This window comes from Mesoplodon densirostris, chromosome 1 (assembly GCF_025265405.1).
Source record: "Mesoplodon densirostris isolate mMesDen1 chromosome 1, mMesDen1 primary haplotype, whole genome shotgun sequence".
In the NCBI taxonomy this organism is placed as follows: domain Eukaryota; kingdom Metazoa; phylum Chordata; class Mammalia; order Artiodactyla; family Ziphiidae; genus Mesoplodon; species Mesoplodon densirostris.
The window spans coordinates 93,464,402-93,608,580 of NC_082661.1; the positions used below are offsets into that span (position 1 = coordinate 93,464,402).

Consider the following 144,179-nt stretch of genomic DNA (forward strand, 5'->3'; position numbering starts at 1 on the left):
TCCTTCGTCTGTAAGATATTTTTTCATCATTTTATTTTATTTTATTTTTTGATGGGTGTATTCCTGTCTTACTGGTTGTTTGGCCTGAGATGTCCAGTACTGGAGTTTGCAGGCAGTTGGGTAGAGTTGTGTCTTGGTGCTGAGGTGAGGACCTCCAGAAGGCCTCACTCTGACTGATATTCCCTAGGGCCTGAAGTTCTCTGTTAGTCCAGTGATTTGGACCCAGAGCTCCCACCACAGGAGCTCAGGCCCAAACTCCAGCCTGGGAACCAACATCCTGCAAGCTTTGTGGCATGATAAAAAAAAAAAAAAAAAAAAAAAAAAGGAAGAAAAAAAAGGAGCAGTACAATATCAAAGAATAAAAAATAAAATAGAATTAGAAAGATAAAAATTATATTAGGAAAAATAGAACTATAATTGAAACAACTGCAGCAAGGTAAAATAAAACCACAACAGAGGGCTTCCCTGGTGGTGCAGTGGTTGAGAGTCCACCTGCTGATGCAGGGGACACGGGTTTGTGCCCCGTTCCGGGAGGGTCCCTCATGCCACAGAGCGGTGGGCCTGTGAGCCATGGCTGCTGAGCCTGTGCATCCAGAGCCTGTGCTCCATGGCGGGAGAGGCCACAGCAGTGAGAGGCCTGCGTATCGCAAAAAAAAAAAAAAAACACACACAACAGAAAAAAGAATTTTAAAAGGGGGGGGTGGGAAACAAGCCAAAAGGAGAGAATATTAACAAAGTATAAAGAATAAAATAAATTAGAAAATAAAAGATTTATTAGGAAAAATTAAAAGGTAAAGAATCAGCAACAGTGAATCACCAAGGTAAAACAGAACCCAAATCCAGTTGCTGGGGGTTCCTCCCGACCCCTTAGGTGTTTGTGGTCCCCCTCTGGTCGGTGCCTGGTAGGTGCCCTAGTTGTGAGGAGACACGAATTCCACATCCTCTTAGTACACCATCTTGACTCTGCCCCTCGAGATCTTAATATATTTTAAGAATTATTTCTTTTTAGAATAGACATTACATTCACACAGCTCAAAATTCATATCAGTATATGGAGGAAAGTCTTTCTTCCATCTTGTTTCTTCCAGTTACTCCATTTCCTGGGTACCCTTCCAGAGGGTTTCCCAGAGGGTTTCTAAACATGCCCTTTAAAAACAATAAAATAAGAAGATTATTTTTCCTAGAGCAGTTTTAGATTTAAAACAAAACCGAGAGGTAGGTATAGAGATTTCCCATATGTCCCCTGCTCATACATATGCACAGCCTCCCCCATTATCAACATCACTCACCAGAATGGTACATTTTTTACCAGGATGAAGTTATATTGACATATCATAATCATCCAAAGTCCATAGTTTACCTTAGTGTTTGTTCACTCTTGGTGTTGTACATTCTATGGGTTTGAACAAGTATATAATAATATGTATCCATCATTAGAATATCATATAGAGTATTTTCACTGCCTAAAAATCCTCTGTGCACTACCTAGTCATCCCTCCCACAACCTAGGCAACCACTGATCATCTTACTATCTCCATAGTTTTGCCTTTTCCAGAATGTCATATAGTTGGAATCATGTGGTATATAGCCTTTTCAGATTGAATTCTTTCACTTAGTAATATGCATTTAAAGTTCCTTCATGTCTTTTCATGGCTTGAAACCTCATTTATTTTTCTTGCTGAATAATAGTCCATTGTCTAGATATACCACAGTTTATTTGTGCACTCACCTACTGAAGGCCATCTTGGTTGCTTCCACGTCTTGGCAATTATGAATAAAGCTGCTACAAACATCCATGTGCAGGGCTTTGTGTGGGCATAAGTTTTCAGCTCCTTTGGTTAAGTACCAAAGAGGGTGACTGCTAGATTGTATAATAACAGTAGATTTAGTTTTGTAACTTCCAAACTGTCTTCCAAGGTGAGGTGGCTGTATCATTTTTCATTCCCACCACCAATGAATGAGCATTCTTACAGCTCCACATCCTCACGTGCATTTGGTATTGTCAGTGTTTTGCATTTGGTCATTCCAACACCACTAAGTGTTTGTGTCTAGAAGGAGTAATTGCAGTTTGACTTATCTGACCAGATTTGTTCAATCCCACTTCCCTTGAGAGGAGGGGCTTTCAAAATGATCTGATTTGTAATAAGATTAAGAACATTCTGGCATCCTGAGAAGGAGGATTACTATGCTTTTGCAAGAGTGGTCCAGTGAAGGTGGGGGAGGGGCACGGGCCCCTTGGGGAGCAGCTATCTTCCTTCCCAGCTGCCCCTCAGGTTGCCCCTGAAGGAATGGTTAATGGAGGTTGCAAGAAACACCTGATGTTAAGATGCCTGTCCTTTACCCAGTTGATAGCCTCCAGAGAGCCTGAGACTGGTCAGATAAGCCGCTTTTGTGGATAACATTCTTATCCTGAAAACTGAAAAACACTAAATGGAGTGAAAATTATCTGTCAGATATAACTCACCAGCTTGGAAGACCATATGGTTATATTATATGAAGATTACATTCTAGTTCAAGGACTCCCCAAAATATCATTTTTTTTGGTATTTTTAAAATTTATATTTGCCTACTTCATTCTGTAAAGGAATTGAAGTAATTTACAAGAATTTTAACCTTATAATAAATGGAAATTAAAAAAAAACAAAGGGTTTAAAGCTAGGATAGCATGAAGGTTTATAGATCACAGTTTATTGTTCTTAAAATTGGGCTGCCAATAGTTTTTTGAGCTGCCTAATAGCCAAGGTAAAACGGGAAACATAATAGGTTAAAACTTCACATTTCATTAAAGCAATAATGATTCAGTTTCTCAGGAGAAAGGAAACTTTTATTGTTTCTTAGGTCCGTAAGACATTTGTGTGGGGTTTCATGTGTTGGCATCAAGTGCCACATGGACATCTTTAACGACATTCCTCAATAAACACAATGGTGGGTTCTGTCAGAAGTTTCCTCTACCATTCCTCTGTGTAAACCAAAGATATAACAGTATACATAATTCAAAAACGTGGAAGAGAGTAGATTCTGTATGCAACTCTGTGATAAACCAGGGAATAAAAGTGAGCCATCTAAGGGGATGGAGTAACTGTATGTTCTTCAAGATGGATTCCCTGCATATTTCCTTCAGTTGGACTTTTGATAACAGTTGAGCAGGAGCCTGGTGGATGTGTTAATTAACTAGATGTGGGAAATCCTTTCACCATGATGACCATTTTAAATATCTTACAATTTTATATGTCAACTATACCTCAATAAAGCCTGAATTTTTTTTAAGTTGAGCAAGAGAGAATTCAATGCATAAAATTTTACATAGCCTGACATTCAAATATTCTCTGTAGTTGTCTAAGAGAAGATCCACAGACTTTCAGAATCAATCAAGAATGGGAGGATGGTAACCTTTATAAAAACTGAGGGCTGGGTATCGTGAGCACAATTTTGATTGCAACTTCCAGGAAACCAAAATAGCTTAAGGCTTAGTTAATTTACTTTAATATTTATTTCCTAAAAATTTGTTTAAAGTTATAAATTTCCTTTTAGTATTACAAAGGTGAATCTCATAGATTTTTGGCATATACATAGTGTTTCCATTATAGGGCTATAAGTGTGACTCATATTTAGTAATATTTTTCAGTTTCTAAACACAAGAGATTTTAAAAAGATATCCTTTGGTTGTTAATTTCTAAGTTTATTGTATTATGGCAAGATAATTAAGTCTGCATTGCAATCCTTCAGAATTATTTAGACTTCCATTTGACCTAGTGCATGAAATATTTTTGTCAGTTTTTCATGTGTTCTTGAAAGTGTATTCTCTGTTGAATGTAGAGTTTTATATAATGGCTTGAGCTTATCAAATGCATTGTTCAGGTCTCAGATATAGGATTGTATGGAACTTTACAAGCTACTTCAGAGAGAAGGCTGTGGATGAGGAAATTTTGAATTGATTGAATTTAAATCAAACTCACTTTTCTGGAATTGACTACAATTATGGTTTCAACCAGCAGGGTTGTATCAGTTATCTATTGTTGCATAACAAGGCACCCCACACGTTAATGGCTTAAAAAGCCATCATTCATTTGCTCATGGTTTCTATGGGTTGGCAATGGACTGGGCTTAGCTGGAGTGGCTCTTTTGCCATTCTTGCCTGAGGTCACTCTTGCAGCTGCAGTTATCTGGGGATTGCATGAGCCTGGACCATCCAACATGGCTTCACTCACAGGTCTGGTGCCTCAGATGGGATGGCTGTCTTCTCTCTCCAGTCTCTCTCCAGTCTTCTTAACAGAATGCTGGAAGCTTTCCAAGAGGATAAAAGCAGAAGCTGTGAGGTCTCTTGAGTCTGGGTTCAGAAGTCCCATGGCACTTCTACTACATTCTGTTGGTCAAAGAAAGTCAGAGGGCCTTTCCAGATTCAAGGATTGGGGAAATAGATTTCACCTCAGTGTGAGGTGCTACAAAGAATTTGGGGCCGCTTTACATCCATCACAAAGGGAAATGCAAGTTCAAAATAGAGTTTGAATTGGGTTATAGGGTTGTTGAAAGAGAGAAGTTCTATATATTGTATTCTTGAGTACACGGTTTGAATATGTAACTGCTCCATATGGTTGCAAAGGGTCTGTGTTGAACAAAGTGTTCATGTCCTTGTGAGGCATGTTTCAACAGGACTGAGAACTTGCAGAGAGGGTGTCTGCCTGACTCTTTCCAGTGAGTTATTTCTTGGCGGCTTCAGCTCCTGGCAGATGCCCAGGTAAGAAACCCAATTTCAGAGCCCCATAAACTTAGGCCCTGCTTTGTATGAGGTGATATATAAAGAGTATGACTTTTGAAAAGCCTAGGGCCATAATTTATCTAAGGCCTAAATGGGTAAAATTTTTGTGACATTATCTCTTCTTTATGTCAAGTTCACAGTATGTGATTTGTTTTAGCAAGATAAAGCCTGGCTGAAGGTAACTACAAGGGAAGTCCTGGTGACTGCCAAGTTAATGTACAGGCATGAAGCTAGTGTAGAGGAAAATGTTGAATGCCCTTATTCTTTTTAAAAAATATTTATTTATTTTATTTATTTATTTGGCTGCGCCGGGTCTTAGTTGCAGCTCATGGGATCTTTAGTTGTGGTGTGTGAACTCAGTTGCAGCATGGGGGATCTAGCTCCCTGACCAGGGATAAAACCTGGGCCTCCTGCGTTGGGAGCACAGAGCCTTAGCCACTGAACTGCCAGGGAAGTCCCTGAATGCCCTTATTTAAATACCACATCCAGAATGACATAGGGCAGGGTGGAGTTGGAATTTGTAACATCCTCTGAAGAATCAGTGCCAAAGAGTTTGGAATTTACACACTCAGTTCCTGTGATCTCACCAGGAAAGTAAAAGTTTCTGCTCCTAGGAATGAAGGCAGGGGAAGAATTCTTCATTTGAAAAATGCTATTTTGGCCCTTTTCCTCTCTTTGAGTTGCCTTTCCTTCTACCCCCAACAAATCAGATCAGCCCTGTCCTCCCCAGGAGTCTCTGGGAATTCATATCTGGTGTATGAAATGGATTTGGATCATCTAATCTGCTGCTGACCTCCTTTCTGCCAACTGAGCTAGACAAATCTGAGCACTGCAAGGTGTGGTAAGCAAAAGAAGCAATCGTTTGCTAGCACAACCATTTTAACTTTCATCCCATCTCTTAGCTCTCACATTCACAGTACCATCTGTAAAAGTGAAAAGTTCAGGGTCTTTGCTGGCCCCACTTGAATGTTCCGTCCTATTCCTTTACTGGCTACATTTGGATGAAGAAACATACCATTCATTTGGCCTTGGGATCCACTTGAAAACTCTCACCAGGACTCAGATTTCTGTTCCTCTTCTTATAAGGCACAGTATGTTTGTCATCCTCTGAGCACCCTGGCAAGTGTGCTGATGGTGATGTTATTCTCTAAGAGTGCAAACAGTGTTTTCCGCCTGCATGGCTTCACGCTCTGTCTCCCACTGGGGCCTGGTCATGCAAGCTGTGTGTATACTTCTTGAGAAGGCTGATTGTTGTGAAAACCTTTGCCACATAAACAGAAGTAAGGGATTAGGTCTTTCAGATGCAATCGCCAGCAACTTTTCTCTTATAACCTCTGGAACACCATTGCATCAGTTCAGACATGTGACTGGGAAGAAATATCAGCTCAAAGACCATCTGGTTAAAAATGAGCAGTACTTCCCAGCTTGGTGGATGGCAAAACAACAGAATGCCCCAGGTACATCTGCCTTGTTTCCCAATTCCTACAGGATTCACAGACTGACTAGTTTTGACCCAGCCTCACAAAGGTGGGTTTGCCTTGGAGGAAGCTGGAGTGATCCTCACCTCAGGTCTTATGCCTTTTGGAGCAGTCTCACGGGCTTTTGTGTTTCTGGAGTTAACCTAAAGAGTAAGTGTTGCTTTATGACAAACCCGATTAAGCCAAAATCATTCATTCATTCATTCATTCATTTGTTCATTAATATTTATGAGCAGATACTGTCCTACAGCTAGAGACACAAAGATAGATGAGATTGAATTTCTGCCCCTTAGAGTTCATGCAATAGGGTGAGGATCTAAGAGAGGAAAGGAGGAGAGACATCAAAATAGATGCTGATAATACAGAACTCTTTCCCCCACCTTTTTAAAATGTGAACCACACTTTGTCCTGCTATGGCAAGTAAAGCTTTAATTGATTCATTTATTTAATCAGCAAACATTTGCCAAATGCCTGGTTTGTGCCAGGAGCTGTACCAGGTGCTGTGTCTACTTAAAGAGCAGCCTGAGGGTAATGTTAGGAAGATCAAAGCAGAAGCCTCCCTCATCTCCCTTTGTCCCTCTCACTTGCCCTTTCACCCAGCCCTCTGAGGATGGACCCCAACAGCACCAGATGTGTGGCAGCAGTTGCTAATCCTTTTTTGGTTCGAAAGGAGGAGGTGCCCTCAAAAGGGAGTAGAACTGCAATGTAAACATCACCTTAAGCCATGCCAATCATTTGTCCTCCCTTGCTTTTCTTTAAACACACAAGCAGCTTCATTCAAGGCACTGAGGGAGCAACCCAACTGGAAGAAGGGAAAAATAGAACAGCCAGAGTATGGTAGCTTTGCCACTGACTGCTTACATCTTTGGTGAGTCACCATCTTTAGTAAATGGAAGCAAGCCTCAAAAATGAATGGAGGCTACCAAGGTTAGTAATGGGTATGACCCAGATAAGGCAGAGTCTTATCTCCTTCCCCATTTGATACCCAGTGAAGACATCTATACAAATATTTCCATAATGCTTTTTAGTTTACCAAACACTTAAAAAGAGAAAAACTATTTGGATAAATAAATGTAGATATTACTTCTAGGTACTGAGGAGTTGGTTGAAATCATTATATGGAAAATGAGACTTGAAATAGTTGAAAAAAGAAGAGGTAGGGCTTCCCTGGTGGCGCAGTGGTTGAGAATCTGCCTGCCGATGCAGGGGACACGGGTTCGTGCCCCAGTCTGGGAAGATCCCACATGGCACAGAGCGCCTGGGCCCGTGAGCCATGGCCGCTGAGCCTGCGCATCCGGAGCCTATGCTCCGCAACGGGAGAGGCCACAACAATGAGAGGCCCGCGTACAGCAAAAAAAAAAAAAAAGAAGAGGTAGATTTTATTTGTAATATTATGGAAATATTTCCATAATACATGAAGGGGTTAAACAAACAAATTTTCAAAATAACATACAGTAGTAGGATGCCATTTATGATAAATAAAAGAGGTGAAAATGATAATAGCTAAGGGATTTCCCTGGTGGCGCAGTGGTTAAGAATCCGCCTGCCAATGCAAGGGACACGGGTTCGATCCCTGGTCTGGGAAGATCCCACATGCCGCAGATCAACTAAGCCCGTGTGCCACAACTACTGAGCCTGCGCTCTAGAGCCCATGCTCTGCAACACGAGAAGCCACTGCAACGAGAAGCCCACTGATGGCAACGAAGAGTAGCCTCCACTTGCCACAACTAGAGAAAGCCTGTGAGCAGAAACAAAGACCCAACACAGCCAAAAATAAATAAATAAAAATAAATAAAGCTATTAAAAAAATAAAAGAATCTGCCTTCCAATGCAGGGGACCCAGGTTTGATCCCTGGTCGGGCAATTAAGCCTGCACGCCACAACTAGAGAGCCCGCATGCCGCAACTACTGAGCCTGCACACTCTGGAGCCCACGTGCACCTCAACTAGAGAGAAGTCCATGGGCCACAACTAGAGAAGCCTGTGTGCTGCAACAAAGAGCCTGTGCGCCTCAACCAAAGATCCCACATGCTTCAACTAAGACCTGAGGCAGCCAAATAAATGTTTTTAAAAAATGATAATAGCTAATACTTTATAGTGCATACTATGTGCCAGACACTGTTCTCAGTGCTTTACATAGATGAACTCATTTGATCCTCAAAACATCTCCATGAATTAGGTACTGTAATTATCATCCCCATATTACAGACTTGAAAACTGGGCATGGAGAAGTTGAGTGTCTTGCCCTAGGTCACGCAGCTAGGATTTAAACCCAGGCAGTTAGCCTATAGATTCTGGAACCTAAGCTTTGCATTATTTCCACAGGTACAGCTATATGAATGTAAATGCTTAGAGAAAAGTTCAGAAGGATATACACTAATCTGAAAATCATCGCTGTCTTTGGAGAGCAATCAGGAATTGGAGTTCGGGCAGGTCAAATATTCTATTAGCTACAATGGGTTTTGTTTTCCCCCAAAGATATTTCCCCCAAGATAATGATTTCTTGTAACTTCTGTTAAATTAATTAAAAATGATTTTAAAATATTTTAAAAAATCTTGGGGTCAATAGAAGTGATTATTTATTTATTTTTGGCTGTGTTGGGTCTTTGTTTCTGCATGTGGGCTTTCTCTAGTTGTGACGAGCGGGGCTACTCTTCATTGCAGTGCACGGGCTTCTCATTCCGGTGGCTTCTCTTGTTGCAGACTGCAGGCTCTAGGTGAACGGGCTTCAGTAGTTGTGGCACATGGGCTCAGTAGTTGTGGCTAGTGGGCTCTAGAGCGCAGGCTCAGTAGTTGTGGCGCATGGGCTTAGTTGCTCCGCGGCATGTGGGATCTTCCCAGACCAGGACTCGAACCCATGTCCCCTGCATTGGCAGGCGGATTCTTAACCACTGCACCACCAGGGAAGACCCAGTAGAAGTGATTTTGAGTCAAATTACTAGATTATGCTCTCCTCCTAAATTTCACATTGACTTTGGTATCTTTGGGAGCAGAAGGATTAATTGTGTTCATCTTTCCTCTTTGTCAGTCTCATGACCTTTGATGAAATCTTATTTCAGAGATTAGATAAAAACCTATTTCAGATTTTATCTGGAACAATGGGAGACATATTGGTAGAAGTATTATATTTCATGGCTGAAATGTCTTTCAGAATTAGAAACTGAAGCCCAGGTAGCCATGTCAGATCATGTTATTAAGTACTGAACTAAATCAAGAATGGATTTGTCATTTAATTACAAAAATGAAGTAAAACCTTTAAAGTCTCATATGTACTAGTAATTAGAAAATAGTAGTGTATTAGAGTACTCCAGAGTAACAGACCAATAGGAGATACAAATAGATAGAGATATATGTAATCTTTGAACATAGATCTAAATCTTTGGAGATTATGATAGATATTGAGAGAATATTTTATTTTTTTAATATTTATTTATTTGGCTGTGTCGGGCTTAGTTAAGGCACGTGAGATTTTCGTTGTGGCATATGGGATCTTTCACTGTGGCATGTGAGCTTCTCACTAGTTGTGGCGTGTGGGCTCCTAGAGCGCGTGGGCTCAGTAGTTGTGGCGTGTAGGCACTCTAGTTGTGGTGTGCGGGCTCCAGAGCACATGGGCCCGGTAGTTATGGTGTGTGAGCTTAGTTGCCCTGTGCATGTGGGATCTTAGTTCCCCAACCAGGGATCAAACCTGCGCCCCCTGCATTGGAAGGTGGATTCTTTTTTTTTTTTTTTTTACTTTTACTTATTTATTTAGTTTTGGCTGTGTTGGGTCTTAGTTGCAGCATGCGGGGTCTTTCACTGCTGCATGTGGGCTCTTTGTTGCGGTGCCCAGGCTTCTCTCTAGTTGTGGCACGTGGGCTCCATAGAGCGCAGGCTCAGTATTTGCGGCACACAGGCTCTGTAGTTGTGGCACGCAGGTTCAAGAGCAAGTGGGCTCTGTAGTTGTGCCACATGGGCATGGTGCACAGGCTCAGTATTTGCGGCGTGTGGGCTTAGTTGCCTTGCGGCACATGGGATCTTAGTTCCCCGACCAGGGATCGAACCCACATCCCCTGCACTGGAAGGCAGATTCTTAACCACTGGACCACTGGACCACCAGGGAAGTCCAAGAATAATTTATCTTAAGGAATTAGCTTACACAATTTTGGGGGCTTTACCAGCCTGAAATCTATATGGCTGACCAACTGGAAACTCAGGTGAGAGTTGATGTTGACTCTTGAGTCTGAAATCTACAGGGCAGGTCAGCAGGTTGAAAACTCAGGCAGGGTTTCTATGTTGCAGTCTTGAGGCAGAACTGCTTCTTTTTTGGAGAAACTTAAGTCTTAACTGATTGTATGAGGCCTATCCACATTATGGGGATCTGTTTAACTTCAAGTCAATTGATTGTAAATGTTAATCACATACACAAATACCTTCACAGCAACATCTAGACTAGTGTTTGACCAAACAACTGGGCATCACAGATTAGCCAAGTTGACACATAGTTAACCAGCATGAGTAAAGTCTAATTTGAACTAAATTCTGACTGCTCAAGAATGTATGTTAGAGATACATCAGTCTAGTGATTTTTTCATTTAGGATGACTGAAGTTCTAATTTGCTTTAAGAGATTCAATCATTTGAGGAAAATATTTGAACAGTACATTCACAATATATTTAGCCATTCTAATCACCAGTTTTGCTTAACACAAGCTAGGTTGTGAGATGATTCTGAATTATTTCATGGCAGTTGAAATATAAGGTTAACTAAATGCACACACATCTGTGAAGCTAAACAGCAAACACAAAGAACTCATTGCTGTAATCTCACATTTTCAAATTTGCTCCTAGTTAAAGACAGTTAACTTAGACACAATGTGCATACTGTTCTACAATGAAGATGGTCAGTAATGAGGTGTTTTCAACTTAACATAATCACTCAGTTCTGTCTCTGACATCTCATCTGCAAGTTACACAAATGGTTAACTAAGTTATGCAAATGATTTCAGGATAATCTCCATCCGAATATAGATTCTAAATAAATTATGAGTTGGGCATTTGAGAATATTAATAAATGTGGATCTATGACTCCTGGCATTATTGCTTTAGTTTTTTCTTCTCTATTACTAAACACATCAATACTTTGTTAATGATAAACTGAGGAAAAACTAGTAATCATTTTTCAGATTTAGCACTATTTAATTAACAAAAGATTGTTACCTTTAAAGAAGAAAATTATATACCACCGAAAAAGATATCTAAATGTCTTCCTACCACTGGAAAGGAGAGGAAGAAGGGAATAGTGTGTTGTATATGTCAGGGAATTGGTGGCCTTTATCTTATTTCTCACCTGTGTGGTAGGTATTATTAGTCTCTGAAAGTGAGGAAAACTAGGCTCATAGAATTTCAGAAACTTGCTCAAGGTCACCAGAAAGCAGCAGATTCCCTTCAAGGCCTAAACTCTTCCTCTACAGACCCAGCTGAAACACAGAAGGAATTAAAATGCTTGCTCTTGGGACTTCCCTGGTGGTCCAGTGGTTAAGACTCCGTGCTTCCAACGCAGGCAGCCCGGGTTTGATCCCTGTTTGGGGAAATAGATCCCGCCTGCTTGCTGCAACTAAGAGTCCGTATGTCTCAGCTAAGAGCCGGCCTGCTGCAACTCAGACCCGGCACAGCCTAAGTAAGTATTTTAAGAAAACCGCTTGCTCTTGCATTTCTTATGTAATAACAAAGGTGATTCATTCCTATCTTATCTTGCTTTTGCCTCCTTTCTAACCATTAGCACAGCTGTAAGGGCAAAGGTCTTCCCCCACAAATAAGGCATTTATTTCCAGGCAAGCGCAGCAGGTGAGACTGTTTTCATTATGCTTTTATTACTGCAGTTTGTCTTTGGTAAGATCAAATTTAAACTTGCTTCTCACCTTAACTTGCCTTTTCCTAGTCCACTGGAGTAGACTTGGAATTGCAATCAGTGCCTGTGTGATGGCAGTGGTGGGGATGGAGACCAGGGGGGCATAGTGGGAGGGAGCAAACGACTCCTTGGGTGGGATTTCAAAGGCATTGATGAGTGTTTTCAGTTATAAGAAAAAAAGAGGGAGTCTTCTCCTTCCCCCCGGTTTTCCTTTGGTCACGCCTTTGATGAAGCCTCTAAGCTGTCATTGCTGCAGAACAGTTTTGTTTAGATAGGCACTCAGGACAAGATTGCACTGTGGTGCTTTCATCTAGTTGTGTCATGAAGACGAATCTATATTTTGCACTCATATAGCATTGCTAGATATGAATAAGACTATATGGTTCTACCCTAGAACTGTATTCATAAACTGAAAGGGTACTAGAGATTATCTAGTCCAGTGGTTTTCACTTTTTTTTTTTTTATATATAGCACAAAACTCTCTTCAAACTTACTTGCAAGCCCAGAACCAAAACCAAGAGGTGCTGCTCCTAGGCTCTTTTCTCAGTTAATGTTTCCTTGGAGCCCTCATTTAAAATCTTTTGATATTAGTCTATCCTCTAATTTTATGAACTTAACAAAAAGTTCTGAGCAAATACAATGTGTCTAGCTAGCACCGTACTAAGTTTAGGAAAAACACTGGGCCTCAAATGCTCTGGTCCCTGGCTTATCAGGAAAGACAGATGATTACAACACAACATAGCGAATTCAGTGATTCAGAATTACCTGTGACACTATGGAGGCATGGAATTGGGGCTCTAATTCAGTCTGGGGACGCTGAGTCTGAGCCTGAGTCTCTAAGACTGAGCAAATTAGCTAGGAGGGCAGTTAACTTGGGAAGGTGTGGGGAAGAGTATAGTACAGACTGAAGAATGGAGTGGGTAAGTAGCTAGGGGTATATTCTGGAAGCTACAAGTCATTTTATGTAGCAGAGAGTTCAGTGGAAACTGGTGAAGAGGCCTAAGGCCTGTCTTGAAATAGGAAGTAGGGTGCCACTAAGGCATTTAGGTAGGGAGACAAAGAGGTCAAATTTGTTTCGGATTGCCAACAGGGACTGTGAATTTGATGAGAACAAGAAGGGAGGTGGGAAGACAAGACAGGAGAGTATATAGCAGGAGCTCTCTGACAGAGAACGTGAGAGCAGGAGCAAGTCTGGCAGGAAAATGATGCATTCATGTTGAGGTTCCAGGCAAAGATGTCCAGCATGATTGGACGGGTATCTCATCTGAAACCTCAGAGAATACACTATGATCCTACATAGAAAGAGACTCGAGAGAGATGTGGGGGGAATTCCCTGGCAGTCCAGTGGTTAGCACTCTGCCCTTTCACTGTCGAGGGTGTGGATTCAATATGTGGTCAGAGAACTAAGATCCTGCAAGCCGAGTGGTGCGGCCAGAAAAAGAGAGATGTGGGAAAAGGTTAACTTTGCTTAACTCTTAATTTGTGGTTAATTCTCACTTTCTTAATCTTTTTCTGTACACGTATATTACTTTTATAAATGGGCAAAAGCATAGTTGTTCTAAAGTCTGCTGACTTATCTTCCAAGTTTTGCTCTTTACCCCAAATGGCACCGTACCATATATGCAATATTCTGCGTTTTCACTCACAGTACTATGTCTTCACTAAAAATCATGCTTTCAAAGGAAAAATGCAAATATTTACCAGCCTTCTTAGACTAAACTTCACAATCTGGTTTAGCTGGACTCCATGCAGATACAGTAAGACAGAAAAATCTCTTGAGAATAAACCAGTGTTCACAGCACGTTAAGTGCTCTCTTGAAGGAATAATCACGGGCAGCCCTAATGTTCTGTCACTAGTGATGGCAGAACAAATGCAAACCTGAAATGTAGCTCAGGGTCTCCTCAAAGTCTGACTCGCAGGACTGTGTGAGGAGGTACGGGCTTTTCTGACATGGTCTGGGGATGATGGGCCCCGCCGAAGAGCGGTAAGGAAAAGCAGGGTGGGTCCACTTGAACTTCCTTCCAACAACAAATGGGCCGTAGTCTGTGATTCGCATCATCGACCAGATTGATGGCTGACTTTAATGGAGCACACATACTCAAAAGCTGTCACTGAGCATTTGCTACTTTTAATTCATTAGAGGAAAAGAACCATCACTACAATATTCAATAACTTATTTCCACTATGCTCAAAGCAACTTATACATTTTATAAATTCTTTAGTATAGTATCACCAGTTTATCCTATTTCTTTAAACCATTAAAAAAATCAAAGTATAGTTAATTTACAATGTTGTGTTAGTTTCAGGTATACAGCAAAGTGATTCAGTTATACATATACATATATATCTATTCTTTCTCAAATTCTTTTCCATTCTAGGTTATTACAAGATATTGAATCTAGTTCCCTGTGCTATACAATAGGTCCTTGATGTTTATCTATTTTATATATGGTAGTATGTATATTGTTAATCTCAAACGCCTATTTAATCCCCCCTCCCTTCCCCTTTGGTAACCATGTTTGTTTTCTACATCTGTGGGTCTATTTGTTTTGTAAATAAGTTCATTTACATCATCTTTTTAGTTTCCACATATAAGTGATATTTTTGTCTTTCACTTAATATGACTGATAATCTCTAGGCATCCATGTTGCTGCAAATGGCATTATCTCATTCTTTTTTTATGGCTGAGTAATACTCCATTGTATATATATCCCACATCTTTATTCATTCATCTGTCGATAAGACACTTAGGTTGCCTCCATGTCTTGGTTATTGTACATACTGCTGCAATGAACATTGGGGTGCATATATCTTCTCGAATTAAAGTTTTCTCCTTACCAGCTTGTTCTAATCCATATAAGTACTGTAAGGCTATACACTGTGTTTACATGCCAATGGCATCTATTTCTAGCCATGTGATGCACTTCTCAGTTATCAGTAGAGGTAAATGGAATACTTGGGTGAGGAGAGTCTGATTTACGCCAAGTTTTCGAGAGATTAATTTTCTCCAGTAATAGTTCAACATATTAACTTTTGCTTTCTAGATTGTAGGTGGGGGTAAAAGTGTCAAGATCCTGCAGATTTCAAAAAAGGCAGGTGGAATTACTGTCAGGAAAACATAAGCACCATAGTCAAGGTTTTAAAAACGTGATCTGTAATCTAAATGGGCTCAGTTCCTAACAGAGCGAAACTGGCTAGTACACACAGTATAGACTTTATTTGGGAAACGTACTGCCAACTTGGAGAAGTTATCAAAAGACAAAAAACAGAAGAGAATAAAAATTTGATCTTTAAAAAAAAATCACATACTAGATTCTTATGTGAAATCTCCTAATTTTTAACTCAGAAATGCTATGGATGTTTAGGGAGTGAAACAGAAAACCAAATACAGGGAATCAGACCAAAATTATCTAAGGTTAATGTCCATTTCAAGTAGATGACAAAGATAGATAATACAGCTGACCCTTGAACATTATGCAGGGGTTCAGAGGTACCGACCTGTGCTGAGTGAAATTCCCCTTACGGCCCTCTGGATCTGCAGTTCCACATCCACAGATTCAACCAAATGTGGATCATGAAGTACTGTAGTACTGTAATACTTATTTATTGAAGAAAATAAAGTGGACCCACACAGTTCAAACCCTTGTTGTTCAAGGGTCAATTGTATAACTTGAAAAGACTGGTGTGGTGTTTTTCACATTTGAAAATTCTGATCATAAGAATTACCCAAGGCACTTCTTACAGATAGAGTCTGAGACTCATTCTCTTTCCATTCTGGCTCAGTGGGTGGTAGGTTTTGACTGGGGACCAAGAATTTGTATTTTAAGCACCTCAAGTGGTTCTAATAATCAGGCAAGTTAGGGAAATAGTGGTTAACAATGCCACCACAGCTCCCGTCCCCTTACTGACTGCCCACCAAACTTCCTGAGAATGAGAAAACTCAACTGAAATTGAGGAATTGTCCATAGAACACTGTTTATTTCAAGTCCAAAGCACAACATTACTCATTTTTCTTAACAGACTGCATAATTTTTACTGCATGAATATTTACGGTTTCTCTATTCACAAGTGTAGATTTACTTCTTAACTTTAGGCTCAAATGATTCATATATATCAGTTTACTCCAGAGGACACATACTCTAACAAATCTGATCAGAAAATATTTTACATAAAAACACACAAATCATTTACCAAGACTCTTCAGTTGTTACAAACAGTCTTCAGCAAAGATCTGGCTGAAGTTCATCATTTTCTACAAAACATTCCAAGACTTAATACAATAGAATGTAGTATTTTACATACTTTAGCTTATTACTGCAGTTAAAAGTTCCTCTTTCTTTGATGGCTTCTGCATATATTATACTCATAAAGCAGGAGAATTCTTTTCTCTAACTGCTGACTTATTAAATAGAATTGTCTTTTTTGGTATAACTTGTCTCCAATTAAGAACCTAAATAGTCATGATGAAATCAAATAATGGACACATATAGGGCTTGTAGTAAGAGCTTTTTCAAACTAATAGAAGAATTTAATACCTATCAATCAGTATAATATCCTTTATTGTTTTGTGTTCAATAACTACCACCTGGAGTGCTACTACTTCTAGTATTATCAGTTGGCATCAAAATATAAAGAAAAAATATGTACATTTTAATATATCAATTCTTACCTGAATAATCTCAGATCTCTTGAGAATGTTCCACAAAGTGGAATTTCTTCCTAAAGTTACAGTGAATGTGGTACAATGTGTACAACTTGGTTAACCAGTGCCTGCCTTTCATTTCCAAGATTTTTCCTTATCTTGAATCAAATACACAATCTCAACTCCCATATCATAAATGCACTGGCTTACAGTTTGTATATAAAGTCCAACTCAAGCTTATTTTGGTTTATTGTACATGCTTTATTAAAATGGTACGGGTATTTACAGTATCTGCAGATCCCTTCCAAGGTGCTCTCACACACACTCAGACACACCCACACGACATCCATACTACGGCCTCATGCACCCACACCAGTGAGATGTGAGAGTCAAGACTCCTAAAATTAGGCAGCTGTTGGGAATAGAGTTGTTGATTTGTTTTTCAATTTTTTTTTGAAAAGAGAAAAGCATGGGGGAATGCATTTGGCCATGACAATGCTAATTAAGTTTGTGTATATTAACATATATGGCAGTAACACTGAATATTCCTTTTACATTCTATATACACAGAATGACATCAAGGTTTTGCGGTCAACAGAATATTCCAACTTCAGTCTCAATGCTGCTTGTAGTGACTTCTGAATTCACATAGGGGCTTTCCCTAAAAATAATTCAAGTCGATGTAAGTGAAATAAGGCACAATTAATATTGATTTGATCTAGGGGAAGGAAAGGGATAAAAACCAGTTTCAAATGATCTGTTGGGGAATTAGCTTTGACTTAAATCCACCTGAAATCCCTTTTTTTAATTTCCAAAAATTTCTTAGAAATAAAGGTTTTTTTCTTTTCTCTGACAAAACCCCAAAAGAAAAGCTCGGGGATTCACATCTTAGTGTTTCAGTAGCCTTAACTACTCAGACTGATGGGCACCACCCCCCAGCTCCTGCCCAGGTCTCCTCCCTCCCTCATTGCTAAAACAGACCCAACGCACGAAGTAGGAATTCCTTGCTGTTTTTTTTGAGGAGATCTGTACACTTAAGTAGCAAATATGTATCAGGTTGTCTTTGATTTAAAAAAAAAAAAAAACAGAGAAAAAGAAAAGTAATCTTGTGACTTTCTTGCTCTTTAAAAAAATCCCTGTCTCCTTCTTTTCAGGATGAAGAAGCCCCACGAGACATTACAAACAACTGCAACAAATGAGTCTGGCAGCATAATGTCTAGTATTCAAATCTTCATAGTGAGACTCATTTAGCTTGTACAAACAATCTGTTGAATGTTTTTTTGCAGCAGGTGAACCAAACCCAAAGACGCTGGACATTCTGTGAAAGGGAGTAAGAATTGCAGTTCTGAAGGCCCCTGACTTTGGTTGTTTACAAAGTTCAATCCTGTTTATTGTGATCCTTGGTATCTTCTTCATCTGTATATTCTGATGGTTCTTCCCCTGGTTTTAGGAGTCTGCCTACATAATCATATTTTTCTGAAAGATACATCAAAAGAAAATCAGTAGTGATCAAATTTGTCTCACTATTCCGTTATACAGCAGGGAAGCTGTATGCTTCCTTTAGAGTCATATAGAACAAGATAAGTTTTTCCTATTGTTTACCTTGTCCAGTCTTTGTACTCATGTAACACTTGAACAAAAGAAAACAGGGTCAGGGAACTCATAAAGCTTGGGAATTGTGCTTTGCAGTAGAGTGTTCCATACAACCAGTTCTTAATCAAGGACACTGCATCAGAATCACTTGGAGACCTTTAAAAAAAAAAAAATGCACACCCAGGACCCATCTTGGCATCACCCATGTCAGGCTCTTGGAATAGGTATGAGGACGTGTACTTTAAAACTGGTTAAACTCTAATGTGCACTGTGAGTCTCAGAATAGTTCTTTAAATTTTAATAGCCCAAAGTATTGTAATTAGATAGATAAGTTGGCAATGTAGGGCATTTCCAACAGTTAGAAGACCATAAAAAAGTTAATGGTTACTTTCTTGGGGAGAAAGAGTACATGAGGTGGAAAATCACATGGAAAGTAGATCCAACCAGGAAATAATTCTTGGGGAGAAAATGTGACACATGCTAGTAGTCCCTAAGAAAACAAACCAAATGAGAAGATGAAAATTCACTCGTTACTTATTATCCTGTGTTCTCTGAGGTCCCAATATGTGGTGCCTAGTACATTATTGTTCTTTCTCCTATCAAATTCTCTTCTTAGATCTTGGTTACATTGCTTGTTTTTATGTTACCAGGTGTTTAATTTAGAACATCGTTATGTCCAAGGTGATAACATGTTTAGTCATTTCTTGGTCAAGACTCTGAACCTAGTTTAAGCAAATTAACTGACAAACTGAGAGGATAAGATAGGAGGACTGCTTTTGTATAGCAAAACCAGTATAAGTGCCAAGAAGCCAGAAGAAGTATTCCAAGGGATCCAAAGGTCACATAAATAGCAGTCCAGAGTGTTCACAGAGGCGGTAAAAATTGATGTCATGAGCATGTAATGAAGGAGAATGACATTTTTCCTTTATGGTTTGAAGGTAAGATAAAGAAAATCATTTTAGAATAAACTAAAATTACAATATCAATATCACTAATTAATTGTTTTAAATAATTAATTGTTTTAAATATAAATATATTAGTTGTTTTAAATTGTTTTAAATTCTATATTTAAAAAACTATACCTTAATGAACAAGCCTTATAAGACTAAAGGTGTCACAATTTTTATAAATTTTATAGTTTGTAACAAGCCAATTTTTAAATATGGATTTTATAAATAATAAGCACATGTAACAATCATTTTGATAGTTAGCTATGTTTATCATCAAATAATGATGGCAGTGAAAACAGACAGCATCCTTAGGCTCTTTAGTAATGAAACAGTATGTACTTTCTTTGGCCATATATTTAATATTTGCAAAGAACCCAACAAAATGAAGGTACCTTTAAACTGCATTTCCCATTCTCGAACACTCTCCATTTGTACGGCATTCAAATCTGAGAGATCATCATATTCATCTTTAAGTGCATCTTTATCTAGGCAAAATGTCGCCAGTCCTCTGGAGGCATCCCTACCAGCAAATATTCCATATGGACCCGCTGGGAAAAAAAAGAAATTGTTTAGATTATCTGACCCTATTTTAGAATGTCTCAAATGAAAAAGTCAAATAAAAGAAACCTCATGACTCTTATTTGGTACACAGCCTTAATTTCAAAACATGCACAGACACTAAATAGGATAATGAGAAGAAATTTCTTAGAATGAGGTAACTCTATATGTACAGGCACAGAAAGAAGTCCATGATATAGTAACTGAAAAAAGCAATTCAGCAAATTATATAGTATGACTCACTTTGAATTAAAAAAAGATATACATGTATGCACATTTCACCCACGTTTGTATATACACAAAAAAAACACCAGGAAGAATACAGACCAAGCACTTTACAGTGGCAACATTTCTGGAGAATGGAGAGGAAAATTTTACTTCACATATAACAGAATAAAGCATGTTCTAATGAGAAGTACACAAGTAGAAAAAAATGGAAATCCCCTGATTTTTAAATGAGCAAAAAAATGATTATAGCCATATTCATACTTGAAAGCATTTAGGAAATTGAAGGTTATGTGTCAGAAAAGCATCTATACTTTTAAGAATAGAATTCAAAAATTTACTTAAATAGACAAAAATCTAAACATTTATGAACGTTAATTTGAATTACAGAAAGCACTGCACCATAAAGTTCATTGGATGTAGGAAAACTCGTTTCTTTTAAAATTTGTTGCATGGAACAAAAAAGTGGCCTTAATAAATTTAAAAGTAGCATTATTAGGTATTAATATATTAACATGAAAATAAAGGCAATACTTCCAGTAAAGTACTTTTTCCTGCTTTCCCGTTCTTAAGTACTTTCCATATTGCTGCTTAATATTAGGTGACTATCACAATTATCATTTAAGGGTTATATATTTTCCCACTGAGTGGATATACCTATAATTTATTTAATCATTCCCCTATTAATATAAACTTAGGCTATCATTTTATACTTTTAAATTTGTCTTCTATATAAGAAAGTGGGACACTATTTACAATGGGCCAACATTTGTAACTTTCAAACTTTGCCCATTATCTCAACTGACATTCAAAAAGGTATGACAACTGACATTCAAAAAGTGTTTAAGAGAAGGAAATTTAATACTGTTTCCATTTACAGAGTAAAATCTGAAGTTCTTTAATTGGAGTTAATTATTTTGGAGAAACATTTTTTTTCTTTTAAATTTAAGCATAGTTAATTTACAATGCTGCTCATTTTAAGTGTACAGCAAAGTGATTCAGATATATATATATTCTTTTTCATTATAGGTTATTACAAGATAATGAGTATAGTTCCCTGTGCTATACAGTAGGTCCTTGTTTACCTATTTTATATATAGTAGTGTGTATATGTTAAGCCCAAACTACTAATTTATCCCCCCCATCCCCTTTGGTAACCATAAGTTTGTTTTCTAAGTCCGTGAGTCTATTTGTTTTGTAAAAAAGTTCATTTGTATCATTTTAAAGATTCCACATACAAGTGATATCATATGATATTTGTCTTTCTCTGTTTGACTTACTTCCCTTATGATAATCTCTAGGTCCATCCATGTTGCTGCAAATGGCATTATTTCATTCTTTTTTATGAGAAACATTTAATTTTTTTTTGTTTTTTGGCTATGCCACCTGGCTTGTGGGTCCCCGACACCAGGGATTGAGCCCCAGCCCTGGCAGTGAAAGTACCAAGTTCTAACCACTGGACCACCAGGGAATTCCCAAAGTTAACTTCTAAAACTAAGCAAGAACAGTCCCTAGGGAAAGAAAAGCAGTCCACCTTAAAGCAATTGTGTTTTTTTGTGGTATAACTCCACATGCTTTGTGGCAATGGCTGTTTTCAGGAGATGGAGAATATATATATATATACACACACACACACACACACACACACACAGACACACACATACACATTTATGTATATATATAGAGAGAACTAATGTGGTTTTTTTCCTTAAGAAGCAACAATGACAAAAAAATTTGTGAATAATATATAGCCTCTTAATGCTAACTGGACCAATGCTTACAAACTTAAAACAGTGATTAGTCAAACACACAAAAGAAAAAATAAAATTGATCAAGGCTATAAAAAACTACAAATGTAAAATGAGAATTTCAACTTTTTGGAGAATTTCCTAGCAATCTCACTTTCCTCTCTCACAGTATTGCAAAGTGGAAGGGACGGTTTTTGCCCTATCTGGCAGACAAACTGAAACAGAGGCATTCAGTGCCTTGCCTAAAATTACTGACAGAACTGGGAAGTAATATTTCCACTTTTCTGACTACCTCAAACACAGCACATCTTGAGAAAACACACAGGGGACCCACAAACCCAAAGATGGAGTGACAATCCTGAAAACTGGAGCATTTCACTAATCACAAAATTTCAGGGAAATGGCTATTTTAGAATACCTGTTAAATCAAAATGGAAGAGCATTAACAAGAAAAGCTTTTTTTTTTAGCATTGTGTTATAATATTTACCTCCATGGCCTACAAAAGTCAATCTACTTCAGGATACTTCACAGTATCAACCTTAAAATATATCCAAATGGTAAACAGGAGAGAAGAAAAGATGATCACTATAAAAAATAGGAGTCATAAAACCCTCCATCTTTGAGTATATTAACATATAACAGTGTATTCTTTAGTAAAATTGTCTGCCAACTTCTCTTAAGAGGGAATGATGTTCTTTTTTTTGTTTGGCTAACTTAGAGTGAACTTGAGTCAACAGTTAATAACCCAAGCCTAATTCTAGACAAAATGATGTTTTGTTAACTCTTGAAAAGAATGACTCAGTGATTAACATATTTTCCCACTCTCTGTATTGTTGTGCTCTCCACATGTTTCGAATTTCCCTCAAGAAGCATTTAACCTCTGAAAAGGCTTTTTTGAAAACAGTTTTCTTTACTTTTTCCTGTAAGACCATAAAGAACGTAATATAAAGATTCAGAACTAGAGTTGGAAAAGGATGAGTTGCTCAGAAAAAGGAGGATTTGAGGTCCAGTTAAAGTATATTTCTCTGCATCCCTAACACAATCAGAACCATATCTGAGAAGTCAGTAATACCTCCCCTTTCCACTACCTCCTTACATAACAGACCTAAATGTTACTGATTCTAATATTTTGATAACTACTCTTGGCTATCCATAATACTATAATAGCAGAGAGCTACCCAAGGAAAGCAAATTTTAAATGGTATTAGGTCTTCAGTATGGTATAATTTACACACACACACAAATCTAGCTTACATAAATTAATCAGATTGTTTAGATTAAGGCTCATTTAGATATTAACATTTCAGTAATAACTAAGCGAATTATACTCTTGCTTTATCAAAGACTAAAATATAGTGCTGATACAAAACTAGATTTACAGTTTCAAGAAAATTCTTGCTACAAAAAATGCACCCAATTATTTAGCCAAGACAGATTCTCTTAAATATACATATATAACAAATATTCTAGGACATCATTTTAACGATAAATTTTACTTCCACGATATTGTTAAATACACCGAAATGACATTATACTAGTTAGAATTCAGATTTCATTAAGTTTTAAGAGTTAACACCACTTATGATACAGATTTTTAAAGTTCAAAAATCAGTAAATCTACTAGTTATTGTATCCTGAAACTGCTTACTTTAATACAATCAAGTGACAATGGGGTGACATTTTTGAAGGCAACAACATATGGTCACTGTAAAACAATGTTTTAAGAATAATTTAATAAGCAAAAAATTCCAGGAGGAAGTAAATATCTAAAATATGTAACATAATTTTATGAGTATTAAGATGATTATGTATCTACATTAGTATTTATGAAAGAGAAAATTCCAGAATGTTTTAGTTATTTCCATGGTATAAAAACCATAGCTCTCAGAGACATTATTAAAGTTTATAAACAGCCCAGTTTTCTGGCATGTTCTGACAATAGTCTTCTGTGATTATTAAAGTAAGTTAAAAAAAAAATCTAATAATACTTGGTATTGAGTAATTTATTCCAAATAAGGTTATAATGTGCCTAGGAACAAATGAAACAATATGTAAAAGTGACTAAATGAAACCCAACTAATAGATATTATTTTTTTATACTTAGTTCTAGGAACTCCCAGGACTTTTAGAGAGAAGGCAGCATGGTAAAACTGAAAGAATACCTGTTAAGTTAAGATACCTGGGTTCAAGGCCGCACCCTACATTTGACACTGGGCAAATTTTACATGCCTAAAATTGGAGGTCAAACCAGATAATCTCTTGACTACTATAATTCTAAGAGGAACTGAAAACTTAACCTTGTTTCTAAAATTCAAACTAGGAGGCTCTCAGCAATACTGTGGGTTGAGCTAGTGGCCCTGGCCCCAGAGCTCAAGGCTGGGCTGGGGGCAGGGAAGACTTTGAAAAATTAAAACCCCAGGCCTGTGCCGTTTGTGGAAGTGGGGCCTGAGTTTACCTAGCTCAAGTAGAATGAGAACTCTAAGGTGAAAAAAATACAATAGCATGGATTTAAATATCTGTTGGAATTTAGCAAACAGTAATGGTAATACAGCAAGTATTGGGAAAAAGAAATTATTCTATAAATGGTGTTGGGATAACTGAACAGCCCTCTGTAAGAAAACAAAAACAAAAGTTGGATGCTTACTTCACTTCTTAAAACAAAATAAATTCCAAGTGGAACTAACAAACTAAAACCATAAAAGTATTAAGAAACTACAGATTTTTAAAAATAATCTTTAAGTGCAAAAAAGCTTTAAGTATGATACAAAACCCAGCAGCAATAAAATAGTCATGATCGAAAAAATGTGGCAAAAAATATATGAATAGATAATTTGTAGGAAAGGAAACGTAAATGACTCAAATTTTTGAGGATGTCCAACCTCACTGAGAAATGTAAATTAAAATAATATTGAAATACTATTTTAACTTCTCAGATTGACGAAGACCAAAAAGTTTAATATCACATTTTTGGCAAGAGGGTGAGAAACAGGCATTTTCGTGTGAGTGTAAATTGGTCCAATGTCTCTGGAGGGCAATTCAGAAATAAGTACCCAAATTAAAAATGTCCATACCCTAAGACTAGTAATTTTACATCTAGGAATTTATTTTATAGATAATTATGATTTTACTCACCTTTAAAATGATACATGAATATTTAGAGCAGTACCATGTGTAATAACAAGAAATTGGAAACAAAGGTTCATTAAAAGTGGACTATTATGATATATTCATATAATAGAATTTATGCACACATTCAGAAGAATGAAATGGTTCTCTTTAAACTGATATGAAAGGCTCTCAATATATTAAAATATTGTTAAAGGTTTGTATAGTATGCTACCATTAGTGCATGGGAGGGGTGTACATACCCACATGCTTTCACTTGCAGAGAATAGCTCTGGAACAAGACTCAGATACTCAGATTGGTTCCTCACCTCTAGGGAGGGGAACATGGTGGCTGGGTTGTGGGAAGGAGACTATCTTTTACTATATACCCTTTAAAATTTTTCTATCTTGAGCACGTATTACCTAATAAAAAATTTTTTTTCAAAAACTTCCATTAGGCCCTATTTTGAGGCATACCCCAAACCACTCCACAGGGAGACTTCCACAACCCAAGCCTCATGGAACATCACAGAAAATATTCAAGAAACAAAAAGATAGCAATTGCTGAAGTTTGTAATAAAAGTTGTAACTACATGAAGAAACAAACTACCATGGAGGAGTGAGCACACAGAACAGATATGAGAAATGGTATCCCAAGAATAAGGATAACAGAAGCAGATTAAAGAGATATAGTATGTTTACTTAAAATTATTAAGAAATTAAGGGGACTTCCCTCGTGGTCCACTGGTTAAGAATCCACATTCCAATGCAGGGGATGCTGGTTCGATCCCTGGTCAGGGAATTAAGATCCCACATGCCGTGGGGCAAATGAGCCCGCATGCTGCACTACTGAGCCTGCGCACCTCAACTACAGAGCCTGTGTGCCGCAAACTACAGGGCGCATGTGCTCTGGAGCCTGCGCACCACAACTACAGAGCCCCATGCACCACAGCCACTGAGCCTGCACTCTGGAGCCCACACGCCACAATGAAAGATCCTGCGTGCTGCAACTAAGACCCAACACAGCCAAAAATAAAAGTTAATGTGTATCTACTAAGAGTTCCAGAAAAAGTAATAAAGAGAATGGGAGAGACAATAACTGAAAAGATAATGTGTTCAAATTTTTAAAAATAAACGAATGACACATATCCTCAGATTTTAGTAGAGCCTGGCACATGTTAAAAAAAAACATTATTGGGGGACTTCCTTGGTGGCGCAGTGGTTAAGTATCCACCTGCCAATGCAGGGAACACGGGTTCAAGCCCTGGTCTGGGAAGATCCCACATGCCGCGGAGCAACTAGGCCCGTCCGTGCACCACAACTACTGAGCCTGCACTCTAGAGCCTGCGAGTCACAACTACTGAGCCCACGTGCCACAACTACTGAAGCCTGCATGCCTAGAACCTGTGGTCAGCAACAAGAGAAGCCATCACAATGAGAAGCCCGCATACTGCAATGAAGAGTAGCCCCCGCTCGCCACAACTGGAGAAAGCCTGCACGCAGCAACAAAGACCCAACACAGCCAAAAAAAACCACTAAAAAACCATTATTGAGGATCTGAGTTAAAAAAACAGTTAACCCACAATTTTATATCCTACATCTATACTATTATTCCTGAGTGAGGGCAGATAGACACAGAATTTTTTTCTATCAATGAAAAAAGCTATAGGACGTACCTCACTAAAATGAAAACTGAACCCTGAACAAAGGAATGAGATGCAAGAAATGACAGTGAATAAAGAAAATGGTAACTATGTTGGTAAATTTAAATGAAGATCGACTATTAAAAAAAAAGTTAATAATTTAACCGATTTGGGGGTAGAGTTTTAAAAACTGCAGTAAAACTAGAAGTCTAATAGTAATAACAGAAAATGGAATGTGGGAGGGATTAGAGTTAATGCTTTCTAACCAGGGCCACAATATATGGCTGTGTACCATATAACTCCAGGGGACACCATTTACATTTGTATACATGATAGTTTTGTGTATTTAATATTAAGAAATATTCTGTCAAATGGCAGTGAAGTGTCTTAAAGAGACAGTTCTTTCTAATTCATACAAAAATGTTTGGTTAACATTCTTATATTCTATAGCAAAAACTTAAGGAAAAGAATCTTATCACCAAAAGAATAGAAATAGAATGCATCCAAATCAGTAGGGGGATGTGAAACAGAAACAGACACACAGACATAGAGAACAGACTTGTGGCTGCCAAGGGGCGGGTGGAGTTGGGGAGGGATGATTGGGAGTTTGGGGTGAGCAGATGCAAACTAGTATATAGACAACAGATAAACAAGGTCCTACTGTAGAGCACAGGGAACTATATTCAATACCCTGTGATAAACCACAGTGGAAAAGAATATAAAAAAGAATGTATATGTATGTATAACTGAAACACTTTGCTGTATAGTACAAATTAATACAACATTGTAAATCAACTATACTTCAATAAAATAAATTTTAAAAAAATCAGTAGGGGAGAAAACGTGGAAGGAATAAAAAATAAACTGATTAAGTTGGTAAAAGACAGTATTGATACTAAATTTAATGAAAAATCCAGCTATATGTTATTTATAAGGAAAAAACCCCACAGATTGGTTAAAAGTAAAAGGATGGGAAAAAAAGCACTGAGGTAACACTAATCAAATGAAGCCTCAAGTCAAATCTGAAAATCAGTAAGGGTGATAAGGATGTTTCTTCCTCTGCCGATTAACACAGTATCAGTTCTAGATCTAGTGCTTAGATAGCTTCAAAACATTGATATACCCAATCTTTGTAAGGCTGACTCCTTCAGGTTTTTGCTTAGGTATCAATCCCCACTTTCTTGACAAACCAATATAAATAGGGTACCTTTCTTAACCATCTGATCTAAATAAAGTCCTTTGTTAACTTCTATTACATATCCTATTAATTTCTTTCACATCATATTTAATTACAGATTATAATCATGTATTGAATGCCTGTTTATCATCTGTCTTCCTCAACAGACCATAAACTCCATGAGGGTAGGGAGGCAAATGTTTTGAAGACTCAGAGAACTCTCATTTCTCAAAACATCTTATCTAGGCAACAATGTAATGAAATCCAGGCAATTCCTTCTTAGAGTTTAAAAGTGGAGATGAAATCCTATATTAAAGATCTTGAGACAAGATGCTGGCTCTAAGAGTACAGCAGTTATTTAGTGATGTCTGTCACAAGTACGTGGGGGAGGAGTGATCTATGTCATACTGTTGAAAGAACTATTATAAAAGAACTTGAATGGCTAACTCCAGATGTTACTAAATGTACTCCTTTCCTCCAACCCGAATAACATCTGCTGGTCTTATACATGCTTTAGGATATCCTATTATACTTTGTGTTAGTATTTAATACAAATACAATTCCCTCTTAGATTAAAAACATTGGAATGATGTTGAACTCAGAAGAGCCAAACAAGAAGGTACTGTAGAAATTACTAGTATAAATTTGAGCAGAGTATCAAAATTCATCAGAAGACTTAGCTGATCCCTTTATCTGATTGGCAGGTAATGAATAGTAGGTAATGAATGTGTATGGGCATTAGACCTAACACAGACCCAGTTGGCTTCAAAGCAAGAAGCTAGGATGAGAGCTGGGTACTGTCAGTAGGACATTCATGAAGGAATAGGTTTGTCTATATGCCTCAACTGTTGCTTCAGCTGCAATTCTGCAAACTACAAATAAAATTCACATATTGAACATAAAGTTAAAAAAGGAGGAAAGACACATGAAAGGTAAATGTGCTCCTTTCCCCCACCTCCTAAATATTAGGCATCTCATGGGGTACTTCATATATACTTCTTTCCTTCCCAGTGGAATTTAAATGGTATGTTGGAGAAAATACACAGCTTTGGTATATGTCAAAGAATACATGGAATAATGGGGGAAGCTATATATATAAATATCAGAAATGCAGATAAACTATTAGAAAGGTCAATTGTATAATTTCTTGCCATTCTAAAGAATAAAAAACACTGTTTTAATTCCACTGCAGTAATATTACATCAAATTATTTAAAATTATACTATCTGTTAGAGTCTTCCTCATCTATTATGACTATGGAAACGTGAAATTATATTATGTTGTGATACAGTGGGAGGGGATAGCCTGTGAAGGCTGTTAGACTGGGTTTGATTTCTAGCTTGGCCACTTACTAGATATGCGACTTGGGGCAAAATCTCGGAGTTTCAGTTTCCACGTTTGTAAAATGGGAACATTACTTATTTCCTAGGGCTGTCTGAAAATTAAATGAGATAATAAGCCCCAAATGGAGTTTCCTACTCCTTCTACCCTGACCTCTAGAATCAGTGCTGTTGAACAGAACTCAATTGGGAAGATGGAAATGCACTATAAAGTGCACTGTATAGTACGGTAGCCATGTGGGTACTGAGCACTTGAAATATGGCTAGTGACTAAGGAACTCAATTTTTAATTATATTTAATTTTAATTAATTTAAATTTAAAAAGCCACACGTGGCTTGTGGCTACCATATCAAACAGCACAACATAAAGCCATGAAGTGTGTTTCTTTGAGGCTTTAAATCCTTATGGAACTAGGAGAGGGTATAAAAAATAAGAGCAGTGAGATTCTCTTTAAGTTTATCCCAGAATGCAGTATACCTGAAATAGAATAGATAGGCTTTGTGGTCAAATGTCTGGATTTGAATACCATGTCTGTGTGATCCAAGCCAATTTACCTCAAATTCCTAAACCTCAGGCTCCCCATCTGAAAAAATACTCACTAATCTCACTGAAGCATTGTGGAGATGACAAATTAATGGATTTGATGTAGTAGTTGCTTAACAAATCTGGTTCCTTTCTCCTCCCACATTCATTGTTTCTTACATGTCCACTTTCCTCACATGCTGGCCAACTGCCTGGACTGTTACTAAATTTAATATTAACAAATGTAGTTAATGCCAACTGTTTGCCAATATGTGTTTACTCCACTAAATTAAACTGCCAATATTTAATTTTTTAAGAACCCAAACTTTAAAAATGTATGGCTAAAAAGAAAAATATCTTCAACACAGAAAAAGCCTCACAAAACAATCTTTTAACTCTAAAACCATTACTGAGAAATGGGAGTAGATATTGGTTAGGCACAGAAACTAGGTTTTCTAGCTCCCTTAGCTCATTCTTTCAGCTACTAAGAGTCTCAGATAAGGGTTTTTACTTCTGAATTATTCTGCTACAAAACTGCTTAACTGATTTGAGGACGAAAATAAGAAATTAAAACCAAAACCGAACTTACGTCTGTTTCACCGCCAGAAATTTGGCTTCAAGACTTTTGGGAAGTGTTTTATCTTCTCTTAATGTGAAATATATTCCAAGCCCCTAAGATGATCTGGCTACCTTTAAGGTTCCTTTCAATAATAAAATATTCCAAATATCTCTATTAGGTTGTTAACTGATAACTACTTAGAATGAAATAACTGAATATCACTCTTAGCCTGTTCATTAGGACCTGGAAATCAGTGGAAGCTAACCTAAAGCTGACTCCTCTGTTGTTACGAGGAACCCCCTCACTGGCTCAAGCCACACAAAGGCTATCTACATTGTAATTATGATTCAATTTTAAAATTTCTGTTGCAGAACATTTGCCACTGGATAGTGCCAAACTGTGTCTAAGGCTGTTTCTCCTAGTTATTTTCAGATAGTGGCAAGGCATAATGTGTGAGGACCGATATGCTTCTTTGCACTAATACTTTGGTTGCTTCACTGTCAGTTTAGATAGGGGTACAAAGGCAGAGTTTTTAGTTTGGTTAAGCTCTGTATTAAAAATCTAAACCCGTACACAATTTCTAATCATCGAACACACATACTGTGTAAATCCTTGACTAAAAAAAAAAAATTAACTATTTAATTTGGTCTGTCCGTTTAAATATTGTACTTTGGCCCTATTGTCTTAACCCACATGCTCATAAGTAAACAAAAAAAGTATTAACTATTTCAGCTGATATGAGTAGGCAGACATCTGGTTTTCATTTTTATACAACGAGAAGCAAGTACTTAATAAGCTATCTGTGACTTGGTTGGATTGAATGTACTATAAATATATACAGAAAATACAAGCCACTAAGAAATAAATAGTTCAACATGTAGAATCTCCAATTTCTTACCTCTAATTAACAACTAACCAAAGCACTTCTAAAATATCTTCCAGCTACTAAGCACAGAAATCGTAAGTATATATTTGCAAGTGTCAATAAATCTCATGGACTAACAGATTAAAGAGGAAACCGACTTGTTTTTAGACTTGCCAACCCCCTTGACTTTAAGACTTGGATGTACTCTTTCGAATAACAGGTCACTCTTAGGTCTCTAATTTTATTTACTTTTATTGTAGTCACTTTTTTAAAGCTCAGAATAACTACACAACCAGCATGTACAATGTTGCTCAGTTTTATGGTATGCCAACAGGTTCCATGAGTCTGAACTGAAGTTTATTAACATAATCTGAAATGTATGCTATAACTACATTGTAAAAAAAGGGTTTCTAAACCAAACATCCTATACACACACAGTTCTCTGAAAGCAAAGTTTTAAAAACCTTTAACTTGCAGAACTGGTGCCTGGGGGTATGAATTTATAGCTGTTTTAAGTTTTTGCTCCTCAGTGAAAACACAGTAAATCATAATCAACGTGTAGTTGAATACTTGCCTTCCTACTAAAAAAAAAAAAAAAAAAAGGGAAAAGGAAAAAGAGAGAAACCGGACAGGCACGCCTGCTGGGTATATGAGCTCCACCCCCAAAACTCTGGGCGAAGACCTTTGCCAGTATTTATTAGGATCTGCATTCAGGTTTGCCTCATCCCACATATATTGTTAATCTTGAAAAGCACCTTCGTACCAAAACCCGTTTAAAAAAAAAAAAAAAGAGTCGAGGTGTTGCTTATATGACAGGACTTTACAGAGGGGTTGGGACTTGGAACTCCGTGTACCTAAACGTGGCCTTATGGGGAGTAGTAGAGGGAAAAAGCAGCTCAGTGGCGCGTGCACACACACGCACGCACGCACGCACACACACACAGAGTAAAGAAAGGAAAGCTATGAATTACAGGGCCTAAAACTTTAGGTCCCTACTTTAGAAATCTTTCTTCTCTCCCGCCCCCAACGATCCCAGGAATCAGAAAGCTCAGGAAAGGCTGAGGGCCAGCGTGACTGGCGACAACTAAAAGGATTTTTAAAAATTCAGCACAAGAAAAGGCTGCGAGGAGAAATGGGATAGGAGAAAAATGAAAGATGAGAGCTGGCTCCTGGGGCGACACTGGGACCCCGACTTCGGGGGGGTAAACGCCAGAGGGGCCCGCGGCCGAGGCGTGTGGGGGGCGGGCCGTCTCAGGTGCGGGAGACAAGGCGCAGGGATCCAGATGTCGAGAAGGCTGGCAAGCTAACCCTTTGCCCAGGGGCCTCCCAATCATAAGATGGTCGCGCTTGAGCTGCAGGGGGCCCTCCCCCTCCCCGTCCAACTCCTCACCAGGGCCGTAGAACTTGCTGCCTTTGGTCACGTCGAAGACTTTCCCATTGACCGCAAGCAGGATGCGCGGGGTGCGTGACCCGTCGTACTGGCGTAGCTGCTCCAAGCTGAAGTCCCGCTTCTTCATACGAGGCAGAGAGGCAGCGGGGCTCTCCTCGCCCGCCCCGGCCCCGGCCCCCAGACCCCGCCGCCCCCAGCGCACCCACAGCCGGTAGGCCCCCAGCAGCACCAGCGCCACCAGCGCCACGTTCAGCAGCATCTCCCCGCCCCCCGTCAGTAGGGCCAGCGCAGCAGCCGACCAGCCGCCCCCTTCTGCTGCCGCTCCCGCGCCGCCCGGGCTCTCGCTGCTACCGTCGCTGCTGCTCTCGCTGCCACTCCCCAGGGTGCCTAAATTCCCGTCCCCATCACCCGCCGCCATCACTGCCCGCCAGCGCCTTCCTCTCCTCCCCGCCCCTTGCCCTCCCCAACCCCACGGTCGGCCCCGCCCATGTGGGGCCTCCCAGCCAATAGCGTGAGGGTAGGGGGCGGGGTCAGGCCGGCTCCCGACTGGGTGTTGACGCGGTAAGTTGTCTTGGATCTCTCCCTCCCTCCCCCTCCCTCCTTTTGCAGGCCGCGCGCGCTGCGACGCCCCGCCCACCTCGCCCCACATTTCCCTGCTCTCGTCCTTCGCCTCTAGTTGAAGTAGAAGAGGGGGGCGGTCTGAAGAAAACACGCTGCGCCGGCCGCGCGCGCGCGGGCGCGGCGAGACTACGGCGCGTGCGCGGGCCCCACGGCGCCACGCGCTCTCCTTTTCTCAGCAAGCCCTCTGGGAGACACGCTCCTCCCAGTCCCCTCGCTGTGCGCGTGCGCCCAGGGGTCGCTTTTCTTCCCAGGCCAGGGTTCGCGTCCGCAAACTCCCGCCTCTTCGCTTTGGCTCCGCCCGAGAGCTTCATGTGCGCTGAGGCGGCCGCTGAGGCGGGATCCTCCCTGACGCTTTCCCGAGGGTGCGGGTTGGTGGCTAGTGGGAGGCCGCGACATAGTTATAACTGCTTTCGCACACTGAAGAGGGGTGTCTCTTTCTCCCCCGGGCGCCGTCGCGCCTGTCCGGAAGCCCGGAGCGTGGGCGCGCAGGCAAAGCTACAGCCTAGAAGTTTTGGCGAGGAGCTGGAGTCGCCTGGCGCGGAGAGCGCGCACGGAGCTCGCCCAGGGATTGTTTGGCAAAAGGAATCTACGTGCTGTCTGCGCCATTCCCCAGTGGTTTTAGCCAAGGCTGCTCTTGTGGAATTTTCTTTCAGATTTTGTACTAAAGGTGTCGTTTTTCCTTGAACCGTTCTCATTGGTGCGAGAGGCAAGTGGATAGGATGAAGTGGTCTTTTTTTTTTCGCGTATTTAGCTTTATTTACAGTTTCTTTTCATCTTCCTGGGTCTTGTAGAGTCTTTTAGCCTCTCGAGTCCTTAAAATTCCTGTGTAAATGTCACCTCTGAAGCCTCATTCTGAGCCCCTCACCTCACGCTCTCAGGTCATCTGATGTGCTCCCTCTCAACCCCAGTCTGTTCTGTGTCGCTAGTCCCCGCCCCCGCGCGCGTGTGAACTACCCTTGTGGCGAATGAAGGTTTATCACGGGAGTAACAATTTCGTTTCATCTTGAGGAACTGATGGGATGGAGGAGAGACGTGGGCAAGCAGTGGGGGCGTATGGTATGCTAATTAGGGAAACAGCAAGTGGTCCATTTTGGCTTTAAGTACTGAAGAGGAACAGTCTGGAAGACTTCAGGTTGTAGTCTTCAGTATCGAGGGATAGGCTTGGACTTCATATTGCCGGTTTTGGAGGAGCCTCTGAAGATATGGAAGGGGAAAGTGACAGGATCACAACTCTTCTGTAGAGAGTTCTCTACTAGGATTGGTATGAAAGATTGGAGTGGGGAAAAGAATGGGAAACCAGTTAAGTAGGCTACCGTATTGGTGCAAGGAGTAAGGGAAGTGAGGGAACGCAGGACTAATGACAGCATTAGAGCAGGCATCTGCAAGCTTTTCTTCAGAGGGCCAAACATTAATATTTTAAGTGCTTTCTGTCATAATTACTCAACTCTGCCTTGTAGTGAGAAAGCAGCCATAGACAATACTTCAAGGAATGAGCTTGGCTTTGTCAATAAAACTTTATTTTTTGGACACTGAAATTTTAATTTGATACAGTTTTAGATATCATGAAATATTCTTTTAACTTTTTTTTTTTTTTTTTTTTTTTGGCTGTGCTGCCCAGCATGCAGGATCTTAGTTCCCCAACCAGGGATCGAACTCATGCTCCCTGCATTGGTAGCACGGAGTCTTAACCACTGGACTGCCAGGGAAGTCCCCTTAACTTTTTTTCAATCATTTAAACATGTAAAAAACTTTTTTTTTTTTCTCACTTTCCAGAGGTACAAAAACAGCCTACAGGCCATAGTTTGCTGGCCCCTGCTTTAGAGGTATTTTCTTGAGGCAGAGTGAACAAGATTTAATTGGAGGTAATGACCATGTATAGTCTGTAGTCCTCCAATCTAGAATACTTTCTGAAGTTAAAGGGGGCACTGTTAATTACACTGGGAGAATAGGAGTAAAATTAGACTGTCCTAAGCCAACCTCAAGTGGTCATCCTAAGGTTAATGGTTAAGAGAAGTCAAAACTGCTTTAGGACCTGGTAAAAGGAAATGGAAGTGGCAATGACGGAAACAGGGAGCTTGGGAAGACACTGGTTTTAGGGAGAAGATGGCTGTAGCAGTCCCAGGTGTCATATGGTTGGGACAACATTGACAGGCAGGAAGAAACCACCCCAGAGGCTTCATAGCTGGCCACTCCTTATATCTTATTTACCAGAATTGGGTTGCTAGCTAGTCCCTAAAACAGTGACTGACAAGAAGCATGGGATTACCATGATTGGTTAGTGTTTATCTGGCTTTTGACAGTTCTTATACAGGACTATGGCATGCGTTGCTGGACATTTAGCATCTCTGGTGCCTTCCTACTAAATTTAGTATCAACCCCAGGCATTGTGACACCAAAAAAAAAAAAACAACAACAAAAAACCCTTTTCCCCTCCATCCCACACACACTCCCTAGAGAAATGATACTGGTTAAGAACCACTGGCTTAGACCAGTTGGGATTTACCTTGGAACTGAATTATGTGTGCATAGTTTTCTTTTTCCTGATTGGTTTGGAGGGAAGAGAGGAACTAAGCAGTATTGAAGTTCTGTTGTCAAGGAAGTAGGGTGGGGAATGGTGGGTAGGTAATTAACATTCTGCCATGAGAATTAAACATTTTCTTTTAGATCCTTGATAAAATAAACATCTCAACTTCACACTTGAAGCCCTTCTTTTTTTTTTTTTTTTTTTTTTTTTTTTGAGTTCCCCTCCACTCCCCACGGGAAAAATCTCTCCCAGTAGGATACTCATTTTTTGAATACTGTAGTAACTTTCAGACTGGTGGCCCGCTCTGTCTTTCCCTCCTTCATTACTACATGAAGGGCCTAGTCCTGTATACTGATTTCCTTTACTCAGATACCTATCTCCAGTGGTGCTCAGCTATCTCAGCAACTCAGTTGGCACTCAAAGGCCTCCATAAATCCACAGATGGCTTCACTGCCTTTCTCTTACAAATGTAATCCACTGCTTACTGATTGACTTGTCATCTCTATGGAAGATGTACCTCTCTAGGCCTGACCCCTCTCTGAAGGTATTAGTACTAACCAACAAATTTTTCCATTTCTTTTTTTTTTAAATAAATTTATTTATTTTATTTATTTATTTTTGTCCGAGTTGGGTCTTCGTTGCTGCATGCGGGCTTTCTCTAGTTTCAGCGAGCAGGGGCTACTCTTCATCGTGGTGCACGGACTTCTCATTACGGTGGCTTCTTATTGTAGAGCACGGGCTCTAGAGCGCAGGCTTAGTGGTTGTGGTGTGTGGGGGCTTAGTTGCTCTGCGGCATGTGGAATCTTCCCAGACCAGGGCTCGAACCCGTGTCCCCTGCCTTGGCAGGCGGATTCCTAACCACTGCGCCACCAGGAAAGTCCCTACAGTGGCTTCTTTTGTTGCGGAGCACGGGCTCTAGGCATGCAGGCTTCAGCACTTGTGGCTCGCAGGCTCTAGAGCCCAGGCTCAGTAGTTGTGGTGCATGGGCTTAGTTGCTCTGCAGCATGTGGGATCTTCCCGGACCAGGGCTCAAACCCATGTCCCCTACATTGGCAGGCGGATTCTTAACCACTGCACCACCAGGGAAGCCCTCTTTTCCATTTATTTTCTCACGTAGCCAACTTGCATTTCCCTCCTTTCAACTCAGCATGGCCATTGAAGTGTGATTGAAGTGATCTGTGTCACTTGCGAGCAAAAGCTTTAAGAATCCGTGCACAATTTCTCATGCTCTTTCCTTCTGGCACAGTGACGGAAAGTTTTAGTTATCTATTGCTGCATAACAAACCATCCCAAATCTTGGTGACTTAAAACCGTAACCATTTTATTATCGTCAATGGTTTTGTGGGTTGAATGGGCTCATGGGCAGTTGTCTAATCTTGCTTGGTGCCTCTCATGTGGTTCCAGCCAGGTATTGTTGGACTGGAGTAATCTGGAGGCTCGATGGGGATGCTAGAATGGCTGAGCCTTTCTTTTTCCAGTGTTATTCCAGGGCCTCAGTTTAAATGGCTTCTCCTGCAGAGTAGCCTGACTTCTTACATGGTGGCTCAGGATTCTTCAAACCGCAAAAGCAAAAGCTTCCAGGTGTTTGTAAGACTTAGGCTTGGAAATAACGCATTCTATTGGTTAAAGCAGTCACATGGCCAACTCAGTTTGAAGGGGAGGGTAAATAAACTCCACCTCTTCATGGGGATTGGGGAGAAGAGTGACAAAGGATTTGTGGCCTTATTTAATCTACCACCCCAACGATGTTCCACATGGTGGCTGCTTCCATCAGCCAGGGTCCTAGGGTCAGGACAAAGTGGAAAAGAATCCTTAACTAATACACATGGTTGTATGAGTGAGAAATACATTTCTGCTGTTCTAAGTCACTGAGATATTTGTGGTTGTTTGGTAAAGCCTGATCGATACTAATACAAAAATTGGTACTGGAAGTAGGGCACTGCTGTAACAGAAACCTAAAATATATGGCATTGACATATATGACTATGCTACAAATGTTAGTGGTTGGTTGTTAGGCAGCATCCAGCTCTGATTCACTTAGGAATCTCTCAGCAAATGTAGCTTAGAAATTTGAGCTCAATAAATATTTCTTAAATAAGATAGACTGTTTCTTGTAATTCTGTTCTATTTCTCTATTTTAGGGGAAAACACTTCTTTCCCACATCAGATGTTTCTTAAAGTATGGAGGGGGTGCCACTAACATAACACTCGATACCTCATTCCAGCGCTTCTAACAAGTTTCCTGATGTGTAAGTTTGGCGTGTGCAGCCCACCTTCTTCCTCTCTCCTTTCTCATGGGAGCCAGGCCGCCCACAGAAAGTATGCTTTCTACTCTGCTGCTTCATACCACAAGTTTCACAGGGGTGTGCCCATGCCAGGGGGGCCTGTCCAGGACAAGGGAGGCTTGGGGTAAGCTTAACAGGATAGGCGCTCTGGGGGAAGGGGAGCTTCAAGCTTGGGAGCTAAGCTCACTGCCAAGGAGTGAAAAAACCTGTTGTTTGAACTTTAATTCACAAGCGCAAGAGTGTTAACAAGTTGGAAGTTAATAATTTTGGACTTTAACATGAAGTCGGTACTGATTACTTTGGGCTATAATTCAGAAGAACAAGATAATGTAATGTCTGAACTTTTCATTTCTTGCTGGAAAATTCATATTGGAAAGGGGTCATAATCAGATTGAGGATGTCTTTTTGGCTCTTAATTTTTATAGTATTTTTATGTTATCATTTGATCTTCTTTTAGAACTTCTGATAATGTTGAACAAGGTAGTGAGACATAATTTGAGGTGGCAATAGAACAGGTTGTGAATTATAGCCTTGCGTACAGAATAGCATGGGAGCTGATTTAATTGATGTATTGTTCTGACCCATTCAGGGCATTCTGGGAACAAAACCTACCCTTTACCAGTGGCCCCAAGAGATTCCACAAAAGAGGTGAAATCAGTATTGAAGTGGCCTTATGAAGATGGGAGCAGGACTACCCTAACTGACTGCTGACTTCTTACCCAAGGGGGATAACCATGTCCTAAGGTGATCTCAGTGGGTAAGCTGAAAGGGTTAAAGCAATGGTCTTTATACATTTTTACTGACATACCACCCAAAATAATTTTTAGGTTCACATGTAAAAGTTTTTGTCCTTAGTTGCAAAAGATGTAATTTCTGGTGTAATCTAAATATGAATATTTTAAAGTATAAAGGGTTATATCACTTAAAAATGCATTTAGTGAAATTAAATCCCATAGAAATTGAATACTCACCATCATCCATATTTACAGAAATTTTACATTACTCTTTTTTCTCTTTGAATTTGTGTTTTTACTCTACTTCCCCACAGAAGTCTTAAAAATATATTTTATGCTCAAACGTATTTTATTGCTTACCCTATCATTCTTTTTGGCAGTCAAAAAATTGTTTATAATTAAAAAAATTTTCTACCACCAGAAGGTTCTAAATGCCAAAAATTTCTTTTGGATTGAGTTATTTTTACAATTATTACTAGTAATACATAATTAATCTTAAATACATTACAAATTTTCCCAAATAATTACTAAAGAGAACTAAAATTTTACTGGAAATATGCCTCTTAATGAAATGGATGAAGCTCCTTCTCTCCAGTTAGTTCATGAATGTAATTTCCTGCTAGGACACAATAAGAAAACAAGTTGGGGGACTATTAGGTGCAGGGCTTACAAAAGATGAATAAATGATGTTCAATGCATTATTTACAATAAAAAACTATATATCTAAATCTAAGTTTATTACATAAAAGATAGGAATGAATAATGAGGTGAGAAATGGTTAACAAATAATAATAAGCAGAAGTGTTTGGGTAAGAAAACAAGTATAGACTTACTATATTCAGTAATCTTCAGGTAAAAACTAGTGAAAATATTTTCTCCCATGAGTCTGAATAATTGTTAAAAAAGCACTACAAAACATTAATGTATCTGTGATATATATTCCTTTTATATGTAACATTGATCTGTTAGAAGGAAATTTGGAATTTTTTTAACATCCTTTTCCTTGAAATCATCTGAAATATGCAGTTGAGACACAGGACGATGGCACCAAGTTCTCTCTCATTACTGAGCAGATGTGCCTTGTAACTGGTATTTCCCAGAATGTTTTCTACATATCTTCCATTTTTGAATTCTGAGAGAGATATCTGGAGCATGAAACTTTGCTGTGGGTTTGTTACCCACATGAAATAGGGCTCAACCTCCTTCAGTATTTCTTTTTGCTATCTCAACAGTATTGTTTGACACCATCAGGAAATGGAAGAGGAAATGGCATTAGGCAAAAATGATCGTAACTCTTGCCACCCTGCTCTACAATTATCTGAACTCAGAACACCCCCACACAGACCAAAATACCCAATTTCTAGCACCATGCTTTTCTCTTAATAGAAATATATTTAAGATAAGGAAAGCCAGGAAATCCTCCTGCTACTTATAATGCATTGATTAAATTAAATATTGACATCAATATTTAGAATTGTTCCTTTGTATGGTGCCTTAGATGCTTTTTGCACATGGGAGCAAGTTATAGTAATATCTGGGATGGGTGAGAGGATGCCTGTCTTTTATAAGTGAGAAAAGACTGATTTTAAAATAGAATTGGAAAAATTGAATTGTTGTGAAATCTCAACCTCAGTCGTATTTTAGACAGCTCAATTTTAGGAAAGAGTAGGTGAAAGTTGAATAAATGGAATTGATTTCCTTAAAATTATCTGTGCTTGTATTCCTCTTGGAAAGTAGAATCCCAGGGTAGATTTATTCCAGTTTGGAGATTACTAGGTTAAGAGAATAAAATTATGTGGGGAATGTGGTGTAAGTTGCAGGGGGTTTTGTTAACATTCCTGGTGTCTTGGGCCAGCCTTTCCTCTTCCCCATTGAGTAAGATACTACATAGTGAGAAGCTGCATGAGAAGGCTCAGCCCTTTGGCCAGTCTTACCCTTGGGGCCAGGCTGCCATCAGGAATCATGACCTCTAGTCTATTCCTTTATGCTGCAAAATTTACAGGGACAAGTCTTTGGAGTAGGTGGAGGGGAGAGTTTCTGTAATCCTGTTCTGCCAGTCAGCAACCCAGTGTCAAGTCTGCCTTGTCCTAGGGTTCAGTGTTGGGAGGCCCACTGGCGCCATCTCGCCTCCAGCGTCAGCTTTATCAGGAAGAGCGACAGTTCTCAGCTGTCTACTCTTTTTCCTGTTTTTCAGCTGGCTCACAACTTGGTAGGAAGAGGGATGTGGTTCACTGAGTCCCCTAAACGTTCTCAGTCCTTAACAGTGCTGTGCATATTAACACAACAAATACTACTGTGAATTTTCCTATGTTTTTTAGCCATGAAATTACATTCAATCTTACCTGGTTTTTTTCTAATAATATTTTGTGTATATTTCATAGATTTGTACACACTAATGAGTGTAGTTTGTTTTCAAAATGGTATTTTCTTAAGGACTGTTACTGGGCAATATATGAAACATCAGAATAGTTAAGTTCAGGAGAAAGAGAATTGCTCTGTCGCCTTAAACAGCTAGTTCAAGACACATTGTTGCCAGAGTTTCATAGAAGGTGAATGAATACATTAAGAGGTTGATTCTAAGGAAATCAGGCTTGCCATTCTGTTTCTTCCTGTACTGTAAGTTACTTGGCCTGCTAAGACTTTTAACATTCATAAAACAATGATATAAAATATGGCCCTTATATGAGACAATAAGATTATAAAGCAAAATAAAGATGTGATAACTGTGATAGAAGCTCTGAGCTTATAGATCTCTAATATTGCAAGGAAATGGCACTTCTTAAAGTGACACAAATTTTTGTTTTGTAAGCAACTTGGGTCTTTAGAAAATGAGCTGCTTTTTAGATTACAAAAAAAAATCAGGAGCTTAAATCTTCAGTTTAATGAAGAATAAACTGTTCTTGAATCTTCTGTCATAAATTGGCATGCATAATTCAAATATTGTCATACACTAGCGGAAATTTTGACTGACTTTGACTTTGTTATGGTTACTGAAAGGAGATTCTCCAGCAGAACACAAATTTTTATTGGCAAGCAGGTGCAGGAATTCCTGATGAGAAGAACCAAAGGATCACAACTTTGATTCTTCTTTTTTCTCTTGCCTGCAACATCCAATCAAAGATCAAGTCCTGTTGATCCTACCTCCAAAATGTTATCCCAAATTTGACGGACTACTTCTCACTATGTCTACTGCTACCATCCTGGTACAAGCCATCAGCAGCTCTCATTTAGACCATGACAATAGCCTCTTGTCTGGCTCCTGGGTTTCCACTCTTGCCTTCCTAGAATTCATTCTCAATCATTAGCCATTTAACAATATAAATCAGACTATCACTTCCCTACCTATACTTCCCTAATGTCTTTCCCTTGCAATTAGAATAAAATCCAAGCTCCTCATCATGGCCCTTATGATCTGTTGTACATCTACCCTCTGATTGCTCTTAACTCACATTCTTTGTTCATTATGCTCTAGCCAAATTGGTTTTCTATCTTTCTTTGAATGCAGCAAGCTCATTCCTACCTTTGAGATTTTGCATTTGCTCTTTTTCCAGCCTGGAATTCTCTGCTCCCAGATTTTCTCATGGCTGATTCATTCTCATTACTTAGGTCGCAGCTCAAATGTCCATCCCTCAGAGAAGCCTTTTATCCTGACCACACATCTAAAGAGCTGTCACCCCTTCTCCCCAACTTTAATCATTTCCTATCCTGCTTAATTGTTTTCACAGTATTTAGTACTGCCTGAAACTCTATTGCCTTAATTGTTTTCACAGTATTTAGTGCTGCCTGAAACTCTCTTATTTTTCACATGTTTATTATTTGTCCCTCTGCTAACCCCCACTAGAATGTGACTCCATGGTGGGTAGGGCTCGTCTGTCTTGTTCCCTGCTATATCCTCAGTGCTTGGAATGAAGGTTGCCATTTAGTGGGGGTTTATTACATATTTGAATGAGTGAATGACTCAAGGTCCAGATGTAGCCAGAGAAGGCCTCCCAAGAAGCCTTTACCTTAGTAATTTACCATAGTTCAGAGTTGTGGCCCTTTTGTTTTAAATGCTCAGATGTCAGCTTTTGCCAGCACATGGAGGTTTTTTCCTCCAGGGCAGAACTTACGTTAATGAAAGTATAAGATTGTAAAATCCCTATACCAATTTATTAGTTTTCAGTGAGCAATATAGCTGTCACATGGACCCAGACTCGTAGTAATATGATCTGTTGTGGATTTTCTGCCTATCAGCTAGCACAGATAGGATAGGGCATTAAGTGAGAAACTATTTGGGAAAACATGGAATACAAAAAAGGAGAAAGAGTTAGATGGCTTGTATGTTTCAAAACATTTGTTTATTTAACAAATATTTATAGATTTCTGACTTTGTTTTGTGTTCTGTGCTAGGTACTGAAGAATCAACAAGGAATACTATTAAGCACCAGCAGTTTAGTTGGAGAGGCAGACAATAAACTGACAATTACAGATCAGTGTCAAAAGTTCTCTATTTAGGTTCATGCCAGGGTGATGTAGGAGGACCTAGAAGGGAAACTGAGCCTTGGGGGATCAAGGTGAGCTTCTCAGGAGATAGGATTATTTGAGCTGAACTCTGAAGAGTTAGCCAGGCAGAACAAGGAAAGGTATGGGGAGCACTGCTGGCAGAAGCTGCAGCCTGAGCAAAGGTCAGCTGGAGAGAGCAGAACCTTCTAAGAACTACAAGTAGTTCAGTAAGGTTGAGGAAACGTGGAATGAGAAGCCTGGCTATCAGACTCACAGACCTAAGTAGGTCTGGACTTTATCCCTATAAAAGGGAGCTACTGAAAGTTTTTGTTTTGGTGAACGGGCAGAGTACATCTTTCAGACTGCCCTAGTACAGCCAATACTTTGCATTCCTTTCTGCCAAAGAACTTTCCATGAATATCTGGAGAAAGTCCACGCTCCTCCTCCGAGAACACGCAGTCCTTCCTTTACTACCCCCAGCCTTATACCTGCTATACCTGCTGCCTCCACAGCGCACTCTGTACTCCAGACCCACCAAACTTCCCAGCTTCCAGACTCACTTCCCGATCTTTAATTATGCTTTTGTAGCCTCCACTCCTGCTAGCACTCTCACCAGGCCACTTTCAAAAAGTGTTACTGGATTAGTCTTCCAACCTATAAAGGCAATACATGTTCCTTGCAACACAGAGACATGCAGAGGAAGAGCTAAAACCTTCTCCTTTCCTCTCACCACCACACACACATACATAGTGTGCTTTAAAACATAGATACACTTTTAACTAAAATATATCTATGCTATACAATTTGTACAGTTCTTCCCTGCTCCCCCAACAGAATATCCAGCATTTGCTGGATTCCAGGCCCTATGCTTTATCTCATTTACCCCACAACTACCATACAAGGTAGGTACTGTGATCCCCAGTGGATAGACAAGCAACTGAGTTGTGACTAATTTGCCCAAGGTTGCACAGTTGGTGGGAGCAGCAATTTGAACTTGGGCGACATGGCTCTCAAGTCCACTGCCTTTTGATATCTTCCAAATAATGCTATTTTTGTTCTTTTCAATAACTACGATATTTATATGGAGGTCCAGAATTTATTCAATTATTCCTCTGTTGATGAATGTTGAGGTTGTTTTTTGCCACTTAAAATGCCTCAATATGTAATTCTCCAAAGCAGGATTTGAGGTCAGAGGTCATACTTATTTTTAAATCAGTACGTGACCAAATAATGTTCCAAGGATTGTGTAGCATTTTCATATCCCCAAGAATCATGGGACAGTATCTGTTTCCCTGTACCCTCACTAGTTCTAATGATACTGATATTTTTAGGTTTGGGGTTTTTTTTTGGCACTTTGGTCAGTAGAGACAGTGCATCTTTGTTTTGTTTTGCATGTTTCCTGACTACAGGTGCAGTTGAGAATTTTTCTGTGTGTTTTTGAGATGTTTGCATTTCCTGTTCCATGATTTGTCTATTCATTTCCTCTCGTTCATTTTTTCTGTTGGATTGTTTGTCCTTGATCATTTTTGGGGGGGAGGGAGCATGTTTATAGTAGTAGTAATATTAACCCTTTTTCTGACGTGTTCAAATATTTCCTCCTCTTCTGTGTTCATTCACCTTTTGACTTTTTTAAGGCATCCTTTAATTTCATTTGTGTGTGCTCAAATCTATTGGTCTTTCCCGTCATGGCTTTTGGGCTTCTTGAAATTGACAGGTTTGGGCATCTCCCTTTATTAAGGATTGGACCAGCCAGCCAGGACTATCCTTGGAGGCTGCTTGATGGGCTTTGATGACTTTTCTCAGACTCTTATACCTTTGCTGCTACCTCGCAATCTCCTTCTGAGGGATCTGTTTTCTTGAGATTTGTTATTACATTCAAGCAAAGCCTTTCTGGCCTGGGAATCATTTGTCACTTATAAAAATGCATTTACATATCTTTGCTCTGATTCACTGTGTGCTCATTTTGTTTCTCTCTTCTAGTTTTAAGAAGCAATTACCATGGGGTCTTCTATTTTATGTATTGAGTTTTGGGCCATCTTTAGCCTCTGAGTTCTTAAGCTTTTTAGAGGCAGTTTAGAGGGAATATGTGCCCTTGGTATAAGACGTATGGATGGTGAAGATAAATTGGTAATGGGGAAGTTGTGGGCTTGAGAGTGAGTTTGATTCTGTCTTTGATTACAACTGTATAATCCTGGGGAGGTTGTTATATGTCTCAGGGCCCTTTTTCATAAAATGGAAGTGATAATAATACTGCTTTGAGTCCACTTTTTGACATAGGATAGGCCTCCAACAGTTTACTTAGACGTTTCTTCCTTTTTGGTCACATTTCAATAATATTTTAATGAGGTCAGGTCTTCACAAATTACCTTGGTATCCCTTTTGGCGAAACAAACTCTTTTCATTTGCTGTCAGCTTGTAAAAGAAGGATAAAATTTCTTGGCCTTAAAGACTGGCACTCTTTACAGCTCTCTGGAATGAACTGCCCATATTTCATTATTGAAGAGAGAAACATTTAAACTCTTAGTAGAAATTAAATTTGAGGCCATTTTACACAAACCATGGCTTAGGGCCAAGGCTACAAGACAGAGCATGTGTGGGTTGGGGGTAGACACTAGGGAGGAGTCTGGCCTGCATTTTGGTGGATTTCAAAATGTGTACCAGAATTTGTTCCAAGTCGTCACTAATGGGCTCATAGAAAAGAAAGTTACAGGGAATCTAGATTTATCACCCAGGCCTCTTCCCGTGCCCTCAAGCTGATGATCATGAAACCATTTAGCAAAGGCAGTTGGTTGAATTGCTCAACTGATAGTATTCCTGAATGATAACTAATTTTAGAGGATTTGGGGCTGAGTACTGATTCTGAGAAACTAAAAAGGAGAAGTGGGTCTCAGGAGAGCTTATGCTTCATCCTGTGTAATGATCTTTGTTCTTTGTCTCCCACCTCCACATTTGAGGCAGCATTGACCTGCTCTTTCATCAGGATCCAATAGACAAAGGGAAGGAGGCCTAAACCAGTTCCTGGCTTAAAAGTCTTGCTGTCCTTCAAGCTCAGGCCTTGAAGGATTCAGACTTTATGCAGGTACTCAAATCAACTAACATAGTTGAGCGCTATGTGTAAGACACTGTGTAGGATGGTGAGTGTGTATGTTTGAGAGAGGCAGAGAGACAGGGGTTGGAGAGGGAGAAGGAGGTATATAAGGCAGGTTTCTTGCCCTCAAGTAGCAGAGTTTGCTAGTAACTCGAATGCTTAAGAGGTCAGGCATATTAAGTTAGTTAAGTGACTTTGCATGTGTAAGAGAAACAAGAGAGTAAGCATGATAGTTGACAACAGATACTTGTGTCACTGACCATAGGATGTGGTGTGGGCTATGTTAAACTGGAGTGTGCATCCCTATTGAACAGGAACAGCCCATGCAAGGATCTAGCACAGTGGTTCTCAAAGTATAGTCTCTGGAGCAGCAGCATCAAAATCAACTGAAACTTGTTAGAAATGCTCTTTCTTCAGTCCTATCCCAGACCTAAGGAATCAGAAACTCTGAGAATGGGGTCTTGCAGCCTATGTTTTAATGATTTCTTGCTGTGATTCTTATGCTCCCTAAAGTTTGTGTTGCCTTGTGGGAATTTGGGCCCAGTGTTGCTAGATCTTTTGGTTTTTCAAGAAAAGCTAGAAAACTAAATTTTTTATGGGAATTTCGTGCTTTTTAAATATATATATATATATATATATATATATATATATATTTAAATATATAAATATATGGAGAGCATATATCTAATTTTTGTGGGGGAGGGAGCAGATGTACCCTTTGTAGGCCAAACAGCAGGCCAAGGAAAGCACATCTTTGGCCTTGGGGTCTCCACGCCTCCAGTTTCAGCTACAATAGAGTATTCAATATTTGACAACAGATTAATTGGAAATACTGTTGGACTAGAGGAATGACTCTCAGTGTGTGTTTGTGGGGGTGGGGTGGGGTGCAGCAGGACATTGGTGTCTGGCAGGAGGAGGCTTTTAAGAGCTGCACAGATCCTGATACTTTCCCAGCCCAGGTGCTTCCTTACTTCCTACCATGGTGAAAGTCCTAACATTGTCAGCCACTGTTCCTCTTGCAAGTCCAGAGCATCCCTTGGATATGCAGCAAAGGAGGAAAGAAGCCGTGTCACAGGTCTAGAGCACCGTGGTTTATAAACTGCTTTCACATCCATCCTTTCATCAGATCCTTACAACCTTGTGTAATAGGTGTGATGGTATTGTCTCCATTTAAAGCTGCTAAACTACGCTGAGAGAGGTCAAGTGATTTGTTGAAGGTCATGTAATTTGTAAGGGGAAAACATGAGACTAGATACCTAATCTTATAGTTTCTAAACTAGAGTTTTTCTCCCATATATAGTTTTATGTGTTTATCCATACTGTCACTAATTTTTTCTTTTTTCTTTTTTTGGCTGCACTGAGGCATGAGGGGTCTTAGTTCCCTGAACAGGGATCGAACCCGTGCCCGCTGCAGTGGAAGCAGAGTCTTAACCACTGGATCACCAGGGAAGTCCCTACCATCACTAATTCTTGAAAGGATCTGATGTGGCTCACTTCACTATGACTGGTGACTAGTTTTTTGCCATTCCCATGACCAGGCCTCAGACGGTCCCCTCCCTGGCTTGGTGTGCTGCCTGGGACCCCAGATCTTCTTCTGTGGGCTGGGAAAGTATCAGCTTTTAAAAGTCCCCTCCTGTCAGACTCTAATGCCCTGCTGTTCCCTCCACCCCTGCAGACACACACACAGTCATTCTTCTAGTCCAACAGTACTTTCAATTACTCTGTTGTAACAAGATATTGAATCGCCCAGACCAGTCTTCCCTCTTGGGACCCTTCTCCATCACCAGCTTTCCTCCTGGGCTCTGTCTGTTTGTGGGGTTCTGGGTCTCCTTGTTCTGGCCTATCTTGTCACCTACTAAGCCTCAGGGGGACACTCTGAGTCCAGAGCTGTCCCCAGTACAGGTGATACGTGACCTGCACATCAGTTGTCTGGAACTGGACTAAGCACTGGGACTCATTTTACATAGGCTGCTGAATAGCAGCCAAAGCAATAGCTTTCTGACATAGGGCAAATTTGGATGATAGACAAAGGACATTATTAGGGGAGCTAGAATTTAGGATTCTTCAAGTATTCTCCCCAGTCTAGCTTAAAATGCAACAGTCATGCATCTGGGTAGCACTACCAGAAAAATTTTAGTAGTTTGAAATTTCTGGGGTTCGTTAAATGCTACAGTTGACCCTTCAACAATGGTGGGAGGGGGCTGGTGGAATTGGGGGACCCTCCTGGTGGAATCAAAAGTCTATGTATGGCTGCCTCTCCCGCTCGCTCCTCGGCGCAGCCTCTGCGCCCTGTGCTGCGGCAGCGGCACCCAGCTCTCCCCGACACGGATGGCGGCGCGGCGGGCAGGCTGGGCCCGGGCACCGGGCCGCGAGCCGAGGCGGCCCGGAAGCGCCCGCCAGAACACCCAGTCATGGATAAAAATGAGTGGTGCAGAAGGCCAAAGTGGCCGAGCAGGCTGAGCGAGATGATGACATGGCATCCCGCATGAGGTCTGTAACTGAGCAAGGAGCTGAATTATCCAATGAGAAGAGGAATCTTCTCTCAGTTGCTTATAAAAATGTTGTAGGAGCCCATAGGTCATCTTGGAGGGTCATCTCAAGTACTGAGAAAAAGACGGAAGGTGCTGACAAAAAACAGCAGATGGCTGGAGAAGACAGAGAAAATGGAGACCGAGCTAAGAGGTCTCTGCAATGATGTACTGTCTCATTTGGAAAAGTTCTCAATCCCCAGTGCTTCACAAGCAGAGAGCAAAGTCTTCTATTTGAAAATGAAAGGAGGCTACTACCGTTATTTGGCTGAGGTTGTTGCTGGTGATGACACGAACGGGATTGTGGATCAGCCACAAGAAGCATACCAAGATGCTTTTGAAATCAGCAAAAAGGAAATGCAGCCAACACATCCTATCAGACTGGGTCTGGCCCTTAACTTCTCTGTGTTCTATTATGAGATTCTGAACTCCCCTGAGAAAGCCTGCTCTCTTGCAAAGACAGCATTTGATGAAGCCATTGCTGAACTTGATACATTAAGTGAAGAGTCATACAAAGACAGCACACTAATAATGCAGTTACTGAGAAACACCTTGACATTGTGGACATTGGATACCCAAGGAGACAAAGCTGAAGCAGGAGAAGGAGAGGAAAATTAACCGGCCTTCCAACTTTCATCTGCCTCGTTCTAAAATTGACACAGTAGACCGTTTGTCATCCATGCTGTCCCACAAATAGTTTTTGTTTACGATTTATGACAGGTTTATGTTACTTCTATTTGAATTTCTGTATTTCCCATGTGGTTTTTATGTTTAATATTAAGGGAGTAGAGCCAGTTAACATTTAGGGAGGTATCTGTTTCCATCTTGAGGTGGCCAATACGGGGATGTGGAATTTTTATACAAGTTATAAATGTTTGGCATAGTACTTTCAGTACATTGTGGCTTCACAAGGGCCAGTGTTAAAACTGCTTCCATGTCTAAGCAAAGAAAACTGCCTACGTATTGGTTTGTCCTGGTGGGGAATAAAAGGGATAATTGGTTCCAGTCACAGGTGTAGCTGTGGGTACTTTAAGGTTTGGAGCACTTACAAGGCTATAGTAGAAATAGATATCCCATGGATATTACATGTTAAACCATGTGTTATCTGTGGAATACTCAGTCTCAATGTGCACACCACTGACTACAGCTACAGAAGTGTTCCTTTAGTTGTGACCCAATTTACTCTGGATAAGGGCAGAAACGGTTCACATTCCATTATTTGTAAAGTTACCAGCTGTTTGCTTTCATTATTTTTGCTACACTCATTTTATTTGTATTTAAATGTTGTAGGCAACCTAAGAACAAATGTACAAGTAAAGATGCAGTAAAAATGAATTGCTTGTTATTCATTACTTCATGTATATCAAGCGCAGCAGCAAAACAAAAAACCCATGTATTTAACATTTTTTAGGTTTTTGTTTTGTTTTTGATACTTGCCTAACATGCATGTGCTGCAAAAATAGTTAACAGGGAAATAACTTGAGATGATGGCTAGCTTTGTTTAATGTCTTATGAGATTTTCATGAACAATCCAAGCATAATTGTTAAGAACACGTGTATTAAGTTCATGTAAGTGGAATAAAAGTTTTATGAATGGACTTTTCAAAAAAAAAAAGAAGAAGTCTATGTATGACTTAAAGTTGGTGCTCCCTATATGTCTCCACTTCCTCCGTATCAGCAGTTCTGGATCTGTGGTTTGAACCAACTGTGGATCGTGTTATACTGCAGTATTTACTACTTTAAAAAATCCGTATATAAGTGGGCCCATGCATTTCAAACCTGTGTTTTTCAAGGGTCATCTGTACTCTGAAGAATTCTGGAACGTGCAGGATTGGGTGGACATTGTGACTTCCTCCCTCCCTTCCTTCCTTCCTTCCTTCCTTCCTCCCTCTCTCCCTCCCTCCCTCCCTTCCTCCCTTTCTTTTTGTGTCTGTCTTTGACATAATCTTTTGAAGGGGTTGTTTCCTTCATGTCTGGAAACTGGCCAGGGAGGGATGGTGAGGAGAACTGGTTACTGCTGGGTATCTAGGTACTTACAGCAGGCCTCTGCATGTCAACTGTATGAAAAGCTGTTCAGTCTTCTCTTTCTTATCTTCACTCCAAACCATCACTGTGACTGACACTGTGTGTGTTGGAGAGGGAGAGGGATAGAGACAGAGAGACACAGAGAGTGAGAGACAGAGACAGAGAGACAAAGGGGGAGAGAAAGAGAGAGAGAGAGAGAGAGAGAAATACTTAGTGACCAAGAAAGCACTACAGTGCAGAAATGTCTTGGTACAACCCTGCTGTGAATATTTGTAGAAAGACATGGAGCATTTTGCCAGGACCTTTCTTTGCCCAGGATTGGCTTCAATTATAGTTTTTTATCGGGGATGGCAGGTCACCAGTGGGAAGGGTGTGTTTCAGCCTTATCTTGGATGCTTCCTTACTTTACTTGACTTAATTCAGAAACTAGAGAACAATTTAGTGTGTAGCTTGTACCATTTCCTTTGCATAAAATGAAAGTTTTATTTAAAGTCCTCATAATCATTTCCACTGTTTTTCAGGAGTGAGAATAATCAAATGAGAATTGTAAACACTTTTGAGACCATTTTTACTTGACAAAACAGTTCTCCTAAGCTAGATCTTTCCCTTTCACCGTCTCTGAAACACTTAGGGGCAGGAGAATCAGACTTTTATAGGAAGACTATGAATTCTTGTGCATTGTCACATACTGCTCAAGGTTTTTTTCAGTTTAATAATAAATATTTTAAAACCAGAAAGGGACTTATCAATATGCTGGTCTCCAACTTCTTCCAAAAGACATATAAAGAGCAAAGTATTTCTCAGATTATTTGAAAAATATAACAAGATGTTTTAAATTTCCCTCAGTGGCCACATAGAATGTCATTTATCTGTCTACTTCAACACAGAGGTGTTGGGTAGCAAGTGAAGGCTGAAGCTAATTTATACAGTTATGTGCCAGACCTGTTCATATATGTTTGTGTATAAATTCATACACACACACACACACACACACACACACACACACACATATTCACTTAATCCTCACAATAATGTATGGGTCAGGTACTATTATTATCACTACTTTACACATGAGCAAACTGAGCTACAGTGAGGTTAAGCAACTGTCCCAAGTCACACAGCTAAAAACTGATCACTTGCACCCAGGCGGTCTGTACTACGTGGACCCCCCTGACATGTTATTGCAGGGCTCAGCTGAGGATCAAGATTCCCCAGTGCTGGCACCTGTGCCAAAGTCGGCCCACAGGCCAGTTCTCTTGTGGGCCATGGCTGCTATCACTCAGCAACCCCCATAGGCTGCAATAGCTGACACCTACGGAGTCCTTACCACGTGCCAGCTAACGCGGGAAGTGTTTTACCTACATTATCTCACCAGTTCTCCCAAAAGCCTTATGAAGTAGGAGGAGTTTCACCTCCATTTTACGTAGGAGGAAACTGAGACCTAGAAAAGTTAAGTCACTTGTTCAAGATCAACAGCCAGTAGAGCCAAGATGTATCATTGTGCTATCCTACTCTCTTGCTCAGGAGCCAGGCTCCTAACTTCTTTGTGTTCCTAGTGAGTCTCCACCAGCACATATTTTCTATATGTTATGACTGTTTTGCTAGGAACTTCCTGAAATTAAGGGCTAAGAGTACTTTCAGAAAGAGAAATCCCAGTGTAACAGGGAATGTGGAAGAGAGGAGGTGACAGGGACTCTTCCCTTCAGGGGGATGTGTGCAAGCACATTACAGTGTGTTCCTGTTGGGGAAGGGGAGCACTGACTATGAAAATGGGAGCTCTCAAAATATTCACTGTGGGCAGTAACATCTTGGCCTTCATCCTTAGTCAACAATTAGCATTTGGTTCCACTTTATTTAATATACAATGTATCCTTCTCTTTTATTCTTTCATTTGGACACTGTTGATGCCTTAAATATTACAGCTGCCTACCTCAGCTGTAAAGCTCTAGCAGAATTACTTGAAAATAGAATCAACTCATCTACAGGCATACCTCAGAGATATTTCAGGTTCAGTTCCAGACCACCACAATAAAGTAAATATCTCAGTCAAGCCAGTTACACGAATTTTTTCCTTTTATAGTATATATACAGAAGTTATGTTTACGCTATAGTCTATTAAGTGTGCAATAGTATTATGTCTAAACAATGTACACACCTTAATTAAAAAATACTTTACTGCTGGGACTTCCCTGGTGGCACAGTGGTTAAGAATCCACCTGCCAAAGCAGGGGACATGGGTTCAATCCCTGGTCCGGGAAGATCCCACATGCTGCGGAGCAGCTAAGCCCGTGTGCCACAGCTACCGAGCCTGCGCTCTAGAGCCTATGAGCCACAACTACTGAGCCCACGCGCCGCAACTACTGAAGCCCGTGTGCTGCAACTACTGAAGCCCGCGCACCTGGAGCCTGCGCACCGCAACGAAAAGTAGCCCCCGCTCTCTGCAACTAGAGAAAGCCCACGCACAGCAATGAAGACCCAATGCAGCCAAAAAAAGAAAAACAAAACTTTATCACTAAAAAATGCAACCATCATCCGACAATGCAGGTTTGCCAAAGATCTTCAATTTGTGAAAAGCGTGGTATCTGCAAAGTAGAATAAAATGAAACACAATGAAATGAGGTATACCTGTATATAAACTATCAATATTATATTATAAAAAAGAATAATTGTAGTAATGCCAATTATTGTAAAATGAAAGTATAAATATTAGATTTTACCTGAGAATAATAAATGTTTAATTCTGGCATCTTCCCTAGATACCTCTTATTTCAACATCCTGTAAGCACTTACTCTCTTTCAGTCTCCCTGGTAGGTGCTGGGGCTATAAAGATAATAAGCCATGGACCTTGTCTTCAAGGAATGTTCACTCCCTATTGGGACACAACTGATAAAGGGTTTTGAAAACACAAAGTGCGGGATGCAATTCAGAGCAGAAGAGTTGGGGTGCAAATGCTGGCTGGGAAGCGTCCTGGAAGAGACAATCCTGGAGTGTCTAGTGTTTCACACTGATGGGGCAGGGTTCGTTGCTGAGCAAGTAGGCTCTGGTGTCAAGGGGATTCAAATCCTGACTCTGCCACTTACTAGCTCTGTGGCCTTGGGCCTTGATCTGGTCTCTCTAGGCCTTTGTTTCCTTAAGTGTAAGATGGGGTGACACTGTGAAGTTTACAGGTGGTTATGGGAATCGGGGGATGAAGCACTTAGAATACTTACAGAGTTAGGCTTAGCACAACGTAAGCATTCAGTATATGAGAGCTGTTTTTTTATAATGTGTAACAACATGAAAGCATTCTACATCTTCAAGTTTATGGACTTAGATTCTGCTTATCTCCTCAAATATTAACCACTTATCTAGATTTTCTAGTTTCTAGAATTCTTCTACAATGCCTCCATTTCTAAAACTACTGCCTACCATACTAAGGCAACTCTAGGGGAATACAGCCAGGGGAGGTGGTATTTGGGCTAAGGTGTGATATCAGGGATAACCTTACCCCAAAATGTCAAGAGCCTGTCATTTAAGACTTGAAGGATGTATTTTGGTCGAGGGTTTGGACAAATCTGACTGACTCTTGGGTAAGGGTAGATTCTAGATTTAAAATAAATCTTGTTCTTTTCTTTTCATTAGGTGTAAAGGTAAAACCCAATAATTATCCTCAAAATAAGGTGAACATCAAACCTCAAACCAAAGTATAAAAATAGAAATTCCTAATTGTTTCCAACTTAATTCTTTTAGTGAAAATATTAATGAGAAAAGTTGTCATCTAGGATCCCTGCCATTCCTTGGAAAATTAAGTTAAAAAAAAAAGTCATCTTGGATTTCAGTACAAATTTCAAATGTTATATTTTTAAACTTTGAAAGAGATGTGTAAGTTCAGTTTTTCCCATTGGCCTGGACTCGAGCACCTGCCTTTCTTTTGGACAGTTATATCACCATTAACAAATGCTCTGGAAGCTAAGATCCTTTGATAGTCAGCTGTGGTCATACAAGAAAATCCTCATGAGACATGCCAGGCAGGATAGTGTGAGCTCAGCCAGGCTGAGAACAGCCTCACTGAGAACCCTCAGGCAGCAGCATCTGTCTCTCTGTCTGCAGAGCAGCAAGGCTGCAAGTCGTCACAGTTTTTCTTTGGGGTCTATATCTTTTCCTTTCTCTGCCATTTCCCTCTCTTGGTCATGATTCTCCCCACTGACACAGGGCTAGTCTCTAGCCCCTCCCTCTGATAACAGTTGTTTCCACCCATTCTCAGCCTCCAGACTATTTTTTCAGAAGCCTGGGATCCTCTTTGTGATAATTCTCCCTGCCCCGCCTTTAGTCACTGCTTTCCTTCTCTCTCTATCAAAATGTGAAAGGATCATGAGGCCCAGATCAGGGCAGTGGGCGGGTGGTGGTGGTGGGGGTGTGTGTGTGTGGTGTGTGTGTGTGGGGGTGGGGGGGGTGGGGGGTCCATTTGTACATTCTGCCAGAGAGCTCTGCTGTCCCTGGGAGAAGGTGCCTGGGACTAACCACAGTGCACTTTCTGGAGGCCCAGGCCCCCTAGGCTGAGGTAATGAAGATGGCAGCAAAGACCCTGGCCACTGGCACCAGTAAATTCCCACATAGCAGGTCCTGCCCACTCCTCTCTCTTGCATCTTCACCCGCTCAGATTTAACCTCTTCCTTCCCTCTGCCTCAGAGACTTCTGTTGCATATTTTATGTTTTTCAGAATGCCTAGTGCTATTTTTTTTTTTTTTTTTGCAGTATGTGGGCCTCTCACTGTTGCGGCCTCTCCCGGTATGTGGGCCTCTCACTGTTGTGGCCTCTGCCATTGCAGAGCACAGGCTCCGGACGCGCAGGCCCAACGAGCACGGCTCACGGGCCCAGCCACTCCGTGGCATGTGGGATCCTCCTGGACCGGGGCACGAACCCGCGTCCCCTGCATCGGCAGGCGGACTATCAACCACCGCGCCACCAGGGAAGCCCAATGCCTAGTGCTATTTTAATAAACATTTAATTCTGTTTTCATACTATATTAAATACTTTGCCTGAAATTGGGATGTGACTCTCAATGCCTCATGTTATTTCTATGTCTGAAAATGAAGTTTTTGACAAAGAAATATGTTGGTAAAGTACAATATCTCCATCAATAGAAGCAGTTAATACTCAGTTGTCATTAAGGAATATTTAAATTTGCTTTTTGAAAAAATAGTGATTTGTTCATAGTGATTAGAGAATATAAATAGTAACGCATCAACAATTGTTAATTTCTTATCATATCTACGTTAAAATAACAATGAGGGAAATAAATATAGAAAGATTTCACTTATAATTCTCCCACTCCATATAATTACTATTTTTATCCTCTTGTGTTCTCTTCTAGGCCTAGGCCATGTGTTTGTGAAGCTGCCAAATGGGGTTCCTATTGCAGTTCTGTGGTAGAGGAATTCTTGTGAAAAACTGTGTTCCATTTGAGGGTTGTACTTCAAACTATCTCTAGTAGTACCCACATTCTAACTTGCTGTATTAGCCAGCTGTAGTCTGTTATATAGAACTCTGGCTGCACCATTATGGTATTGAGATGCATCTTTGTTTTTTTTTTTTTTTTTTGGTGGTGGCAGTGGAGCTATGACTTTACCACCAGTACGTGGAAGAACAGTTGCATAACACTAGGTTTTCATTGTATGTTTCATTGTATATATTGAGTTTGTGGGTATTAATAGGCCTTTACACGTAAGAGTTGAATTCCCTCTTTATCTTGGATTCCTGTGTACTGTTTACATCATGAAAAGTTCTCAGCTCAAGATAGGCAGTGGATAAGGCCTAAAGTAATAATCTACCTTATCCTCCAAAAGGGACAGCAGCATGTATTCCCAAGCTCAGTGGAGAAACAACTCCCTCTGGCCTCTCCCTTTTCCTAGTTTTCTTTCTGAAATTGTGTATTTCTTATCTTAGTATTTATAAAACTTGCCTGATTATAAAAATCATCTGAAGTGCTGGTGAAAAACACAATTTTCTGGATCCTTTCCAGACCTATTGAATCGGAATTCTGAGGAACTGCTTGGTTTAAACAAGCACCCTGGATAATTTTTACAATCCAGGCAGATTTGAGAAACAATAGTTTATTTGAAGCAGATTCATAGCTGCTGGCTCACACATTTGCTTAGCCCAAGTTTGAAGAGAGATGGACAGTAATTCCATCCTCAGGAGAACAGCAGCTGGGCAGGACCTGTCCTTATTCTGTTCCAAATATGGATGTGGTCATGGCTGTATGAATTGTAGCACAGAAGGTCAGACCAATGTGGGAAGATCATCTTCCCCACCCACCGTCATCATACAGAAGACTGCCACAGCCTTCACTTTGCCTCAGTGAAGAGGGAGAAATGTACAGATGAGGTTATTTACTCTGTGTCACTTGCAACTTCAGAATTCCATTTCTCAGTGAAATTATAGTTATGTACATGATGGGATGTGTGTACATTTAGAATTTTTACTTATGCTTTCTTCATGTGGTTATTGGGTCATTTAAAATTCAGTTTATGCACAGAAAAATTGTGCCCTCATTAAGCCCAGTGGAACTAATTTGAAAGATAAGCAGAGTTTATGCAATTCTAGGTCATTGCCCAGATCTGAAGTAGTATTCCCTGAAGTAGGCTTGTCCCAAAGTTGGGAAATATTGGGGCTTTTTGAGTTTGAGCTCACTTGCTGGGTTCCTCTCATCACCCTGGGGCATCAGGGTTCTCCTGCTGTCCTCCAGCTGCCCCTTCCTTCTATGGCTGTGCCCCATCCTCCAAAATCACCCTTCCCTCCCTTTTAAGTTCTTCTCCGAGTCAAAAGATAAAATAGAACGTGAACAATAAAGTGTAACGCAATACCTCTCATCCTCTAGATTTGGTGATTTCAGCCAGTTGGTAGAAAGAAAGGAATGGATGAAATGAACACATGCCATAGTAGGAATGACTGATTGATGACTTAATGCATTAACAAACTGTCCCACATTGAGAATAGACTGGTGGTTGCCAAGGGGGAGGCACATGGGAGAGGGTTGGATTGGGAGTTTGGAATTAGCAGATACAAACTGGTATATATAGAATGGATAAACAACAAGGTTCTACTGTATAGCACAGGGAACTATATTCAATACCCTGTGATAAGCCATAATGGAAAAGAATATGAAAAAAAATGTATATTTACGTAAAACTGAGTCACTTTGCTGTATAGCAGTAATTAACACAGCATTGCAATTCAACTATACTTCAATAAAAAATTAAAAAAAAACTGTCCCAAGGACATTGGCATTCTAAGACAATGCATGTTAAACTAAAGGAGTAAGTCTCAAATACAGGGTATCAGGCAGTTTCAAAGAGAGTGAGAGGAAATTTGGGGCAGAGGGATCTTTAAATCACACCACAAGGGCCATAGTTCACTCTGCTACCTGAGGTCAGCCGTTGTTCTTGGAAACATGGTGATATGGTGTTCAGCCAAGAAGGCCAGGGAAACATGCTTGGGTCTGGTTAAAGGGCAAGTCCAGACCTTTCTCCCCACCTTCTTGATCTCTCTCATCTCTAGCAGGGCATTGCGTGGGTGCACTCTCTGCAGGGTGGGTTGTTACAGAAAGCAGATAGTTCCACAGAGCCCGGAACTATGCAAATCCACACTCAGGTCCTCACATTTTTGATATTTAAGGCTGTTGACTTGTGGACTAAATGATTATCAGTTAGAGCCCTTTCACGTAGATAGAATCAAGAACCTTTGGCACAGGCGCTTATCACTGTGTGTAAAGGTGAAAAATTGATTGGAAGAAAACGTGGTACTTTATTCTACCTCGTGTCAGTTGAAAGTTTAGTCTCCATGTCTTTCTGTGTCGCTGAAATAATAAATTCAAATCCAACCAGGCAGGCTTTTTTTCTTCACTAAAGGATTCTGCATTAGGAAATGAAAACATTTGACAGAGTAAATGCAGTGTGAATAACAGAGTAAGCACATTGTATCCGCCTCCCCTAAGCCTAGATACAAAGCTCATTCATCAGGCTGTGTGTTGCAGCATTTTAGGCTATCCTTGGGTCCTTAGGTATCATGACTGCTTAGTGATTTTCAGTGATGGGGCAGACCTACAGAGACAAGACTGGATGTGGCTCTATTGAGTTTCATTTTTCATCCTACCCTCACCCATTTAATGCTTTTCATATTAAATAAAAAGCTGAAATGTCAGTAACAACACTTTGATGGGCCTGGTTTCCATCTACAAGGTGTACTGAATGATACTGAAGACATTTTTTGGCTCAATACCAATGATTAAATATTCCAAGAGACCTATTTCCCTGAGTGCCTTTGTATTTAATGTAGTGTTTTGAGTGACTTTGAGTTACAATAAGTGTTTCAATTACTTATTCTTCAACTGCATTGAAAGAAGCAAGCGTAGATATTTTATTATGAAAGACTGAAGAGTTTATCAGTAATAAGTGACAATTCCTGGGTGCCAGGCTCTGTTCTAAGGGTTTTATGTGTATCATGTGTTATTCTCACAATAACCTCATGAATGGTTGCCATTTTTGCCACTCTTTTTAGGTGGGGAAACTGAAGCACAGGGATTTTGGATGACTTCAACATGGTCTACCCTGGCTAGTGGTGCTGCTGGGCTGTGGACCTGGCAGCACGAGTCCACAGTCTTCATGCTTAGCCAGAGAGCCATACTGCCTCTGCAGCAAGAGCAATGAAAAAACCTAGAAGAACACACTGAAAGCTGGCAGGACAAGTCCCCTCTAGGATTATGAGAAAAGGGCCATAACTTCTGTTTATGTTGATAATGTATTCATGTGTTAATGTACTTGAAACTTGTAAAGTTAAAATTGTCAAAGTCCTAAGTCAGATTATTAATTTCCATAAGTTTGTTGCAACTTTAAAAATTGTCAGTTAGACTCTTAAAGCTGTTAAAGAATTTAGGGATTGTGTTAGAGAGATGGTTAAACACAATCCCTTTGTTTTTCAGATAAGGAAGCTGAGGTTATATGACTTGCTTAAGCACATAGAACTAGTTAGTGACAGAGCGGGTCTGCTGATTTGGTGTGCTTTCTATTGCATTTAAAAATTATTTATTTATTTATTTATTTATGGCTGCGTTGGGTCTTCGTTGCTGCGCGTGGGCTTTCTCTAGTTGTGGCGAGCGGGGGCTACTCTTTGTTGCGGTGCGCAGGCTTCTCATGGTGGTGGCTTCTCTTGCTGTGGAGCACGGGCTCTAGGTGCATGGGCTTCAGTAGTTGTGGTGCGTGGGCTCAGTATTTGTGGCTCGTGGGCTCTAGAGCGCAGGCTCAGTAGTTGTGGCTCACAGGCTTTGTTGCTCCGCGGCATGTGGGATCTTCCCAGACTAGGGCTCGAATCCGTGTTTTCTGCATTGGCAGGCGGATTCTTAACCACTGCGCCACCAGGGAAGTCCCTCTATTGCATTTTTGAGACATATGTTACAGGGAGTAATTTACAGGTCTTAAGTTAATAGTCTGAGAACTTCATCAAATGCATGTACCCATGTAACCAATTTCAAAGCCATATAGATCATTTAGATCCTGTGATGTAGATCATTTCCATCACTCCTGAACATTCCCTTGTGCTAGGCAACTCTTTGAAAACTTTACCCTTGTTCATTAGTGTGTATTAGTAAGAATCAAGTACTTACATTTTATATGTATCCATACATTTTGTATTTCTCAGCAAAGATACACCTTAGTGTGTATGTGTGTGCATACTTCCTTAAAGACAGAAATAGGGTTTTCACAAAGCCCCATGCTCTTCTTCTTATCCTTTTACAGACCAGATCCTAACTGATGAAATTGCTAATTGGTGTTCCTTGTTTACAATCATTGCTGAAGTTGGTCTTTAGCCTGACATAATAATTATCATTACATACAAGATTATTCTTCAGTTGTTTGATGCTCAAGCTCCCCAGACACATTTAGAGTCAAAGTACATGTTTTTTTTTGTTTTTTTTTTAACTAAGCAGTTTCTATATTAAAATTTTGGAAGTTTTGTAAGAATAAGACATATTGACTAAAACCAGTGCATCTGAGCATGGACAAGTTTGGTCTGCTGTGCTTTGTGTTAACTAGAAAAGCTTTCCAGCCGAGTTGGTGGTAAATCAACACAGCGATAGTCTGTCAACTTGGCTCCTTGAGCATCCTTTTCTTTCTCTTTTTGTTTGCTCTTCAGGCTTGGTGAATGGTGTGTGTGTGAGAGAGAGCTGTTGTCTGGCAATGGTACCAGTGTGTTGATGAGTAATTTTCAGAACTGCCTCCATATTCAAAAGTATGGAAAATGTCCTCTGGTATGAGTGGATCTCAGTCCATATAAGTTTGACATCTAAAATGGTATATCTTCTTTTTGATCTTGCTCTACAGAATTATTCTAAAATCCCTAGGAAATATTCCCAAAGGAAATAATTTTTATAGCTATGTTCATAGCAGTGATACTGTAACTGAGAAAATTGGAGATAACAGAAATGTTCAATAGAAGAATGATTATATCATAGTGAATATATAGTTACTAAAAATGATTGACGTGTAACCAAGTTGATACATGGAAATGTTTAAATAAGACAATATTAAGAGAAATAGAAGATCCTAAAGTTTCAAGTACTATAAATAGTAATTTATACTTTTGTAAAAACCTTATATCTTAAAAGAAATTGGTTATGAAACTTTTATGCATGAAAATAATTTTGACTTTAATGTTTTATAGGTTGTTTTTGTGTGTGTGTGTGTGGTGTGCGGGCCTCTCACTGTTGTGGCCTCTCCCGTTGCGGAGCACAGGCTCCGGACGTGCAGGCTCAGCGGCCATGGCTCACGGGCCCAGCCGCTCCGCGGCATGTGGGATCTTCCGAGACCGGGGCATGAACCCGTGTCCCCTGCATCGGCAGGTGTACTCTCAACCACTGCCCCACCAGGGAAGCCCTATAGGGTTTTTAAAAGAGTTTTTATTTTGAAATAATTTCAAACTACATAAAAATCACAAGAATGATGCCAAGAACTCCCCTGACCCTATATCCTTTACTTGTAGTCATGGATTTTTAACATTTTGCTACATTTGTTTTATTACTCACTTTCTTTCTTTCTGTATATATGTACATATTTTTTTCTGAATCATTTGTGGGTAGGTGGCATACATCATCCCCATTTACTCCCTTAATCTTCAGTGCATTTTTCCTAAAAACATGGATGTTCTCTTATGTTCTTACAGTAGAGTTATTAAATTCAGGAAATTTAACATAGATATAATACTTTAAACAATGTACAGTATGTAGTTCAATTGTCCATTGTCCCAGCATTGTCCTTTTCTAGCATTTCCCCCCTCCAGTTCAGGATCCAGTCTAAGATCATGTACTGTATTTAGTCATGTTGTCTCTTTAGTTTCCTTTAACCTGGAAGAATTCCTCACCGTTCTTTGTCTTTTATGACATTGCCATATTTGAAGAACATGGACCAGTTATTTTATATTATATTACTCAGTTTGGATTTGTGTGATGTTTCTTCAAGATTAGATTCAGATTTCATGAGGAGATTAGATGTCTGACTAGAAAACTACAAAAGAAATGTTGTGTCCTTCTTGGAGTAAGGCATCTGGAGTCACATGATATCTATCTGCTCCTCTTTGGGCATGTTAATGTTGATCATTTGATTAAAGTGTTATATGACTTCTCCACAGTACAGCTGTGATTTTCCCCCTTACACCTGATAAGCATTCTGAGGGGAGATTTGTTAAGAGCACATGAATATGCTTCTTGTCCTACTCTTCCCTCTAGACTTAGCATCTCTCTTGGTTCCTTTATAAAGCCACATTTCCCAAGACTCACATATACCCTAGGTAAAGCGGAAAGCTTGAGTGATTTTGCTGAGGTTGTATATTTGCCTGTAATACCCCCATTCAAACCTGTCTAGTTTGTACCACAATTTAAGCCTATCTCAAAATGCTATCTACTTCCCTATTTGTAACTAGATTTAATGTCTTCCTCTTTGACCTCCAGGAGCACTTTGTACTTTTCTTGGGGGACATATTCTACTTGTGCTTGTAACTAATGGTATAATTCCTTTATCCCAGTTACCAGAGAGCAAGTGCCTTGAGGGCATGGACTGTGTCCTAATCGTTTCTGCAAATTTTCAGAAGAGGCAATCAATGGGAGACATGTGACCAGTGTTTATTCATGAAATCTGTATTTAATCCTACTACTCACTGCTTCTGATGTGCTAGTTGAATACCCAATTGCATATTTCAAAAACTCAATTTCATCCGTTTAACATCCCTATACCTCCTGTTTAACATGTTGCTATTTTGCCCCTGAAGGTAGAATGGAAACCCTTCAGTGTCGGTCATTTCTGTATTCTTAGCTCAGGTGTTAAGAAAAGTGTTGTTGAGTGAATGAGTTGCTTCCATACTGTGAGGATTTGTGTTTCATGTTTCCATCTAAATCTCTTACTAGGGCACTGGGCCAGCTTCTCATGGCTTTGACAAGAATGTATGATGAGGTCTGCTCTTCCTCTAGGGTATTCTTCTAACACTCATTAAGAATAACTCCGTGAGAGAGAGTGGCATGGACATATATACACTACCAAATGTAAAATAGATAGCTAGTGGGAAGCAGCCACATAGCACAGGGAGATCAGCTCGGTGCTTTGTGACCACCTAGAGGGGTGGGATAGGGAGGGTGGGAGGGAGACGCAAGAGGGAAGAGATATGGGGATATATGTATATGTATAGCCGATTCACTTTGTTATAAAGCAGAAATTAACACACCATTGTAAAGCAATTTTACTCCAATAAAGATGTTTAAAAAAAAAAAAAAAGAATAACTCCGTATGTGTATAGGTAGGAGAGCAGATCCCTACCTCAGGACTCCTCTGTGTATGGGCTTTAGAAACTGAAAGTATAACCTGCCAAAATCACAGGAGTTAGGAGCCAAGGTTATTAATTTGTTCAGATAGTATTAATTTGTTCTGCCAAGACATGTAAGAACAAGCATTAATTTAGTTTGTAAGTTTAATGAATGATTAGAAGAACCAAAATTCTAAGTAGGTCAATCAAATCTTATGGTACTGATGCTGAGCAGGGCCCTGTGGGGTTCCCAGGCACGGAGGCTTTTTTAATCTCCCATTTCTTGTAGGCAAGACTCCAGCCTCCATGACCTTCCCTGAGTTCCAAAGGGCAGATTCAAGAACAGTTGCTAATCAAGGGAGGAGCAGCCAGGAAACAACCTGAGGCAAGATTAAAGGGACCAGAGAAGCTCCACCTGAGACTCTGCACACACTGTAATGTTGTCAGCAGCCCCACCGTTTTGAAACTCTGCAGAAGAAAGAATGCCAGACTGTTACTGCCTTGATCCTTATTGCATACCCCTGACCACTATAAGACCCGCCTATAAGACCTCTCCCTATTCCCCAGGGAGTGGGCACAGTTCTTGAGGCACTAGCCTGCTGTGTTCCCCTCTTTGCCTGGCAAAGATTAGAGCCACCCTTTCTTTCTTCTCCAAAACTCTGTCTCCGTATCTCATTTTGGCATCGGGGTACAGGGAGCCAATATTTTGGCAGCAGTACAACTAACTTGCAATTATACTGTGAAAAGTTGTCCAGACAGATGACACTAGACTGCTTGTTACTTTATATAGAAAATGTATAAAATACGTAAAATCCATCTTTTCTAAAGTGTATTTTTTTATGTTGAGTTTTTGAAATGGATGAAGCCATATCTTTCTTCATAGTGAGGCTTTCCTTTAGAATATGAACTGGTCTATTATTTTAAAGATAATTTTAAAAATTTTAATAGTTTTAGATTTCCAGAAGAGTTGCACAGATAGTACAGAAACTCCTGTGTACACCTCACCCAGTATTGATGCTGAAAGCTCAACTTCTCTGTACACCGGTGCTGAATCAAATCTCGGAGATGGAGTTTTGGGTGAAGTAGAAACTGATAGCTTTATCACTTTGCCAGGCAAATGGGGACACAGCAGGCTTCTGCCTCGAAAAACTATGTGTCCCCACTTGGAGAAGATAGTGAGAAGTTTTGTAGTAATTGTTCAAAGAGGACATGATCAGCTCATGGACATTCTTCTGATTGTTGGTGGTGAGGTAAGTAGGAGTCAACAGCATCAACCTTCAGGTCCAGCTGGTCGGGGGTCTACATGCTTGTGGGCAGCACAAAGTTAATTGTTAACTTTTCCCACCTGGAGGGGGTTTCAGTATCTGCAAAATAGCTCAAAGATATTGTTGTGTGTATCTGTTGATGGGGAAACAGGACCTTGCCCCAAGGCTGCTCTTGACTGTTTGTTTCTCCCTGGTCTGGCATCCCCTCCCTTCCCTAATTAACAACTGCTTGGATCTGCCCATTGGAATTCAGGGAAAGTCATGGGGGCTGAATGAAGGCTGTTTCCCATAATCAAAGAAATGGGGGACACAGAAAGGCTTTGTGCCCAGGAGCCCCACAGGGCCCTGCTTGGTATCAGTATCCTCTACTGTTAACATCTCATTTCACTATGTACATTTGTCACAAGTTAGAAATAAACATTGGTACATTATTATTAACTAAGCTTAATACTTCATTCAAATTTCACCAATTTTTTTCTCTAATGTCCTTTTCTTTGTTCTGGGATCCCACCTAGGATATGACATTATGTTTAGTTCATATGTCTCCCTAGCCTCCTCTGCTCTGTGACAGTTTCTCAGACTTTTCTTGTCTTTGGTGGTCTTGACAGTTTTAGAAGTGCTAGTCAGGTTTTTTTGTAGAATGTGCCTCAATTTGGATTTCTTCAATATTTTTCTCATGGTTAGACAAGGATTTTGGGGAAGAAGACCACGGAGGTGTAGTGCCATTCTTATTATGTCATATCAAGGTTACATACTATCAGGATGACTCATCACGTTGTTGTTAACGTTGCCAAGGTGGTCAGGTTTCTCTACTGCAAAGTTACTTTTTCCTCTTTTCCTCCTTTTCCATACTCTACTTTTTGGAAGACAGTCACTATGGCCAACCTACTCTCAAGGGAGTAATGGGGTGGAAAATTAAGTTTCACTTCTTGGAGGGGGAAGTATCATCATGAATTCTTCTGTAAAGAAGATTTGTCTCTTCTTTTTTTTCTTTTGGCTGCACCACACACCATGTAGGATCTTAGTTCCCCAACCAGGGATCGAACCCGCACCCCCGTCTCTTCTTATTTATTCATTCAATCATTTATTTATATCAGTATGAATCCATTAATATTTATTTTATACTTTGGGTTATAATAAAATACTTTGTTATTTATTTTGTTGCTCAAACTGTTCCAGATTTGGCCATTGGGAACTCTTTCAGTTGATTCCTGTGTCTCTTTGGTATGTGCCCATCATTTTTGTTTTCTGAGCACTTCCTTGCTTTCTAGTACTACAAGATGCTCCAGGCTATCTTGTATATTGTCTGCTCCAGCCTTAGAATCAGCCATTTCTCCAAGGAGCCATGGCTCATTTTGTAGGAGAATGGTATTAGAAATCAAGATCTGGTCCATTTTTTGATAATACAGTAGTGAATTTTGGAAAGGAAAGAAATGTGAAGAGGTAGAGAGCATAGGCTTTGATAACAACTTTGAATGATTTTGAAGCATAACTCTGCCATGAATAGGTTGATCAGCCATCCCAGTTTGCCTGAAACTGAGAGGTTTCCAGGGATGTGGGACTTCCAGTGAGAAAACAAAGTTGAGTTGGCCACCCTAGTCATGGAATTGGTTATGTCTCTTGGTTGCAAGGGACAAAAACCCAAATAAAGCTACCTCAGTTAAAAAAGGGAATTTAATGACTCATTTAACTGGGAAATCTAAGGATGAATGGATTTCAGGAAGAGCTGAATCTAGGGATCAAATTATGTAATTAGGGCTCCCTCTGACTTCGTGTTTCAGCTCCACTTCTCTCTGTGTGTTGGTTCTTTCTTAGACTTTCTGCATGTGGTGGGAAAAGTGTGAGCTTTCTTTAACGGAGAAGAACAGCTGTCCTCATCCCCTAGGACAGGGATCAAAACTGAAATGCCTAGAGGGGTGAGGCATCTAGTATAAATGAGTGGAACAGACTGGGTGGAGAACAATAGGGAGAAGCTCTAGTTATAGAAACTGTGCAGGAATGAAAGTTCACTATTGCCAGATACTTCAGTTTTTCAAAAGAAGCCAGAGATGAGAAAACCTGATTTTTAAATGTTGGCAACGAATTCAATTAAATAACAACAACAACAGCACTATTTATATCAAGAAAATATACTTTTGGGGCAAATACTTGTAGGGTACCAGTTTATAACCTCTGCCTTCAGGAGTTTAGGGCCACTTCCTGGCTGCCTGAGGACACACTTGGGCATATACCTGTGGAAAGTGGTTCACTTTGTGTTCTCAGGATACATTTACTACTTTTGAAAATAGACCCCATTTAACTTAATAGTCACTAAATTCATCAAACACTTGCCATGTGCCAGACATTGTGCTAAGCAATTTACACATCTCTTTTAATCCTTAAAATAACCTATGAAAGAGTTACTATTATTTTTATTATTATTATTTGGCTGTGCTGCACAGCTTATGGGATCTTAGTTCCCTGACCAGGGATGGAACCTGTGCCCTCAGCAGTGAAAGCACGGAGTCCTAACCACTGGACCACCGGGGAATTCCCCAATAGTTACTATTATTACCATCATAGCCTTCCTACAGATGATGAAACTGGGAACAGAGAGGTTGTGTATTTTCCTTGATGTTCACAAATGGAGGTGCCAAGGCAGGATTTAGATCCCTGCTAGATGTGACTCTAGTGCTCAGATTCTTTGCTCCTTTGCTGTATTGTTTCAGATGGCTGCAGAGAAGAGGCATCTTATCCCTCAGGGGCAGAGAAGGTCTGGGATGGAAAGAACCTTGGAGATTACCCAGTGTGTTAACTTCCTTATTTTATGGATGGGGAAATTGAGGCCAAAAACAAGCAGTGACTTTGACAAGGTCTCATAGCCTATCAGTGGCTGAGCTGGGATAAGTCTAAAGCCCTTCTGATGCATCATGTAGCTTCTGGGATTTGCTAACCGCAAGGACTAAGTCCATGGCGGGTTTTACAAAGCATTCTGAAGCCTTGATAGATTATCCCTGCTATTGCTGTTTCTGAATTGACACATTCTTCATCTCTCTATACATTAGGCTCTTCAGAGGGGGAAATATTTTCTTGTCTTTTTAACCAGGAAAGAAGATTAAAACAATTATTTTTCTCTAAGTTGATAATTTAACCTATAAGCTCAGCCATCACTATAATTTGAGTGCCCCCCCCAGAGTGAGATGGAGAAGAAATCTCACAGCTATGATAAATATCTGTCTTTTAAGGCCTTTCTGTCAATTCCTAAGAGATATGTCACCAAGAAGCCATGAAAGCTACATTTTGTCTACACAGAAATGATCATAATATTCAGTTTCAAAAATACTAAATTCCGGGCCTCCCTGGTGGCGCAGTGGTTGAGAGTCCGCCTGCCGATGCAGGGGATATGGGTTCGTGCCCCGGTCTGGGAGGATCCCATATGCCGCGGAGCGGCTGGGCCCGTGAGCCATGGCCGCTGGGCCTGCGCATCCGGAGCCTGTGCTCCGCAACGGGAGAGGCCACAACAGTGAGAGGCCCGCATACCGCAAAAAGAAAAAAAAAAACAAAACAAAACAAAAAAAAAACTAAATTCCAATGTGTGATTTCTTAAAGGTATATACATGTGAATTTAATAGATATTTAAAGACAGCCATTTCTTTTTTTTTAATTGGAGTATAGTTGATTTACAATGTTGTGTTAGTTTCAGGTGTAAAGCACAGTGATTCAGATGTTTATATATATATTCTTTTCCCTTATAGCTTATTACAAAATATTGAGTATAGTTCCCTGTGCTGTACAGAAGGTCCTTGTTGGTTATCTGTTTTCTATATTGGAGTGTATAATACATGTTAATCCCAAACTACCTCCCCCACCACCTTTCCCCTTTGGTAACCATAAGTTTTCTATGTCTGTGGGTCTATTTCTGTCTTGTATATAAGTTTGTATCTTTTTTTTTTAGATTCCACATATAAGTGATATCATATGATATTTGTCTTTCTCTCTCTGTCTTACTTCACTTAGTATGATAATCACCAGGTCCATCCGTGTTGCTGCAAATGGCATTATTTCACTCTTCTTTATGGCTAAGCTAGAATTTTGCTAGTTTTTTGGGGGATATAAAAATAAGGCATGATCCCTGTCTTCAAGGAGCTTATTACATAGTAGAAAAGGAAGATATATAAGCCCTTAATTACAATAGAATAAAGTAAGAGTCACAAAAATAAAACCATTGAGGAAGTACTGGAAAAAGAACCATCAAATCCAACTCAAAAGATCAGGGAAGACTTCCCAAAAGATCTGAGCCGCATTTTGAGGGCTGGTCAGATTTCAGCAGCTATAGTCGGGGATGAAAGCCCTATAGGCAAAAGGAAGCGCATGAGTAAAGACATAAAGGTGAGAAACATAGGGTGCATTAAGAAAATATTTAGTAACAAGTTTGGTCATATGTGCAAGGCTCTGTTTGCCAGGCTAATGAGTCTGCTGCACTTGGTAAGCATGAGGGATCTATTATAGACTTTTGAACAGGGAAGTGGGATGATCAGGGATTTTTATAGGAAAGTGGACTTTGTGGGATTGAAGTGGGAAGAATGAAGGTGAATAGACTACTAAAGAAGCTATTGTGGAGCTTTCAACAAGAGCCAGTACCGGTCTTGTGAGAGTCTTGGCAGTGGGAATAGAAAGAACATTGAAGGACTTTGTGGAAATAGTTTTTGGACTTGGTAGTAGGATGTGGGAAGGGGGTAAAAGAATTAAAGATGATTTCTGTGGTTTGAAGCCTCAATAACTGGGAGATTGGTAGCATTATTATAGAAAGAGGGAAGAGAGGGAGAGGAGATGATTTGGAATAGAAGATGGGGTAGTTTCAAATTGTTGAGATCGACAGGCCATCTGGCTATCAAGGGAGATATGTGCATTTGCATCTGGAGTTCTGGTGTGAGTATAGTTTACAGATTTAGGTCTGGGAGTCATTTACATGGGAAATAGAGAACACGTTAGCTGTTTATATTATACTATATGCCTGTTATTTTCTTTCTAAAGTTTTCTTTTTTTTAAATTGAAGTTACTCTATTTCCAACATACTGTTAGTTTCAGGTATACAGCAAAGTGATTCAGTTACATATATATTTTTCCCCCAGATTATTTTCCATTACAGGTTATTACAAGATATTGAAAACCTTTCCTTGTGTTACACAGTAAATCTTCTTTCTTATTATTTTGTGTATAGTAGTTTGTATCTGTTAATCCCATACTCCTAATTTATCCTTCCCCATGCCCCTTAGGTAAGCATAAAGTTGTTTTCGATGTCTGTAAGTCTGTTTCTATTTTGTATATGATTCATTTGTGTTATTTTTTAGATTCCACATATAAGTGATATCATATAATATTTATCTTTCTCTGTATGACTTACTTCACTTAGTATGATATTCTCTAGGTCTATCCTTGTTGCTGCAGATGGCAATATTTCATTCTTTTTTATGGCTGAATAATAGTCCATTGCATATATATACCACATCTTCTTAAACCAGTCATCTGTTGATGGGCATTTGGGTTGCTTCCATGTCTTGGCTATTGTAAATAGTGCTGCTGTGAACATTGGGGTGCAAGTAACTTTTCAAATTAGAGTTTTCATCTTTTCCAGATATATGACCAGGAGTGGGATTGCTGGATCACATGGTAGTTCTGTCTTTAGTTTTTTAAGGAACCTCCATATTGTTTTCCATAATGGCTGTACCAATTTACATTCCCACAAACAGTGTAGGAGGGTTCCCTTTTCTCCACACCCTCTCCAGCATTTATTACTTATGGCAGTTAGGCTTTGAACCACTTTTGGGTACACAGAGAACTGTAATCTAGCCAGCATTCCAATTAAGTGTGTGGGCTTCTCATTGTGAAGGCTTCTGTTTGTTTTGGAGCACGGGCTCTAGGTGCATGGGCTTAGGTAGTTGTGGCGCATGGGCTTAATTGCTCTGCAGCATGTGGGATCTTCCCGGATCAGGATAGAACCCATGTCCCCTGCATTGGCAGGTGGATTCTTAACCACTGTGCCACCAGGGAAGCCCCTCATTGTGGTTTTGATTTACATTTCTCTAATAATTAGCAATGTTGAACATATTTTCATGTGCTTGTTGGCCATCTGTATGTCTTCTTTGGAGAAATGTCTATTTAGGTCCTCTGCCCATTTTTTGATTGGGTTGTTTGTTTTTAGGATATTGAGTTGTATGAGCTGTTTGTATATTTTGGAAATTAAGCTGTTGCTGGTTGCATCATTTGGAAATATTTTCTCCCCTTCTGTAGGCTGTCCTTTCATTTTGCTGATGGTTTCCTTTGCTGTGCAAAAGCTTTTAAGTTTGATTAGGTCTCTTTTGTTTATTTTTGCTTTCATTTTTTTTTTTTTTTTTGCCTTGGGAGAAGAAAATATTGCTGCGATTTATGCGTGAAGATGTTTTGCCTGTGTTCTTTCTAGGAGTTTTATGGTGTCATGTCCTATATTTATGTCTTTAAACCATTTAGAGTTTATCTTTGTATATGGTATGAGGAAGTGTTCTAATTTCATTTGATTTACATGAGGCTGTCCTTCACAACACCACTTGCTGAAGAGACTGTCTTTTCTCCATTGTATATTCCTGCCTCCTTTGTTGTAGGTTAATTGAGTGTAGGTGTATGGGTTTATTTCTGGGCTCTCTATTCTGTTCCATTGATCTATATGTCTGTTTTTGTGCCATGCTGTTTTGATTACTGTAGCTTTGTAGTATTGTCTGGTTATGCGTCCAGCTTTGTTCTTTTTCCTCAAGATTACTTTGGCAATTCTGGGTCTTTTCTGTTTCCATATAAAATTTCAGATTATTTGTTCTAGTTCTGTGAAAAATGTCATGAATATTTTCATAGGGATTGCATTAAATCTGTAGATTGCTTTGGGTAGTATGGCCATTTTAACAATATTAATTCTTCTAATTCAAGAGCATGGGATATCTTTTCATTTCTTTGAATCGTCTTCAATTTCCTTTATCAGTATTTTATAGTTTTCAGTGTATAGGTCTTTCACCTCCTTGGTTAGGTTTATTCCTAGGTTTTTTTTTTTTTTTATGTGATTTGAAGCAGAATTTTTTTTACTTCCTCTTTCTGATATTTCATTGTTAGTGTAAATACAGCAACAGAATTCTGTATATTAATCTTGTATCCTTATGCCTGTTATTTTCTAGCCCCTAGATAAGTTTTTTTTAATATATTGTAACATTCAGTTCACGTAACAACACCATGAAACTGAGATCCAGAGAGATTGATTGGTTTGCTCATGTTCTCACATTTCATTCATCTCATCACTATTGAAGACTTACTATGTGCCAGAACCTGTTCTAAAAGAGGGAAAGCTTGAAGTCTTACTGCATGAGGAAATGAAGAATAGATTAGATCCATATATGAAGAAATAGGGTGAAAATAACATGAAGATACATCTAGAGAAACACCAAGCTTTGCAGAGTTAGGGGAGGAGGAGGAGGGCCCAGAAGAAGACATATAAGGTGCAGGTAGAAGGAGGAAGGGAAGCAGGATAGCATCATGTCTCAGAAGAGGAGAGAAAGCTAGAACTAGAAGGAAGAGATATTTACCCAGCCAACAATGTCAAATGCTGTAGAATGAGCAAGGATATGAAAAATGAGCAAAAGTCTCTCAATTTGGTGATGAGTTGGTTAGATAAACTCCAGAAAAATGGGAAGAAAGTAGCACCAGCATAACAATTTGTATTGAAGCCAGATTTTATAGAATTAAGGAGTAAGTAGGTGAAGAAATGGAGGCAATAGACAGAGATAGTTCGGTAAACAAGGGGAAAGAGAGATAGTGATTGACAAAGTGGGAAGGGTAGGAGACCAAAGGGCAGAGATTCTAGGGAGGTAGTGAATTATCTGACTGTTGGACAAGGCTGGATAGGAAAGCAAATCAAGCTGAACTGAAATAGATTATGGGATTTGGGGCCATTATGAAGATCAAAGGGCAGTGGATGAAAGAATAGGAAAGTTGGGGAGATGGCAGGTTATGGTCTTAAAGGGTGAATTAAATTTCAGTTTAAGAGCTTAGAAATGGGGTAGTATGCATAATAAAGAAAGCTAAGGTTTGGGACTTCCCTGCTGGTACAGTGGTTAAGAATCCTCCTGCCAAAGCAGGGGACATGGGTTCAGTCCCTGGTCCGGGAAGATCCCACATGCTGTGGAGAAACTAAGCTTGTGCACCACAACTACTGAGCCTGCATTCTAGAGCCTGCGCTCTAGAGCCTGTGAGCCACAACTACTGAAGCCCACATGCCCTAGAGTCCACGTGCTGCAACTACTGAGCCCACACACCGCAACTACTGAAGCCCACATGCTTTAGGGCCTGCGTGCTGCAACTACTGAGCCTGCATGCTGCAACTACTGAAGCCCATGTGCCTAGAACCTGTGCTCCACAACTAGAGAAGCCACTGCAATGAGAAGCCCGCACACCACAACGAACAGTAGCCTCCACTTGCCACAACTAGAGAAAGCCCACACAGAGCAATGCAGACCCAATGCAGCCAAAAATAAATAAATAAATAATTTTGAAAGATAAAAGAAAGCTAAGGTTTGACTCTATTGAAAGGAAGCTGAGATGGAGTGAAGACAGAATTTGCTGGGATTATGGGGGAGGGAGGCTAGTGTCCTGACAGGGTCATCAATAGGTATGGATCTTCCCAAGTGCAGAGGAAGATCCAAGGATGTTGATGGAGGACTGGGTATGAAAGAAGACATGGATCCTGATTCTAAAGCAATTGGGGAGGATCCTTTAGGTCTACAGTCAACCATGAAGAAGGATGGCAGATAGTGGGGAAATCAGATGACCTTCACCTGAGGTTAGGAGAGATTATTAAGTAAAGATTTTGGAAAACAGGACAGTCAGTGTGAGAGGTGTGTGAAGAAAGCATAAAGAATGCTTATTCACATTGGAAGGGAGATCTATAGAAGACACATAAAAGAAGTAGATTAAGTGAAATAAGGTGGTTGATAGCTAGAGTACAATTGGATGAGGATGAAAATGCTGGTGGCTGGTAGAAAGGAGAGAAAAAGGGATGACAGAAACATTTGAGAGGAGGCTGGAGGGGTGGAGAGTTCTGAAAAAGCCTAATTGGAATGCTGGCTAGATTACAGTTCTCTGTGTACCCAAAAGTGGTTCGAAACCTAACTGCCATAAGTAAATATAGCTCAAGTGTGTCATACTATATAAATATTTTGGAATACAGAATGGAGCTGTTGTACAACAATGCCTGGAATGCTTACTTTGCATTGACTAATCAAGGAACAATCAACCTGAAAAGGTCAGGAGAGTTCTCTCTCTCTCTCTCTTTTTAATGGAACAAATGGCACCATACATCAGCATTGTTTTAAAACTTGTGGTAGCTACATAAATAATTCTGTGCTTGGGAGGAATAATTCCCACACTTTTTTGGGGGTAATTTTACTTTCTTTGAAATACTGTAGAATTTTAAACAAGTTCCCATTTAAAAAAAAAATTTTTTTTTTGGCTGCACCGTGTGCTTGAGGGATCTTAGTTCCCCAACCAGGGATTGAACTCAGGACCCCAGCAGTGAAAGCACCGAGTCCTAACCACTGGACCACCAGGGAATTCTCGTGTTCCCATTTTTTTTGGATAACTGCCATGCCAGCTTTAAAAAGTGCAAAATAGTTGTGTGTGTGTGTGTGTGTGTGTGTGTGTGTGTGTGCATGTGTGCGCTTGATGTTTAATAAGAAAGCAACTTAGATTTGTGGGAAGAAGTCCACCCAACTTTAAAAATAACCCCTTTTCTTCTGAATTTCAGGACCCACACTGTGGTTATAAGCGGACAGGGTAGTGTTCATGGAGTTGATACAAACAACACAGGATCTGGCATTGGACATCTTGCACATAAAACCTGCCTTACCATATATTAATGGAGTGACTTGGCGAAGCTACTTAACTTCCTTCAGCTTCAGTTTCTTCATTTGTAAAAGAGGAATGTTAAAAAAACATCTTCCCCAGAGATTGCACATGAAGATGAAGTGAGGTAAGGTTGAAATCATCAACCTTAAGGGTTGGGTGTTAGGAGCTTACAGTTATGATGTTTCTCCTCATGGGGAATTCACGTGTACATCAAAGTGTGAGAACTTATGGTCCAGGATATGTCTGCTTTCTTATCTGAGTCTCTGGAATGTCCTATAGGTTCTATAACCAAGAATAAAACCACAGTGCTTATTTAAAGGGAGAATAGGGGAAGTCTTTTGGGCTACTGAGGGGATCAAATCACTACAGGAATTTTAAGTGGCCTTAGGCATGGCCTTTGAAACTGCTCCTGATTCCCTTCTTGAGCTGCCATAAGCCACTGACTGATCCTTCTTGAGAGACAATGACAGTGTCTCATCATAATAGTGAGATTAACCCTGATTTAAGAACCTTGTTTCCCTGGCAAGATCAGGGTTCATGTTCTGTTTATAGCAGATCTTTGGACTAAAGCTCTCTGGCTTTGCCTCTGAACTAATTCTTTTACCCCAGGGATTTTAAGAACAGTTCTGATTCGGAGGTTAGGAAGACAATACCAGAGTGGCCTGCTAACTTTTCCTTTAGGCCTTTCCTACTTCAAATCTACATTAGTCTGGAAGTTGTACTAATTTTTTGGATGTAGAAGTTGAGGAATTTGGAAATTAGCTTTCATGTTGCTAATTAGATTTCTAAATAAGATTATCCTTTTCACAAGATTGTAAGACTGGATTAGTCCAAAGAATACCTAGACCTTTTTTTAGCGCTCAAAGGGTTACCCAAATCTTAACTTATCTCTTCTCCTCCCACCTCTCCTCTCCCCTCCCCTCCCCTCCCCTCCTTTCCTCTCCTCTTCTCTTTTCAGTTCTCTTCCTTTCCTTTCTCTTTCCTTCTCTTTTCTTGTTCATCTATTAGCTATTATCCATCTGTCTATCTACCTGTTAATCTGCCTATCCTTCCTATCTATCTATCTATCATCTATCTGTCATGTGTCTTTCTCTACCTATATTTTGTTTTGTTTTTATGGGAATGGGAACAAAGGTGATAAGGGAACAGTAGTTATCTGAAGTTTCAAATATCATTGGAGTTTTTTTTGAAATGTTGCATGAAGACAGTTCAATTATACCTATCTTGTATCATTTGTTAAAATAATGGTTAAGGAAGAAGAGAACTTTTCTGGAGTCCAAAGAGACAAAATTTGGGGTAATGGGACAAAATGGAGCAAAGGAAACTTGTTGGTTAAAGGCTAGAATTCCTGGTGACAAGAAAACAGTTATAATCTCCTGTACCTCTTCAGAAGAAGAGAAACTAGTGGCTCTAGCTCCTCACCTGGCCTCATTACCCAGTTACCATAAAACTTTCTGCCCTGAGATAGACTATGACCCTTCTGTTTGCACCTCCCATCTGGGGAAGCAACCAACAGCCCACTGGTGCTCAGGTTGTGACAACAGTGCAATGAAGGGAGATACCAGGGTTTGGAGGTCTCAACAGCAACTAGTACTCCCAGTGAAATAGCTCCTTCCCCAGCCAGCTCTGCTCATTGAACAGCCTATTGACTAAAATGACCTGTTCCGCAAGGAGATCCTCTTCAATTCCCCAGCCCCAAACACCCCTGATGAGATAGTAAACAATGACCCCACACCTCCCAGGTAAATACTCTGGATGGCTCTGGCTACTCACCATCCTCCAGCTTTTTGGGACTACTCCCAACTCACCCTATATTCCAGTTACCAGCAACCTCCCAGGTCATCACCACATGTTACATATCTTGACACTGCTTTCTACCTCCCTAATCTGGCTCCATTTCCTATGCTTCCCCATAATTTTCAAATTTCTCCACTGTACTTTCTGGGATTTCTGGTTTGCCATCAGCAAACTCTCCTGTGTTCCAGACTCTTCTCTGAACATTTGCTTTGCCTTCTTCTAACTGAAACCTGGCTGTCCCTCTCAAATGGAAGAAGTCTTTTCTTTCACCTCTTATTTGTCTCAGAACTTGTAGGTAGAATAGTTGTCTTCTTCTTTCCTATTCATCCTGCCAAACCATCTATCCTTCTTTGGACTTTGAAAACCACAAGTCCATTGAGCTCATGTCTCAGACTTTACCACCTAATATCTCTCCTAAATCATCTTCCAGAATCTCTTTGCCATGTCCCATCATTCTTTGGTGATTTTATCATGTGGTTTACTGTCTTTGTTTATTCCTACAATCAACTTAACTATGTAGATGGTCCACTCAGCACCTTGGTTTCTTAATTTTTTGAACTTCTCAACTCCAGTAATCTCCTCCACCTCACTGCAGCTGGTCATTGCCATTTTCACACCATGGATATTATTGGTAGTCATTACCAATAGCCTCTCCTCCTTCAAAATCTCTGGACAACAAATTTTGTCCCACTGTCTGATCACCACCTTTGGAACATCAATCTCACTCCTACTAGTTCCCTTGGAACTATTCTTTGACACCATAGGGACATTCAATCCACTGACCCTATGCTTTTTATTTTTAAAATTTTTCTTCTCTTTCATATTATCATTTACCTTCTTGTCCAGCTAGTTTTTGTGATCTGGCATTTTAGTCACAACTTTGCAGAAAAGCTGAACTTCGTTGTCCCTCTCTCTCTCCATAGCATTCATTTGAAAAAACCCAACCTTGTGAAACCCAATTATCCTATGCTGTGACTACATCTGAGCAAGTGATATTTGTAGAGAAAGTTTATACAACCATGCTGACTGGGCTTGTCTAAAGTTAACCACCCTAAATCCCAAATAGTATCCAATGCTGCCAGACAAGCTATTATATTATAGTTTCCTGTAACGTTCACTCTACTACACTCTAGGACAACCTATCTTCTCAAACCTCTATACTTTCATCCCATTTATAATCTTAACCAGTTAAATGCAGTTAACTAAGTACTACCCCATCTTCCTATCACTAAAACTTCCTAACAGTGTTAGGGGAAACACTGACTGAAACCACCCTCCCTGCCCAGGCAACATAGTAACCACTTGCATGAGTTATCTTACACAGGAGGTCCTGGTAAGGAATGTGGAACTAACAAGCTACTAACAACTGGAAGAATTCAGGGAAGGTCAAAAGGAGAGAGGAGACTCCAGTCCATATGTCCTACCAACCTCCCAGAATCCCTCTCACTGGAATCCATCTTGGCTGAGCAATGCATGTGCCACCAGGAAGGGCCCTGAGTAAGAATGATTGGCCAGAGACAACCCAGAAAGTAACCCCATTCCCATAACACCCGAGACTGTGAGCCACATGGCAGAGCAGTCCTCTGGGGTTCCCTAACCCTCCTGCTCTCCACTTGGGTGCCCCTTCTCAATAAAGTCTCTTGCTTTGTCAGCACGTGTGTCTCAGACAGTTCATTTCTGAGTGTTAGACAAGAGCCCACTCTCGGTCCCTGGAAGGGGTCCCCTTCCTGCAACAAATGGCTACTCTGGTGAGGCCTCTTCTTTGCTATGACTGACATCCTGACCACTTGGGGTACTCGGAGACCAGGTTGCCCTCCGACGGATCAGACCCAGCGGCTGCAACTGGGACCTTTTTGTCCCTGGTCTCCTCCTGACTTGGACGACTGGCCAGAATGCCCCAACTGGGTAAGGAACAAGAGACTTTATTGACCTCTTTTCCCTTCCCTCTTTTCAATGCCTCCTATCTTACCCTTTTTATTTCTGTCCTGGTCCTGGACACAAGAGTCTGATTGAAGGGCCTCAGCCTGACCCGAGGGTTGGAGCCTGATCACCTCCAGTAAGCAGAGAACTCGAATTCTGGTTCTGGTCTGGTATCTGGTATCTAGTTTCTGGTAGGACCGAGTTCCCATCCTCCCTTCCTGGAAGCCCAGGGAAAAGTCCCATGATGCCTGGGCATCTGCAGGTGGCAGGAGATGTCCGCAAGGCCACCCTCTCCCCCCCCCCCTTATCTTTCAATCTGGCCTCCTTTCCTCCCTTTGAAATCTTTGAAGACCTGAGATATTTCCGTTTACTCTGTTAGTACTTGGATCTGAAGTTCTGTGTCTCTGTAGGAGGTTTTCTGAGAGACTGCAATCTTGTATTTAAAGGAGTGTCTGATTAGGACAGCCAGACCTGTGTGTGTTTTATACTTTGTATTCTGTGTTGTGATTTGTGATGGCCATTCTGCCTTGTGAAACGGGAAATTCTGGTTCTGTTAAGCTATGAGATCTCTGGTTGTGTTTGTTTCTATGTCTATGTGCATTATATATATTATATGTCTGTCCTTTTGGATGGTATTATCAAAATTTGTCAATGAGCTCTACTTAATTGGCTTAGAGGAAGTTAAGTGCTTATATAAATTCTGGAAAATATAACTGGCCAGAATTAATTTTAGGTTAATGTGAAGTGGGAAATATTCAGTATTAAATTAATGTCTGCTATTAAACTTAGTTTAAGTTTGTTAATCTAATTAATACAGGCATGTCTTTAGAGTCATCAACATTAAGTATAATACCTTTATTGTACCTAGGTTTAATAGAAATTAAAGACATCAGTTACTAAACAGAGAAACTACAGGTATTTAAGACTATTAGTGAATATGTTTGGTGCCACCCTGAGATGTTCTCTATAAGAAAACAAATGATTTTAGAAATCAACACTGGTATTTATGTTTATCAATCTACAGAGTGCTAATGTAAAAGACAGTTCATAATTGCTTACTTCTTAGTTTTCACTAGAAATTAAGATTTGAGGACTCATTTAAACATGTAATTAGGGCTAATAAAAATAATAAAGGAAGCATTTCAGTATGCAGTAGGAAATGTGTTTTCAGTGAAGAAGGTATGAGGAATGGAATTACATTTTAATAAGGGAAAAGTAAGTGAGTCTGTCATAGAGCTGGTTCTGGATGGAGGAGAAAATGGGGGATAGACTAATAAGGTTAAAGAAAGTGATGGAGCGTTTGTGGATGGCAGGATTGACTAAGTTTAAAATAAATGTAATTGGGTAAGTGAATTTTAAAAGTAAGCTGATGTAAAACTTTAATTTGGCTTTTCTCTCTGTTAAGAGACAAGTTTTCTTAAAATGTTGAGCTCCCTTTAATAACCAATTTTAAGTTTCTTTACCTTTTAAGTGATCTGTTCTGTATTTGTCTTTGAAATCTTTTGTCACTTTGGCTAAGTGAATAACTGTTGTTTCACAGTGACTATGATCCTATCTGACTGAGTGTTCTAAACCCTTTTTGATATTTTTTGATAAAACTTCCCAAATCAAATTGTAATGAAGTTTCATTGACCTCTAGCTAACTTTGCAATGCTTCAAAGGGCTCCTGAAACATCCCAAAGAGAGATATTAAACTAATTAAGTTCATTTTGTATGTTAAATTACATGAGAAGTATTGTCAAATGAATAACAAATATTCTTAGGTTATATTGTATGGTAAATGTTACTAATATAGATATTCTAGGAATTATATGGAGTTCCTAAAATTCTGTCATGTCCTGGTAAAATGTTGTCAGTCATAATTCTAGTTATTATCTGAAAGTGTTGTATGTCACAGCAGTAACCAAGTTACTTTGTCAATTGCATTGTAATCAGATTTTAAATATGCCTTCTTAAGTGTTTTGTCATTATAGACAGTTATGGTTTTATTCTGATGCCTTTGAGAAAGAAAAAAATGATTCCTTTTCAAGAAGATTTATAGAAAATACTTTTGGATAAATACAAGTTTCGGACTTTCAGACCATAATGCTGAACTGGGTAAGAAATTGAAGAATTCTAATGAAAAACCTGATGGCTTCATAAAAACTTAACAAAAGGACTGAGTGAACTGTTGAATATGGTTATAATTTTTATGGTTTCTATCTGAAAATTTCCTAGTTTGAATCTATGTTTTCCAGGTGTAAGAAAAACCTTCCCCTCAAACTAATTATGACATACAGTAATTTAGTAAATTAAACATTTGTAAGGAGAATTGAAACATTTATCCTTTCTCTCTATCTGCTCCCTCCAGAGGTTGGAAACTCTTAGGTTCTCAACAGCTTTATCAGGTAAATTAGGAAAGCTACCTCACTAACAGGTACAGGAATCTCAAGGTATTTTGGGGACCTTGAAAAGGTAGGAATTCACCTAGATCTATTAGGCAAAATGTGTGATAAGCCCTTGGCATGACTTTCCTAGCCCTGAGAGATTTTTTAAAAGTTCAGTCTGAGGGCCTCCCTGGTGGCGCAAGTGGTTGAGAGTCTGCCTGCCGATGCAGGGGATGCGGGTTCGTGCCCCGGTCTGGGAGGATCCCATATGCCGCGGAGCGGCTGGGCCCGTGAGCCATGGCCGCTGAGCCTGCGCGTCCGGAGCCTGCGCGTCCGGATCCTGTGCTCCGCAACGGGGGAGGCCACAACAGTGAGAGGCCCGCATACGGCAAAAAAAAAAAAAAAAAAAAAAAAAAAAAAAAAGTTCAGTCTGAGACTCCTTATAAAAGTTTCACACACACACAAAAAAAGTCTATACCATCAATTATAGTTATATAAATCATCAGGCTAAGTTTATTGAGACCAGACTTATTTTGCAAACAAACTACTCTTAATTTGGTTATATTTGGTAAAATTGAGGGTAATTTTGAGAGAAAAAAGATTATGTTTCAGTGAATATTAAATTCCGGTTTTGTTAATGGGGGGTCTGTATTTATTAAGACTTACCTCCCAGGTAGTTCCTTGCTGTCATGTTATATAATGTAAAGTTTAATTGAAGGACACTCTAAGTTTGTTTCTGAAGTCTACTTCAGTAATCTATCTTTGAATGAAGATCAGATGCCTCAGGACCTGCAACCAGGAGATTATGCATGCTGGAACAGACATAATTTAAAGACTATCTCCAACCTGGACAGAAGGACCCTTATCAGGTACTCTTAACTAGCTCATGCACAGTGAAACTGAAGGCAATTGACTCCTGGATTAATTTCCACTCACAAAGGGCCCCTGCACTGGACTGGCCTATGGAGAGGGTGGCTGACCTCAAAATCACCTTAAAACAATGCTCAAACAAAAGAGAAACTACACTCATACCAGGATGAGAAGAAGACGACATCAGAAGTAGACAGCTTGCCCAAGATCCTGGACCTGACTCGTATGATCATTTATAATGTTTTCTTGACTTCTTGGACCCCTGCATATGATTCAAATGTTTTCCTATCATGGGCACGATCCTATGCTAGTTTTAAAAATCAATCCAGTTGTTGGGTTTGTGGCCAATTACCTGTGTCTAGTACTTCTGGGTTACCTTGGTGGATTTCTCTACTCCAAATCTCTTATTAGTTGGCTCTTAGGAAATTTATTCTAGAAGAGAGAAATTATAGTCCTATTTAGGCCACTATTAATTTTACTAGGTGGGATCCCCTCACCTAGCCAATTAATGATCCTACTCTGACTCCGGCCATAAGTTTTTCTTTATTACTCAGGCTCAATCATAGCAACAAGCAAAATTTCAGCCAAAGAATAAGACCTCCCACAATTATGGGATGGATTTATGTAGTTAACACCAGGCCATGGTAATTTAACTTTAAAGGCTCCTCTATGTTGGGAACAATTAAATCATACTAAGGATAATCAGTCTAGTAACACTAGGAAACTGGGCTGGGTGCCTTATGGACAGTGCCAATATATAATTTACCTTAAAGATAAGGATTGGTACAGAACAGACTAAGTCAGACAACCTGGGATATACTGGGCCACACCTAATGGAAGCTCACATAATTCTTATTTATGACTTCTGTAATACTGCTAGCTATGTTATTTGTATTTCACCTGTTTTACAAAATTGTTGTTTCTTACTTTACCAAATGTGTGACTGAGCCTCTGATAAAGTGATTATATATGGTTCCATGTAAGATCAATGATGGTAATAGTGTAACTCTAGATATGGGGAGAAGCAACAAGAGGGGATATTTTCCTGGACCATAAGAGACTAGTAAGACAGGTGGTCCAGAGACTTTTTGGCTACTCCTAAGGCCTAGTCCAGTAATAACACATTGAGTAGCCTATCAGAAAACTCTTTTCCAGGCCTGGGAATGAGCATTCCTAGCACCATGGAATGAAATGGTCATGAAATGCCCCCCAAACCATGGTCAAATTTATGGCCATGAAGGGGCCCTGTTGACTGGAAATTGGCACTTGCCATTTGCACTTGCTGTCTGCCTCTACAAAGATTAAATCATGAGCCACTGCAGCTGCTGACCTTCAACACCGCCTGAAAGGAGCTCAGAGTGGAAATCAGGAATGAGGCAGTCTGTCCTCTGGGAAAAACTGGCAGAACAGACCTTCAGATAGTTAGATATTTTCAGGAGAAGATTCTTTGAGCCCAAATTCTTGCATCTTCTAGAGAAACACTAACATCATTAATGGTGATATCTGCTTTGGCTATTAAGGAGAATATTACAATTAAAAGTCAAAATGGAGTAGCTATGGTTTAGACATCCAAGGAAATAACTAGATGACACTGTAGATGTGATTTCAGACAAGTCCTTGTATTGCTAAGAACTTGAGTTTTCTGAGCTGTGTCAGACTTGGATGCCACCAGCCATTCTCAAAATAATGTCTGCTGGCAGCTGGTAACTGCAACCTTACTTTTTAAAGGTCTCCTCTTGTAACTATTACATTTTTAGACAACGGAATTCCTTTAGATCATACATTAACAAAAAGAAAGACATGTATGATGACCAATAGCACCTGTTATCTATGGTTAATACCACATTAAAAGTTAAAACCTACCTCAATAAAACTAGATAACTGGCTGCCTGGCTACAAGTCTCCCCAAAGCACCAGGTCCAGACTGTGTTTCAGGCTTATTCTCCTGAAAAGAAATGAGGTTTATTTTGCCTATTAAAATCCTGTTGTCACTCCTCCAACTACTTCTAATTGGGTCTGTTACACCAAAATGGCAGACCAAGGGATTGAGATTTTAATCGTGCAAGACTCAGATCCAGGGCTTGGAAATCAGAAATATTTCCAATTCAGTGTCTATTCTCCAAATTGAGGCAGGACTATGCCCTATTGTAGCAGGAAGTGGCCAGCACTGTTGTTGCCCAGTTCCCTGAACTGAAACTGAGCAGGACTCTGGGGGGCTCCAGAGTACAAATCCTTTCTGTGTCTCCTGTTTCATGTTTGTAGGATATAGGCTTCACTCAGCCTCCTTGACCTTCCCTGAGTTCCAAAGGGCAGATTCAAACAGTTGCTAATCAGGGAAGGGAGGGGATGCAAAAACAGGGACGGAGCCATCAAGTGGTGGTACAGCCTTGGGGCAGGGTTCTGGTTCCACCTCAAGGAGTATGCATAACAATATCTTGGAGTTCTTCTGCAGGAACTAAGGCCTCCACCCAGGTGGAGGATGTTAACTTCAGGCTGAGCACAAGATTCTTGGAGCACTGCCCTGTTACCTCACTACCAATTGATCCGAAGAAAGTCACACACCCTGCAGCCCTCACCCCAAATTTTGCCTTCCTTTTCTGGGCCCAGTGATGACCATCCTGTTAGACCTCCTGTTTGGCCCTTGTCTGTTTCAGCTGCTTACAAGGTTCATCCCCGACAGGGTCCAACGGTTTCAGCTAAATTGTTGTTACTACAGGGGTGAATGCCAGTTTCGGGCACAGAATACCTCGATTTAGATCAGGTAGGGAGAGACTTCTACTGTACTAGGCAGGACTACGCCCACTCTCAGCAGGAAGTAGTTACAGAAGAAAGAGACCTCTGCCCCAATTCCCAAGAAGTATCTTGAGTATGAAATCTCTCAGGGGGGATTTGTTAGGGGAAACACTGACTGTAACTGCCTGCCCTGGCCAGGCAACATTGTAACCACTTGCATGAGTTATCTTAAACAGGAGGTCCTGGTAAGGAATGTGGAACTAACAAGCTAGTAACAACTGGAAGAATTCAGGGAAGGTCAAAAAGAGAGAGGAGACTCCAGTCCATATGTCCTACCAACCTCCCAAAATTCCTCTCACTGGAATCCATCTTGGCTGAGCAATGCATGTGCCACCAGGAAGGGCCCTGAGTCAGAATGATTGGCCAGAGACAACCCAGAAAGTAACCCCATTCCCATAACACCCGAGACTGTGAGCCACATGGCAGAGCAGTCCTCCTGGGTTCCCTTACCTTCCTGCTCTTCACCCGGGTGCCCCTTCCCTTTCATCATTTAATTATTCCTAACACAATACAAAGATGTATTATTATGGATCACCTTTAAAAATAAACCTCCCTTGGCCCTGTATACCCCTCCTATTTTCCATTTCTCTCCCTTTCTTTACACAATCCTCAAACTACTTGTTTATACTGTCTCTACTTTCTCACTTCCCATTTTTCTTTTCATAAGCCCATGGCATGGGCACTTTTTTTACCCACCACTCTTCTGAAATTGGTCCTTTTAGTACCATCTAATCTACCAGCTATCAATCTAATCATCAGTTTTCTATCATAATTTCATTCAACCTCTCACTAACATCTAACATAGTTGACCTCTCTTTCTTCCTCCTCCTCCTTCATCTTCTTTTCACATTTAATAATGTTTATTGTTTGCTTCACAAATGAAACATGGTAGTGAATAATTCTGAAGTGATGACTGTAAATAGGTAATGAAATCCTATTGACGACTCATTTTGACTCCTTCATAGATGCAGCTTTACCATTTTGAAATTTCTCAGAGATCTCTTGATAATTGAATATATGACATATTTTGAAGACTAACTGCTGATTCTTGCTTGAGTAGATAAATATCTCCTTCCTTCTTGAAACTCTTTCTTCTCTAAGCTACGACATTTTTCTATTTCTTCCTACCCCAGGGGTTGACCTTTTTGGACTTTTGATGGTACTTGTTCTTTACTCAACCTCTATGTTGGAATACCCCAGAATTGGGAGCAGAGACTCTGGAATCAAATTGCTTGGGTTTAAATTCTGATTCTGTCACCTCCTATCTGTATGCAGGAATTTATTGCATCACTTCCCTCTTTGAAAAATGAGGGAAAATCATAGCACCTACTATTGTAAAGATTGAATGAGTTAATATATGTAGAATATCTTGAAAGGTGTCTGTTATATTACTGCTATATATTACTGTACTGTATTAATGGCAGCTGTTATTATTCCCCTCACTCTTTTATTTGGTGCTGAGGTGACAGGGGACTTGCCTTTTGGGTCATGGAGCTGGAAATTGCCAATTAATAGCTGTTGGTGGCTCTTTTCTCTGCCATGTGGAGAAAGTCAACATGAGAAGAATGAGGCCAACACATAAAAGTAGCCAAGAAGAAGTGAGTGGTATAATAGTCAGCATTCTTGGTTGTGAACATTAGAATCAATTCCAGATAGTCCAGCTAAATTAAACAAAAATGAATTTATTAAAAAATATTAGGTAGCTTGAGGAATTTCCAGGATTACTGGAAAACAGGCTTGATATTTCATTGCCATGTTCTTTGCAACCCAGAACAGTATAGCTGAGAACAATGCCTAACTTCATTGAAAAATTATTCTAGCAGAAGCAACATTCCTACTACCTACTGCTACTTAACATGCCCCCAACCCTGAAACTGATGCCAAAATCTGTGCCATTGATGCCCCAGGAGAATAAGACAACTTGACCACTGATATTGTCAGAAAATCAATCATTTTCCCAGTGCAAGGCCAGCACTGCAAGTCTTGTATGGTTGTATCTGGCAAAGCCTAGATCATATGATTTTGCTCTAGCTGCGAAGGAGTCTGGTAAATGTAATTTTTTATATTCTACTTTTGGAAGGCAGGATTCACAATGTGGAAAACTATAAAAATATAAGAATGGTTTTGGCAGCAAGAAGTGATATATTTCCAACATAGGTTTGTGTCATGAGAGGGGGACCTGTTGACTTCATGTGAATCCCTGGATCCAGCCGCACCTAAGCCTACTCCTTGGACCTTCCTGTTTTATGAGATGAGTTTTCTTCCTTTAGTTAAGATAGTTAGAGCTTTTTGGTCAATTCTATTTAGTATTCTTATAAGTATGACTTCTTCTTCCTCTGATTCAAGCTCCATTATTACAGTATCTTCTCAGTTGGTGTTTTACTCTAGCCCTGCCCTCTGTCCCTTCTGTTCATTTTCTTCTCTGGAGTTGGATAATCTTTTATCAATGTAAGTCTATTTGTATCACTCTTCTGGTTAGAACTCTTACTGGCTTTCCGTCACTTTAGGATAACAACCATAGTCCTAGCACAGTGTACAGCTCTCTATAATCTGAGCCCTGCCTACTTTAGTTTACCTTTTTGCTGCTTTCTCTGGTCAAGTCTTGGTAGACTTCATTTCACTCTCTAAACATATCACCTTTCCTTTTCACTTTTATCTGTGCCTTCAGACAGACTGTTTCTTGTCCTCCTTACTGAGGACTTAGGCCCGGGATACAGCCTCTCAGATAGCCCTGAGGGACTGTTCCAAAGAGGTAAGAAAGGAACCAGGATATATAGGAGTTTTTGCAGAACAAACAAAAAAACAGGCAGTTGAACATCAAAAGATTACTGCTAATTAAAGAAAAACCAGATCTCTCTAGTTAATTAATTTAGTACTTTCCTATGTATGGGAAGATGCAAGAGTCTGGGCTTATTGAAACTATTCCTTTGATATGCACCTTAACTATCTCAGGCCAGTATCCTGTTTATCTCAGTCCTGAGTTCCCCTCAGGATGCACCCTTGGGGCTGGCTGCAGTGGCTGAAGCCTTGATGGCTGCAACATCCTTTGTTTACTGCAATGGCTGGCAACATTCTTTGTCCACAAGTCCTTGACCTGCTTCTCACTAGGGTTCTTGAGAGGATCAAATGATATGTTCTGTAGGGGGTCTTCTAGTGCAAAGGATCATTCAGCTACCTTTTGCATGTGTCACAGTGCTGGGCTCTTCCCTGAGGTGATGTCTTTGCTGTCCAAGGTAGGAGTGACTTAAACTTACCTCCCTCATCATGCCTCTCCTCCATTGTCAGATCTATCCCACCTGATGTATCTCAGCTGCTGCCATTCTTTCCCCTTCCCTGGAGGCACTGGAGCTACATCGTGCTTTAAAAGGATGGACCATAAAGCCTTTGTTAAGTTGCCCATGTATCCTTTATGTCTGTACTTATATCAGACTGTAAGCCCCTAGAGGAGCAGAGCCAAGTTGTTAACTCACATTCACAGTTCTAAATTTAGTGCAGTGAGTAGATCGGGTTTATCCTCATGATGATGATGAAGAGAAGCTGGAAGATTTTTCTTCCATTATATCGAATGCAATACTGAATTTTATAGGCTCCCTCTTAGAATTTTCTGGATAGTCTCCTTTTTTTTTCACTTGAATACCTTATTCCCCTGAAGTGAAATTCAGGATAAAGAGGTAAATGATCTGAAAACAAATGTACTGTAATACATTCACTTTGGCTACAAAAATAAAACAACCCAAACCTAGTTTTTCTTGCAGTCTTTAAATCCAGATGGTAGTAAAATTTGACATTTCAATTCTGTTTGTGAAATTCATTTTGTTTTTAAATTGGGAAGAACCATAGAGCTAAAAATTGTCTGAAGTACTAGGAAGGCCTGGTGAGACCTCTTTAAGAGTGTTATTAATAAGGACTTGGTATTTTAAAGTGAATTTAGAGGCACTGTAGATAGAGACTGCAAATAACCGTAATGGATATGAATAAGGACCCTGATATTGAGAAGTAATGTGCTACCCCATACCTAATATGAAAAAAAGTAGAGGACTGGCTTGGACAATGAAAGGAAAAGAGAAATCTGGACAAAAATAGAGACTGTTTTGGTAGCCAAATGTAGTTAATATTTTTAGAGTTCTAATGGTCTCATTCCAAAAGGTAAGTTATCATTCTCAACAAGTCCTTATAAAGTTCTGAAATTTAGATCATGTAAGGTCTTTTTATAAATAAATATCTATACTATAAGAATACAGTTTAATCAATTAAACTCAAGACTTAGGGACTCAGAGTTCAGAGCATTCAAAACCAGGGGGAAAAAAGGCTCCTTTACAGAATACTCTATTGGCAAGGCTTATTTCTGACTGGGTCTGATCTAAATGTATTCCTGGAATAAATCATAGAAACCAATTAGCATCTGTATGTAATAAGCAGTGTATCAGTTAACTTTCTTTTGGTTGAAAGTAAAGAAAGCTTAACCTAAAAGATTTTAATCAAAAAGGGAATTTATTGGTTTTTATAATTGGCAAGTAAAGTGGGGTGACTGGATTAACTGTTGCTTGACACAGATGCTCCAGAAATTTCTCCAGGGCTGCGTCTTACCTCAACTTCTCTCTCTTCCACATATAGGCCTCATTCTTAGACAGAATCATCTACTGGAGAGGAGAAGACCTATCATTCTCAACAGATGATCAAAGGCCCTACGTCTGGTTCTCAATGCCTGAAGTAGGTCATGTGCTCACCCTTGAATCACTCACTTTGCGTGAGAGAATTAAATCTGCTGATTAACTTAGTTCAGTCATGCCTTAGATTTAAGAGTGGGGACAAGTCATTCAAACTACATGGCCTGAAATTGGTGGGAAGGCAGTTCTTTTAAGGAGATTCATGATGAATATAGGGGCCAACACAACAGATATCAGCTATAAGTAATATTTAATTAAAGTACTTGAAGTTTTGATGGAATATTTCCCAATATTGACTGTTTACTGTGTGCTGGGACATGCAAAGATAAATAAGAAAGGTCTTCTGCTTCAGATTTCTTATGGGGAAACCTGGTAAAGCATCTAATTCTTAAAGCTGAGGCTGCTATGAGAACTTTATGTTTCCTGGATCTCATATATTTAGTTACAAGAGTCTGGGTACCTAGCTGCTTTTATTATTGTAGAAAGATATATTAATGAGCTACTTTCTCCTCACTTTTCTCCAGGGAAACACACATTCTCTGGAGATAGAGAGAACAAATTTTTTCATATTCTCTCTTCTCCCTTTTACTAACCACATTCTATGTATAGACTAAATGGAGAAAGAGTTATTTCCGGCATTGGGCTGAAGGAAATTCCTCTGTGTGTGTGTTGCTGCTGTATACATAAACTGTATATTTTTGTGTGCAATGACAGTTATAGTTTCCTCCACTGGCTCTGGTTCAAGTTCTTTTCTCTCTGATGATTTCTTCTCTGTTTTCTTCCATGTCTCTTCTCCTCCTCCATAAATGCATAATGCATATGCATGTGTGTTCATGTGTGTATACACAGTAGATATTGAAAATATTTAAAAATGATATGGCATATTCATCTACTAGTTAGAGTGGATGCCACCTATAAACAACCAGTACAATTGTAGTGGGACATAAAGGCTGTAAGGAGGCAGAAACCATGTCTTAGATGAGGAAGCAGAGATTCAGAGGTACAAAGAATAGGGTGAGGGAGCCAATCAAGATTGAGAGAAGAGCAGAACTAGGTTGTTAGTGAGACTGAGAGAGAAGTGAAGAGAGTACTCAGTATCAGAGCTATCTCTAAGTTGGGGGGCTTTCCTTCCCCTTGAGGGCTGTCTATACCATGGTTTCTCTGAGATTCCTGTTTCCCTTATTGCTCCATTGATTCTTCCACTAAACCACCCTCCTCCCTTTAAAATCTACCTTGAGGGACTCTGTTAGTATTATAGAAACTAAGGATAGCTAACTAAAATGAATGGGATCATACTATATATAGTATTTCGTAAGTTGCTATAACAACTTTGTTTTTCTCTTATCAATAACAGACATCTTTCATGTCAATAGATAATAGAACAATGCCATTGCTTTTGTGGCATGTGGTATTTGTGTTAGACACCTCCAGCTCTCATATCTCACATCCTCTCAGCCCCAGTTTTACTTCAGCCATTGCACAGGTGTTACCTTACACATACCTCCTTTACCTGCACCATGTGTTTCTGTTTCTGCCCTGAGCTTCTCATACCCCATGTGGGAAATCTGCAGGGACCTATTTAGCACTTGAGCATGGGCAGACTTGAAGTGTGAGGATGTTAATCCTCATGGGAAAAGCCTCACCAATGGGGGATGAGAGCTGGTGGATAAATGTTCCCTGAGAATCAGGGAACTGATCTCGTAGAAAGGCACAATCTATGTGATACCTTAGAGGCCTCCAGTCAGATCAAGCTCCAGTTTCCTATATTTTCTGGTTTGATAATACACCTTTATTGGGTTTTCCTTCTTCCTTGTTCAGTTACTCCTGGTCCCTCACAACCTTTCTTTGGGTTCACTTCTCAAAATAAACTACCTGAATGCAAATCCTTTTGGCCTCTGCTTCTGGCCAGAATCCAGTCTGAGACAGTTTTGCTTTGCCTAGATTCATCCTTATTTATTAATTATTTCCTTAATAATGGACACTTAGATTATTTCCTTTTCTTCATTGTTATAAACAATGTTGTGAGGAACATTCTTATCAATACATCTTTGCATACTTGATGCTTATTTTCTTAGGAAAAAATACTATAAGTGAAATTGTTGAGTCTATTACTGATCAACAGGCACATATATTTTAAAGGCTTTTGATACACACTGGAGCAAAATCATTTGTATTTAACAGTTTCATATATTTGTCAAAAAAAATTAGCCACTAACCTGAGGATATAATCTATCTACAAAAATTCACCTAAATGACTGATTAGATGTCGAAGGCTGGCTGCCTTCCATAACTATAAGCTAGCAGCTCAATTGTGACTAAGGTGGAGAGCCTTGCTTCACTTGGTCCAAATAAAATTTACTGCCAAGTTCTCTGGGCTTAGCTTTGCCCATCACATTTTGGGTCTTTTTAACACTCTGAAGTAAGAAGTGACAAGAGATTAAAAAGATTAAAATTTAATCAAGAGGCTCACTTTTAGTTATCATAAGATGATTATGCTAGTGATATTGCCGCTCAAGAAAGTTTTCAAAGACACAAAGACCTTTAATCTCTAATGCTTAAGCTTTTAAGTTTACTACAGGAAAATTTTCCTTGAGAGAAAAATAGGGACACCAACAATTTAGATATCTCTGTGTCAGTATCACTGAAAAAAGTCACAAGTAGCCCTAGGTCTCTCTTTCTTGAAGATGCTCTCAGAGTTGACCCAAGGTAAACCTCCTAAATTCTATGTCCTTGGTGAAGGTGTCTCTCACCTTCTGCTTTACAGCAGTGAAAATAAAGTAGAAGTTATCAAGTAAGCAAAGAAAATTGTGTAAGTTTTGATAGCATATCATATTAAATGCATTCTTATGATTGTATTACTTGATTGCTTATATATACTTTAGAAATCTTTATATTTTACAGTGCACATGAAGGTGACTTATAGTTGACAATAGACAGTGATTGTGGGTTCCACGAAGGGGTGCTCAGTAGGTTCTTGGTTAGAAGTATAGCTATTTCCATAGAAAAGAAAATCCTACTGATATTGTTTGATTTATAGCACTTCTTCCACTATCTTGACCTGAAATAAAAATTTGGGGTATTAACTTCTTAGTCAAGAGTGAAAATATTTGTAATGACATTTTTCTATGGGAACATTAGAACCTATTTACTTTATGTTGATTTAAAATAACTTTTCCATTAACTTAACCCACATAAATGAAAGAATTGCTTGTCTCACAAATCTCTTCCCTCTTTGTATAAATTTATAGGACATGTGGTAAAATATATTAGTACAGTTTAAAATTGCTTCTGAAAAGTACTCCTGTTGATTAAATTTGGACAGAAGAGGTGGAGCCAGAACTTAGAGGCTGACAGTTGGGAGTTTGAGGTAGGCTGTGTGGAGCCATTTGAAGCTTTTGAGAATTGAACTAATCAGAATAAATAAGGATTTTCAAAACTATAATCTAGTCAGGATGTACATTTTAGATTGAAAGAAAATTGGGAGATCAGTTCAAAAACTGGTTTAGATGATGAAAACCTGGGCTCAATGTGCTGGCTCTAGAAACAAACATAAAGGGGATAAAGGAATAAAAGAGACATCTGAAAGGATGCAGCATACTGAATAACAGAGGGGCTGGGAAAAAAATGGTCAGAAGGACCATGACTTTGTGTTTGAGTGACTAAGGGCAAGGACTTTGGCTTTTCCACCACTATATATTCATTGTCTAAATCAGTGCTTGGCAAAGAGTAGATAAATATTTGCTAAGAGAGTGAAGGGCATTTATATCATCAAAAATGAGATGAAATTACCCATATGACCTTCTCAAATTAATTTCTCACTTGATATTTGTGAATCACCCACGTGGGACTCAGGGCAAATATTTACCAACCATATATTGTGGGCTTTTTCTCCCACCAGCAGACCTGATTTGTCAGATTTGTTTTGTAGCATGTACATCATGTTAGCTTTCCATCTTCCTCTAGGAGTGAATTTTAGTCTCTCCAAGGGATGATGCTTGTATGGCTCTTCCTTCATCTTTGGAGCAACAGAATGATTTGCTGGTAGACCTGGCTGCTTATTTACTTCCTCTATAAAGTCATGAAGAGAAACATGTTGCATTAGTATTTGCTTGCTTTGCATGGTGTATGGGAACTGGAAGGAAAGGATTGACTTGCATGGAGGAAGCCTAAGAGGCCAGAGTTTATGATCACAAAATCCCTCATTAAACAAGGATTATGGAATGGAAGGATGGTCTAGAAAGGTAAAGTCCCTGTCCTCAAGAAACTCAGGTAGAGGAGACCAAAATAGTATGGAGGAAAGAATCTAAACTGTAGATAAAGAAGTCACAAGTGACAAGGGTCTCAAAGACCCTTTCTTGGGTCTTATTTTCTTCATATGTTAAAAAAGAGAGTCTTGGGTTAGGTACTGTAAGATTTTTTCCTGCCCTAAAGTCTACTATTCTTTTTCTGACCTTTGGTGCATTGATGAAAATATCATTTATTTTTCATCAAGGCTTCTGTTCAGCTTCCTTCTGAATACTTACCTGGTGTTCCATGTTCGTTTTAGCACTTGCTTTAAGCCCTTACCAACATTCTGACTGTGTCTCTCAGCTTTTTATCATGGCAGCAACTCTTCCTCATTTTGTTAAGACTTAATTACTTAGCCTATTTAATTCAGACAACACAGCTGTTGTGTTTGGAGCAGCTAGTTTGATAAAGTTGTAAAAGGTACCCAGAAATTTATTAGGAGCTGCCTCAGACACAAACCAGCTTGTCTGCCCTTAGCTAGTGTTTATAACCCACATATTTACATTCCCACTGCATTTTGCCCTGAGCTACAATATTGCACTTAGGACTTGGTGGCTGTGATTGGCCCTTTCAACTCTAGTCCATCTCTGGGAAGCAACTTTTTTACCTAATGCCACACGGACCCTGTCCTATCATACGCATTAAAGAGTAAGCAGGTATCTTGTTAGGCGGCATCTCCTACTTGCTGTAAGAGAAGGTCTGAGCTCTTTCTCATACTCTTGATTAAACAGATTTATTACCAGATCATTGTCTATTCTGTTTTTAAAAGGCTACTACATAATTTTTCCTCTCTGAGAAAACTCCTAACTAATTATGCATAGTATTGTTGACCTCAGATTTCTACGTATTTATTAAATTTGCAAGGTAGAGCTTAACAAGGATGGCAAAGATTTACACTGACAGTTTCGTACAGTCTTCCCTCAGTGTCTGTGGGGAATTGATTCCAGGACACCCACAGATACCAAAATCTGTGGATATTCAAGTCACTTATGTAAAATGGTGTAGTATTTGCATATAACTTAAACATATCCTCCTGTATATTTTAAATAATCTCTGGATTACTTATAACACGTAATACAATGTAAATGCTGTGTAAATAGTTGCTGGTACATGGAAACTCAAGTGTTGCTTTTTAGAACATTCTGGAATTTTGGGGGACTATTTTTGATATGCAGTTGGTTGAGTCCACAGATGCTGAACCAGTGGATATGGAGGGCCAACTGTAGTGGTTATATATTATAGGTGAAGATTGAACAGAGATGCAGGGTTTAAGTAGAACTTTCAACATTTGCCTATAAATGCAATGGTGTTGACTCTCTTAAAACAGGCATTTTTTAAAGAAATGAGAATAGCATATAAACGCTTAAAGGTACCAAGTACCCAAAGGGATGTATTACTCCTTTTTCTTTGGTTGTTGTTTTGGATCCTTGGATCACTGTCTGGAATTAGCAGCTATCTCATCTGAGCATTTATAGAGTTCCAGTGGGGACTCTTGCTAATGAACCCTTCATTCATATAAGAGACTAACTAAGACTTTCAATTTCAGAGCTTGTTTCTTAGGGGAACTCATTTACCCCTTGATAAATTTCACATAGGGAAGTGGAAACTTGGACAGTACTTATATTCCCACACATGGCATGAGCTTTTTAAATATCTAGACAAAAATAAGTCTTATTAAGACTGAATTAATTAAAGAGTGCCTGCTTGGGTAACTCAATAGTCTAATAGAGCCCACACAGTCCAGTTGTCTGTGATTGGGGTAGATTTCATTACTATCTAGTCTCATTCAAGTTCACAAGCTGCTGAGGGCCCCCCTTTCATAAACCACTGCTCCTCTGGGTGTCATGCACTTATGAGTTTCCTAGGATGCCCCTTAAGAGGCAGTTCATATGGAATTCAGCATGGGCATGAATGGGTGTCCACCTGTTAGATGCTTCAAGGATGATGTGTAGGCCTTTTTCAATAATGTACTTTCACTCTAAAGCTCCTCAGTGTGGCTGATATACGGTTTTCATTAGAATGATATTGGTTAATTGATGAGTATTAGCTCAACTTCCATGTGGTTCCCTGGTATTAGTTACCATGTGGTTCTTCCAGGTCCATTCCAGTTGTTTACAAAAAATGTCACCCCCACCACTATTTTCCTCTGAATCCCAGCCCAAGGGATCCTGGAAGAGACAGAGATTAACTTGGGAGAGGCCAAGAGGATCATTTGCCTTTCTCTAGTCTATTTCCAATTTATTATTATGACAGGAACTCCATACCCTGCTCCCTTCATTATTGCTATAACTGTCCTAATTCTCTGTAAGGCAATGTGAGTGCCTGAGGTTGGTGAAGATAGGGTCCAAGGAAGTGCAGAAAAATAAAGCCATAAAGGTTAATATTTTAAGATACTACTTCACTACATATCTCAATATAGCATGCCTAGAAGAATTCCTTACCTTGAGGTTTTATGAAGATGCTGAAAGTAATTAATTGTTGGTGCAACTGAACCTAGATTGCTGAAAGACAATTGTATAGGCTCTCTAGGTGTTCTGATATCCCTGAGAAGCTGGTGAGAACACAAGTTGTGTGACTTAGCAAAGAGTTTAGGTCAGGATCCTGTTCTTGCTCCATTAGCCTGGAGAATTCTCTTCTAGACTCTGAGTCTTTTATTACTGATTCCAGTCTGTGCCTTCGCTCAAAGTCCAGTCTTTAGCACTGAGCCTTTATCAACTGGTTTCTATGGGATATTTTGCCTCTCTCTGTAGCGTCCTCTTAGAACTGGCAATGGATGTGCAACACCACAGTTCTCTTTCTAGTGGACTTAATATTGGTGTCTGTGTCTTAGCAGATGAATTCTTTTTGAGGGATCAGATCTTTTTGTCCTATTGTGTTGATGAGAGAAAAGTTTTAGAGCCTGTTTTTGGTAGCAGTCTCTCATTTCTTGTAGTCCCCAGTGTGGGTGGTGCCATAAGACATTTTGAGTAACAACTTAAAAAATCTCCTGGACAACGATGGCTTGGCACATTAGTGTTTTATCACTTCATTCCCAGTCTCTCATTACATTTACTGTGCAAAGTTTGGCCTCAGTTGGGGCTGAGAAGTTAGTTTTCTTGGCTGCTTCTTGATATTTTCACTTTAGATGTTATTTCCTAGTATAAAAGATGAGCTTAGCTTTCACTCTTCTCCCCTGCACCTGTGATATATTCGCATATTTCCCATTCCCCAATCTTCCTAATATAGATATATAGTTGTTTTAGTAGGATCAATATCCAATAGTTGTGTGATAATGATTATGTAAAAGCTATTCCCATTTATCTGAGTCATGATAACATTTACTTCTCTATACAACTTTTTGGATTTTTTAGAATTAATAATTTCCATGTTTACAAATTCATTGAATTTTTTCTGTGCTTATATTAGGGGTCAGCAAACTATAGCTCATGGACCAAATCTAACCTACTACCAGTTTTTATAAAATTTTTACTGAAATACAATCATGCCTATATGTTTACATGTTGTTTATGTCTGCTTTTACTCTACAACAGCAGAATTAAGTAGTGTAACAGAGACTGTATGACCTGGAAAGCCTAAAATATTTACTATCTGGCCCTTTATAGGAAAAGTTTGCCTGCATTCAGTTTATATAATTTAGCCTCAAACTCTGCAAATTTTCAGAGTATCTCCTCTAAATATATCCAGAAACATCAGGTATTCTATTAACTTCACTTCTTGGGGCAGTCTATTCTGGAGCTTTCTGATTTGTTTTCTGATCTTTCAACCTAGACTGGTTACCCCTGGCCTGGTATACAGATGTTTAGTCTGGTGTTACCCATTATCACCCATCTGGGGATACCCTTTGCTCTCTTCTGTGTCAGATCCTTTGTTAAGAAGGAGTCTTAAAAAATGTAAAATGTGACATCATAAAAAACAAAATGTGTGTGTGGGAGTAAGTAAAACTCTAGAGCTTTAGAATTTTAAATTGTTATCAACTTAAACTAGACTGTTATAAATATAAGTTGTTATATGTAAGTCTCATGATAACCACCAAGCAAAACTTACAGTAGATGCACAAAAGATAATGAGAAAGAAATCTAAGCATGTCACTAAAGAAAGTCATCAAACCACAAAGGAAGAGAGGAAGAGAAGAAGAAAAGAACAGAGGAACTACAAACAGCCAGAAAACAAAGAACAAAATGGCAATAAGTACATACCTTGCAACAATTACTTTAAATGTAAATGGACTGAATTCTCCAATCAAAAGACACAGAATGGCTGAATGGATAAAAAACAAGACCCATCTATTATTTATGCTGCCTACAAGAGACTCACTTCAGATGTAAGAACATACACAGACTGAAAGTGAAGAAATGGAAAAAAAAATTCCATGCAAATGGAAACCAAAAGAAAGCTGGTGTAGCTATACTTATATCAGAAAAAAACAGACTTTAACACAAAGACCATAATAAGAGACAAAGAAGGGCATTACATATTGATAAAGGGGTCAATGCACCAAAAGATACAACATTTGTAAATATTTATGCACCCAACGTATAAGCACCTAAATATATGAAGCAAGTGTTAACAGACCTGAAGGGAGAAATAACAATACAATAATAGTAGGGGGCTGTAAACCCCCCCTTATATCAATGGATAGATCGTCCTGACAGAAAATCAATAAGGAACCATCAGCTTTAAATGACACATTAGACCAGATAGACTTAACAGATATATACAGGACATTCCATGCAAAAGCAACAGAATATACATTCTTCTCAAGTGCACAGGGAATATTCTCTAGGCTAAAGCATATTGGGTTGGCCAAAAAGTACATTTGGGTTTGTCCATAACATCGGGCAAACCGAAACAAACTTTCTGGCCAACCCAATATATTAGGCGACAAAACAATTCTTTTTTAAAAACTAATTAATTAATTAATTAATTTATTTATTTATTGCTGTGTTGGGGCTTTGTTGCTGTGTGCGGTCTTTTCTCTACTTTTCTCTTTTTCTCTAGGTAGGGTCTACTCTTCCTTGTGGTGTGCGGGCTTCTCATTGCAGTGGCTTCTCTTGTTGCAGAGCACAGGTTCTAGGATCATGGGCTTCAGTAGTTGCAGCATTCTTCTCTTGTTATGGAGCACGCGCTCTAGGTGCATGGGCTTCAGTAGTTGCAGCACGCGGGCTCAATTGTTGTGGCTCACGGCTCTAGAGCGCAGGCTCAGTAGTTGTGCTGTACTGGCTTAGTCACTCCGCGGCATGTTGGATCTTCCTGGACCAGGGCTCAAACCCATGTCCCCTGCATTGGCAGGTGGATTCTTAACCACTGCACCACCAGGGAAGCCCCCACAAAACAATTCTTAACAAATTGAAGATTTCAAGCATATCAAGTCTTTTCCAACCACAATGATATGAAATTAGAAATCAATTATAAGAATAAATCTGGAAAATTCACAAATATGTGGATATTAAACAACATGCTCCTGAACAATCAGTGAATCAGCAAAGAAATCAAAAGCAAAAAAAAAATATTTTGATACAGAGCAGAAGCAAGAACTACAATCGTGCAGCCTGTGGAATGAAAACCACGTTCACAGAAAGACAAGATGAAAAGGCAGATGGCTAGGTACCCGATGAAGGAACAAGATAAAACCCTAGAAAAACAACTAAATGAAGTAGAGATAGGCAACCTTCCAGAAAAACAATTCAGAATAATGATAGTGAAGATGATCCAGGACCTCAGGAAAAAAATAGAGGGAAAGATTGAGATGATGCAAGAAATGTTTAACAAAGACCTAGAAGAATTAAAGAACAAACAAACAGAGATGAACAATACAATAACTGAAATGAAAACTACACTAGAAGGAATCAATAGCAGAATAACTGAGGCAGAAGAACAGATAAGTGACCTGGAATACAGAATGGTGGAATTCACTGCTGCAGAACAGACTAAAGAAAAAAGAATGAAAAGAAATGAAGAGCCTAAGAGACCTCTGGGACAACATTAAATGCAACAACATTCGCATTATAGGGGTCCCAGAAGGAGAAGAGAGAGAGAAAGGACGTGAGAAAATATTTGAAGACATTATACTAGAAAAATTCCCTAACGTGGGTAAGGAAGTACCCACCCAAGTCCAGGAAGCACAGAGAGTTCCACACAGGATAAACCCAAGGAGAAACATGCCAAGACTCATAGTAATCAAATTGGCAAAAATTAATGACAAAGAAAAATTATTGAAAGCAGCAAGGGAAAAATGACAAATAACATACAAGGGTACTCCCATAAGGTTAACAGCTGATTTCTCAGCAGAAACTCTACAAGCCAGAAGGGGGTGGCATGATATACTTAAAGTGAAGAAAGGGAAGAACTTACAACCAAGGTTACTCTACCTGGCAAGGATCTCATTCAGATATAATGGAGAAATCAAAAGCTTTACAGACAAGGAAAAGCTAAGAGAATTCAGCACCACCAAATCAGCTCTACAACAAATGCTAAAGGAACTTCTCTAAGTGGGAAACAAAAGAGAAGAAAAGGACCTACAAAAACAAACCCAAAACAATTAAGAAAATGGTCATAGGAACATACATATTGATAATTACCTTAAATGTGAATGGATTAAATGCTACAACCAAAATACACAGGCTTCTGAATGGATACAAAAACAAGACCCATCTATATGCTGTCTACAAGAGACCCACTTCAGACCTAGGGACACATACAGACTAAAAGTAAGGGGATGGAAAAAGATATTCCATGCAAATGGAAATCAAAAGAAAGCTGGAGTAGCAATACTCATATCAGATAAAATAGACTTTATAATAAAGAATGTAGTTACAAGAGACAAGAAAGGACACTACATAATGATCAAGGGATCAATCCAAGAAGAAGCTATAACAATTATAAATATATATGCACCCAACATAGGAGCACCTCAATACATAAGGCAACTGCTAACAGCTATAAAAGAAGAAATCCACAGTAATACAATAATAGTAGGGGACTTTAACACCTCACTTACACCAATGGACAGATCATCCAGACAGAAAATTAATAAGGAAACACAAGTTTATATGACACAATAGACCAGATAGATTTAAATGATATTTATAGGACATTCCATCAGATTACAGCAGATTACACTTTCTTCTCAAGAGCACACAGAACATTCTCCAGGATAGATCACATCTTGGGTCACAAATCAAGCCTCGGTAAATTTAAGAAAATTGAAATCATATCAAGCATCTTTTCCGAACACAATGCTATGAGGTTAGAAATAAATTACAGGGGGAAAAAACCTGTAAAAAACAGAAACACATGGAGGCTAAACAGTACGTTACTAAATAACCAAGAGATCAGTGAAAAAATCAAAGAGGAGACCAAAAAATACCTAGAGACAAATGAAAATGAAAACATGACGATCCAAAACCTATGGGATACAGCAAAAGCAGTTCTAATAGGGAAGTTTATAACAATACAATCCTCCTTCAAGAAACAAGAAAAATCTCAAACAATCTAACCTTACACCTAAAGGAACTACAGAAGGAAGAACAAACAAAACCCAAATTTAGCAGAAGGAAAGAAATCATAAAGATCAGAGCAGAAATAAATGAAATAGAAACAAAGAAAACAATAACAAAGATCGATAAATCTAAGACCTGGTTCTTTGAGAAGATAAACAAAATTGATAAACCTTTAGCCAGACTCATTAAGAAAAAGAGGGAGAGGACTCAAATCAATAAAATTAGAAATGAAAAAGGAGGAGTTACAACAGACATTGCAGAAATACAAAGCATACTAAGAGGCTATTACAAGTAACACTATGCAAATAAAATGGACAACCTGGAAGAAATGGACAAATTCTTAGAAATGTATTACCTTCCAAGACTTAACCAGGAAGAAATAGAAAATATAAACAGACCAATCACAAGTAATGAAATTGAAACTGATTAAAAATCTTCCAACAAACAAAAGTCAAGAACCAGATGGCTTCACAGGTGAATTCTATGAAACATTTAGAGAAGAGCTAACACCCATCCTTCCCAAACTCTTCCAAAAAATTGCGGAGGAAGGAGTACTCCCAAACTCATTCTATGAGACCACCATCACCCTGATAACAAAACCAAACAAAGATACTACAAAAAAAGAAAATTAGAGACCAATATCACTGATGAATATAGATGCAAAAATGCTCAAGAAAATACTAGCAAACAGAATCCAACAACACATTAAAAGGATCATACACCATGATCAAGTGGGATTTATCCCAGGGATGCAAGGATTCTTCAACATACACAAATCAGTCAATGTGATACACCATATTAACAAATTGAGGAATAAAACCCATATAATCATCTTAATAGATGCAGAAAACGCTTTTGACAAAATTCAACACCCATTTATGATAAAAACCCTCCAGAAAGTGGGCATAGAGGGAACCTACTTTAACATAATAAAGGTCATATGTGATAAACCCACAGCGAACATCATTCTCAATGGTGAAAAACTGAAACCATTTCCTCTAAGATCAGGAACAAGACAAGGTTGTCCACTCTCACCACTATTATTCATCATAGTTTTGGAAGTCCTATCCACGGCAATCAGAGAAGAAAAAGAAATAAAGGAACGCAAATTGAAAAAGAAGAAGTAAAACTGTCACTGTTTGCAGATGACATGATACTATACATAGAGAATCCTAAACATGCCACCAGAAAACTACTAGAGCTAATCAATGAATTTGGTAAAGTTGCAGGGTACAAAATTAATGCACAGAAATCTCTTGCATTCCTATACACTAATGATGAAAAATCTGAACGAGAAATTAAGGAAACACTCCCATTTACTATTGCAACAAAAAGAATAAAATACCTAGAGATAAACCTACCTAGGGAGACAAAAGACCTGTATGCAGAAAACCTATAAGACACTGATGAAAGAAATTAAAGATGATACCAACAGATGGAGAGATAAACCATGTTCTTGGTTTGGAAGAATCAATATTGTGAAAATGACTATACTACCCAATGCAATCTACAGATTCAATGCAATCCGTATCAAATTACCAATGGCATTTTTTACAGAAGTAGAACAAAAAATTTTAAAATTTGTATGGAGACAGAAAAGACCCCGAATATACAAAGCAGTCTTTAGGTAAAAACGCAGAGCTGGAGGAATCAGATTCCCTGACTTCGGACTATACTACAAAGCTACACTAATCAAGACAATATGGTACTGGCACCAAAACAGAAATATAGATCAATGGAACAAGATAGAAAGCTCAGAGGTAAACTCACGCACCTATGGTCAACTAATCTATGACAAAGGAGGCAAGCATATACAATGGAGAAAAGACAGTCTCTTCAATAAATGGTGCTGGGAAAGCTGGACAGCTATATGTGAAAGAATGAAATTAGAACTCTCCCTAACACCATACACAAAAATAAACTCAAAATGGGTTAGAGACCTATATGTAAGATCAGACACTATAAAACTCCTAGAGGAAAACAGAGGAAGAACACTCTTTGACATAAATCACAGCAAGGTGTTTTTTGATCCACCTTCTAGAGTAATGGAAATAAAAACAAAAACAAATAAATGGGACCTAATGAAACTTCAAAGCTTTTGCACAGCAAAGGAAACTATAAACAAGATGAAAAGACAGCCCTCAGAATGGAGGAAAACATGTGCAAATGAATCAATGGACAAAGGATTAATCTCCAAAGTATATAAACAACACATGTAGCTCAATATTAAAAAAAGAAACAACCCAATCAAAAAATGGGCAGGAGACCTAAATAGACATTTCTCCAAAGAAGACATGCAGATGGCCAAGAAGCACATGAAAAGCTGTTCAACATCACTAATTATTAGAGAAATGCAAATCAAAACTACAATGAGGTATCACCTCACACCAGTTAGAATGGGCATCATCAGAAAATCTACAAACAACAAATGCTGGAGAGGGTGTGGAGAAAAGGGAACCCTCTTGCACTGTTGGTGGGAATGTAAATTGATACAACCACTATGGAGAACAGTATAGAGGTTCCTTAAAAAACTAAATATCGAATTATCATATGATCCAACAATCCCACTATTGGGCATATGCCCAGAGAAAACCATACTTGAGAAAAAGACACATGCACCCCAATGTTCACTGCAGCACTATTTACAATAGCCAGGTCATGGAAGCAACCTAAATGCTCATCGACAGACAAACGGATAAAGAAGATGTACATATATACAATGGACTATTACTCAGACATAAAAAGGAACGAAATTGGGTCATTTGTCGAGACGTGGATGGATCTAGATACTGTCATACAGAGTGAAGTAAGTGAGAAAGAGAAAAACAAATATTGTATATTAACGAATATATGTGGAACCTAGAAAAATGGTATAGATGAACTGGTTTGCAGGGCATAATTTGAGACACAGATGAGAGAACAAACCTATGGACACCAAATGGGGAAAGCGGCGGGGGGTGGGGGTGGGGGTGTGATGAATTGGGTGATTGGGATTGACATGTATACACTGATGTGTATAAAATTGATGACTAATAAGAACCTGCTGTATAAAAAAATAAATAAAATAAAAAAATATTTTGATACAAACAAAAATGGAAATACAATGTACTAAAACTTACGGGATGCAGCAAAAGCAATTCTAACAGGGAAGTTCATAGTGATAAATGCCTACCTCAAGAAACAAGAAAAATCTCAAATAGACAACATAACTTTATGCCTCAAGAATCTAGGAAAAGAAGAACAAGTGAGGCCCAAAATTAGTAGAAGCAAGGAAATAACAAAGATCAGAGCAGAAATAAATGAAATAGAGACTAAAAAGACAATAGGAAAGATCATTGAAACCAAGAACTGGTTCTATGAAAAGTTAACCAAAATTAACAGACATTTAGCTAGACTCATCAAGAAAAAAACAGAGAGGAGTCAAATAAATAAAATCAGAAATGAAAGAAAAGTTACGACTGGTACCACAGAAATAAAATGATCATAAAAGATTACTGTGAACAATTATATGCCAATAAATTGGACAACCTAGAAGAAATGGATAAGTTCCTAGAAACATACAACCTTCCAAGAGTGAGTCATGAAGAAATAGAAAATCTGAACAGACCAGTTACTAGTAAGGAGGTTGAATCTATAATTTAAAAACTCCCTACAAACAAAAGTCTAGGACCAGATGATTTCACTAGTGAAACTTATCAAATATTCAAAGAAGAATTAACACCAATCCTTCTCAAATGCTTTCAAAACATAGAAGAGGAGGGAACACTTCCAAACACCTTTTACAAAGCCAGCATTACCCTGATACCAAGACCAGACAAGGATGCCACAAGAAAATAAAATTACAGGCCATTATCCCTGATGAACATAGATGCAAAAATCTTCAACAAAATATTAGCAAACCAAATTCAACAGTATATTAAAAGGATCATACACCATGATCTAGTGGGAGTTATTCCAGGTATGAAAGGATGGTTCAACACTGGCAAATCAATGAATGGATAACCACATTAAGAAAACAAATGATAAAAATCACATGATCATCTCAGATGCAGAAAAAGCATTTGACAAAATTCAACATCCATTCATGACAAAAACAAAACAACTCTCAACATAATGGATATAGAGGGAACATACCTCAACATAATAAAGACCATATTTGACAAATCTATAGCTTACATCATGCTCAATGGTGAAAAGCTGAAAGCTTTTCCTCCAAGATTAGGAACAAGACAAGAATGCCCACTTCTGCTGCTTTTATTCAACATAGTATTAGAAGTCTTAGCCAGAGCAATTAGGCAAGAAAAAGAAATAAAAGGCATCCAAATTGGAAAGAAGGAGTAAACCTGTCACTATTTGTAGATGACAAGATACTATATATAGAAAACCCTAGAGATGCCACCAAAAAACTGTTAGAACTAATAAATGAATTCAATAAAGTTGCAGGACACAAAATTAATATATACAAATCTATTGCATTTCTATACACTAACAATGAACTTTCAGAAAGAGAAATTAAGGAAACAATCCCATTTACCATTGCATCAAAAACAATAAAATACCTAGGAATAAACTTACCAAAGGAGGTAAAGACCTGTATTTGGAAAACTGTAAGACAGTGATAAAAGAAATTAAAGATGACACAAACAGGTGGAAAGATATACCATGTTCATGGATTGGAAGAATTAGTATTATTAAAATGACCGTTCTACCCAAGGCTATCTACAGATTCAATAAAATCCCTATCAAAATACCAATGGCATTTTTCACAGAACTAGAACAAATAATTTTAAAATTTGTATGGAAATAAAAAGACCCCGAATAGTCAAAACAATCTTGAGAAAGAAGAACAGAGTTGGAGGAATCATGATTCCTGGCTTCAGACTATATTACAAAGCTACAGTCATCAAAGCAGTATAGAACTGGCATGAAAACAGACACATAGATCAATGGAACAGAATAGAGAGCTCAGAAATAAACCCATACACTTATGTTCAATTAATCTATGACAAAGGAGGGAAGAAAATACAGTGGAGAAAAGACAGTCTTTTCAATAAGTGGTGCTGGAAAAACTGGACAGCTACATGTAAAAGAATGAAATTAGAACATTTTCTCACATCATGTATGAAAATAAACTCAAAATGGATCAAAGACCTAAATGTAAGACTGGATACCATAAAAGTCCTAGAAGAAAACATAGGCAGAACATTCTTTGACATAAACTGTAGCAATATATCATTTGGATCTCTTTTGGCAAAGGAAACAAAAGCAAAAAGTAATACATGGGACCTAATTAAATTTAAAAGCTTTTCGTCAACAAAATGAAAAGACAACCTACTGAATGGGAGAAAGTATTGCAAATGATATGACCCATAAAGGGTTGACATCCAAAATATATAAACAGCTCATACAATGCAACATCAAAAAAACAACTCGATTAAAAAATGGGCAGGATGGGCTTCCCTGGTGGCGCAGTGGTTGGGGGTCCGCCTGCCGATGCGGGGGACGCGGGTTCGTGCCCTGGTCCCGGAGGATCCCGCATGCCGCGGAGCGGCTGGGCCCGCGGGCCATGGCCGCGGAGCCTGTGTGTCCAGAGCCTGTGCTCCGCAGCGGGAGAGGCCACAGCAGTGAGAGGCCCGCGTACAGCAAAAAAAAAAAAAAAAAAAAAATGGGCAGGAGACCTGAATAGACAGTTTTCCAAAGAAGACATACAGATGACCAACAGGCACATGAAAAGATGTTCAATATCGCTAATCACCAGAGAAAAACAAATCAAAACCACAATGAGATATCACCTCACACCTGTCAGAATGGCTATCATCAAAAAGATGGCAGGGCTTCCCTGGTGGCGCAGTGGTTGAGCGTCCGCCTGCCAATGCAGGGGACAAGGGTTCATGTCCTGGTCCGGGAAGATCCCATATGCCGCGGAGCGGCTGGGCCCGTGAGCCATGGCCGCTGGGCCTGCACGTCTGGAGTCTGTGCTCCGCAGCGGGAGGGGCCACGACAGTGAGAGGCCCGCGTACCGCAAAAAAAAAAAAAAAAAGATGGCAAATAGCAATTGTTGGTGAGGATGTGGAGAAAAGAGAATGCCTGTACACTGTTGGAGGGAATGTAAATTGGTGCAGCCACTATGGAAAACAGTACAGAGGTTCCTCAAAAAGTAAAATAGAACTATTATATGATCCAGCAATTGCATTCCTGGGTATATATCTGAAGAAAACGAAAACACTAGTTTGAAAATGCACCCCATGTTCATCGCATCACTCTTTACAATAGCCATGATATGGAAACAACCTGAGTGTTCATTGTCAGATAAATGGATAAAGAAAATATTATATATATATATATATATATATATATATATATATATATATATATACATATCACATTTTTATATATATATATATAAACACACATATACACACAATGGAATATTATTCAGCAATAAAAAGAATGAAATCTTGCCATTTGTGACAACATGGACCTTGAGGGCATTATGTTAAGTGAGATAAATCAGACAGAAAGACAAATACTGTATGATCTTACTTATATGTGGAATGTAAACAAACCAACAAGCAAGCAAAAACAGCAAGCTCAGAGAACAGATTGGTGGTTGCAGGGGCTGGAAGTGGGGGCTGGGCAAAATGGTGAAGGGAGTCAAAAGTTACAAACTTTCAGTTATAAAATAAATGTGTCATGGGGATGTAGTGTATAGCATGGTGACTATAGTCAATAATACTGTATTTCGTATTTGAAAGTTGCTAAGACAATAAATCCTAAAAGTACTCCCTGCAAGAAAAAAAATTCTGTAACTATATATGGTGATGGGATTTAACTAGATTTATTGTGGTGATCATTTAGCAATGTATAAAATATTGAATCACTATGTTGTACACCTGAAACTAATATACTGAATGTCAATTATACTTCAATAAAAAATTTAAAAAGAAAGGATCTCATGTCTTATTTTTTCTAAAAATATTCTTCATTCTTTCACTTTAGTGGAATACAATCTCCTGCTTTCTGAAAAAGGGTGTGTGGGATAATTTTTTGAGCCCTTGCATGCCAGAAGATGCTTTTTATATTATCTTCATTTGTGATTAATTGTTTGGCTGGGTGTAAAATTCTAGATTGGGGATAGTTTTCTTTTGATTTTGAAGCCATCATTCCTTTATCTTCTAATTTCCAGTATCGTTGAGATGTCTAAAGCCACTCTGATTCCATATTCTTTTTATGTGATTTAAGAAAAAAAACTCTTCAAAGTTCATTTTCTCAGTGTTCTGACATTTCATACTGATGTGCCTTGATATGAATCTATTTTCATCAATTAGGCCAGGCAATTGTTTAGCCCATTTAATCAGTAAATTCATGTTCTTCAGTGTGTGAAATGTTTTTGAATTATGTAGTTGATGTTTTACTCTGGCAACATACCTGAAGGCAGAGCTTCTTAATCAGGTGAGTGTATACAATTACTTGGTAGAATTTTAGAGATATACATGCCCAGGCTGAAGCCCTAGAGTTTCTGGCCGATATATCTGGGTTATGGCTCTATATCTGGGGTACGACTCTCAGTATGTATATTTTGCAGAAGCTCTTGAGGTAATTCTGAGAAGCACCTCTGAAAAAGAGCCATTACTTTAGGGCAATAACTCTTAGAGTATGGTCTCAGGAGTGTGACATCATGGAGTAAAATAGTATGGAAAAAATAGTCTTTGAAATCAAATTTGAGTTCAGTTACTCCTTCCCAACCATCACATTTGGTTGGTGTGTGATCTTGAGCAAGTATTAAATGGGAATGATGATGATGATGAACTAGCTTGGGTTTTTGTATATATTTTTAAATATAAAAATGCCCACCAAAGTGCCTGGCAACACAGTAAGTCCTAGATTTCCTCTTCCCAGCTGCTACATGTGATATGAAGAAAATAGGTCAGGGTAAGGATTGTTTTTTGACTTCAAGGGAGCATGTAAACTATAGCCATGCTGTATCAGAAGGATAGTGGGTATCAGGTAAATGCTCTGGTTTGAGTCTTTCATACTTCACATTCTCACAGCACTCGGAAGCTTGGTTTATACTATATTGACTCGTGTGTTTAGATCTTATGTCACTCTATAATTGCTCTTTAAATAGTTCTGATGGGCATTTTGCCTAGCCAGTCAGATGGCAAATTACACAAAGGTGATTACAGTCTGAGTAATCCATAGTGCCTGGTACAGGGTTCTGTGTATCAAAAATTTCTTTCTTGAAATGAGATCATCGCAGCCTAACATTTACCCACTTTTCTTATTGACCGAGGAGACAGAACATGAATAAAACAGAGCTTAGGAGTTTAGGAGAACATGATTACCAACTCAAATATCCGGCATGGTGTTTCTCAGCAGTTATCTGGATGACAACATAATGATACTGATTTATTGGTGCTTTGCTTTAAAAACCACTTAGGAAGATAATAGCAATAAGTTTTTTATCTGTACTTACTGTTGACTGGTTGGCTCTTCATCCCTCTACTGTTCTGGGTGATGTTATTGGCGTATGTAAAATTGCAATATGTAAAACATGCATGGTTTTCGCTTTATTCATAAGATCCTTTAGAGCAAGAACCTTGCCTTAATAAATTTCATATTTCCAATGCCTAGAATAGTGTGTGATACATAATAAGCACTCAGCATAAATTCTGTTGATGAGTCTTCATATATATACATAATGCTGAGTAAAGATGTAGGCCAGTAATTCTTTGGGATGCAGAGCATTTATTCATTTTCAAAACAGAACATTAGTTTTTCTCAGACTTCTGAGAATTTGTGGTCTTCTAGGCATTTAATCATAGATATCTGTAATCATCTTACATTACCAAAATTGTTATGAATTTGGGGTTTATGTTATTTGACTTTAGAGCATTTCTACTTTTTAATATACCAAATATTCACCAAATATCATCTGTTTTCAAGATTCTTTGAAATTCTACTGTAATGGTATATTTATTTAGATTTAAGGCCGACATTTGATGATTCAAGCAATTTACAAATACTTGTATTGATAAATATACTTTAATCTAAAGTATTATTACTGTGGACTATCAGAACTATATTACATCTTTAAAAATTATTTAGTTGCCAAATGATTTTTTTTGTAGTAAAATTCATGTAATATAAAAGTCACATTTTAACCATTTTTAAGTGTACAATTCAATGACACTTAGGACACTCACAGTGTCATGCAACTATCACCCCTATGTAGCTCCAGACATTTTCATCACTCTAAAAGGAAATGGGAGATATTAAGCAGTCACTCCCATTCTACCCTCTCCACAGCCCCTAGCAACTAATCTGTTTTCTGCCTCCTCTAGATATTTCATATAAATGGAATCATACAATATGTGGCCTTTAGTGACTGGCTTCTGTTATTAGCATAATATTTTCTAGGTTTATCAATGCTGTAACATGTATCAGTACTTCATTCCTTTTTAAGGTTGAATAATATTCCACTGTGTATATATACTACATTTTGTTTATCCATTCATCTGTTGATGGACATTGTGCTTTTCCCACCCTTTGGTGTGAATAGTGCTGCTATGAACATTCGTGTATGTGTCTATCTGAGTCCTTGTTTTCGATACTTTTGGGTATATACCTAGGAGTGAAGTTGCTGGATCATATGGTAATTCTATGTCTGACTTATTGAGGAACTGCCAAAAGTATCACTGTTTTACATTCCCACCAGCAATGTATGAAAGTTCCAATTTCTCCATATCCTCATCAACACTTGTTATTTTGTTTTTGTTTTTTTTTAAACATAGCCACCTTACAAGTGATTTTAAACTTTATTATAATTTCTTATCCTTCCATGGGGCATATTTGCAGCCCTCCATTGTGTATTATCTGGGGCAGCTTTGAGTTTTGGTCCATTGCTGGATTAAGGACACTTGTTCCTTGGGAAGAGGGAGTAGGGTTCTCTGTGTGATTTCCTGGTTAATGCTAACAGGGCTCTTTGACCCATCAATACTGTGTTGTTTAGGTGCCTGAGAGTGTCAGACTTGGAGTGTTGCTGTTGATTGCTGTGGACAGTTTTTGTCTTTGTAGGGAAGATTTACAGGTTTATGGCTAGAGTGAGGACTTTTGTGTTCTTGGAGCTATTTTTACCACATCCAGATAACTCTATTGCAACAAATATAGGATAAGTAATCATTCTTACTATTTTGATGTCAGAAAGAGTACATTAGTAATAATTTCAGTTTTCTGCTGAAAAGAAACAGTGTCTTCCTCTGTTAGAAAATTATTTTAGACAGCAGAATGTTGGCAAGTTTAAGAGTTTTACTGCTTATTTTATGATAACATTTTCTCCTTTGAGAGACAAATATAAACAATAAAGTATATAAGTAGTTGTATAGAGCAGCAATGTTTAAATACATTGTTATGTGCAGGCTTAACATCCTGACCTAAACTTTTGAAAGAATGTATAAAAGAGGTTGTTTAGTTTCACCTAGGGGTGATCAAGGCTACCATATTTATGCCACATTTTCAAATGCCATAGGCTGCTTTCAGAATCCAGAGGAGGTCTTTAAGTACAAAGATCCAGAGGTAAATATAGAAAGACAGTGGTCCATTCTTTCTGTTACTTAACAGTCTCCCTCAGGGTGTGGGTTAGGTGCTTGGGTCATGCAATTAAAAACACCAAAGCACATAAAAACAAAAAACAAAAAAACACCAAAGCACAACTTATTGATTGCTCAAGAATGTGGGTTAAGTATTAGGCTGCTACTAACTTTCTCATGCAGTTTCCCAAAGAACTCATTGGGTATAAACACAAATGTATGGAAATATTTTAACACTACCTGATATTATACTATTTGGAAAGAAATTTTAGCTTTGTTTTGAGGGAAATATTTATTACTAGTGTAAGCACCTCAAATGATATGTCTTCAAAGTGCTAATAACTCACCTGGTTGGTACAGAAACCATTAGTTAAATAAGAAAATTAATGAAAGACCAGTAGAGATAAAAGGCAAAGAAAGCCTGTATCTCATAGTTTTTAGCATATAAACATAGGATTTTAGGAAGCACTATCGTACATGCTTAGTAGGCTTTCAAAAAGTGTTTGTAGAATTGATTTGAATAATGTAGGAAAGAGAAAATGTTATAAACTGAACTAAAATATTTAACTTAATGAGCCAGCTAATCCAAAGAGGAATCTTTCTTTGTTGCTATATCCAAAGGAGCTCAATTTTTCTGTTTACCAATCATTCAACAATGTTTATGTAGTGCCTTCTACGTGCCAGGCACAGAGATGAAGCAAGGTGAGATGATGGAAAGACAGGGAATGAGAGGAATGTAAAAAAAGATGTGCAGTCATAGAAGTCTACAAAAGTCAGGAGCAGACAGGAGGAAGAAAGAGGAGGAAGACATTAACACTGACAAAGTAATGGTGGCATATTAGAGAGATTCACAAAGAAATGACTCAAGCTCAGTTTTGAAGGTAAATGCTGGTTTATCAGAAAGACAATGCCCAAGGAAATTCTGAGTAGCCAGAACAGCATGGGCTAATGTGGAGGCATGAAACAATACAGTGTGCTCAGGAATTACAAATAATTTAACGTTGGTGGTTCTGAAAGTTTAAGGTTTGAGGAGGAATAGTGAAATACGAGGCTGGAAAGATATTCAAGGCCTGGGTCTTGGAAGCTTTATATTCCAAGATAAGGGACATGGAATTTATCCAGCTGGTAATGATGAGCCATTTAATTGCTTTAAACAGAGGACTGGCAGTTGAGACTTGGGATTCTTGCTGAGATTTTGTACAGAGCAGCATCTCTCTTAGGACCACACACATTGCCATCTTCTGCAATACTTAAAAAAAATTCAGAGCCCTGAATTGCACCTTAGATCCACTGAATCAGAATTTCCGGGAGGGGGGAAACTTGGGAATCAGCATGTTCAACCAGATTCTAAAGGATTCCCTTCCACCCTGCAGTTTCAAGCTCAATGCTTCTCAAATTTGGATTGAGGGAGGGGGCAAGACTAAATGCAGGGAGATCATCTAGGAGGTGATGTGATTTTCCAGATGAGAACGTTTGAGCCAGCCACAATAGGGATAGAGGAGAAGATGATGAACTTGAGAGATACTTTGGAGATAAAATCAAATGCAGTTGGTGATTAGACTGAGTGAAAAGGAGGGTTTCAAGCCAGGTTTCTAGAATAATTGGGTAATGCACAAATAGCTATTATTAATGTTTTAATAAATTATAATTTTCCTTTAAATATATGATTTAAAAATTTTATGCATCCTTAAATTTGATTTATTGTTTTTTGGGGGGGGCAGTTCATTGTTTTGTTGTCACTGAGTTTTGTGGTAAAAATAAATGGAAAAATACATCAATTTATTGATATCTGTTACAGTCAACTTGTCAGGAAAATACTTATTTAGTTATAACTCTCCAAATACCTACTTGCCTCTGTGAATAAAACAAACACATTTAGTTCTGATATTTCTGAAGGTCTAAGTCAGCATACAACCAAAGCCCTTGGAAGCCTGAGCCAGGAGCTGGAGACACAGTGAGGTTTGGTAGACTGATTTTTCAAGTTGGACAAAACCCAATAAAATTGTCAAGTATGTACATTTGTCTCTGTCACTGTCTCTTTTCTATCTCTTCCTTTCTGGTTCTGTCCTGAAGAAGAGATTCCTTGCATACTACTTGTGTCTATTGTTGCTAACTCTTAACTAATGTACTGACAGATAAGAACCAAAGCTACAATTCTTTCAGGAGTGTGGTGGAGATTATAGTGCTCACCCATGCCTTTGCTCTCCTGTACTTCCCAGCTACCTGTGCAGTTAGGTTGTTCATGTGAGTGATATCTGTCCAGCAGAATGTGGGGGGAAATGATGTATTCCGCTTGTAGGACTGCATGATCTGCATCTGTGAATCTAAAGCATCCTACACTGTCCATCTTCCATGCTCACCTTGTCTCATCCCCAATCCCCTTTAAAGGACTCCAGACATCTGCATCAGACTTTGCATGAGCAAGAAATACTTTTATTGTGTCAGGCTACTGAGATTCCAGTTTAGTCTGTAGCATAGCACTGTCTACTCTGACCCATGCAGAGGTTATTTTAAATTTCATAGATGACTATTAAGGGTATTTAAGTCACAAATAAATGGAGCTAATGAAAGAATGACAGGCACTGGGGTGACTCTTTTGGGACAAAAGGGGGCCCTTTTGGTACAGCCTTAAATCACATCACAAAGTCTACCCTCCTTGAGCCTTAAGGATATTGTATTGACATCAGAATTTGTCTCTTACTTGTTTGGTGCTGCTCCCATCATGTTTTCAGTCTTTTGATTTGCAAAATGGGGTGATTAATACCCATGTAATAGGATTATTGAAAGGATTAAAGAGATGCCATATGTAAAATGTCTAGACCGGCGCCTAGCACATAGCAGGTGCCAGAGCCATCCTGGGAGAGCATCAGAGATGCAATCCCGTAATTAACTTCATAAATTTCTGATGTGATTCACAGATGGGTGTTATTTACATTAGTGGCATCTAGTAGTTTTTAAATTCCTGTTTAAAAATGGAACTCTCCAAATTCCAATGTCATAGGGCTCTGACTGCCCTGCCCAAATTGATGCATAGATAAGTGCCCAAATAAAGGATAACTATTGTATTTTTCTGTTGCTCTTCAAAAGGAGGTGAGGGCAACATTGCCATTGTGAGGATTGATTATTCTCCAGGCTTGGGCCAGAAAGGCTGAATCTCCATGGCTATGCTTGCTAGCTAGGCAATGCTGTACAACTGATTGAATTGATGCCAGTCTAACTGATTTGTTCTAAAGGCTAGAAAAACTTGATTGAGCCATGGGTGTAATAACTACATGTTCTAATCTTGTTTATGCTCAACTTGTTTCTTTCTATAAACAATAGCAGGAAGAGCGTTAGATGGGGGTGGGGTTGTAGATTTCAAAAGACTTGAGATAGATCTCCATAGTTCCCAGTTTTACTACTGTGTTCCCAGCTTTACTACTGTGAGACAATGAAAACTTAACCTTTCCAGCTTCATTTTCTCACCTTTGAAATGAGAGCTTGGACTAGTGTATCTTTAAGGATCCCCTAGGATCTAAGGATCTTTTCTCTAGTCTACTATAACCCAAACATAATTGAAGTTCCACATGGCTCAGTCTCTGTGCAAGAATAATTCAAAAAATGGTGTGGTACCCCAAAAGTCATTACAGCTATTAAAGTATTTTTTAGTTTCTCAGTAAACTTCCAAAGTGGGGTGTGCATTTCTCTGGGAGGGTACTCTGTTTAAAAAAAATAGCTTTATTGAGATACAATTCACATTACCATACAATTCACCCATCTAAAGTGTACAATTTAATAGATTTTAATATGCATTCTTAATATAGAAAGGGCATCTTAAAATCTCTCTACTTCACTGTCATCCTCATTTCCTTCCCACATGGACATCAGGTGCTCCCCAAAGCTCGGAATCTCCGCCTGACACCTCACAATCCCGCAAACTCTCCCTGACACCCATTTCGCGATTCTCTGGTCTCCCTCCCTCCCTGTCCATTTTTGTACTGTCTCTCCATCTGTTCCTTATTCAGATTCTAAAGAACAAAGGGATGTCCAAAAGCAACCTGGACAGGTAAGAAAATTAATTTCCTCTTTAGCCGTACAAGGGGGACATGAGGTATGGAGGGAAGACTGTAAAGTCTCACATTGAACTATTCTTTTCTCTTTTTTTGGCCATGCCTCACGTCTTGCAGGATCTCAGTTTCCTGACCAGGGACTGAACCTGGGCCATGGCAGTGAAAGCCCAGAATCCTAACCACTAGACCACCAGGGAACTCCCATACTGAACTATTCTTATTCCTGTTGTACTATGGGCACAGTGTGACTTGTTCACCCACTTGTTTTTCCTCTCTGTACTTTCAGTCAGCTCTGCCCTTATGCATAACTAGAGTGCAGTGTTGTTTCTGAGGAAGACCTAGAGTTTAGGGGACAAAGTGTTAAATTAATTTCTTGCAGATTGACACAAATTCCACTTGTCTCATTTGCTGTAACAACTGAAAAGCTGTACTCACATTGGTTACTTCTGCCTAAGGGGAGTGGAGCTCAATAGTATCTCTGGGATTGCGTGGGTATGTCCAGGCAGTGACAGGCCTGCCCTTGCCTGCAGTGGCAGGCCCTGCCTGATAAGGCCATACCATGCCTCTCAGCTCACTGGGAAGTCATCTCCATGCATTGTGAAAATTTCACTGTGACCCAGTTCGTTCAGTGAGTTGTTTTACTGAATTTCATACTGATGAAAATCAATTAAAGAATAAAAATTTATTAAGCACCTATTGTGTTCAAAATATGCCCTAAGTATTCTGTGGTCCCTAGCCTCATGCAGTTTTAAAATGGAGAAGTATATATAAGCACATGGAACATTATCATATTAGACCTAAAAAGACACATCTTCTTTTTTTTTTTAAGATTTAATTTTTAATTTATTTTTGGCTGCGTTGTGTCTTGGTTGCTGTGCGTGGGCTTTCTCTAGTTGTGGCGAGCAAGGGCTACTCTTCATTGCGGTGTGAGGGCTTCTCATTGTGGTGGCTTCTCTTATTGCAGAGCACGGGCTCTAGGTACGCGGGCTTCAGTAGTTGTGGCACGTGGGCTCAGTAGTTGTGGCTCGTGGGCTCTCCAGCGCAGGATCAGTAGTTGTGGTGCACGGACTTAGTTGCTCTGTGGCATATGGGATCTTCCTGGACCGGGGATAGAACCCATGTCCCCTCTATTGGCAGGCAGATTCTTAACCACTGCACCACCAGGGAAGTCCCGGCACTTGTCTTTTAGGACAACTTGAATTTTTTTTTTTGGAATGGAAAATATTCTTGTAATAAGTTGATTAATAAATAATACATTGTTTACTGTAAAATATTTTGTAACACATAGAATTATGAAGGAGAAAGTATAAAGGATGAGAAATTCTGCTCCCTAGAAATAACTACTGTTAGAGTTTTGATGAACATTCTTTGAGCCATCTTGCTGTGCATACACACACACATATTATACACACATAATTTTACATAAACAGATTTATAATATACTTGCTATTTGTAACCTGCCTCTTTTTGACTCAAAAGTATGTCAGGAAATGGCTTCTCTATCAATAAATGTAGACTGACATTATTATACTTAATTTAAACATGTATTCAATTTTACCACCATAATTTATTTAACTAATGCCCTATTAATGAAAATTTAAATTATTTCCAATTCTTTAAAATATTACAAATAATCATTGCAGATGTGTCCAATTATGCCCTTACATAAATTACCTGGAGGTAGAATTGCTGGGTCAAAGATATGAGCATAATGTCACACTTCCCTCAAAAACCAAACCTTTGATTCAGATACTGTTAGCCCCTGGGGCCACTTTGGAGGCCCCTCAGATGGCACAAGTGTACAGCCTCTTGTGTGTCTCTGCCAAGGTCATTCTCTAGCTGTGGAGCCCTTCCACAGTCAGGAAGGCAGGAAGTGCCAGAAGTGCCTGGGAGTTAATATGACTCCTAACTAATAAATTATGAAAATTGGTGGATAAATGCCCCAGTTTCTTTGCCCTTTGGTGGGACTATTCTGATATTGTTCTACACAGTCCTTGGAGGAATTCAGTCTGTTGCCTGTAATGATATCTTGCTCATTAACTCACTTGTTTGCTTTCCTCCCTTATTGCCTGACTTCCCCACTCCTTTACTCAGCTTCCTGGGATTTGTACTCAAATTCTAGTCTCAGGGTCTGCTTCTGGGGGAACCCAAATGAAGACATCCTTCATATTACAGATGGAAAGTATGGTAGGCCCAATAATGTGCCCCCAAAGGTGCCCACATCTTAGTTCCTGGAACCTACGAAAATGTTCCTTTACATGGCAACAGGGATTCTGCAGATTTAATCACATATTAAGAACCTTGAGATGGGAAGATTATCCTGGATTACCCGACTGGCCCCGATGTAATCATATGAATCCTTAAAAGTGACAGAGGGAGGCAGAAGAGGAGAGTCAGAAGGAAATGTGAAGAATAGTCAGAGAGATGCAGTGTTATTGGCTTTGAAGATAGAGGAAGAGGGCCATGAGCCCAGAGTTGTGGGCGGCCTCTAGAAGCTGGAAAAGGCAAGGAAATGGATTCTCCCCTAGAGCCTCCAGAAAAGAACCAGCCTTGCTAACATCTTGATTTTAGTGGACCAAGGGGCAGACCAAGACTGTAGACATTGTGCAGGGTATGTAGTAGGGATGGAGTGTATGGTCAGGCCACTCAAGATGGCTGTTCTCTTGCTCTCTTTGCATCCCCTGCCTGACCAGTGCTTGCTTCACCTGCACCCTACACACATGACTGACCTTCCTACGTACTTGTTCCAGGCCCCAGCTAGTGATTGTTCTTATCAAAGGGGGTGGTGAGGGGTGTGCCCCTCTACTGGTTTCGCTGGTAACTAATGAGCCCTCCTGATGTCCATTCCCCTATAACTGGCAATCCCCAGCACCCCTCTCCCCTTTTCTGCCTGCCACACGCCTTACATGGTGGAGTGTTGCTCCAGGACCTTGCTTCAGAGGTGTAAACTCCCCATCCATTAAACCATTGATCTCTCTGTTGCTGACTCTGGGCTCTTTCTTTGGTCTTGAAGCTGGACAAGTGCAGGGCTTGTAGGCCTGTGAGGTGCAGCCCAACGTAGCCCAGTAGGACCCATGTTAGACTTCTAACCTACAGAACTATAATATAATAAATTTGTGCCAAGTTTGTGTAATCTGTTATGGCAGCAGTAGAAAACTAATAAAAAAAGTTAAACAATACAAGGCAACTCACGCCAGAAGCATCATATGGCAGTACTTATGATCCCAAAGGAAGAGCATGAACAATGAGACTTGGAGAAGTAGGAAATCATGAAGTGCATTCCTTCCTCTTGAGTACAGTCACAGTTTGCCTATGGGTGAGCTTCGGGTAGATGACTCAATGACCACTAAACATAGGCCTGTGCCCAGAAACTCTCCCAACAAGCTGAGGGTTTGTGTGAGTTTTAATTTACTTGAAAATTCTGTCAGGCTTTAAAAACTTTAGTGTGCATAAAAATTATCTGGTAAAATAAAAGTTAAAGAAAGATCATCTGGGGAATTTGTTAAAGATGCAGATTTTGGATCTTATGTGCCAGAGGTTCTAATTCAAAGGTTTGGAATAGAGCTCGGGGACTGACATTTAAAACTAGGTTATTCTGACACATGTTGCTTTAGGGACTCTCCTATTAAAAACCTTTGCTCCGGGCTTCCCTGGTGGCGCAGTGGTTGGGAGTCCGCCTGCCGATGCAGGGGACACGGGTTCGTGCCCCAGTCCGGTAAGATCCCATATATCCGTGGAGCGGCTGGGCCCGTGAGCCATGGCCCTGAGCCTGCGCGTCCGGAGCCTGTGCTCCGCAACGGAAGAGGCCACAGCAGTGAGAGGCCCGCGTACCGCAAAAAAACCAAAAAAAAAAACCCAAAAACCTTTGCCCCTTGGTGGCTGGGGATAGGGTCTCCACGGTGCCTGCTTTGTCAGGCAGGTTGTGGAGGCAACATCAGAAGAGAAGGGAATCACTGGAAATTATCTACTCTGGTATCATGTGCAGAAATCCTAGTTTAGTTTCTGTTTGGGGGAGTCAGTCACAACAGTAATGAGAGTCAACTGAAGCCTGATTTTAATAGATGGAGGTGGCCTGTGTCACCAAAGACAGAGTATCTGAGCTCCTGGACCCCTGAGGATCGTTTGATCTTATGGTTGGTTTGCCTGCAGTAGCATTTCCTCATTTGGCTAATGGTATATCATTTCCAGATGACCTTGGAGAGCCAGGGCAGTTCAGCTCTTACAACCTGGAGGAAGCACACTCAAACATTTGGAACATCCTAAGGATTACAGATGTGCCGAAGGGTGTCTTGGATCTCCTCCAATTAGGACTGTGGAGGTCACTCAGAAAGAATTCTTGCATTTGCCTCAGGCCTTTTTGAAAGAGGGTCTGTGTTTGTCTAGCTCCATGCAGCTCTCTGAAATGTCAGAAGATGAGAAATGCCTCTCAGCATGAAGGCTTCCAGACACATATGTGACAAGAAATTTGGCATCAGCTTTACAAGTGTCAGATGTCTAGGATAAAGCAATATGGGTATAGTATTTCTAGTGCTATTTTGGTGCCTTGTGCATGAGCCTGCAGCATTAGAAAAACTGCTTTTCAGCTTTGGGTGATAGCCTTACTGGCTGTCGGTGTGTATGTCTGAAAGTACAGTTGGGTCACAAACTAGTGATGGGCCGCAGCACATCATCCACAGTCATGGTACCAAGTTTTGAGGAGTGCCTTTGAGGGAAGCATGCATACCACAGCCTATGATGACTTGGGTGGTACAGCCAGAGCCCCTCATCAGATGGTGCCTTATAAGCATTAATCAACTTTTGCAACACCTACGTGAAGTTGGTAAACACTTATCGTCACTTTTCAGACAGGGAACTAAAGCATGGAGAGGTCTAACAGACAGGGTCACAGAGTTAGTTGGTTTCCTTACCTATTGTTTAGTGATAACAGGTGAATGAGTTCAGAACAAATTTATACTTTATATAATTCAGGGAATATGTCTTCTGGTGAGAGAGCATTTTTGGCAGTTGTGACTCCCTAAAAGACTTAAAGTTCTCAGTCTGGCTGTTCAGTGGTTAGGAGCAAATGCCTGGGGCACTTGGCTTAACGACTGTCATGAGTGGTGTGAAAAAATGTGTAAGAAAAAACAAAATATGATAATGTAGTGAGGTTTTTACAGCAATAATATCCAAATAGGAATATTTTATGTCTAAGGAGTAACACAGCCCTCTCTCCCAAGGTATTTGACAGTGTCTGGCTCCTCTTTTAATTTTATTTCCATTTACTTTTTTTAAAGTCCAGTGATAAGCTGTGTACACCATAGTTTAAGAAGGTCAGAAAGAACTGAAAGTGGTGAGTCCCCCAAATAATTCAAATGTGGAAAAAGAAGACCTGTGAGAAAAAATGAAGGCATTGCTATTAACTTGTAGAAAGAAGGTTGATGGAAAATTATGTGGTCTACAAATATATCACAGAGTATTATTTTGTAAAAGTCAAGTTAATTATCTATTGATGACAAAACTTGAAAAAAATGGTTTTATCCCAGAGCATGAAAGGCTTAAAGAGTCATAAGAAAGAATTTTCTGGTGTGGGACTTCCCTGGTGGCACAGTGGTTAAGAATCCACCTGCCAATGCAGGGGACGCAGGTTCAATCCCTGGTCTGGGAAGATCCCACGTGCCGTGCAGCAACTAAGCCTGTGCGCCACAACTACTGATCTTGCGCTTCAGAGCCCGTGAGCCACAACTACTGAGCCCGCACGTCATAACTACTGAAGCCCGCGAGCCCTAGAGCCTGCACACCGCAATTTCTGAAGCCCGCGTGCCTGGAGCCCATGCTCCGCAACAAGAGAAGCCACTGCAGTGAGAAGCTCTCACACCTCAACGAAGAGTAGCCCCTGCTCACCACAACTAGAGAAAGCCCACACGCAGCAACGAAGACCCAACGCAGCCAACAAAGAAAAAAAGCAAAAAGAATTTTCTGTAGTGGAAGATGATTAAAAACCAGAATAGGCTACCCAGAAAGGAACTGCCCTTTTCTTAAGGTCTCATATAAGTAGGCGACATCAGCAAAGCATGGCTAGTTAGCAGGGTTAATGGCTTCACATGGTGTCCCCTGTGCCCTAAGTGGGCTGCCTAGTAGTGATGGTAGTGGGCTTTTCTTTTTCTTTGAACTTCTTAGTTTGAAATAGTTTTAGACTTACAGAAAAGTTGCAAAAGTAGTACATAGAGGTCCCATATATCTTTCACCAGCTTCTCCTAATGTTAACATTTTACACAACTATAGTACAATTATCAAAACTAAGAAATTAATATCACTGCAAAACATGGATGGGGGCTTTTGAGGGGAGGCAGAGTAGGTAGGGCTATGGATAGCCACAAATACCTCAGCAGAAGAGATTATTTTTGTTTGTTTACTATGTTGCAATTCCACATGAGACTTTGTTTACAATCAAGTGATCCTATTGCAAGAAATTTTAAAACCTTGGCTCTAGGAAGAGGGGTAGCTCGATTGACCTCTACTACTAAGATTTTGTGCTTTTGGTAATTATTTCACCTGTTAAATAATTACAGGGTAACTGTGTTTGGTAAAGACATTTATTAATATAACTCAATGGTACATATACTTTTTGTTGTTGTTTCTTGACCTCTTCAGGCTTGTCCTGCATTAGGCAGAATCTTTATACTTGCTTTCTCCCCAGCACCAAAAATGATTCCTGGCCCATAGTCTATGCTTAATTAATATTTGTTCATTGAATCAAATTGGCATGCTCACCCTTTTCTCATTTTTTCATATGGCTTGCCCCTTATTCAAATATCTGGTCAGGCCTTACCTGACCGCCATAACTAAAATAACATTGATCTTTTCTCTTTCTCTTTCTGCTCTGTGCTATTTTTTCCCTTTTAGTCAGAGTACTTTTCACTACCTGAAAGATAATTTGTTTGTTAAAAGTGTATGGTCTGTCTCCTACTAACAGTCTTCTCCTTGAGCACAGTGAACTTGTCTTGTTTTTATTGACTCCCTATGCCTAGAATGGTATCCGGTAGCTGGGAGTTTATACGAAACACGTGTTAAAAGAGTGAATGAATGAATGCAGCCATGGTCACTTGTACTTTGAAGATACAAATAGTCAACTTCAGAAATCTTCACTTAAGCATCATTGACTTTACAATTTGCACATCTGAAAACAATCAGTTTGGCTATTTTTTTCAGTCAGATCACTGTGTTTATAAATTTCCTTATGCCTCTCACTGATGTTTGAAAATTATTCCTTATTTTAATCTCAAATAGTGCTTTTGCAGTTGGTAAACTCATAGGCATATTATTTGAAAGAAAAAGGATAAATTCTATGAAACCCTTTGAGCTCTAAAAAAGATGAAAACTACATTCTAGATAGTTGCATTGTCATTATTAATTAGTGTTATGTGAAAGCAAAAGAATCACATAGCCCTGTCAGTGTCACGGGAATCATACCACCCACCAGATTAATAGGGACTCAGATCGCATTAAATGAATTAAAATTATTCAAAATATTATGCATGTGGGCATCCTGTCACATGACAACTGGGTCATTTCTTAGGTCCAGCATCATATGTACACAGAGAAGGATTCAATTGTTGTTATCTGTCTATATGGATGTGAGTGAAGCACCTCATGTATATCTGCTGTTTTTTTTTTTAACATTCTTTGTGCCCAAAGGAAAAAAAAAATCCTCATGGTGACTCAATTGTGCAAGGTTTTGGAGAGGGCAGTTTAGGGCAGCTCAGTCTAGAGCACTATGATTTCATCATGGCATTTATGATTTAAGAGTTGTATAGAAGCTTCCTATCCTATTCTGAGTGTGGTAGGCAGAATAATGATCTCCAAAGTTGTCATGTCTGAATCCTTGGAACCTGTGGCAAAAGGGAATTAAGTTTCACAAAAAAATTAATATTGCTAATCAGTTGACCTTAAAATGGGGAGATTATCCTGAATTATTTGAGTGGGCCCAAGGTAATCACAGTGAGAGAGGCAGAAGAAAGTGTCAGAGTGTAGTGATGTGAGAAAGAATGATCATTGCTGGCTTTGAAGTTGGAAGAGGGTCATGAGCCAAACTCTAGGGCAGCCTCTAAAAGCTAGAAAAGGCAAGAAAATGGATTCTCCCTTAGAGCCTCCAGAAAGGAATGCAGCCTTGGTCTGGTAAGACCTATTTCTGACTTCCAGAACTGTAAGATAATAGATTTGTGTTATTTTAAGCCACCAAGTTTGTTGTAATTTGTTACAGTAGCAATAGGAAACTAATATACAAAGTCTCATTTATATCCCTATAAGACCCTCCCACACAAAATTCTCATTCACATTCCTATAAGACCCACCACCAGACCTACCCAACTTTATCTGCCTCTCCTATAGCATTTCTGCTTTTCTGCTCCTTCTCACACCCTAGCTGTTAACCCATATGTGGGTTTCTATGATTGAGAAAGCATTTCTCCCTCTTGCTGGAATGAATCTGTGTGAACATGGCTTATTCTTCCCATGAACTACTAGATCAACCTTGATGGCCCGGAATCTTCAGGTGCCCAGATGTTAAAAGATTTTAACCAAGATGAATTTAATTTTTGCCATGTGCCAGTGCTGATATCATGAAGATGAGGAAGATTAAAAAGCTTATTTTTACGGACACACAAGTTGACTAGTTGAAGAGAGATACACAGAAGCATTTACAAAACAACATGCCATATTCTATAACTGAAATATGTTTAGAGTACTGAAAGAATGGAGGGAAATGAATGACTGACTGCTTAATGGGGTAGATACAAGGATCACAGATTGGATTTCAGTGAAACTTCTCAGATAAGGGATGTGTGGGCTCAGTCATGAATGATGAGGCAGCAAATGTATCCAAGGTCTCTGCTTCATTTATGGAATAGGCATATTCCATAAATATCAGAAAAATTTTAAGATTATTTTGCTTTACCTTTGGAAATAATAGTTGGCAAGATGTAACAAAAGTACAGAATAAAGATGGCAACAGGACACACAGAGACAGATCTGGAGTCTGGCAATGTTCTCAATGGGCACCAGTATAGACTGGCCAATACAGTAGTCCCTGAATCATTGTGTATGCAGGCAGATCAAGATTAGCATGGGCAAATGAAGTGATTCCAATGACATTAACACACTGATAGCAGTTAAGTGCACTGCTTGTTCAACAATTCTTCAGTAGACTAAAAAATATTTATTTAAAGTAATGGGAAACTGAAAACATTTTTTTAATTGAAAATGATGTTTTATTTGAATAAAGCGTAAAATAAATTTATACTATTATAATTTATGTCAATCCCTACATTATGTTTATGTTTTATTTATTTATTTATTTATTTATCTTTACTACAAACTTTTACTATGCTAATATGTGTTGTGAATGATCATAAGATACATTTAACATATAGCATTTCCCATATGAAGTTTTCCCCAGGGCTCTTCCTTTGGGAAGCATCTCCTGGAAGTATGGTTGCTTACAACACACTTTTGGAAGAGTGAAATTAATCTCACTGTCAGGGGAGGTGTTACAATTGATTGTTTTTACCCAAATGAAGACTGTAGATTTTCCCCTGATGAGGTTATTTGGTTAGACTTTACCAGCCTGCCATAATGATTTTTTTTTTTTTTTTGCGGTACGCGGGCCTCTCACTGTTGCGGCCTCTCCCGTTGCGGAGCACAGGCTCCGGACGCGCAGGCTCAGCGGCCATGGCTCACGGGCCCAGCTGCTCCACGGCATGTGGGATCTCCTGGACCGGGGCACGAACCCGTGTCCCCTGCATCAGCAGGCGGACTCTCAACCACTGCGCCACCAGGGAAGCCCCATCATGATTTTTTTTTATATGTATATATGTCAGTCCCAATCTCCCAATTCATAGCCCCCCACCTTCCCCCCGTGGTGTCCATAGGTTTGTTCTCTACATCTGTGTCTCTATTTCTCCCTTGCAAACTGGTTCATCTGTACCATTTTTCTAGATTCCACATATATGTGTTAAAATACGGTATTTGTTTTCCTCTTTCTGACTTACTTCACTCTGTATGACAGTCTCTATGTCCATCCACATCTCTACAAATGACCCAGTTTCGTTCCTTTTTATGGCTGAGTAATATTCCATTGTATATATATACCACATCTTCTTTATCCATTCATCTGTTGATGGGCATTTAGGTTGCTTCCATGACCTGGCTATTGTAAATAGTGCTGCAATGAACATTGGGGTGCATGTGTCTTTTTGAATTATGGTTTTCTCTGGGTATATGCCCAGTAGTGGGATTGCTGGGTCATATGGTAATTCTATTTTTAGTTTTTTAAGGATCCTCCATACTATTCTCCGTAGTGGCTGTATCAGTTTACATGCCCACTAACAATGCAAGAGGGTTCTCTTTTTTTCCACACCCTCTCCAGCATTTGTTGTTTGTAGAGTTTCTGATGATGCCCATTCTAACTGGTGTGAGGTGATACCTCATTGTAGTTTTGATTTGCATTTCTCTAGTAATTAGTGATGTTGAGCAGCTTTTCATGTGTGTCTTGATCATCTGTATGTCTTCTTTGTAAAGATGTCTATTTAGGTCTTCTGACCATTTTTGGATTGGGTTGTTTGTTTCTTTAATATTGAGCTGCATGAGCTATTTATATATTTTGGAGATTAATCCTTTGCCAGTTGCTTCATTTGCAAATACTTTCTCCCATTCTGAGGGTTGGCTTTTCGTCTTGTTTATGGTTTCCTTTGCTGTGCAAAAGCTTTTAAGTTTCATTAGGTCCCATTTGTTTATTTTTGTTTTTATTTCCATTTATCTAGGAGGTGGGTCAAAAAAGATCTTGCTGTGATTTATGTCAAAGAGTGTTCTTCCTATGTTTTCCTCTAAGAGTTTTATAGTGTCCGGTCTTACATCTAGGTCTTTAATCCATTTTGAGTTTATTTTTGTGTGTGGAGTTAGGGAGTGTTCTAATTTCATTCTTTTACATGTAGCTGTCCAGTTTTCCCAGCACCACCTGTTGAAGAGACTGTCTTTTCTCCATTGTGTATCCTTGTCTCCTTTGTCTTAGATTAATTGACAAAGGGGTGTGTGTGTTTATCTCTGGGCTTTCTAACCTGTTCCATTGATCTATATATATTTTTTGTGCCAGTATTATATTGTCTTGATTACTGTAGCTTTGAAGTATTATCTGAAGTCAGGGAATCCGATTCCTCCAGCTCTGTTTTTTTTCCCTCAAGATTGCTTTGGTTATTCGGGGTCTTTTTTGTCTCCATACAAATTTTAAGATTTTTTGTTCTAGTTCTGTAAACAATGTCATTGGTAACTTGATGGGGATCGCATTGAATCTGTAGATTGCTTTGGGTAGTATAGTTGTTCTCACATGATATATCTTCCAATCCAAGAACATGGTATATCTCTCCATCTGTGTGTGTCATCTTTGACTTCTTTCATCAGTGTCATACAGTTTTCTGACTACAGGTCTTTTACCTCCTTAGGTAGGTTTATTTCCAGGTATTTTATTCTTTTTGTTGCAATTGTATATGGGAGTGTTTCCTTAATTTCCCTTTCAGATTTTTTCATCATTAGTGTATAGGTATGCAAGAGATTTCTGTGCATTAATTTTGTATCCTGCTACTTTGTCAAATTCATTGATTAGCTCTAGTAGTTTTCTGGTGGCATCTTTAGGATTATCTATGTATAGTATCATGTCACCTGTGAACAGTGGCAGTTTTACTTCTTCTTTTCTAATTTGTATTCCTTTTATTTCTTTTTCTTCTCTGATTGCCATGGCTAAAACTTCCAAAACTATGTTGAATAATATTCTTGAGAGTGGACAGCTTTGTCTTATTCCTGATCTTAGAGGAAATGCTTTCAGTTTTTCACCATTGAGAATGATGTTTGCTGTGGGTTTGTCATATATGGCCTTTATTATGTTAAGGCAGGTTCCCTCTGTGCCTACTTTCTGGAGAATTTTTATCATAAATCGGTGTTGAATTTTGTCAAAAGCTTTTTCTACATCCATTGAGATGATCATATGGTTTTTATTGTTCAATTTGTTAATATGGTGTATCACATTGATTGATTTGCATTATTGAAGAATCCTTGCATCCCTTGGATAAATCCCACTTGATCATGGTGTATGATCCTTTTAATGTGCTGTTGGATTCTGTTTGCTAGTATTTTGTTGAGGACTTTTGCATTTGTATTCATCAGTGATATTGGTCTGTAATTTTCTTTTTTTTTTTTTTTGTAGTATCTTTGCCTGGTTTGGTATCAGGGTGATGGTGGCCATGTAGAATGAGTTTGGGAGTGTTCCTTCCTCTGCAACTTTTTGGAAGAGTTTGAGAAGGATAGGTGTTAGTTCGTCTCTAAATGTTTGATACACATCACCTGTGAAGCCATCTGGTTCTGGACTTTCGTTGTTTGTTGGAAGATTTTTAATCACAGTTTCAATTTCATTACTTGTGACTGATTGCTCTGTTCATATTTTCTATTTCTTCCTGGTTCAGTCTTGGAAGGTAATACCTTTCTAAGAATTTGTCCATTTCTTCCAGGTTGTCCATTTTATTGGCATAGAGTTGCCTGTAGTAGTCTTTTATGAGGCTTTGTATTTCTGTGGTGTCTCTTGTAACTTCTCCTTTTTCATTTCTAATTTTATTGATTTGAGTCCTTTCCCTCTTTTTCTTGATGAGTCTGGCTGAAGGTTTATCAATTTTGTTTATCTTCTGAAAGAACCAGGTCTTAGTTTTATTGATCTTTGCTATTGTTTTCTTTGTTTCTATTTCATTTATTTCTGCTCTGATCTTTATGATTTCTTTCCTTCTACTAAATTTGGTCTTGTTTGTTCTTCTTTCTGTAGTTCCTTTAGGTGTAAGTTTAAATTGTTTACTTGAGATTTTTCTTGTTTCTTGAGGTAGGATTGTATTGCTATAAACTTCCCTCTTAGAATGGCTTTTGCTGTATCCCATAGGCTTTGGATCATCGTGTTTTCATTGTCATTTGTCTCTAAGTATTTTTTGATTTCCTCTTTGATTTTTTCAGTGACCTCTTGGTTATTTAGTAACGTATTATTTAGCCTCCATCTGTTTGTGTTTTTTACATTTTTTCCCCTGTAATTTATTTCTAACCTCATAGCATTGTGGTCAGAAAAGATGCTTGGTATGATTTCAATTTTCTTAAATTTACCAAGGCTTGATTTGTGACCCAAGATGTGATCTACCCTGGAGAATGTTCTGTGTGTACTTGAGAAGAAAGTGTAATCTGCTGTTATCGGATGAAATGTCCTATAAATATCAATTAAATCTATCTGGTCTATTGTGTCATTTAAAGCTTGTGTTTCCTTATTAATTTTCTGTCTGGATGATCTGTCCATTGGTGTAAGTGAGGTGTAAATGTCCCCTACTATTATTGTCTTACTGTTGATCTCTTCTTTTATAGCTGTTAGCATTTGCCTTATGTATTGAGGTGCTCCTATGCTGGGTGCATATATATTTATAATTGTTATATCTTCTTCTTGGATTGATCCCTTGATCATTATGTAGTGTCCTTCCTTGTCTCTTGTAACATTCTTTATTTTAAAGTCTATTTTATCTGATATGAGTATTGCTACTCCAACTTTCTTTTGATTTCCATTTGCATGGAATATCTTTTTCCTTCCCCTCACTTTCAGTCTTTATGTGTCCCTCAGTCTGAAGTGGGTCTCTTGTAGACAGCATATATATGGGTCTTGTTTTTTTATCCATTCAGTGAGCCTGTGTCTTTTTGTTGGAGCATTTAATCCATTCACATTTAAGGTGATTATTGATATGTATGTTCCTATTACCACTTTCTTAATAGTTTTGGGTTTTGGGTTTGTTTTTGTAGGTCCTTTTCTTCTCTTATGTTTCCCACTTAGAGACGTTCCTTTAGCATTTGTTGTGGACCTGGTTTGGTGTTGTTGAATTCTCTTAACTTTTGCTTGCCTATAAAGCTTTTGATTTCTCCATCAAATCTGAATGAGATCCCTGTTGGTAGAGTAATCTTGGTTGTAGTTTCTTCCTTTTCATCACTTTAAATATATCGTGGCACTCCCTTCTGGCTTGTAGAGTTTCTGCTGAGAAACCAGCTGTTAACATTATTGGAGTTCCCTTGTATGTTATTTGTCATTTTTCCCTTGTTACTTTTAATAATATTTCTTTGTCTTTAATTTTTGTCAGTTTGATTACTATGTGTCTCGGATTGTTTCTCCTTGGGTTTATCCTGCTTGCAACTCTCTGCACTTCCTGGACTTGGGTGGTTATTTCCTTTCCCATGTTAGGGAAGTTTTCAACTATAATCTCTTCAAATGTTTTCTTGGGTCCTTTCTCTCTCTCTTCTCCTTCTGGGACCCCTATAATGTGAATGTTGGTGTATTTAATGTTGTCCCAGAGGTCTCTTAAGCTGTCTTCATTTCTTTTCATTCTTTTTTCTTTATTCTGTTCCACGGCAGTGAATTCCACCATTCTGTCTTCCAGGTCACTTATCTATTCTTCTGCTCAGGTATTCTGCTATTGATTTCTTCCAGTGTATTTTTCATTTCAATTATTGTAATGTTCATCTCTGTTTGTTTGTTCTTTAATTCTTCTAGATCTTTGTTAAACATTTCTTGCATCTTCTCAATCTTTGCCACCATTCTTTTTCCGAGGTCCTGGATCATCTTCACTATCATTATTCTGAATTCTTTTTCTGGAAGGTTGCGTATCTCCACTTCATTTTGTTGTTTTTCTAGGGTTTTATCTTGTTCCTTCATCTGGTACATAGTCCTCTGCCTTTTCATTTTGTCTCTTTCTGTGAATGTGGTTTTCATTCCACAGGCCGCAGGATTGTAGTTCTTCTTGCTTATGCTGTCTGCCCTCTGGTGGATGAGGCTATCTAAGTGGGTTGTGCAAGCTTCCTGATGGAGGGACTAGTGGTAGGTAGAGCTGGGTGTTGCTCTGGCAGGCAGAGTTCAGTAAAACTTTAGTCTGCTTGTCTGATGATGCGTGGGGCTGGGTTCCATCCCTGTTTGTTGTTTGGCCTGAGGCGACCCAGCACTGGAGCCTACGGGCTCTTTGGTTGCACTAATGGCGGACTCCGTGAGGACTCACACTAAGGTGTACTTCCCAGAACTTCTGCTGCCAGTCTCCTTGTCCCTGCAGTGAGCCATAGACACCACCTGCCTCTGCAGGAGAGCCTCCAACACTAGCAGGTAAGTCTGGTTCAGTCTCCTATGGGGTAACTGCTCCTTCCCCTGGGTCCTGATGTGCACACTACTTTGTGTGTGCCCTCCAAGAGCAGAGTCTCTGTTTCCCCCAGTCCTTTTGAATTCCTGCAATCAAATCCTGCTAACCTTCAAAGTCTGATTCTCTGAGGATTCCTCCTCCCATTGCTGGATGCCCAGGTTGGGAAGCCTCATGTGGGGCTCAGAACCTTCACTCCAGTGGGTGGACTTCTGTGGTATAATTGTTCTCCAGTTTGTGAGTCACCCACCCAGCAGTTATAGGATTTGATTTTATTGTAATTGTGCCCCTCCTACCATCTCACTGTGGCTTCTCCTTTGTCTTTGGATGTGGGGTATCTTTTTTGGTGAGCTCCAGTGTCTTCCTGTTGATGATTGTTCAGCAGTTATTTGTGATTCTGGGGCTCTCGCAAGAGGGAGTGAGCGCACGTCCTTCTACTCTGCAATCTTCTCTAAAACATTTCTTATTCATATTATAAAAATATGTTTCTCATGCCTTCAACTAATAATTCTGTGTTTATGATTCTCAAATATATCTATCTCTAGTCATTAGTTCTCACTTTTACTCTAGTCCCTTATTGAAAACCCTTACAGGACATTTCTAATTAGAAATTCTCTAATTACATCAGTGTTTACATATCTAAAACCAAATTAATATTATCCAAGAGGCCCAGTAATCTTTCCCCAAATCTCAATTTCTGTTATGGGTATCACTAATATTATAGTCCCCAGAATTTTCTAAATCGAGAATAAGTTATAGCAGAAAAAATTCTGGAATAGTTGTTCAAGATTTGGGGGTTTAGTTTAGATTCTGCTGCTCACACATACGTACTTCTGGTTAATTCACATAACCTTCAGGATCTTTCCTCCTGGGCAAAATGAAGGGCCTGGGCTGGAAGCTAGGTGGTTCACTCATTTATTTAACAAACATATTTTCAGCATCTACAATGTGTCAGTCAGTCATTAAAAGACTGGTGTGGGAGTATGACGGTGACTGAGCTGGGCCCAAATCCTGACATCACAGACCTATTCTCCAAAAAACTCATGCATCAATCTTTCACTAAGTCCATTGATTCCATCCTCAGTATATCTCTGGTTGGGCTCTTGCTTCTGTCTCCTGCTGCTGTCATTTTACTCAAGGCAGGCCCTCTCTGCCTCATGCTGGGGTGCCTGCCAGAGACTCCTCCTTGTCTCTCTCCATTCTCCCCATACTAAGCCATGCTATACAGTGCTTACACTTATAAGAGTCACACTCTTAACAGGTGACTCTCCTCCTCAAGAATCTAATGCTTCTTATTGCCTCTAATAAACAATGTCTCATTTTTTAGACGATTGTCAAGGGTCTTCCTGTAGTTTGTCCTTCCTTCACGTCTAACTTTATTGTCCAACATGAAACCCATCTTTTGTCAGGCCAGTGTCCTCATTCTTCCCCAAATAAGGCTCAGATCTACATCTCTGCACTTGGTGAATCTCCCTCCTGAGACACTTCCTTTTCCTATCTCACCTCCTGACTAACCACACTCCCTCAAGGCTCAGTGAAAACTGCAAGTTGTCTCAGAAGCCTTCCCCAGAACCCACAGGCCACAATCCCCACTCTCTCATTTATTTTCCAAGACCCTTAGAGTATATTTTTTTTATTTTGGACATTTGACTACAGAATATTATAGCATCCTTATTTGTTAAATATGTAGGTCTTATAACTTGAATATGTTTGGGAGCTTTTTAAGCACAGGGACAGTCAGATGTTTTTTTTTGTGGCCCAGCCCTGTTCAGGAACATAAGAGTCAAGGTTAAGACTGTGAACTCATAAATCTGGCTGCCTGAATTCTTAACATGGCTTCATGTTTTCCTGGCTGTGGGACCACAGGTGATTTACTTATCCTCTCTGAGCTTTCTGTTTTCTTATTTGCAAAATTGGGACAACCATATTACCTGCCCAAGTTACTCAGCAGTTAATGTGAGTAAAGGGTTTAGAATAGATCTTGGAATATATTGAATGCTCAAGAAGTGTTAGCTTAGTTTCATTGGATTATTGTTAGAATTAAACAGAATAATTCATGTAAAATCCTTAACATAGTGCCTGACTTGTAGTAAGTATTCAGTAAATATTAACTATTGTTATCATTATTCTATTTAGTGGGAGAGGAGGCTTTATGGGAAAAAAAATGGCCAAATCATAATTGTTGTCAAATATTTAAAATTTATGAGGTAGCATGATAATGATCTCTATTTTTTAAAGATGAGGAAACTGAGGTTTAGAGAGGTTAAGTAATTTGATGAGGTCACACACCTGGAAAGTGATGGAGCAGATTAAACAACCAGGAAGGCCAACTGCAGAATTTGCATCTTTTAAACCATTATTCTTATGCCTCTGATTCTAGACTAGGCAACGTAGGGGAAATTTTGATCTGATAGTGAAAATAAACATAGAATTTGGGTTTTCACAGTCCTGTTTCCCATCCTGGCTTTACCACTTACCTGGGCAAGATATTTAATCCTTCAGAGGTTATGTTTCCTTATCTGTAAGATGGGGACAGTAATACCTCCTTCATATGATTGTAGTGGGAATTAAAGAGGTAACATAAGTAAAGCTTCCAGCACAAGGCCTGGCCTTTAGTAGGTATTCAGTACATTTTGGACTCCCTTCTCTCCCTTTTGAAAATTTGAGCTAAAGGTTATACTTTTTAGTGCCTTTAATTAGTCTGCGATATGAACTAAAATGCAGCATAGCAACCAGATAAGCAGTCTGTAAGACTCAGCATTCTGTTGCCCTGACTTGGTGTTATAAATAACCAGACATGGCTGGTATTCATGACATGTGAACACCTGGCACAACTTATTCATGACCACTGTCCATGCAGCATTCCTAACTAGATGGAGTTCTTTCTACAAGTTGTGGCACGTTCCAGCAGGGAAAGCCTTTTGCCAAGCAGGTGGGGGTGAGTAAAGAATTTGAGATTGCAAATATATTCTGAGTTGGGAATGCTCGATTGTGCATGTGAAGAGCAGAGAATGCCGGGACTTTGAACAAGCATTTCAGTGAGTCTTTTGAAGGTCATATCCCTCTTTGATGAGTATGTCACGGGAATTTTCCAAGGATTGTTTTACTTTAGTCTTTGGACTGAGTTGGTGGTGACACAATCTGTGGTTGAAAATAGCATGAATAATTAGGTTAGAGAGAACATTAATGTCCCAAAATGTTAATAAAGCCAGCTACTAGGAATTCATAGGTAGGAATTCCCTTCCCAAACTTGATTCCTAAGTAGGCACAAGTTATATGATATGTTTCAACAGCCAGTAAGAGAAAACATCAGCCTCTTGCATATGTTGTAACCTTCAAGTAGGCAGTACAGAGGCTACACTTTCCTTTTCTTCCTTTTAAAAATTTAATGAAGACGTGTTATCTTACACAGAGTGGATGATCCCCTGTGACTTCACTGCTCCTTCTAAGGGACAACTGCTGGCCCGTACAGTCAGCAAAGACAATCAGCACCTTGAGTTTCCACGTGCTTTCCTGTTCTGTTTCCCATCTGAGCTCTCATTTCAAAGGTCCTTCATAATAGAAGTCTATCCCATTTCATGGGATTAATTTAGGCATTAAATTATTTCCTAAATATATCCTGCATAATAATTTGCATCAACATATTTGAAATATTCCACATCTGTGATAGAATGAAAGCAGTTGATCATTAAGAATAAAACACTCAAAATATCTACATACAAAAAATGTGGTGATTTTGTCAGAGAGACTAGCTTAAGCAAGTAGTGCTCTGAATGTAGATTGTCTGAGTTCAAATTCTGGCTCTGCCACTTATTAGTTGTGTTGTCTTAAGCAGGCACTTAACCTGTCTGAGCCTCATAGGGCTGTCATGAGGATAAAATGAGACAATATATGTAAAGCTGTAACACAGTGCCTCTCAATAAATGTCAGCTATTTTTATTATTGTTAATATCAGTATTACAATGGTCTACAAGGTTGGACTCTCCAAGAGGGAAATGAGATGGTACTTAAGAAGCCCCTGGGACTTCCCTGGTGGCACAGTGGTTAAGAATCCGCCTGCCAGTGCAGGGGACATGGGTTTGAGCCTTGGTTCGGGAAGATCCCACATGCTGCGGAGCAAATAAGCCTGTGCACCACAACTACTGAGCCTGCACTGTAGAGCCCGTGAGCCACAACTACTGAGCCCGTGCACCACAACTACTGAAGCCCACATGCCTAGAGCCCATGCTCTGCAGCAAGAGAAGCCACTGCAATGAGAAGCCTGCTCACAACAACGAAGAGTAGCCCTCGTTCGAACGAAGACCCAACGCAGCCAAAAATAAAAGTAAATAAATAAATTTATTTTAAAAAAAAAAGAAGCGGGCTTCCCTGGTGGCGCAGTGGTTGAGAGTCCGCCTGCCGATGCAGGGGACACGGGTTCGTGCCCCGATCCTGGAAGATCCCACATGCCGCGGAGCGGCTGGGCCCGCGAGCCATGGCCGCGGAGCCTGTGTGTCCGGAGCCTGTGCTCCGCAACGGGAGAGGCCACAGCAGTGAGAGGCCCGCGTACAGCAAAAAAAAAAAAAAAAAAAAAAAAAAAAAGAAGCTCTATACTTGAAACTGACGAAGCATATTCTTCTGAAGAAACTTGCTTATCTGTAAAGAAAATGGTTGGGGCTTCCCTGGTGGCGCAGTGGTTGAGAGTCCGCCTGCCGATGCACGGGACACTGGTTCGTGCTCAGGTCTGGGAGGATCCCACATGCTGCGGAGCGGCTGGGCCCGTGAGCCATGGCCTCTGAGCCTGTGCGTCCGGAGCCTGTGCTCCGCAACGGGAGAGGCCACAACAGTGAGAGGCCCGTGTACCGCAAAAAAAAAAAAAAGAAAATGGTTGGATGAAGAAGACTGGGATTCTTTTTCTGTCCTTTGAATGGCTAGGAGAATGACAAGGGGGAAAAGGAGTAGGAGAAGTTGGTTGATGATACTGTCATCTCTATTAGTCTCTCAACTGTTACCCAGTAAAAAGATGACATCATAAAAGAGAAATTCAGGTTAGATTTGCTCAAGCACCTGCTTCTTCACAAAGTCTCTGAGGATTCCATCTATCTGTCCATCCATGCATGCATCCATCTATCTAAATATTTGTTGATCATCTACTATATTTCAGGGACCTAGCATTTTGCTGAGGCTACAAAGATAAACAAAACCAAGTTCCATCCCTTAAGACATTTACAGACTGGTAGGGGAGACAGATGTGAAAACAAATGGTTTTAAGGCATTTACAGACTAATAGGGGAGAGGGATAAGAAAACAGCAAATGACTTAAAAGAAAATAATAATAGAGGAACATACAAAATAAAAATACCAAGGAAACTCAGAGGAAGGTATTGTCTTTATTTGGCTTTTACTGAATTCTAAGCAGTTTGCAAATGTCAGTGCATCATTGTAGTAATAACAGTGTTTGAGAAAAAAAAAGAGATACTTCCACCTGAAATGTACATATCTATTGTATGACACATTCTGACTTCAGAAATAAAAATGGGGGCTTCCCTGGTGGTGCAGTTGTTAAGAGTCTGCCTGCCAATGCAGGGGACACAGTTTCGAGCCCTGGTCTGGGAAGATCCCACATTCCGCAGAGCAACTAAGCCTGTGTGCCACAACTACTGAGCCTGTGTGCCTCAACTACTGAAGCCCACGTGCCTAGAGCCTGTGCTCCACAACAAGAGAAACCACCGCAGTGAGAAGCGTGTGCGCCACAACAAAGAGTAGCCCCCGCTCTCCACAACCAGAGAAAAACCCGCGCGCAGCAACGAAGTCCCAACTCAGCCGAAAAGAAAATAAATAAATTTATCTTAAAAAAAGAAAGAAAGAAGAATGTGTAAGAACTCTGTACCTTGCCCTTAAGAGAATACAGAAGTTGGAAGACAGGATTCTTAAGGAGTCTCTCAGAGCACCCCTCCAATGTGCCTGTCTATGGAGAGGTGTGTAAAGATTTAGGAAAGGTCTTGCTGGGATTTAGCTTCCTGAAGTATCAAAGATGGCACCTCCTGATGGCTGAGGACTCAAAAGGTATCACAGAGGAGGGCGTAATTGAGCACAGAGCTGAGAGTAGGTAGAATCTTGAGTGATGGGCTGGAATTCTCCAACATTCCTAGCTGTAGTGAGTGTTCCATGCCAGAAGCTGAAAGGAGCAGCTTAGACCTCGTCATAGACCCTTCCCTCTCTTCTCCAAACAAGGGCCCTCAAACCCCAGTTCAGGAAGTTAGTGTTTCAGAAGGGATTAATTGATTTAGAGCCTTTCCTTGCGAAGAGGCTTGGAAGAGCCATGGGTCCAAAGTCTTTGAGATAAACCAACTGCCAGGCTCCTGCTAGGAGGTCATTGATGCCTGAAGGTCATGTCTGATTACTTTTGTAAAAACACACTCTTGTTGACTTCAAAATAAATAAAAACTTCAAGGGTGGTAATCCAACAGTTGTGTAGTTGGCTGTGTACTTATGAACTGTGGACAGACACTGAAACAGGCAGGAGTCAGGCAACTTTCTGGACCACAGATTAAACCTATGAGTGTGCTGCTAATTTCAGTGTGATTATGGTACCAATAAAAAGCTCTCAAGTCTTCTGAAGCATGAGAGGCACCATGACTTACTGGATAAAATAGGAGCTTTGCACAGCTATTGGCTAGTCTTTTATATAGACAAATTAACTTTCGGTAAAAAAATTCTATGAGCCTATAAAAACAGTGAGAACATTTACTTTAGTGGTTGTTGTGAATATTAAACTATTTGATATGGCCCAGAATAATGCCTGGCAAAAAAAAAAAAAAAAAGGATTTACTTTTAGATTTCCCTTGCTGGATGTGGCAGCCAGTCATTAAATAATTCTCCAGTGATTCATTCTCAAGATATAACAATAGTGAATGTTTACTGAGTGTTTACCATGTGCCAGATATTATACTGGCTGCTTTACAATGTTATCTCATTCATTCCTTATTATAAGGCTTTTTGAGATAACAGTATTATCCCTAGTTTATAGATAAGGAAACTGAGGCTTAGACAGGTTTAGTAGTTTACCCAAGTTCACAGAGTTACCTAAGTATTAGAGCTAAGATTCTCTCCTAGGAGGTCTGACTCTGGAGCACATGTTTCTAGCCACAATATTATGACATACATGGACTTGGTAAGTGAGGACATGTAGAGCTGTGGCATTCTCTCCTGCACTGTGAGCACCACTGTGGTCTGTGATCAAGAGAGCCCTGAAGGGCTTCCCTGGTGGCGCAGTGGTTGAGAGTCCACCTGCCGATGCAGGGGACTCGGGTTTGTGCCCTGGTCCGGGAAGATCCCACATGCCGCGGAGCAGCTGGGCCCGTGAGCCGTGGCCGCTGAGCCTGCGCGTCCGGAGCCTGTGCTCCGCAACGGGAGAGGCCACAACAGTGAAAGGCCCGCGTACCGCAAAAAAAAAAAAAAAAAAAAAGAGAGAGAGCCCTGAAGGAAACATGCTACCATTCTGGGGTCTGGTGGGTTACAGGTTTGTGAACATTAGGCAGAGAATCCTAGACAAAGACTTAGAATTTCCATAGACTGGCAAGGAAGGGACTGTATTCTGTGGTTTGAAGTGAAGAGTAAGGGTCATAGGAGAACTGTCCATGATCACACAAGTGGCAGCTACACTGTAACTATAATAGAAAGGCTGGGGGAGGGTGGTGGTGTTGAAGTCCTTCACTATTTAAATCCATGAGGGAACGGGGAGATACTATCATTAATGATATATGTACCCACAGGCTGATGAAATTTAGATTGTATGGTTTTTACTACTTTAATTGTTTTTAACAGTATGAAGGTTCTCTCCTTCTGGCTATATAGATGGACTGGTGAGAAAGTTGGGTCTGGGAACTCAAGGAGGCTGTTTCACTCTCTCTGTGTAGTCTGAAATTGCCACAGTGGCCTCAAAACGGTTGCTTTGGTTGAAACAACTTTCTGAAAATTTTCTTATGACTTTGTAGTCCTAGTCTTTAGTTTGAGAAAGAGACTCAGTTTGTTTCTTTTCCTGAACTAGAGATTATTATAGCTGTGTTCAGTGATACCAAGGATGTACCTGATCAGACAGATATTAATATTGCCCAATATTGGGTAGGATATGAAGGAAGTGGGAGCCACAATCCTGTCCTCAAGGATATTTTAATTTTCATTAAAGGAAAAACCAGAACACCACTAGCAAAGATTAATTGCTGTTTTAAGGATTAAGATAGCAAAGTGGAGTTAATTGAAATACTTTATGAGGAAACTCATGAAATTTTACTGGCAAACTTATTTCAACATTTACAGGTCTGAACACTTGACATTTGGTTGTGAGCCAAACTGAATGTTTATGAACAGAGAATGCTGATTAATAACTATTTCTCCAAAGAGGTCGAAATGTTTGGGAGGGATGAAACAAGGGCTCTTTCAAAATTTAGCACATTTACTAATAGACTAGGTGAGGGAAAAAATAATATTTACAAGTAGTAATTGAAACCCATTCATGATAATGAAGAGCAAATGGTGCTGGGTTGCCTCTGTGTCACTTCAGGGAAGTCATTTGGTATCTTCAGACTCAGGTAAATTTTTAAAAAATTATTGAAAGATTATTATTTTCCATGCATTTGCTAGGAGATTTACATATGTCATGTCATTTGGTTCTTACTATAATCCTATGAGGTAGATACTATTATAATCTGCATTTTGAAATGAAAGTTCAGAGAGGTAAGAAAACTTGCCCAAGTTTGCACAGCTACTAATTGACAAACCCAGATTTCAAACCCTTGAGTCTCTGACTCCGAAGCTATTTTTGACCATTCCTCCCATATATTTTATGAGGATGTTGGTTGGGAGTAATATAGGATTATCGTGTGCAGCAAACCTCAGTGATAGGGTTCCAAAACCATGAATATTGAGGATTTGATGTGACTTACCTGGAAGTGACTCAGCTGTTTCTCTGGTCATCATTAGCTCCCTTGCAAACAGTCCACAGGTGCAGGTGTTAAAGCTGATGCCTTGGGTTTAGCCAGATGTGGTGGACAGAGGAGACTCAGCTCCAGAAGTGGGATCCGGTGAGAGACTATGGCAGTGCAGTGATGGACTATTTAGCCAACTGTCTTTTCTCCTGTGTGCTGTGGTCTCTTCAACACAGATGGATTAACTCTTTGGCCAGAAGTACTTTTTAGCCTCTGGTATTTCTTAACTCAATAGAGTATTTCATGAGCTTCAGAGTTAGAGGCATAATCAACATGTCTCAAAGTCAATTCCCTCCTTCAGAGGCTATGGACTGGTTTGTTTACTTCTGGATTCTGTGGATTAAGTACTGTAACAAATAATTCTAAAACATTTTTTTTTTTTATTCTGTGCTTTTCTCTCTCTCTTTGCCCTTCTAATTCTTCTGTCATACCCTCTAATGTACTCCTTTCTCCTCCTTGTTCTGGCCTTCTTTCCTGGTGATCTCTGAGAAATGGTGTTGAGTGATTTTGTCAGCACCATCTCATAACCCAGAGCCCTGTACTGAGCTGATTTCCTCACAGCTTCTTGAGTGGAGACGTGCTGGAAATGCTAAATATACTGTGCTGGTGTTTGACCAGGCTTCCGATCTACATACTTGAAACCAGCAGTCCCTGGGCACTTGTGGTTCACGCTGGTATTCAGGCCTGAATACAAATCAGACCTCCATGTTCTTCAAGAAGTGTCGGCATTCATGAAAGTTGAATATAAGTGAGCGACTCTTATTTTTATAATTCATTTAAATAACATAATTTATTATCATAAATTTACATGTTGCTCTACTGCAAATTAAGCCATACCAGGCTTAGCTCCAAGCACAAAGTATATCCCTTGTGACTATTATCCTTTTCATAGAGACGCTTAGGAGGGACATAGATTGTATTTTATATTTTAAGAAGTCATTTATTTTCAGAGAATTCAAGGACTCAACCACTGTGATTATTTGTCCAGTCTTCCCAAGATCCCACAAAGCAGGCAATGTTGGGCTGGATGGAATAATGCACTTCATTTATTTATTCACTGCATATTTATTGAATGCCTCCCTGTTCCAGACCCTGCTGTGTGTTAGAGCTGTGGAGAGAGTGGAAATGGACTGGGATTACTGCCTTGAATGTAGAATGTGTCACTTGACTCCACACCAGAGAACCCAGGTGGTCAGAAGTAAAACCGCTTAGCAGTGGACACAAGGGAAAACGTCTTCTCATGAAGTGGCTGATTTGACATCGAAGAGAGATTTATGACTGAAGCAAAACAGAGCCTGCTGACACTCCTGGCTGCTTTAGGGCTGCCTATGTAGGTTGCCTGCCCAGGGCAGCCTCCTACCTCTTAGAACTGGGGGCTTTTTCAGGTACCACCACCTCCAGGGCCACAAGAGGGTGCTTTCCTCCTTTCAGGTTATGCCTTTTTGAAATGCAGCTCTTCAGACTTCTTAGAGGTAAGTTTCCTGGGTCTTGGGAAATTCAGTATATTCAGCTGTGGGTCAACAGACTTGATTCGAGGGGAGAGAGAAGTGTAGGTTTGGAAGTATATGTTTGTTTATCTAATGTCTGTTTCCTCCACTGAGCTGTAAGCTCTGAGGACCAGGTCTTGTCTTTTTGCTCATCCTCTTTTCCTGTGTCTGGCTTAAATTCTGGCACATACAAGGCCCTTAATAAATATTTGTGAGTTTAAAAACCTGATCTTCACTTCAAGTCCTAGCTCAAAGGTTCTTAACATTTCTGCCTATTAGAATCACCCATGGTCAGCTGGCCCTGGGATTCTCATTCAGTAGTCTGGGGTAGGGCTGGGTATGTGATTCCAGAAAACTCTTGTGTTATTCTGATTTGAGGACTGCTGTCCAGTTGTTCCTGCTCTGTACATAGCTATTTCATCTTGTTGCTCTGGACTTTGGGGCCTGTGGGTCCTCAGCTGCTTGAGTCTGGGCAACACATTCCTTTTTCTTGAGCATACCACCGAGATCCCTTCAATATGACCAAGCCTCCCTCTCCCTCTCCTCTTCCTGTTCCTCTTCTCATGAGCATCTCTTCCTGTCATCCCATCCTATAGAAGAGGGAGATGTTCCCAGAGATGCCTTCATCTGCTGGTCCAGGGAGGAAACCTGGGAAGACACACATAACAAGATCTTGGTTACCACCCACAGGGGGTCAGCCTCTTCTGAAGTCTGGTGTTCAGAGCCATCATTGATGGATGCCACCTACTTCAGTTACACTTAAACGGATACTTACATACACACTGATGCTGGAATAGAGACCACTCTAAAGTTAATGAGAGCCCTTTGCTTAGAACAGAGGCTTTTAACATGGTCTCCTGAGAAAATCTGTTTTCTGTGTTTTTGAGAAGGAAATACATATGTATCCCGTCGACTTTGGAGGAGAATAACTTTTTTTTTTAAACTGGAAAAATTTAGTTGAAAAATATATGGCAGAAAAACAATTAACCTTCTTAATATAAAATAAGAAATTATGCATCAATTAAAAAACCAATTTTTGTACATATTTAATAATGTTGAACCTCATTCATAATTAATGAAACAGTTAAGTGAGATGTTATTTTCACCCATTGGGTTGACAAAGATTAATAGTAATAATAATTGTAAAAAATTATCATGCTTCCTATGTCCTATTGTGGAGGAAAATAACTTTTGATAAAGATGAATCCTTTGGTCATATGGTTTGGCATTGCTAGAGTAGTACAGGTAGTACAAAGAGCTTGGGCCTTGGAGGCAGATGGCCCTGTACAAACCCCCTAACCTTACTGTGTACCTCATTTGGTGTGGTTGTGACCAAATCAATTAACCTCTTTGAGTCTTAATTTTCTCATCTACAAGGCTGGAGAATAATGTTGACTTTGTAAGGGTTCAGAGCAAGCCTCCTCCGAGATTTCCCTGGTGGTCCAGTGATTAGGAATCTGTCTTGCAATGCAGGGGATGCAGGTTCCATCCCTGCTCGGGGAACTAAGATCCCACATACCACAGGGCAACTAAGCCTGCGGGCCACAACTAAAGAGCCCGAGTGCTGCAACTACAGAGCCCATGTGCTCTGAAGCCCACGCACCACAACTAGAAAGAAGCCTGTGCACTGCAACGAAAGATCCCACATGCTGCAACTAAGACCCGACGCAGCCAATAAATAAATAAATAAATAAATAAATAAAATAAAATAAAAACAAGCCTCCCCCAAATGTTCCACTTTTGTATGAGGATGATTTTGAGTTAAGGGCAATTGAGGCTGTAGGTTCAAGAGAAACTACTGCCCCTCCCTTAACTACCTAGAAGAATTTAAATTGGGGATTTATCCCAGAAAAGAGTTATTACTGAATATAAATTTTTTCTAAGTGGACCCATCTATAGGCAGAATGAACATCTAATTACCAAATTCAGGCCCCTATCCCATTCTTTAGCTTAGGATGGCATGTATACCTCATTTAACCTTTCTGTCTCTGACCCTCTCATGTACATGGGATTCCTGTACATACAAAATTAAATTTGATTTTCTCCTGTTAATTCTTCTCATGTCAATTTAATTATTAGACCAGCCAAAAGAACCTAGAAGGGTAGAGAAAAATTTTCTTCTTTCCCAACAACTTCAGAGAGTTATGAAATAACACAGCTCTGTGCACACTTTCTTTTAGTCAGTTATAAAGTCCTCAGCTTATATTCAAATGTCACTATAAGAAATAGAGTTTGGGCCTCCCTGGTGGTGCAGTGGTTGAGAGTCCGCCTGCCGATGCAGGGGATACGGGTTCGTGCCCCGATCTGGGAGGATCCCATGTGCCGCGGAGCGGCTGGGCCCGTGAGCCATGGCCGCTGGGCCTGCGCGTCCGGAGCCTGTGCTCCGCAACGGGAGAGGCCACAGTAGTGAGAGGCCCGCATACCGCAAAAAGAAAAAAAAAAAAAAAAAAAAAAAAAGAAATAGAGTTTGACACTTGTATTTGAAATTCTATTTTAAAGATGTTGTAGAGGAAGTTGTTTTGTCCATCATGCAGTGTTCCTCTCCATTGAAGAAATTCTCATTTGGTCTTAATACCAAGAACAGTATCACTTCTCCTGCTGTGCTTTAATCTTATGGATTTGATGATTTGTATAACTGAATGGTTTTGCATCTTTGAACTACCTGCTAGAAAGCCTAGAGCCAAATGTGTGGTCCATCAGTTTCAAGTGTGGACACATCATTATGGTGTGCAGTTTTGGCCTCATACCTGGCTCCATTTTTACACTGTCATTGTTTCGTTCTGTTTTTTAGATTTGCTCTCACTTTTCATGTATGTTATTGTGGGTTTTTTGTTTTTTTTTACTGTACTACTCTTGAGAATGGTTTTATAGAAAATGCTTATTGACACAGCAATATATCCAAAATACATTAAGTACAAAAATCAAGTTTAACATGGTATATGAGATACGATACTTTATAAAAT

At 39.5% G+C, this 144,179-nt stretch overlaps 1 protein-coding gene, 1 long non-coding RNA gene and 1 pseudogene across 2 annotated transcripts; 2 read left to right on the plus strand and 1 right to left on the minus strand.

Moving 5' to 3' along the window:
• Nucleotides 1–16,078: 16,078 nt before the first annotated feature.
• Nucleotides 16,079–32,893, minus strand: PGRMC2 (progesterone receptor membrane component 2). Its single transcript, XM_060105904.1, has 3 exons — nucleotides 32,440–32,893; nucleotides 19,698–19,853; nucleotides 16,079–18,238 (listed from the first exon to the last, which is right to left on the minus strand). The coding sequence occupies exons 1-3, from the start codon at nucleotides 32,855–32,857 to the stop codon at nucleotides 18,141–18,143; spliced, it is 672 nt and encodes a 223-aa protein (XP_059961887.1). The 5' UTR covers nucleotides 32,858–32,893; the 3' UTR covers nucleotides 16,079–18,140.
• Nucleotides 32,894–37,732: 4,839 nt separating this feature from the next.
• Nucleotides 37,733–74,942, plus strand: LOC132483606 (uncharacterized). Its single transcript, XR_009531089.1, has 3 exons — nucleotides 37,733–37,833; nucleotides 38,459–38,626; nucleotides 74,614–74,942. It is a non-coding gene; the product is annotated as an uncharacterized LOC132483606 (long non-coding RNA).
• Nucleotides 48,523–49,531, plus strand: LOC132483601 (14-3-3 protein zeta/delta-like; annotated as a pseudogene).
• Nucleotides 74,943–144,179: the final 69,237 nt, after the last annotated feature.

What these genes read in the sequence shown, in the direction of transcription:
- PGRMC2 (XM_060105904.1), bottom strand. Translation starts at nt 32,857, where the DNA reads ATGGCGGCGGGTGATGGGGACGGGAATTTAGGCACCCTGGGGAGTGGC. An exon ending in CAGCAAGTTCTACGGCCCTG is followed by an intron (nt 19,854 to 32,439) that starts GTGAGGAGTTGG and finishes TTTTTTTCCCAG; the next exon opens with CGGGTCCATATGGAATATTT. An exon ending in ATGGGAAATGCAGTTTAAAG is followed by an intron (nt 18,239 to 19,697) that starts GTACCTTCATTT and finishes TGTATCTTTCAG; the next exon opens with AAAAATATGATTATGTAGGC.